General features: G+C 37.2%; 3 protein-coding genes and 2 long non-coding RNA genes across 5 annotated transcripts; 1 reads left to right on the top strand and 4 right to left on the bottom strand.

The window, feature by feature from the left end:
* Positions 1-12,383: 12,383 nt before the first annotated feature.
* On the bottom strand, positions 12,384-14,429 carry LOC308698183. Its single transcript, XR_014031033.1, has 3 exons — positions 14,323-14,429; positions 13,884-14,031; positions 12,384-13,010 (listed from the first exon to the last, which is right to left on the bottom strand). It is a non-coding gene; the product is annotated as an uncharacterized lncRNA (long non-coding RNA).
* Positions 14,430-15,318: 889 nt separating this feature from the next.
* Positions 15,319-16,194, bottom strand: LOC308698281. Its single transcript, XR_014031044.1, has 3 exons — positions 16,132-16,194; positions 15,630-15,708; positions 15,319-15,355 (listed from the first exon to the last, which is right to left on the bottom strand). It is a non-coding gene; the product is annotated as an uncharacterized lncRNA (long non-coding RNA).
* Positions 16,195-17,063: 869 nt separating this feature from the next.
* On the top strand, positions 17,064-21,912 carry LOC308698276 (uncharacterized protein). The gene is made up of 12 exons (XM_081378214.1): positions 17,064-17,527; positions 18,325-18,484; positions 18,742-18,964; positions 19,058-19,184; positions 19,337-19,635; positions 19,726-19,816; positions 19,904-20,020; positions 20,128-20,203; positions 20,312-20,569; positions 20,718-20,889; positions 21,209-21,357; positions 21,442-21,912. Exons 3-12 carry the CDS (start codon positions 18,762-18,764, stop codon positions 21,624-21,626), a joined length of 1,677 nt encoding a protein of 558 aa, XP_081234340.1. The 5' UTR covers positions 17,064-17,527; positions 18,325-18,484; positions 18,742-18,761; the 3' UTR covers positions 21,627-21,912.
* A 2,183-nt stretch (positions 21,913-24,095) lies between these two features.
* On the bottom strand, positions 24,096-93,589 carry cebpz (CCAAT enhancer binding protein zeta). The gene is made up of 15 exons (XM_081379424.1): positions 93,355-93,589; positions 42,027-43,528; positions 39,896-40,127; positions 39,469-39,619; positions 35,444-35,532; positions 35,311-35,364; positions 31,831-31,933; positions 31,678-31,746; positions 28,660-28,726; positions 28,466-28,572; positions 28,321-28,381; positions 27,249-27,442; positions 26,767-26,831; positions 26,341-26,422; positions 24,096-26,151 (listed from the first exon to the last, which is right to left on the bottom strand). The coding sequence occupies exons 1-15, from the start codon at positions 93,499-93,501 to the stop codon at positions 25,997-25,999; spliced, it is 3,078 nt and encodes a 1,025-aa protein (XP_081235550.1). The 5' UTR covers positions 93,502-93,589; the 3' UTR covers positions 24,096-25,996.
* A 42,125-nt stretch (positions 93,590-135,714) lies between these two features.
* On the bottom strand, positions 135,715-139,496 carry marcksa (myristoylated alanine-rich protein kinase C substrate a). The gene is made up of 2 exons (XM_081378098.1): positions 139,083-139,496; positions 135,715-137,396 (listed from the first exon to the last, which is right to left on the bottom strand). Exons 1-2 carry the CDS (start codon positions 139,176-139,178, stop codon positions 136,791-136,793), a joined length of 702 nt encoding a protein of 233 aa, XP_081234224.1. The 5' UTR covers positions 139,179-139,496; the 3' UTR covers positions 135,715-136,790.
* Positions 139,497-144,179: the final 4,683 nt, after the last annotated feature.

Below are 144,179 nucleotides of genomic sequence, written 5' to 3' on the forward strand. Positions count from 1 at the left end.
TTGTTAGTTCCTAGCTAATTCATTGCTGCCAGTGCTAGCTTTAGCAACCAGAAATCGGCGCATACTCGACTCGTCACTCGGTGCAAATTACAAGAGAAAGCGATAGAGAGATATGGAGGGAATGAGAACACGCTTACAGAAAGAGTAACCAAATAATTTCAGTGACTGACGGCGAAGGAAACTCAAAACAGGGGCTGAGCTCAGCTGACGACAGTGTGTCTGCGTGCTCCGCTCTGCAGTGACTGACTGAGACGTGAAGCTCAGCAGGTTCACCACAAGCCTGTGAAGCGACTGGCCACGCCCTCCCTATGCATCTACCAATCAGTAGCTACTTTGAATTAGGGATAGAGAGCAGAGAGCGCTCACTCTGACCATTTTTCTTGAAATATTTTTTAAATTTGGGATCTTTGCATGCCATCACGTTTGCGGGGGCAGTCACGGCATTTGGGGGGGCATTGCCCCTCCTTGCCCATGCCTATATCCGGCCCTGATGAACGGTGCATTTCTATCTAAAGGCGCATCTTTACAGCGGAGATGGAGATATGTTTGCAGCCGACACTGATTTAGAAAATACTAGTTTATTAATAAAAACAATTAAAATGCCTCGTTATTTTTTCAGACACATTTATTATCATTAGCCTATAAACCACCTATAAATCAGCTCTCTGTATGGTTCCAGATATGGCTCTTTTCATTCAGCACTGCGGGAAAATAATTTGGCCTTAGAAAACCAGAAATTTGGCCCTAGAAAAATCCATATTAATTTGTGAATATTTTAAATGTTTAATAAAGGGGCAAAACGTCATAAACAAAAAGTCAAATAAGTTTACAAACTATTTTAAAAAAAAGTTTACAGTCGTTTTTTTACCACAGGTGACATAGCCTATATAAAAAATAGTAGCCTATTTTTCAATTCTATTCTTCTATTTAAAGGATCTACTGAAACAGTGGTTGCGCGATCGAGTTGTCTGTTTTCTAGTTTACCAAACGAGCATTTATTGACGTTTTAAATTTGAAAACCCCAAAAAGCAACGAAATTGTCAGACATCCATTAGTGCATGTTCACAGAGGAAAACAAACTGAAATACAGCGCTGGTTGTTCTCTCGAAGGATAACGACGGAATCCAAAGACGTGGGCTTTGTAACGTTACCCAAGTATTAAATTGTATGAAATAATAATCCCGAAAAAAAGCACAAACACTGCAGAGATGGCAAGTTCAGCAGCTAACATTGCTGAGGTGAAGTGACGGCTAGTAACAGCAGACAAACGGCTAGCACTGACAGCGGCAATCCATCTGTCACTCAAGTGGCTTGGCCACACCCTTAAATTTAAATATTAATCAACTAAACGGACGAGTTATAAAATAATTCACCCCCCTCACAGTTGTTATGAAGGGCAAAATTAGCTGTATAGACCAAATCCACATACACACACCAGGCTTTAAACACGTTTTTTTCTGCTGTAAAATTTGGCATTTTAACATGGGGGAGATACAGATTTGACTCACTTCTGACAACAGCCTCAAGCGGCCAGTCAACGAATTGCAGTTTAACTCACTTCCGTGTTGGTTTCAAGAGAGAGAAGGGGAGGTTGCCGCTTGGTTTTAATGTGTGTGTGTGTGTGTGTGTGTGTGTGTGTGTGTGTGTGTGTGTGTGTGTGTGTGTGTGTGTGTGTGTGTGTGTGTGTGTGTGTGTGTGTGTTGGGTAGCGTGTGTATGCATCTATCCACACATGCTCAGGTCCAAGGGCTCAATGTTTGCAAGCACACATACACACATATGTGTACATGAACATAATGAACATGTTCATATTTTACTTAATATTTCCAAAATTATTCATAAATGCCTACTCTCAGATAAATGAGGCCCACGATTAATCAGATGCAAATAGAAATATAAAAACAGTCATAACTGAAAGAAAACAAGTTGACAAAAAGATTGAATCCAGAATTGGGTGATAATATAGCATAACAACTGATTTATAAGCCATTTTTTGTAGGCCAGTTATTTTTGACCGGGAACACCACAAGTGTTATAGGGTTTTAAACACAACACAATGAAAAAGTAAACCTAAAAACATACATTTTGTTAGCCTAATTAAGAAATCATTGTCTGTTCTTTCTCTTTTCTGCATTTCACTTCTGCTGTAGCTTCTTTCCTTTTAATAAACCTGTCATTGTATAATAATATTGTTGGCTCTGTGACAAATGGTTTGTTGTGTTCCTAGATCCTTCATGCTGATGTCCTGCACCATAGCAGAGTTGAGCTGATCATCATCTCTAAGGCGCTATCACCCAGATGACTAGTAAGTAAAACCAAGCCAAAGACAAATTTCCACTTGTGGACCATAAAGGAACTAAACTAAAACTTCAAACATACACTAATGTTGTTGGTAAAAAAAAAAAAAAAAATGTTTTGAATGAAGTCTCTTATGCTCACCAAAACTGCATTTATTTAATTAAAAATACAGTAAAAACAATAATATTGTGAAATAATATTAAAACATTTAAAACAAACTGTTTTCTATGGAAAAGCATCACATTATCCTTCAGAAATCTTTCTAATATGATGATTTGATGAAACGTTTATGATTATTATCAGTTTTGAAATCAGTTGTGCTGCTTCACATTTTTTTGTTTTTCAGGATTATTTGATGAATAGAAAGAAAAAAAACATTTATTTGAAAAATCTTTACTCTCTCTTCTGGTCAATTTAATGCATCCTTGCTGAATAAAAATATTTATTTTCTATTCTTATAAAAATAATAATTCTATTGAACTCAAACTTTTGAATAGTAGTGTAAACTACCATTTATATATGTTGGGTCTATTTAACAATTAATCCTGGAGAGAGAGAAAAGAAAATGGATTAAACTGTTAGACTGGTTTACACAGAAATATTAATCAGCACAACTGTTTTCAACATTGATAATACTCAGAAATGTTTAGGACGTTTGCATTGTGAGAATGTATAGTATTCAAATATAAAAATGCTGACTCGTTAGGTCATGTTTTCTCATTAAAATCAGATGATTTCCTATTAATGTAATGTAGAATGTAAGGGAATAACTCTAGAATAACCTTCCTGATAATGTTTGGGACCCAGAAACATGATCCTAATTTAAATCTAGATTAAAGACACATCTCTGTAGCCAAGCATTCAATTTACACATCTCATAATCTTGCACTTCAGTTATATGTGATGAAATAATAAAAAGTGCACATGATCATCTTTTGCCTAAAATAATATGACAGCAGCTATGCTAATCTTTCTCCTGTTGCTTCCCTGTCTCTATCTCAGGATGCTCAGCAAGTTCACTAGAGATTACAGCAGCTCCAGTGTGGATCTAGCCTCACTTGTGAAGACTTCTAATGACACCAACACTCACGAAGACTTCAGATGGTGGCAACTATAGATGGACACAAAACTGCCAGATGTTATCCTTATATTGCATTGGCCCGGTTTCACACACAGGGCTTAGATTAAGCCAGGATTAGGCCTTAGTTAAATTAGGATATTTAAGTAGCTTTTTAAAATGTACTTTAGACATTACTGTTGTGCATCTTGAGACAAAACAGTGGCCCTGAAATATTTTAAGATATGTGAGTGCAAGTTGCTTCCAGTTAAGACAGTTCAAACATGCATTTTAGTCTGGGACTATCTTAAGCCTTTTCTGTGAAACCGGGTAAGGTAAGGGAAGGTTTGCATGACAGTTTTGCTGACAAATAAACAGGAATATCTTAGTACACGTAACTAAGAGAAAGAGTAAACATTGTTCTAACATATTAACAACATTGTAAGAATAGCGGGTTGAAAATCTGCAAACTTACCCTTTAAAAATGTTGAAGGATAGCAATTAGGACTTTAAACTCATGACTTGTATTATCTTATAGACATTACTTTGTTGCCAGAAGATGCTCTCCAGTGAGTAGCAGTCGCCTCTGGCTGATAAAAGGATATTTTGCGATTGTATAACCTTGAACATGCATTTTTTGTAAAGCTGCTATGAAACAATTTGTATTGTGAAAAGCAATGGTTTTACTATGGTACAACTGTACCAACCATGTTATTTATTTATTTTTCAAACCATGGTTCAACTAGTAATATTGCTGTAATAATTGCTGTAAAATTATGGTAATCATGACTATAAACGTATGTTTTTAAATCTTGGATGTTGTGAAACCATGGTTCATTTTGTTAGCAACTATGGTTATACTGCAAATGCTGTGGTAAAACCATGGTTAATTTTCATAAGGGTACAACTTATCCTATAATGTACTTTACTAATAGTCACATTGGATAAAAGAATCTGATAAATGTAATGCAAATGTATCCATTTCATCTGTTCACTGAAAGTGTGTTTAATAAAAATAAATTTGCAACTGCTATTGAGACTGGTGTACATTGCTTTTTTTATCCATTATAGTGAATTTTGGTTAGCATGAGTAACTGATTATAAACCGTGGACCGACCGTGGTCTGCCAGAAAACACTTATTATAAACCAGCGGCACGATAGCGGACCACCGTCGGGAAAGCGGCGGCTGCCGCTGGAGGTCCGCTAGAATAACGATGAGCAAAACGCCAGTGATCCGCCAGTGGGCCGCCAACTTTGCCACTGGTGGTCCGCCACTGGCCCGCTGGACTCATGTTAGCTGGGAAAGTGCTGTAGCCTAGGCCTTTTAAAACTATAAAAAAAAATTAAAAACACAATAACAAACCCAACAATAAGCTATAAAAATGCAATAGCCAATATCAATTTTGTTTCTTCAAATTTCTATCTTTGTGGGGGCATTTGGCCCTCAAAATGTGGGTTAAACAACACACACACACACACACACACACACACACACACACACACACACACACACACACACACACACATAATATCCTATATATAAATCACAGACGCAGACATCACGTTATAAGACAGACGCAAGTGTCACGTTCATTGAGACGAGTGCATATTGCACAGTCATATTAAAGAACCAATCGCAACCGCTGGCACACTGCACTAGCCGTGTTGAGTAGAGTGTTAAATACGTGTTAGAGAAAAAAATAATTAATAACTTCACTGCCACACGTGAATGACGCGTGACGTCTGACTCGACACTTCACTGCCACGCGTGATTTACGTGACGTCAGCGTGACGTCTGCCCCAGGTAGCCAAACAGATGTGGGCCAACAATGGCGAGTAGGGTCTGCCTGCAGAGCCGGAGGCTGCATTTTCAAGACCCCACTTTTAGGACCGCATTTCTAGGACCCTAGGTTTTTAGTGACAGCGCCACCTACCGAATTAGAGGACCAGCGAAGATGGATGACAATCAGAGTGTGAGTATCAAATGCGAATACATTTTTACAATTGCGATGCATTTAATTGGAAAGTTAACGTAGCAAACGTGATGGTGATTTGCTAAATAAATAGTCTTGAATGCATAGCCATAGTATTTAGCCTCTAATGCTTGAAAATGAATTGTTAGCACGTTCATTTAACGGAACTGTTGCTTGAAAATGAATTGTTAGCACGTTCATTTAACGGAACTGTTGCTTGAAAATGAATTGTTAGCACGTTCATTTAACGGAACTGTTGCGTGATAAGCCTGTGTTGACTTATTGACAGCACAATAAAACTGTAGCATGTTCGTTCTGAAAGCTTGTTAATTACTCATTGTTCTTCCATTTTAATTCAGTTAAAATAATCTTAATGTTTTCACTGTCACGTGCTCACAGTCAGCCTGTTTAACGTTACCCACAATACATGTTATGTGTAGTATGCGTCTACATGCGTCTCTTCATTTTGACATGGTTTTATAATGTGTGCTTTAAATATTATACATATGTAAATGTGTGTGTGTGTATATATATATATATATATATATATATATATATATATATATATGGTCAGAAAATAAGTCATTATTATTTTCAATGTTACAATGTTATTTCTATTCAGATTTCTCAAATGAGATGGGCTTTATTGACATGAGTGTTTCTAGAACCTTTGTTCCCACAACATCAAAACCTTTTTTTTTTCTCAAATCTTTGAACAGTATGCAATAATAGTATTATGAACATTAATTGATATGTGTGCACTGTTTGGTAACTAAGAAAAAAAAAATTAAAGAGTAGAACATGTTCAACTAAATGTTCCTTATTTAATTCACTTCTCTTTCTCTCTCTCTCTCTCTCTTAGGAGTCAGTGATGATGTTGTCCATGAAGTTCTGTTTGTGGTCCACATCATGAACAAATTTGTTTTTGTGTGTGTTCAAGTTCAGTTATTATATATTATTTTGTAAAATATTTTGTGTGTGCAAGTTCAGTTATTATATATTATTTTGTAAAATATTTTGTGTGTGCAAGTTCAGTTATTATATATTATTTTGTAAAATATTTTGTGTGTGCAAGTTCAGTTGTTATATATTATTTTGTAAAATATTTAGTGTGTTCAAGTTGAGGTGTGATATATTATTTTGTAAAATATACACAATCTACCCCCAGAGTCATCCTTGTCTTCCCTCTATACTTGAAAATGTGGTCGATCTAGTGACTGAAAAGACTATAACATGATTCCTTGTTTATTTTACTTGAGTAATTATATTATGCTAGACCCAATAATTTCTCAACATTCCTAGGAACCAGGTTTAATTGCAATAAATAAAGTAGTATTTGGGTGTAATAAAACTGTAAAACTCTAATGTAGTTAAAACTGGGTGGGTGGAAATACTGCCTGGCACAACTAGGGTCCTGGAAATGCGTTCCTGAGACCGCGGTTCTCCGAGTCGGTAGGTGGCGCTGTCACAAAAAACTAGGGTCCTAGAAATGCGGTCCTAGAAGTGGGGTCCTGAAAATGCAGCCTCCGGCTCTGCAGGCAGATAATATTGACAATGGCCCAGAACCGGCAAGCCGGAAGAAATCAATCGGCCCAGTTCCGGTTGCCGGACTCTTGTGAAACGCGGCAATGAATGACGCGCCAGAATCGGCCCAAGTACACTGGCCCGATTCCGGGTGCCGCAACTGAGCCGACGCTGCCGGAATCGGGCCATAATCATGCCAGCATAAATTGTATAATTCGCCGGTACTGGCCCGAGTCAGGGTTCCAAAGGGAAATTTATCCTTTATGATTTTTTTATTTCATGTACCACAAATTGTTTTACTAAAGTATCTTGAATTACACATAAGCCTAGTTACAACAAACATCTACAAAATAACAACAAAGACAAGTTACAATTTAATGATAGACTTTATTAGACAAAAAACAAACATTATATACATAAATTACATACTGCAATTTTATTTTATTACAAGTAAAAATGACTTAATGCACCTTTAAATACACAGCATCAGCATACCTCCTCTAAAATGTCTTGGGTAACCTGTAAACACGTGCCCAACACAAGCATACATTTGAAATTTATACTGTACATACTACATTAACAGGTTCCATTAACAATCTTTATTGTTGAATCCTGATCATTACTAAATTACTTCATTACTTCAATACATTACTAAAAAATTTTCTTTTATTTGAAAAGTTTTACACATACTACAAAATAAATTCAGAAGAAATAAGCCATACTTTTAAGAATGTTTAAAATGATAACATAAGATAAGATCACATAAGATAAGACACAGAGTCCCCTCATGGAGGCTGATGAAGGCCAGATGAATACTTCACCACACTTAAAATTCTAGGTAAAAAAAAGTTTTTGTTCAAGAACATGTGATGCAGCATCCATGCCAGTAGCTGTCAGTGTGGGCCGGACCCCGAAATTGTGAATTTCACTGATCCCTGCCAAGGAACTAGGATATTTGTTTACAGGTGCCATGTAAAAATTCTTATAAGTAGTGTAAGCATTGTTTCCAACTTTGATGTGTGCACATTTGATGAAGATATCGATTTAAACTCTTACATTTTAAACGGGCAAATTTGTAGGACTGCTAAATCGTAGCGTCAGAAAACGTAAACAAATCACCCGTATCCTTGACAACCTGTCACGTCTCCCTGACAACCAGCATAGGTGATACCGTAATGTTGCTCTCTTGATAACGAAATCCTATTAAAATATGCTTTATATACTTTTTGTCTACACGAGCTATTGTGCACTTACCGTCAGAAGACTATTATTGATCACCCGTGGGCCGTGGCTGCTTTTGTCACCTTATTTATTTTCATAGACCGCATAACAAAAGAGCTGGACGCGATTGACAGCCGGTATGCGGCAATATAAAGTGCTGTATAACGTTAACGTTACATGTTTTTTCTAAGGCAAAAAGCCCAATAGGGACGTCCCGCGTGACGTCACGCCATTTGGAGCAGCCATTTTGACGGTATAGAAAATGCTAAACCGCCGGTGATAATACGAGGTCGTCGGGAAAATATTCACCTATTCTTCTATCATGCCTGCGGTGATGATTGAAAAATCCTTCCCTGCTGGCGTCCAAATCAAAGAGTTGCTGACCCATCCGGACTCGTGATACCGATAGCCTGCTAAGCTTATATATGCTTTTAATGAAGCTCCGGTGTAGCATGATGAGAAGTGAATAAGGTAACGTTAGCTGTAAATGTCACCGAACTCCATGTCAGGAAGTTTTTCTACACATTTAATGCCTGTAAAAAGAACTTGTGGTGCTTCATAAGGATCTATGATTCCTAATTCCTTTATCTTACTCTTGTATGTCTTTTTGTGATGACATGACGTGAAGAGTTGCAGCCCAGCTGCGCTAGATAGTGGTCAGTGTTCGTCGAAACCAGTGACGGCGACGCTGCTGAAGTGTGTGAGAACAAATGAATAACATCAGTGCGAACCACGAACATTTATTTATTTGGATTAAATATTTAAATATTAAATTTTAATCGTTCTGTGTCATTTTTCAATGTCAATTATTTTCACTATTTACATGTTTATGGCCAAAATGCTATAATATTCTAAGTTGACTGTCGTTCTCCTCTACCCTGAGTAGCCTACATTAAATAGCCTACGTTAGCCTATTTAACATCGTTACAGGCACCTCGCGAGCATTCATTCATTCAACTATTTTAAAAGACTGGAATAAACACCAGCACACAAGCAATCTTTTTTTATAGTCAATTTAATTAAAAAATGTAAGCCCAACCGGTATAAAATGTCAGAAAGAGAAAAAAAAAACTGTTAATGGGAAGACGAGCATAGGACTGCTGCAGCTTAGTCGATAAATATATTTAGCCTATTTTTTATTCAGATTGCACAGTTGGAAAGAAAATATATTTATAGGAACATTTCAGCAGGCTCAAGATAATAAATAAAGTGACCACTATTCATTATTTTAATCAATTCGCAGCAATAAAACGTGATAATCCGCATTCTCATGTATGTAGTGCGCTGAAGTATTCCGTCAAAATGGCTGACACGCGGCTAGGGGTCACGTGACTGGATAAGAGAGCCTAAGTCCCGCCCCTCCGCTTCCGGCTCATGGGACCTTAGTTCGGAAAAAATATGTATGGAAGTCAATGGCGAGAGATAACTTATCTTTTTATTCCGTCTGAACTGTGCCCTGAACTACACATATGATGTTTGTCAATTTAAAAGGTAATTATGAAAGTCAAGAAAGTCGCAGTTTGTCATAAAACAGAAGAGTAACGTTTAGTTTTATGTGAAAATCGCTCAATGAACTACATCTCTCGTCTCGCACTATGTACGTCACAAGATCCGTTGCTCGTATGTGTGTATTCTGGTTCAAAACACTCAGGCATGACGGCGTAACGTTACGATTATAATGTAAGACTATAGAAAAAATGACAGACGTTAGCTTCAGTAAAGTTAGCTTCATTCATTGAGAGAAAAGGTATGACGTCGCATGTGCGCCTTCTGGGTTTGTAGTCTTTGTAATTACGTATTTTCACAGTCTTATACCTCAGCAGTTTTACATCAAGCTGCGACTTTCTTGACTTTAAAATGTATCTTTTAAATTGACAAACATCATATGTGTAAATCAGGGCACAATTCAAACGAGATCAAAATATTTGTTGTCTCTCGCCATTGACTACCATACAATATTTTTCCGAAATAAGGTCCCATGGTGGTCGACCGGAAGGGGAGGGACTTAGGCTCTCTTGAGAGCGCTTCGGTGCCGGAAGTAAATTTCCCATTCATTTTTCCCATTGACGTTTTCGAAAATCCGTATCTAACGAGTTTTAGAGCATGTCTGAGGATAACCAGCTACGGCTGAACTCATAGGCATACAACATATCATTTCGAGTGAAAAAACGGCGAGAAAATCCAAAAAAAGTCAAAGGTACAAGACTGTGTACATATTTTCATTTCCGAGCGAAGGAACTACTCATCCCATAAACCACCGCGCCTCACTGAAGTCGACTGAAGTCGACTATTTTTTTACAGTCTATGGACTGAAGCCACAACCGCGAAAGAGCCTTTAGAGCGACTTTAAAGTCTGACGACAGCCACGCGAACTTTTTCTTGTGCCGTTTATAGCAGTTCTTTCAGTAGTAATTGTGTAAATAGACTGGAAAGCATGGCTGGCGGTCCGCGGCTCACGGGTGAGATCTGGCAGTCCGCGCTGCGTTCTGCTCATCAGTTTCAGCGGCCCACGGGCAGGTTGCTGACAAATGCCTCAACAATTTCCCACTTGTGGTCCATGCTCATTTTATTCATGAAGTTATAGTTCATCCTTAATTTTAATAACATTTAATGTATTTTCTTAATAACAACAAGTGAAAATTAAAAAGTGAAGGTCAGCAAACCAGAAAGTGCATCATATTAAGTTTATTAACTTGCCATGAATTATTACACAAATGTTCAGTAAATGCATGAAGAGCTCTCTATGGCTCTGGGTATGCCTAAGCTAAATATTGTTTTGACAGTGGCATCATAAAATGCTTGATATGACTCATACCATATATGAAGACTCCTCGGTTCAAATGTCACATCAGTGATACCGTGCAAAAAAACGCAACAGTTTTAGTTTTTTTTTTCTATTTATCTATCTTGAGTCTTCACGAACTTTCGCGGGGTTTACACGAGCTCCACCAATCAGATGCATCACTGTGGGATTGTGGGATTGTTTAGGATTGTGGGTAATGAAGTACTTCTCCAAGACATCGCGAATAAAAGGCATTTATCTCAAAACAAGGTTAGTGCCCCATTAACTTTTGGCGGTTATATGAGCATACAATCGCTTAGTACAGCCGTAGCTGGTTTTAAGTCTACCATGTATGGTTACGTTTTTATGGCTTATACCCCAACTGTCAATGGAGAAATTGTATTGAATTTTTACTTCCGGCACCGGCTGTGGGCGGGACTGTGATGCTATGGCAATAACCTTATTTTCTCAAACAAGATGGGCATCATTTGTTCAGTGTGTGTGTTTCAGAGAGAGAGAGGCACGGGCGCGATCGAACAGTGGAAACATAAAACCATACACTGTCATTTTGTTCATACAGGACATCATTAAAACTGCAAAGTGTTTAGCCAACTTATATTTCTGTAAAACACAAATTGTGCTTTTGTCAAACTGTAACCTACAACTGTCCCCAACCAAAATCACACACACACAGACACGCTGTTTAAAAGCAAAAATGATCTCATCTTTTGGACATTCATCATATTGCATTGGTTTTCATTTCTTGTCCTCAAACCGAGCACTAATCTGTTAACTTTAAGTTACACATTCTACATTGATTAAATAGAAAATAAAATGTGTTTTTAATGGTAGTATTATTTTTTACAGAAATACATTATTTTTTCAGATGAGAATAAAGTTAGTTAATTCAAATTTTAAGCAAACAAATATATTAAAATATAGCATATTAATTATAAATTAATTCAGGTACAATTACCAAACATATCTCAAGGTCTTTTGAATAAAGGGTGACAGTCTTTCATTATCAACTGTTGTTGTGGACTATACAGACCCTTTCCAAAAAATTAGAATATCATGGAAAAGTTCATTTATTTCCATAATTCCATTAATTCCATAGATTATAGATTCAGGGCCCACACAATTTAATATAATACCCGGTCCTCACTTCATCTTCAATTAAGCGTTCCCAAAACCAACTCTGCCTTTGGTCTTGCATCTTTTCAATCTGCTGCCGCCCGCGATTGGAACGCTCTGCAAAATATTCTCAAACTGGAGACATTCATTTCAATTGCATCCTTCAAAACTATTATATCATCCTTGTTCACGGATATATGCACTTGCTTCTCTACATAGTTATTATTTTTTATCACCCACTATCACTTCTATGTACCTTTACACTTAGCTGGTTATAAGTGTCTGTTGTCTACTGCGTTGTGTTTTAAACTGTATTTTGTATGTTTTTAATGTATTTATTTTAGCCCTCTTTCCCTTTCCCTAAGTGGTTATTCCACTTGTCAGGCCGCCATTGTAAATAAGAACTTGTTCTTAATGACTTGCCTGTAAAAATAAAGGTAAAAAAAAAAAAAAAAAAGATTTCAAGTATTTAGTTGTTTATTTGTACATAATTTGGGCTTCCAGTTCATAAAACCCACTAAAACAGGATTTCAAAAAAATTAGAATATTACATGAAATCACACAGTAATTACACAGTGATACCATGGTCACTGAACCAGTTTTTGGTTATTTTGGCAGTGTGGGCAGGTGCAAATCCTGCTGGAAAATGAAGGAAGCATGAAGTGCTCTGAAAATGTCCTGGTAGACGGCTGCGTTGACTCTGGATTTAATAAAGCACAGTGGACCAAAGTCCTCTTTTCTGATGAGAGCAAATTTTGCATCTCATTTGGAAATCAAGGTCCCAGAGTCTGGAGGAAGAATGGAGAGGCACACAATCCAAGATGCTTGAAGTCCAGTGTGAAGTTTCCACAGTCTCTGTTGGTTTGGGGAGCCGTGTCATCGGCTGGTGTTGGTCCACTGTGCTGTCCACTCAACGCAGCCGTCTACCAGGACATTTCGAGAGCACTTCATGCTTCCTTCAGCAGACAAGCTTTATGGAGATGCTGACTTCATTTGCCAGCAGGATCTGCACCGGCCCACACTGCCAAAAGAACCAAAACCTAGTTCAGTGACCATGGTATCACTGTGTAATTACTGTGTGATTTCATGTAATATTCAATTTTTTTAAATCCTGTTTTCGTGGGTTTTATGAGCTGGAAGCCCAAATTATGTACAAATAAACAACTAAATACTTGAAATCGTGTGGGCCCTGAATCTATAATCTATGGAAGTTTAACGTTTTGAATGGAATTATGGAAATAAATAAACTTTTTATATATTCAAATTTTTTGGAAAGGGTCTGTATACTGGAGAAGTATTTGTTCTCCATTTGAGTGAGATGTTTTTATGTGGCTAATTGAGCAAAGTGCTTCCATATATTTTATTATTATTAGTTCAAGAATAAAATAAAAATATCGGATTGATATCAGTCTCGGCAAATATCCAAAGCTGCGGCATCGATATCATAAGTGAAAAGGTGGTATCGGGACATCCCTAATCAAATCCATCAATTCTACTAATTCTCTATAAAGATAATTGTGTATTAGTGCATCATGTAGGCTATGTAGGTGTGTATTGTAGTTAGTTTAAAAATGTATGATAAATAAATCTCACAATACCAGTGAATCTTAATTACACAATGTGATTTTAATTAATGTATATTTTTGAACACTGTACATTTTTGAACACTGTATATTTTTTAACACTATCTTTGTGTAAGATTACAGTGAATAGTGTAAGGTTGACACTGAATTGAACACAAGTCATTGTTTTTTTAGTTTTTTTTTTTTAGGAATGTTTTATTTGAAACAAAGACATTACATGTTTTCTTCCATATCTAAACAGTGAGATTACTAGATTAAAAGTAACAAACTTTGATAAACACATTATTTGTCCCCTTTGTTCTGTCCCCTACCTGGTGTCCCATAACAATGAAGATAAAGCCCAACTGCTGCCAGAGGAAGTCAGTGATGACACTGCATCCAAGGTTCGGGTTTTGCGTTCTGCATCAGATGGCCCAAGCCTCCCAAAAAGAGCTCCTCCATCTCCTACCAGTTGGATACCTCATATGCAGAAAGAATCAATACATAACTGACACTAAAAACACAAGACACAAAAAGCTGATCCTATCATACTAAGTTACTTCAGATGCTAACGCTAGCCAACTTGTATACTACATTTAAAACGACAAATAGCTTAACATTACCCACGTGTGTAGCATTCGGTACTAACTTGGCTTACATTAGTTGAACAAATACTGATAGCGGTAGCTATTTTGACGGCGTACATATGCCAAGACCCATACATTCAGACTTTTTACAATGTTTCGGATAATGTTAGAGCCAGTTACCTACCGTGCAGCCATACACTGTAGCCAAAAAACGGAGAAGTTACGTCCAACGGAGAACTGGCCACTGACCGGCCGCCGCACCCGCGACTTCAGTTCACATCCGGGTCTTTGGGCACCGGATCAAATAATGACGTGATTGGCCAATTCAAGTTGACAAGGTAACAACACGAGCTTTGATTGGTTCTTACTCCGGCTAACATTTTGTGGTTAGCTAGCGAGATTATATCTACGTTATATTTTTAATGTGCAACAATTGACGTTGGAAACAAGCAGTAATGTGCTCAAGAACAATTTATATAGCTAATTATAAAAAATGAACCAGTTCCCTGGAGGAGATCTATCAAATCGAAAACTAAAGGAGAAAAACAGACTTGGCCCACGGCCTATAGGTTACAGTCCAGCTTTCGTTTGGTTCTGTCTTGACCATCACCCCAAAATGGACTCAGGAGCTGAAATTAGAAGAATACACACCACAAAGGGATATAACTCCAGACACTGAATTCAATCTTAAATGCATAAATAATAGTGGTAATAAATCGCGCGTATTTTGTGTATAGTGAGCAGTGGTGCTGAGCACATTCATACAAGAAGTGACGACACCCAACATCACTTAGAGCACCTTTAAAAGTATAACATTTAAAGCCCCTTAAATTAACGAAATGACTTGGAAAAAAAGATTTGTTCATTTTGATGAACGAGAACAAACAAGACAGTCAGCAAAATTATCCGGACTTCTCCATAATGACATAACAGATCTGCTGGCTGTTAGACACATGGCGCTTCTCCACCTTCTGCTTCTGGAAGCCCCACAGTTGCTCATTAGGGTTCAGATCTGGAGACATACTGGCCACTCCATCACCTACACCTTTATCAAGGCAGATGTCATCTTGGCGGTGTGTTTGGTGTTGTTATCATGCCGTTAATACCAATACTGTATGTTTGACATTAGTTGAAAGTTTTACTTACAAATCATAGGGTTCACAGCGCCATAGAGATGTTGAACTCTGCTATTGTGCAGGCCATCAGCATGGAAGGATCTAGGAACACAACAAACCGCTTGGCAGGTTTATTTAAAGGCAAGGAAAATAGAAAGAATAACATACAGAAAATAATTTCTTAAATTAGCATAACATAATTTATGTTTTTAGATTTACCTATTCATATTGCTCCAACAGTGTCACTTACGTTTGGATGTCAAAACCTTCTTAAAAAAAAGAAAAAAAAGAAAACAGATGCATGGTGATATACTGCTAGGTGAAAACCATGTGAGAAAATAGATTTAAAGTTATTTAATGGGCTTCCTCAGTTTACCTGTGTCTTTCTCTGGCAGCAGCTTTCTTCAGAAATGTTGCAATAGTAGAGCTTCCCCTCTGTTGTTATTTTGTTGCTGCTGAAATCACAAATCATTTGTTTATCAATATTTGTTTACCATTGAGCTAGTTTCAGCCAATTTTAGCGCTCCATGTAAGTGACGTCACCGATTAACAGCACATGTTTCTGTTAAATAATACATACGTTTATGTTAAATAAATTAGCTCACTTCCAAGCAAAACACTTAACAAAACTATTAAAAACATCTAATCTACATAATAAGATGTGATTAAAACCCCAAACTTTCATAAACAAAAGCTCAAGCTAGTTAGCCTATGACGTTACCTTTTCTGAAAACGGTTGAGATGCTAACAGATTTTTTTCGAAGACAATAAAGCATTTCTATAAGTAAATATTCAACAGAAGCGTGTCAATTACAAATAAGATAAATGTCAAGCACAGTTGTGTGTATTATTCGTGTGATTTAAGAAACTAAACTCACCTGAAAGCAATAAAAACACCATGAGAGAGGGTTTTGCTGCTCATCAGTTGCAGTGGTGGCCCGCCGTTTCCATGGCGACTCTACGCGCTCCAGTGTTTGAAAAAGCGTCTCGGACGTTCACGAGCACGCACATTAAAACCATAGATTAAAACACGTCAAAGTCACGCACGCAGCATTTACAAACATAAACATCTAGAATTAGAACATTACATAAATACAATTCTTATACACAAAAAAAAAAAAAAAAAAATTTTATATATATATATAAATTAAATCATGAATTTAAACCTCATTTTGAAGTTTATGAATTGTGGCATTTTTATAATTTAATGTGCCTAATGCGCCATGTCTCAACCACAATCGGCCCAGCTACACACAGCCAAAACCTAGCCAGATCTGGCAACCATTACTGGGCCAGAGCTGGCTCACTTCCGGTGAGCCGATACCAGTACACAGCCGAGTGAGCCGACACTCAGCCGCGATTGGCCCGATTCCGCTGGCTACCTGGGGCGTCACGTCTGCGTCTTAAAATGAATGGAATAAATAGCAGAAAGAAAAAAAAATAAGACGTTGTGTGAGACGTTCATTGAGACGTTTGCATGTTGCAAAGTTGCATTTAAGAGCCGATCGGAACGCCATACTTTTGCGGTTGTGGCTTCAGTCAGAGCCCGTCTACGGAGAGCCTGCCCACTCCCTATTAAAGGCCATCTTTCAATTTAATTTTATAACTTAATTTATACAGAATCTTGTATGAAAATGTCAATTCAAAAAGACATACATAAGAATACACATGTTTTATAAGACCCACGGGCAGAAATTAAGAAAAAAGTGTACCTATTCTAAGCTAGGCTTCAAAAAACCGCCCTTTTCCAGAGAACGCGTCATATGACGTAAGGACAGGCAAACAAAGGCGGGGCGCTGCCCTGGACCCTGGTTCTCAGTGTGGGTTTACGTAGTCTGAGAGGTGGTAATAGAAAAGAGAGCTTGTCGTTATCGTTATTATATAGTACGTTTGAGTTGTCACAATGGTGAATTCTTGTGTTTGTTTTGGAAGCAACAACTCCAACTTGTCTGGCCATCGGGTCCACCGATTTCCAAACAAGAAACACAAAGATTTCCGTGCTTGGATACGTTTCGTCCAGGCAAAGAGAGGCAATTTCGCTGCCTCCTCTGTGACAAGACACACGGTGGTATACGAAAAACACTTCACACCGGACAACTACAACCAAGGAGATCTTATGGAATTTCGCATGGGATTTCGACGAAGAGAGTGGGTTAGGCTGGCAAATGGAGCTGTCCCATCGGTGCATGCAAGTCCACCAGCAAAATCTGGCGGGATGAAGAGTCCGTTAGCACTAGCAGAGAATCTGCGCGCCGAAAACGGGAGCTTTGCACAGTAAGTCTTATAATACTTTATACAAATTGTTGCATCGAAATGTAGCTCTGCATGTAATTTCTGCAAATGTATTTTTCTTGATGTTATAATGGATTAGTCTTGGCATGACTTAGTTTGAGAAGTTAACGTTAGCACCATGAAGGCACGAAAGCCCGCCTAGCTGTTAACGTTAGCTTACTCCTGTTACACCCCGTGAGGCTGCACATGAGCCTCCTGACACTTATTTTATTGAACTAATAAGACAGGCTTCCAGACTGCGACCATTTTCTGAGAATGTGGGAGTCAAAATTTTATGTGGTCGCATTTGTGCGAGTGCATGCAGGTTCATGTAACGTTAGCCTACTACTCGGTTAAATTCACGCATAAATTTTCCTGCATTGAACTTGGTTTAGCGCCCGCCAAAGTGAATTTTTGTCCCGCCAAAGCTTTATTTGATCGGTGAGTAATAGATGAACTGCTGCGCTTGGCTTGTGACAGTGTGCATGTTTCGAGCAGAGAGAGAGAGAGAGAGACCCTGTCGCGCGCGCGCACTCTGTAAACAAGACTTCACCGTCTCCAAAACGCATCCAAGTAATGCTTTACACTTTCGCCTGGCATCCGAAGAGAGAGTGCGCGCGCGACCGGGGCTCTCTCTCTGTGAAGCTGGTATCAACAGGGCACATGCGAGGGAATGCAGCTCGGGACAACTTTGAAAAGATTTTGAAAAGATTAGCAGTCTTTTAAATAATGCATGAATGGGGTATTTTCATGAAAGGACTACATTTTTTTAAAGTTTAAAGTTGTGATTTTGTTTTCAGATTTTGGGAGAGAGTGCTGCCAGCAAAGACGGGGCGGGTGCAACTGCCACTTCAGATCCTGAAGATGATGTAGATGGAGACATCTCTACAACGGACCCTGAGCCAGTAGTGGTCCATCGTGGATCACAGTGCAACATAAGATGTTTACATCGTTCATTAGGTAGTTAGCTTATATCTAGCATTCACCATACATGCCATATACAATCACAAATAAGGATTACATGTCAAAATTTTTCATGATCTCCATGGTTACTATTTTGTAATTTACACTTTTCAGACAGTAAACATTAAAAATTATGAACTTCATAATGTTAGAAAAATATATTTTGTACTGGGATGCATTAGATTAGTGCATGTGTTGTTGCCAATGAATGTACAATGGTGAACAATTATTAAGATGAATCTCTTTCATCTAAGCTGTTCAGGTAAAGCCTCAGATGGTGGATGTGGGGACTCAAACCGAAAGGTTTGAGCATCGCAGATCAACTCCACTGGCCAGTCCTGAACAAAGTGATGATGAATGGTCATTTTCTGATATCATCACCCATGCTGGTGATATGTCATGGAGTCCCGGGGAGGAGATGTTGAGCGAGTCCTCTGAGGAGGAACCAGAAGAGCTGGAATCTCTCAGTGACCCAAAGTAAAAACCTTTTTATTAATGGAAAATGTCTGATTGTGTATCAAAAAATGTCATAGTCAGAATTAATGTGTTTTTTCCTTTTCTTGTTTTCAGTGCTGTTGACAAGTTCATTGTTTGCCAGAGGCAGTTGCTGTCTTTGTTCACGGTTTGTCCTGCATGCTGTGGGGAAACCCAGGGACACATAATGCACCCGGAAGGAACTTTCATAAAAGTCAAGCAGGTAATGTCTTATTTGTCAACTGTCTGTGAGGAGCTGAATTATAGTCTGTGAATGTACAGTATGTATATTCATTATTTGTGTCTTAACTATACAGGTATTTCACTGCCTCATCTTAAAGCTGCTTGAGTCTTGAATCTTCTCTCATCTTTCAGGCCTGCGGAACTTGTGGTTATGAGCGTTACTGGCAAAACCAAGAGAAGGTGCATCGTAACATGCCTGCCTGCAACCTTTTACTCAGCGGTGCCATCCACTTCTCAGGTTGCATGGCTACTCAGACAATCAGGATGCTGAAGCTGTTTGGACTGCAGTGCATAAGTCCCGGCACTTTTTTCCGCCATCAGCGCTATTACACTATCCCTACCATCGTGCAGGCCTGGAGGAATGAGCAGAAGGGGATCATCAGGGAGTTGAAGGAGACTGGGGGTGGATTGATCCTGTCTGGTGACTGCAGGTAGAATGGTCAAGCTCACGTTACTGATGTAGAACAGGTCAGTGTGTTTTTGCATTAACCTCTAAATGTAACTGTTTTTGACGTTCTTAGATCAGATTCTCCTGGACACTGTGCCAAATATGGTAGCTACTCCTTGATTGAGGATCGAATTAACAAAGTTTTAGATGTTCAACTTGTCCAAGTAAGTTGATGTCACATAAAAATCTTGCGTCTGATTTAGTTACTGATATTACTGTTACTGTTCAGTAATAATCCGTTGGTTTTACAGAGCTCAGAAGTCCCAAGCAGCTCTTGGTGTGAGCTAGAGGGTCTAAAGTGGAGTATGCAGTTCCTGATGGACCAAGACATGCAAGTATCTGCTCTGATAACAGACAGAAATCGGCAGGTAATGATGCTAGGAGAGATCTAAAGCTGAACAGCATTGACATGCACAGTATCACTCAAAATAAGTTCTAAATTCTATAAAATCAATTTGTGTCTTATTTGTTTTAGGTGGCCAAGTGGGTACGTGAGAAAATGTGTTCAGAAGGAACAAGGCATTTCTTTGATGTCTGGCATATTGGGAAAAGTATGTATTGTGATGTTGGTAGTTCTATATAATAGACTTGTTTTTTGTAGTTAAATTCACTTTCCTAATAATTAGTTTGCTCTGCTCTGTTTGTCTGCTCTGGAACAGGCGTACAGAAAGCACTGGATGCTGCTGCAAAAGAGAGGGACTGTGAGGATCTGAAGCTGTGGAGGCCAGCCATTATCAACCATCTGTACTGGACCGCAGCTTCCACTCCTACAGGAGATCCAGATGAGATGCAGGCAAAATGGCAGAGTATGATAAATCATGTACAGGACATACATGAACACAGCACTCCTGCATTTACCAGCTGCGCACATCCACCGTTGGAAGGAGAGGCAAGAAACAAGGAGTGGCTGGAACCAGGTACAACATAGTAGCCTATGTTAAAAGATGTCAAATGTTTAGTTTGTCAAGTTTAGTTTGGTTTTATCTATACGTAACCCCATGTGTACTAATAATTACTTGTGTTATGAAATGCGACAGACTATATGACATAATATGTTTTATTTAGGATCACCAGCAGCCACTAAACTGGAGAGTGTAGCTGCCAGGAAAGCACTGGTAAAGGATATTCGACAATTGTCACCTCAGCATCAGACATTCTCCCTGGAGGCCTACCATTCCCTCATTCTGCACTTTGCGCCCAAACACACTGGCTTTTCTTTTCTTGGGATGTACAGCAGGTAGTGTTATCACTCAAAAGTATCAATACTAATAAAATTAGGCATTTATTTTCAGTTTCAGGATATTGCAATACTTTTGTAGCAGGATGATGACAGAATGAATATGGCTAAAAACTAATGCAGTCTTGTATAGCAGACCAAAATGTTATTGATTGATAACTGCATTACATATTATTTGCAACAAAAAAAAAATTGCAAAGATGAGTCATTGTCTTAGACCCATTTGAACTGAAAACATTAATGTCATGTATTTCTGTTGCATTTCACTGCACTGGGTTAGCTTTGGAGACCTAATGTTCTATCTCCTTATCTCCTACAGACTTCTCTTGGCGGCCCTACATTACAATAGTAATGGCAACAGAGATGTAGCTCGAACCAGTGAGGGTGAGGCACGCTACGCCGTTCGCTACCCACGGTTTCGGAAAGGTGGCTGGGTAGTCCACCCCATCAAGGAGAAACCATCTTACGGTTAGTAGATTCACTTAGTTTTTCAATATCTTTTTTATGTGGGTCAACCATGTTACTAAATGTGTTCTAAACATTTCTCTCAAGGATACGCAACAAATCTTATGGTCTCTCTGGTAGAGGAATACTCAAAGTCACCACAGGCCCTACAAGAAAGCAGTGCTGTCTTGTCCTCTGCTGCCCCGCCCCCCCTCACCACTTCCCTCCAGAAGGTTGCCAAGGATGAGGCAGTCAGCCTCCATCTCGCACAACACTCACGCTTTAACATCTAATAAAAGATCAATTTTACCAGTTGAGTTTGTTTCACTATGGATTTATTAATCATCTTCCAAGCGGGGCCACTGGAAACCTTTGTATGTTTGTCCCTCCTCTGCAAACTGCCTCCTTATTGCTGACACAACACACAAAGGTATGGCTTTCCTAATGTCCCTGCCTAGTATTCCGTACGCCCAGCGGACAACCTGCCTGTATGCTGTGTATCGGAACTGCCTGTGTTGGAGATTGGGACATAATTACATTTTGATCATACCATGGTTTCATAATAAACAATTCCAATGGTAAATATTGCATGTCCTGTTGGCTGATATTCTACTGTACTACACAACACCAAAATTGTTTTTATAGTAAGTATATGGAAACCACTGAGTTTAAAAACCTGCTTAACAGGATTTACTATTTTGGTGTAGAAAAGCTGGTTCTTTAAATTGCAGTGTGAAATAATTTTTGCTCAAAACATACTCTGGTCTGCTGGCTTGGAGAGGGCCATGCTCCTGTCTGAAGTTCATGTATGCTATCTGCAGCACAAAAGGATTCAGACAGGATGCTTCAAACCCTGGATGGAGTGTGAGGCAGGTAATGTCTTCTGGGGGATCTAGGGTTTGGACAAGGGTCCAATAGGCGTCGACCTCCCTACAGCACACACTCTCCACTGCTGATGGCATAGCCTCACATCTACCACACAAGCACCTGTTAAACAAAATGTGCTAAGATAAACTCACTCTCCTTCCCTCCTTGTAGCTCTAGTGGATGGTGTAAGACCTTGTAAGAAACGACATGTAGACTACCTACTTACTTCCTAAAGCTTATGTAAATATGCACTGTAAAAAGACGACCCCCCCACACACACACACATTTATGCACAGTATAGGCTGTCAATTAGATGCATTGATCTGCATGCCTTACACCCAGTATCCCTCCACGTGACAATAAAATATCCTTGTAACAATGACTATATTTACATGAACAGCATATTCCCGTCCTAACCGGAACACTAACTGCTTTCATACATGTACTCCGCAGTACATGCGAGCTCATTTACATAATGTCTAGGAAATACTAGGAGGGGAATAGTATAACAGCCGGCTAAGTTCGGAATTCCAGCTGGCCGGTTATGTTGTTCAGATATACGGCCCAAACGCTTGACATCTGCAGAAGCAGAACATGCGGACACCTAGGTCTGAAAGCAGCTACTGATTAAAAAAATCAGCTAGCAATTTCTACAAAATTTCACGATAAACTATGTTGTGCAGAAATGCACAGCTTTTCCATCCCTGTCCAGACTAGCTGACCGTCACAGATGTAAGCTAACGTTATAGCCTACAGCATTCATTAGAATCTGGGATCTAAACTCAACATTTTAAGACACATGTTGCATATGGTGACAATCTACATGGATGCTTGAAAAACAACAAAGTCGACAGCAATATTGCAAAATATGATTTATTAAAGATGCAATGTGATAAACATGGAGACAACGTTAGCCACAATTAGCTATAGCCTGTGGTAACTCACCAAGACACCTGCCCAATTCTCCACCGATTCTCCTCACACCACAACTCTATCTCTCTCCTCTGTCCATTTACCCTTCCCCTTAACTCTGCCTGACCCCTCTCTTGCCTAGGTGGCTCATAATTATACGGCAATGGCCCATCGTAAGAGTTTACATTAACCCCTACTGCAACCTCTTCACTGTCTGACTCCATTACGAAGAGATGAGATTTACCGGCCGTTGCGTCACTTCCGATCAGAGCGTTTTTGACAGCGGAAGTAATTTTACTCACACTTTCTTTTTAAAAACTTTTTTCATGCACATTTATGATTAATTTCTTCACGCAAATCGAGTTCCTACACTATTTATCTACACGTTCATTCACAGGGATCTTCAACTTGAAAGCTCTATTGTACCGAATTTTGGTTGTAGTACCACCAGAGTTCCACTGGGGGGCGATCGCCATGAGTGCAAAATGAATGGGAGTCTACGGGGCTAGACGGCTAAATGTATGTCTTTCACCCGATTGCCGTTGATAAATCTTAAATCTGATTGTAGATTTTGCAAGTTCAACATGGGTTTTAGGTCGAAAGTTGAATAAACGAGTACTTATGTCCTTTCGATTTCTTACAAGTTGAGTTGTTGTTGCCCAACTTGCCCATAACACGCTAGCATTCTGCTAATGAACGCTGATTGGTCAGTGAAGGACTGATTACGACCAGAGATACCGCTTGATGGCATCGTGTCATCCGCAGCGGGACCAGAAACAAACAAAACAAAAACTCTTCTAGCAAGTGTGTTTACCTGTGTCAGCTGTGTTGTCCATGCCTCGAGTGAAAAGAAAGTGCAGAGCGCGAACGCACCAGAGTGAGCGAAGGATTGCCGTGAAGCAGTATCTCTGGTCGTACATGTATATGACGTCATTGACACTTTAAAATACTTTTTAAAGCAAATAAGTGACTCAAAAAAATCTAACACCCAGCAATGTGTAATTTATTTGCATCTCCTTTCGAATACAACATTCAAATTACTAGACAAAAAATTATATCCTGAGAAAAGTGGATTTTTATTGGTATAGCGCCATAGACCTCGATTCATTCTGCACTCGTCCTGTGAGCGCCCTCATATGGAATCAGAGAGGAACTGCAACCAGTTCAGAAGCCGGAAGTGTACTGAGAGTAGACATTCTCTGCTTCAGTCGACTTCAGTGAGGCGCGGTGGTTTATGGGATGAGTAGTTCCTTCGCTCGGAAATTAAAATATGTACAGTCTTGTACCTTTGACTTTTTTTTTTAAATTTTCTCGTCGTTTTTTCACTCGAAATTATATGTTATATGCCTATGAGTTCAGCCGTAGCTGGTTATCCTCAGACATGCTCTAAAACTCTTTAGATATGGATTTTCCAAAACGTCAATGGGAGAAATGAATGGGAAATTTACTTCCGGAACCTAAGCGCTCTCGGGCTGTGGGCGGGACTGTGATGCTCTATGTTATAAAACACCATACTAACTCTTTTCGTTTTACATTTAAAGAAATCTTAAACATTATAGCCACACAAATGTGGTTCAGGCAACGCGTATTGATTATATTCACTGCATATAACGTCTGCCTATTTATAACAAAACGAAATATAAAACACAAGCCTGCCACTTTTCGTTTTAAATATAATATAAAAATATTAAACATTTTAATATGGTCCAGGCAATATGTGCATTTGTACTAAACAACAGATGTTGCAGTAAACAACATTACAGATCATCTTCGTTGTATTAAAATTTAAAATGACAAAACTCAACCCAGTCTCTTTTTGTTAAATACAAAAAAGATATACAAATAAAGCAAACAATTCAGTTAAACATACAAAGTCAGCGCTCTAGTCCAACCATATAACGGCAAAGTTAAATAGCTTATAAAGTTATGAAACTTCCCCTCAGCCAAAAAGATTGAACACAAGTTGTTTTTGTATACAATTTAAAGTTTCAATGTACAGCTATTACTTTTTAAATGGTTTTGTGGTTTTAAAAAAAAGCTTCCCAACCACTAGAATATGGACATGTTTACTGTACCTTCTCATACTGAAAAAAAAAAAAGGGAATATTCTTGGTGTTCAGTATTTGACTTCTAGAATTGACTTCTAATTTCAAAAGATTCTTAAATCCAGATGCATTTACTTGAGAAGCAATATGATTTAAGATAAGTCTACTTTTTCTGTGAAACTGACCAAAATGAAGAGTTTATGATTACAGTGAGAACAAATATCTGCCAATGGGCTCAGACAAATCAAACTAATTCAAAGCTTAAATTAAACTGACATTTGTTTTTACATGTAAACAATTAATTTCATCTTTAATTCTTAAAAAAGCAAAATAACGATGTTATGTCTTGCTTTCTAAGGATATTTGCACTTGAAAACAAGACATTTTAAGGAATTTTTTTTTTTTGCAGTGCATGCTATAATGCATGTGTGTTGCATGCACAACTTGTGCTCTGATTTAATACCTTTTTAAGACCTGCAGAAACCCTGATCTAATTATTTTTTTCTTTTGTTTCCAGGTTAGTTGTATTCATTGTAAAAAGAAAAGAAAAAACACCAGGCATTTTCAAGGGAGATGTTAAAATATAAAATGTTTAAAGCATAACAGAATTAAGCATTTTCCAAAGAATATAGGAACCCTGGATTTAATACAACACGTGTGAAACAGCCAATATTGACTAAACCATTTAACAACACTACAGCTATAATATATTAATAGAAACATGGAATAGCATTCGTCCCTGTCCCGTATATTACAGGTTCAGTCAGTGGGCATGGTTCATGTATCCGTGAAGCAGTTTAGGAGGTCTGGTCCATCAAACTGGAGAAGAAATTGAAGACTTAAGATATTATTTTCTTCCTATTGACACTCTGACCCTTTTTGGTTACTCCAAACTTTCTCTTGTTGAATGTGGCCTTTTTCCTCCTGAGAGTTTGGACATCTCTCCCAAGGATCCAGTCATTCCGTTGAACTTCCCACTTCAGCTGCTTAACATCTGATGGAAGAGACACAGGGAAATCAGGAAAAATTTCATTGCACAAAAGCAGCAAGTCTGTAGTTTCTTCTTTCAATAGATGTCACTCACAGAAACAGTTTATGCAGGAATGATATTAAGTTAAGCATTTTAATTGTATATCAACATTTTTTTCACTGGAAAACAAAAATATCTATTATCAGCACTCACCGGCTTTGTCCGTATTGGCCATTGCATTCATACCAGTGTTTTCAAACTTCAAGCCTGCGTTTTCTTCCAGCAAACACCCAAACTGTTTAGAAAGACATTTCCGGTTCATTCAGCTGCATTTGAAAGGTGCTTCTGAACTAGGTGCACATCTAATTCACTAATAATTATTTCAACTGTAAACTGGTTTATTAAAGGTTACGGTTAAGCCCTTCCATATATTAGCAAGCTGTCTGTGTCATATAAAAAAGATTGGAACATTCCTGCTGTTTAACTGTGTAAGTGTACCTAAGAAATAAAACAGGTTTAAAAGGCAAGGAGTGGTCACATCAAATATTGATTTAATTTAGTTTAAAAACAAACAAGAAAAACATTGAGCATATCAAAAATACTTCTATGGATCTTGTATTTAACCCATAAACCATCTACCTCTTCAGCTGATGCAAACACTGCTTGGTCCTTTGTTCTATTCTTTTTCTTTACAGGTTGAGCGCCTTTGGGACGATGGAATCACACACACAAGAGAGAAAAAAAGTCGATTCAGTTGATTAGGAAAAAACATAAGGGTAAATCTCACAAAAACACTATTACATTATATATACTAATGAGAGTTTGTGTAGAGTTGCATCTGCTTCAAATTTACTGCTCTGAAATACTGAAAACACCATAGCTGTATAGACCAGTTACCATTCCCAATGGATTCAATGAAGAAGGATTTCACCAGGTTGTGTGATATTCACCAAAAAAAGCGATTCTTTAATCAGGGCCAGTCATCCAGATGATACAATTACCTTTTTTCTTTCTTAGATTTCCAATGGAAATCGTTTCCATTTCTTCTCATTTTGCATTATCTTTGAAATTACAAAATCATGCTTATAAGCTTGATAATGAAAATTGCTGTTTTGACACACCTGCTTCATCATCATCATCATCATCAGCAGCAGCATCTTCTGTGTCCATGAACTCTCCACCTTCATCCTCCAACTCATCTTCAAAATCCTCCATACTGCCCAGAGAGACCTCCTCATCATCAAGGTCATCGTCAGAGTCAGAGACATCAGAGTCTTCTGGATCTTCACCTTTCTTGGAATTAAGCGTCACATTGCTGCAACAAAGATCGTTTGGCCACGTTAACTGCTATTAACATTACTGGATAAAGATTTTAAGATCATTTACAACGATTTGTGCAAAATAATATATTCACTAACACAACAAAACATCACCACAGCTTTGGAATACAAAAATAATTGTGCAATGTATTTGCAACCTTCCATGGATAGGCTATCCTAGAACAGTGGTTCTCAACTGGTTTGACCATGGGACCCACACTTTCCCATAGTCATCAAGCCACGAACCACTATATATATATAAATAAACAAAGCAAAGCAAAGCAAATTTATTTTTCTCAGAATAAAAACGATAGATACCGCAGATACTGAATCAGGACAACGCGTTTTTCTCATAGACAGTAAAAGAAATGGACACAGCGACCCCATAGACTTCAACGGAGAAAAGTGAAGCAAATTAGAAGCACTCACTTCCTGATGGCTGAGCGTACTGCGCAGACTCAAACTGAGCTTGATGACGTAGATGTGACGTGAGCAACCTGTCTGACAGTTGCCTTCTCCTGCCCTGAATTCAAATTCAACTTCCCTGTTTCTATGCTTTTCTCCATGTCTTAATGTTAAGCTCACACTGTTCTGTTCTTGCTCTAGATTTAGGCATGCTGCATTTTGATTGGCTTTGATTGCACAATGTGGGGAGTAGCGGAGAAATCGTGCTTTCTGCCATTTAGAAATCATGCATGCTCGCATTGTGATCTTATTATGATTTCGATTGACCGCACAACCCTACACATCAGCAGCAAAATACCGGAAAACTCAACTCAACTCGTGGTCAATTATCAAAAATGGATCATTTCTGATTATCCATTTGATTATGTTTTCTTCTTTAGATAAGAAGTGTAAACAGCACTGAACATACCTTGCAAAGTCCAAATCATCATCCTTGAACTCAGTGAAAAAGCTGTCTCCTTCAAAAGCATCTGAGGAGACAAAATTTCGGGCAGGTTACTCACAATAGGAAGATCAAAAGTATAATGCTGAATGGTTTTGATTTCAGGGCCTACCAAGAACCCGATCAAATTCATCATCGTCAACGTCCTCCACACTTTCATTGTCTTCCTTTCGGTTTGGCCTTTTCCACCGTTTCTCTGCATTGCGCTTCTTAAAGTACCTGAATGACACATAACAGCAAAGTTACATTGTTTTCATCCACTCTTAAGTAACAGTCTTTTGTATTTGCTTTGAAGCTTCTACTAACCTGTAGAAGAACACCTCATCCACAGGTATCTGACTCTCTTCTTTGGCCAGATATTCATCACAGTTAACTACAAAAAAAAAACCTAAAATGTCTTGTTGTTCATGACCTACCATACAACTTAACTTTCACATACATAAGAAACAATACACAAAATCTACACAAGTTTTAGATCTAAAATTACAAAGCAAATTTGTCTACAAATAAGGTCCAAAAGTTGAATGCATTATAGAAACGTTAGAAGTTCAGTTCATCAAACATTTATTGACTTCATTACTTCAATCTTCATTAGAAGATTGAAGATGGTTCATTGCAGGGCTCTAGACTGGGGCCAAATGGTCACAATGTGTGATCTTTTTTTCTAGCAGGTGCAACACAATTTTTGTCACCACCACATTGCCCAACTACTAAGAGTTGCCATTTCTGTTCCATATGAGAAACATCAAATGGCAAACGAAACAAAAGCAGAACTAAACTGCGCTTCTCTGTGAAGAGAAGAAAAAAGCGTGACCTCAGATAATCGTGGGCCCGTCTCGATCACGTGACAAGTTACTATGCAACGCTGGGACATTCAGTGAGAAAGCATTTGAATTCACCACAGTATTAATAACATTGCTGTGAGATATAGTGAGGAACGTTCAAATTCAGCACAGAATTCTCTGTTATAAACTATATCAGATCAAACAGCGCTGACTTGAACTTAAATGTTTATACATTTTTCATTTCAGGGTTCGTACAACCTTTTAAGAGTGAAATTCAAGCACTTTTCAAAGACTTTCAAGTGCTTAACACTTCTTCCAGCACTTCAAAGCTATAAATATTATCCAGTTTAAATGTTATTTTTACTGTCAGAACCAAAAACAGTATCTGTTCATCTATCAAAGATTAAAATCAAAAGTTTTAAGAGGTAGGAGCATTAATACGTGGGAAACAAACGCTTATATTTAAAAATAAAAAAAAAATACGAAATTACCATTATAACCAGTAGATGGCGGCAAAGGAGCATGTATCAACTTTTTTTTGCCATTTCCACTCCCTAATAGTTTATTTTCACACATTTGGCTTTACATTTATATTTAGATGTTATGAAATCCCTATTATAAAATACCAAATCATCAAGAAATAAATTTGTCAAAGTTTGATACTTTTTGTTCTGAAGTATGAAGTAGGAAAAGTAGTGTCATGAAAAACAAAAACTTCAAATTGTGAAGAATTACACAAAGTAAAGAGCACTCCTTTTATAATCACTGAATCTACCTGTCAGTTCAGTATGATACTGAAGGAGAACAATAGTACATTTAATAAGAGCAGAATATTAATTTTTTCCCCCTATAAAAATTAGGTTGTTAAAAGTTAATTTTATCTGCATCTTAACTCAAGCTCAGTGCTTTACTGTCAAATGTGCATTTACAAGAAAAAAACATGTAATATTATAAGTAACGGCATTTATAAATGCAAAACAAGTCATTTTATGATTAAATTGCCTTTATGTTTAATAAATGTCCATAGTTCCATTATTTAAAACAGGGTTTCTGCACATTTTTTAAAGTCAAATTTAAGACTTTTTAAGACCTTTTTAAGACCCGAAGAAATCAAAATTAATACCATGCATTAGGGGTGTGTAATATTGACAAAATATGTCTCGATCGATATTTTCAAAGTTTTGAGGGTAATAATTAGATAATAGTAACAAAAATTAACATTTTTTATTAAGGGGTAATATTTGCCATCTTAAATTGATTTCCAGTGGCATTTTCATCTCTATATTGGCATTTGTAGATGTATGCATCACCTTTTATGTCAAATTCTAACATTTAAATTAAATTATATTAGAATAATTACACAATACCACTGTTACCAGTCAAATTAAATCATTAAATCAAAATCCACCTTTGCAGTGCAGAGGTGACACAGTGGCGGCATCAGATCTGGCATTAATATATTTACACTGCATTTACAATTGCATAAATAAAGCTATGAGATTGTTAAATATGAACTGTGATTTCTAATTTTAACATTCTAATTAAAAAGTACTCTAAATGTGAAACTAAAGCTGCCAGTAGGTGGCGGCAAGTCACTGTTTTAATAAGTGAGTTGAGGGAGTCATTCATTCAACCAATTCGTTCAAACGGCTGATTCATTCGGGAAGCAAGTGACTGTTCATTGAATCATTAAATTGATTCGTTCAAAACGCGGATTCCAGTCAAAAACTCATCGCTGTCTGTTGCATTGAGGCTCTGCTATGGCTTCAATTTGAAATTCTCGTCAGCGAAATAAAGGGGAAACAAACAACATTGACAATAGGCTACTGTTTATAAAATTTAAATCACAATGTTAATTTATTGTTAATTACTGTTATATAAATAAATAATCACATTTGCAATTGTGCACGGGAAAACGGAAGTCTTGCTGATGTGATATTGTAGGTCTATGATAACAACATAATATGATATGAGACAAAAACTCATGGGAACATATAGCCTACCTAACGTTATAACTGCACTCATCACGCAGTGAGTACGAGACCAAAGCGATGTCAGCTCGCAGTACATCGTTAAAACAATGATTACAATATCATAATAATAGACAATACACATCGCACACCACTACGAACATAAAGACTGAACTTAGAACTAAACTGACGTTTACCAACTCACTTCTCATTCTCTCCTCCTGTTTCGCGCGTGCAGGTCTGCAGGAGATGGACGTAACGCTGCCGCGAATGACGCGAAATGTCACGTGAACCACAAAGAAAGAATAATAAATAAAAAAAGTACGCTAATTAGATGGTTCTAATTTAGAAAATATTTAGATATGTTTAAGTCAAATTGCCATCTAAAATTTAAGACCTTTCATAAGTAAAAATAAGACTTTTTAAGACTTTTAAAGGCCTTAAATTTTAAAAATCTAATTTAAGACTTTTTAAGGATCCGCGGACACCCTGTAAAAAAAAAAAAAAAAAAAAACTCTACAGAGAAGCTCATTTACTTGACCTGTCAACCACAAAAATGCAGGACTCACCAGGTAATGACTTTACATTGCTGAGCGTCCTCCTGTACTTGGGCTGCATCAGCGTAGAGTCTGTGTTTTCTAGAATATAAAGAATAGTTTTAGCAAAATGAATAAAGTCACCAGTTCAAGAGCTTAAATTGTAATTTTGTTGAGTTTGCTTACGTTTTCCCTTCATTTGCTTTGGATTCCTATACACAAAGCGATCTAAGAATCGGATAAGTGTGAAGTCCTGAAGCGGATCCCCCGTGTACAGAATGAACTCTCCCTGGGGGTCAAATGAAGGTCCCACTTTATATTAGATGTCTTTAACTTCTATGTACTAACATTTAAATAAAAAATTTGATACAATGCACTTCTTGTGTACATACGTTTAAAATTGAACCTATATTATTATTATTATTATTATTATTATTATAACTACCTGCATGTAATTAAAGCTCCAATTAATTTCTGTAATTACAAATAATGATTGACCTTTTCCTTACATTTTAACACCACCAAACCTGTCCTAAACCCGTATCCCACCTCAATAGTGTTTTACAGTACAACATCACAATAAGTACATTGTACTTTTTTTTTTTTGTAGTAGTCTGCTCTTATAGTAGACACCACTACTCATAAAGAGTGACCAAATAAATAAATTAAAATAAATGTCAAGACAAGCTCTGAAGAAAAATCCTGTTGAAGCTCAGACGTTTTCAGTTAGACAGACACACAGTTACTTGTCAACTATATATTTTTCAACATTCCTACAGTAATTAAATAGAATACTGCTTCTGATACCCTGAAAGAATACATTTTATATCCACACAGGTTGGAGTTTTGCATAACATCTCTTAGAATTACCTAAATAAAAATGTAAAAATTACCTGGAAAATCTATTATTAAAACATTTCTACTGCATAGTGCTGAGAATATCACATGGACATCCACAAAAATAAATTAAATTCCTTTAAAGAAACCACTGAACATATGTCAGAATAGCTTAAATACACATTACTTGGACAGCACTTAATCAGTGTGTAGTGGCATCCATAACACAAACTCACCAGGAAAAAACATTTTTTCCCTTTTACAATAACAGGGTTTATACAGAGATTCTTAAATTGAATTTACTACCTTTTTACCACCTATTTTACTACCATCACAATATTTTTACTACCAACACGGCTTCAAACTTCAAATGCAGCAGTGTTAAGTGTTAAGTAAAGTGACAAGTAAAGACATGAAATATCTTTCCAAAATGAATTAATAACATATTTAATCACAATTTAATGAGGCAATTATAACTTAATTTCAACACTGGGAGGGAGAGATAGAGAACCAGAGAGAGCGAGAAAGAGAAAGTCAGGAGAGGTTCTGTAGGTGTATATGAGTGTGTATCACACTCAGTGTGGATCGTCTGTATGCTGGTGGTAGGATTACTGGCAGTGGACTGCGAGGAGCGAGCAGGCAAGGTTGAGGGAGCAGTGGAGGTTGATGGCGTCGATGTAGCCGTTGGTCCAGCGCAAAACAGCGACAGCAGTAGCTGGGTGTTACGTCCCCGCATCCTGGCTTGGTGGCTAGTAGACTCCCTGTGGGAATTAACCGCCTTCACCCCCATCCAAGTAATATTTATCGTTTTCTTGCAAACGTTGCAAAAAGCTTCTCGGCTGTTTCCAACTACTGGCCTAAGCCAGTCTTTAAACCGAGCGTCCTCCAGCCAGAGGTCCGAAAACTTGCACTTGCCCATATTTACTTGGTAAACTCGCGCAGAGCAGAGGTTTACCGCCAAGCTAAGGTACCAGCTTGAACCGCCCAACGTACACATCGCGTGACGTCATTCCGTTCACTCAGGTCCGACCTTTCTTTTCTCTGTCTTTGGGTTCGACTCAAAATAAAAATAAATTCATGGAAGTTTAGTAAGGAAATAGGCCTGCACACGTAAGTTACCCTAATTGAAAACCATATAGACCCAGTTAGATGGGGCTTCGAAAATTTACTACCTCGTCAGATGACGTTTACTACTTTTTACTGGCCTTAATTTGGCATAATTTAATTTACTACCTTTTACAACCCCGCAGAAACCCTGAATAATGAAACGCATAAACTGAAAACGGAGATTTTTTTTTTTCTCAAATTGAAATTATTGCAGTGGGGATGCACCAATTATACAGGGATGCACTGATATGGAAATTCTGAGCTGATGTCAATATTTCATTGTTTGTTGTGGTCGATATAGATAACCAATATTTTACTTTGAGTTTTATGCATTTAACATGGTTTAATAGCTATAAAATAACTGAACCAGTAACTACAACTGGTTTGAATGAGAAATAAAATGAAAAAACTTGTACTGTATAAATTGTACTGTGTTATATAAGCATTTATAAAATGGATCATTCCAGTCCTTAATGCTGATTGGTCAATAGCTGTTTTATTTATGATGCATGGCTATGACCGATTCACCGGTCTGTATCACTGTGCGTAACTCTGCTCAACACCCTTAGCTACATAATCAATATACTGTCAAAACAGTTTCATGTATTATGTATTTAAGCAAAAGTAACAGTTTATTATTTATTTAATGAAGTATGAGTGACCTGTCAGCCTGTCAGACCTTGTGATCGGCGTCGTTCAGACCTGTCAGCGTCATTCACCTTTAATTTTAAGGCCAATAGCGGGAGATACTTTAATGTGTGTGTGCGTGTGCGCGTGTAAGTCTACAGTTTCCAAAGTGGAATATTCCAGAGGGAAATCTATTAAAAAGTTCCATAGTTCAAGCCTTGCTTATCAGAATTAAAATCAGATTGCATTATTGAATCATTATTTCCCTGTTTATCTCTGTAAAGCTGCTTTGAAACAATCTGTATTGTTTAAAGGCTATATAAATAAAGGGGACTTGATTTGACTTATGCGCAAGGTCTAGAAACGTGTTTTTAAAAGTTGAACTTATTTTGACTTGAGCGCAGAAAACATCCCTCTAGCATGTTTTCTAGCATTTACATTGGAAAAACAATAGAAATGTAGCGCTGTGGAATGGAAAAATTAGTTCTGTATGAATGAGTTCTAAGGCCTGTTTATAACAAGACATATTCCCTATGATAAACATTTTAATTTGAATGAATTAATTTGCTGTTAATTGCGTCTGACACAAACATTTGCACCTCAGCAGTCAATTAAATTTTCTTTCTACAAGGAGGGATCTTTAGATATTTTCTGTCGCACTGCAAAAAAAAAAAACTGGCCAAACAATTGGTCATGTGCCCGGAGCCACCGCTGTCATTGAACTGACTAGGTGGCACTCACACAATTTTGCCAAGCAACAGTGAATAGCAGAGAAAGAATCTGGAACAGGCTCTCTTGTCTCTGTACACTCTTAAAATGAAAAGTTGTTTGTTGGCATCTATCGGCGTGTCTACATTAGACATGAGCGATGCGACAACAGAACCCATTATAACCAGTGATGCTGTCTACACTGGATGTGTTGTTTCGAGGTGGAGTAAGTTTCTACATTTGGATGAAAGATTACAAAAGACAAACTTTTTTTTTCATGCAATGGTAAATTATTCACAATAATACCAGGAGTGTGTACCAATAGAGTGAATAGGGAGCATTTTAAGGGTGACTTTAAACAAGTTATTACAAGTTGAAAGTTGTTACCTGCAATAGAGTCTTAGCAAAAAGAGCCACGGAGGGATGGAAATGAAGGGAGAGCTGCAAGACAGAGCATGACGTCAGAGCACAAATCACAGTAATAATGAGAAGAATAGAAAAACAGTGTTAGTCTTGGTACCTTCTGCAGTTCCCAGAGGGCCGTGTGATCAGCCCCACAGTACAAAGGGTTTCTGTTCATGGGGTCATACATCTCCTTTTTTACACCACCTGAAGACATGAGGGGTTTAAAATAAAGAAAAAGACTCATAAGAGAACAGGGGCATGTGGAGACAAATTGACAAAATTAATTTTTAATGGAAGACACACTGCAATATGATACTCGCGTTTGCTGATTTTACTCTTTTTTTTTTTATTCTTAATAGTGACATTCTAATGTCAAAAACTCTTAACATGGCTTAAAGGTGCAGTATGTAATATTGACAGCTAGCGGTTGAAATGGGTTTTTCCCCGTACCCGCCTCTTCAAACTCGATGCTCACACAGGTTGCCAGATTGAGGACACGCAACAGGAGTGAGCACAATTGACAATGGAACCCTTACAATAAGTTGACGAGTTGATTTTGCCGTCAAGTTTCGATCCCATAGAAGCCTATGAGGGAGTGATCCAGCTCTCAGATTTCATCAAAAATATCTTAATTTGTGTTCCGAAGATGAACGAAAGTCTTACGGGGTTGGAACAACATGAGGGTGAGTAATTACTGCAGGGGTGCAAACACATGTATGGTCAAAAAAGAGAGAGGTAATCGAAGCCCTCGTCCCGCGGCAAATATCCAGATACTACATTGCCACCATCCCCAACCCACCCCTATAGGCACATAGAGTCAAATGAAATTTAGAAAAACTATCTTGCACTTCTTCTTCTTGCTTTACTGCTACTTCCTGAAAACAATTTCACCTGATGATTTGAATAGCTCTTTTTGTAAAGAATTAATAATTCTAGGATGATTGGGGTAATTGTGTAGGGTAGGCCTAGTCAGTGCTTGAAGTGGGGGGAAAAAGGTGCCGGTACTCTCTTGTCTTACTCTCACCGCCTTCACCCAGGGCCGGATTAACAATTTCCTGTGCCCTGGACAACCATACTCAAGACCCCTGTAGTTAGGGGGGTTCGGGGGCATGCTCCCCCGAGAAAATTTGGATTTCTCTGATCTCTGATATGTGCAATTTAGGACTTTTGAAGGCCAAAAAATTATAAGAAATAGGCTATCTTTAAAACCTTGTCATTAGATTATTTATCAATAGGCTACCAGCTCTCTCCTCATCTTCATATTTATTTTCTCTCAGTCTTCTTATCCTGGACTATTTCTACCTCTCCTAAAGCTGAACTTAGTCTTTTCATTTTCGTCTGTGTCAATGACGAAAGTAAACATAGGCTCAACAGATATATATACGTTTTATGAATCATTTTCTTAGACAAGTTAATTCACTCAAGGCTACCAGGAAAGCTGTAGCCTAAGTCAGTATTGCCATTAGGAACCTTCTGCAAGCTTTGGAATTTGAAAACGTCTGTTTTTAAATGTTAAAAGTAATTTTAAATAATACAAATTATATATAATGTCATATTCTATGTTAATTTTGACCACGAACCACGTGCAGCACAGCGAAAATAGACTCGGTGTGGAAACGATCGTTGGACTGCTGTATCCTGGAACGCATTGCCGGACCGCATCCGCGTGCAGTGCGAAAGTTCTAGTCTAACCTGTTAATATGGGTGCGGAAAAAAAATAAGCTCCGCATACGCATTGCAAACGGAGTATATGTGAAATGGGCGTGACACTGACGCTTTTTCTGTCAGTGGTAGAGTACCGGCTACATGCGAGAAGTAGCGGTACGCAAGAAAACATGCAGGTACGCTTTGGAGTAAAATGCAGAAGTGCCGGTACTGCGTACCGGTGAGTACCGCCCCACTTCGAGCACTGGGCCTAGTGCATCTGCATAGAAACTAATAAACAAAATACAAATATAAATACAATAAAACACAAATACACGAGAAACAAAGCAGTGCTTTATGTTTTTCAGGTAAATTAACTGTATTACGTATTAATACAGTTTATCTTTTGACTAAACTTTGATTAACTTTGGTGACACAAACAGCTGCAGGTATATTGGGTGCTGTCCCTTTAAGACGAATGCGCGTATCTAATACCGGTAATGACACGCGTCCGTTTTATTTTGACTGCGTTTACAGGGAAACTCGTTGAGACGGACACTGGCTTATTTTTTCGTGCACATGTCTGTTCAAACACAAATAGATAAGAAAGAAAAGGGAATTCGGTGTTCACGAACTTCACGTGCTGTCTGCGACTGCGTGGCTCTGTGCGCCGACAGATCTACACTTGGATGTTAAACATAATATATATAGCCTGATACAGCAAAGACAAAGTCGGCAGTATTGACGGCAAAATAGGCTACAGAATATTTCGTTCTGTAGGCCTATTGACGGGGCAATATTTGAAAATCGATAATTAGGTCTTTTTTTTAATTACAATTATATATGCATTTGTCAAAACCGAGAGACTTTCAAGCATCAAAATGTAATTTATTAATATGTATTTGCGCCTTCTATTTTGTCTGAAAACTTCCAACACTCTTGCGTGTCGCGTGAAAAATAGGCGTTGGTTGCGGTTCTATTTCTAGCACGCGGTTTCGGCGCGGCTCGAGAAGTGTGTGTGTCACGCAGGCATTGTGCTCTAACACAAGCTCTAACCAGTTAACATGAGAGCCGACATAAAAACGGACACTCCACGCCACGCAGAGAGAAAAGTGATGCAGTGGCAGATCCAGAGTGAGACAGAAACACTAGTGGTTCACGCTTGCGCACATACTGCTGGTTTGGCGCGCAGTGTTCTGATTCGCTTATTTCCTATTTACTTGTTGGTGGACGCAATCCAGAATTACTGTTGGTTAAATTATAATCAGACCCTCTCAACCCCCCCCCCCCCCCACCCCCCACCCCCTTTAAAAAAAAAACTCTTCGGATCTGCACGATTCACACAAGTCACCCAAACTGACGTGAAAAAAGCGGGAGGCGCCGAAAAGCGCGCTGTTTGCACCCCTGTTACTGACAGAAATTTTCATTTTTGGGTGAACTAACCCTTTAATATACCTCTCATAGAGCTTTTTAGATCGATCCCAAGGCTTTTTAGGTCAGGTAGAATCTGCGATCTCTTACCCAGTTGTAATTTTCTGGCTTCCATGGCTGCAATAAGGTGTGATTTACGCCAACTGGCAACCAAGGGTGTCGAAATACTATTGGGTAAATTGGCAGTGGGCGGAGTCACACAGACCAAAACAAAGACAAACATTTCGACAGGGAACACGCAAATTGAGGTCCCCATGAGGAAACAAGATCATAAATCATACAGAATGAGTTTTTTTGAAAATGTAAAAATGCAGAAAGTTTTAGTGATGGATAAGTTTAGTGTAAAGGGATTTAATATAGAGTTTGTGCAGTATAAAAATCATTACGTCTATGGAGAGTCCCCACAAAGATAGTGAACCAGATGTGTGTGCGTGCGTGAGAAGATATCTAGAGGAGATGCCCGGTCGCTGTCTCCGACGAGCAGGGGCTAAAATGTTGGTGACATTCAACCTTATGTAAACAAACACGCATGTAAACACAATGGACAATATTGTGTCATGTCCATATACTGTATTCAATGTGACAGGCCAACCCTCTAAAATGCTAAACAAATTTCATGCTAGGTGACTAAAATGTCTTTGATTAGCCAATGGCTAGTAAATTGTACCATTTTACTCGCCTGTGAATAAGTTAAAAAATAAAAGATCTAAATGCAGGGCTCGACAATAAGGACTGCTTGATGGCCAAGAGTTGGCAGAACTGTCACTTTCTGTACCTAATCTGTATCGAACTACCTGAAAAGCACTGTTTATTTAATTTGTATCTTTGTTCTATTGTGTTTATTTGTGCTATTGCTTGTGGTTTAATTATTTGTTCTTATTACACACTGTTTGCTTGTCTTTAATAATATTATTTCATATTACATTTACATAGAATTTTCATTTGCATTGTTCTTGTATAACATGTAAAAAGTCCGGCGAGTAATATAAAACAAATGTACTAGCCAATGGCGACTCAAGCTTCAGTGTGTCCATCAAGAGTTACAGGCCTATGAATGAGGCTCACCTTCCAAATTTTGATGATGTACCCATGATGCAGTGGGCTTCATCTGGCATTGTTTTGTGCTTTGCTTTTGTACGTCCCTGTCAGGATCCACAGGTCCCTCCTCATCATCGCTTTCCTCTCTGAGATCCTGATACACCTCTTCCTCGTCATCCTGCAGAAAGACCTTTTTTTACAGACAACTCTGTGATGGGTTCATGTTTATGCTATACCTCAAACTGTGATTAAATAGAACAATTCCAAGAGCAATTCAACGACACCAAGGCTATAATGTTATTGTTCTTCAAGGCACACATGTATTCATGTTGACAGTCGTACTTTCTCCAGTGGTACAGTGGGTAACACATGAGAGGGTGGGATCTCCTCATATAATAAGAAACTCTCTGAGCAAACACTACACTGTAGATTGAGGGTGTGTGTGTAGACTTACCCCCTCGTCCTGTAGCAGTAACTTGAGGCCTGGCTTGTCCTTCATCACCTCTGACACAAGGAATAGCGCACCACATATAAAGGCAGGGGTCTGCTCACAGCTGACCTGAAGTAACCTTTTCACAAAAGCCTTCACCCGTCTGATCACTATATCAGCTTTTACAGACTTATACAAGAGGTTGAGAAACATACTCTTTCTTGAGCATGATAATAATCCTGGGTCGAGCAATTTCCTGTGGAGAGCAAACAAATGGAGAAATGAACCATAATGCTCTCTGTGCCAATTTACCAATGACATGTACATATACAGCAAATATAACAGGGTTTTTGCAGTGTTTCTAAAATCAAATATAAGGCTTTATAACTTTTGAATACCTGCACAAAAATAATACCATGTGTCCATAGCAAACTCCTACAATATCAAAAAAGAACGAATCTCATATTCTTTCACTTAAACAGGCTGCAGCTCACATTCAACAGCAAAAGAGGGTAACTGCAAGTTTAAAATACTCAAGACATGTTTATTCAATATCTAAATTTTTACAGAAACACTGTGCACTAATACATAAATTAATATATCAACAAATTGGAGGTTCAGCGGATATTGGATTTTGCTTATACAATAATAGTGTGTTTAAAGAAAGGCAATAAAAAGATTTGTGCCGAGCCGATCCTAGTAAAATGCATATTTTCCATACTATAATGTTCATCTGAGGGTGAAAAAAATGCTACGGTGTTGGTTTTTCACTCAAAAATGCTGACAGTTTATGTAGACTAAATGATTGGAAAAGTGTTTCTCAAATCTTGTTCATTTTTAGTAAGATAGTCTGCATTGACAATACGTGCAGTTCCTTCTCTTTTTTAAATATGACATATCACTTATGTAAACAAGCAATTGTTCTTGCAAAAAAAACTATCAGATTAATTCAGACTTGGACTAACAAACAATGTATATAGACTAATTTTATGGCACGTTTTTGGAGCTTGTCAGTTACAATTCACCATCCTTTTAACCCCATTTGTCAAAGATGAAAAAGCCACATGGGGTTAGAGATTAGAACAGGGATGTGCAACTTCGGTCCTGGAGGGCTACTGTCCTACAGAGTTTAGCTCCAACCCTGAAAAAAAAAAAAATCACCTGCCTATAATTTTCTAGTAATCCTGAGGACCTCGATTAGCTTGTTCAGGTGTGTTTGATTAGGGTTGAAGCTAAACTCTGTAGGACAGTGGCCCTCCAGGACCGAAGTTGCCCATCCCTGGATTAGAAGATTAAATTAGATATAAAAGAAGACGAAGACGTTAGAAGACGTTTGTTAATCGGCCAAATATTCCTTTTCCATTGCTTCTGCAAAGCAGTATCATCTTGGATCATTTTGAAATATTGTAAGCCATATTTTGTTCTGTATTTCTTTGCAACACAATGTAGTGAGGTCTGAACTAAGTACTGCCACTTCAAATACTACAATAAGAATCATTATATATCAGTAATGTCTTTCTGCAGTACTAACTCCATTTGGAGACTTTACATTCCCCTGTAAGAGTGTTTTCCCTTACAAATGCTGTTTGAAATGCAGTACATGTTATATACACACACAACTCACTGATCGACAGGTGGCTGCTATCAAAACATGCTTGTGCGTATGTGTGCGTATGTGCACACGCTCGCTAAAGAGCACTCATTGCATGAAGCTGTGTGAGCAGTGATCACCAGCCTTTTTTTACCTTATTTAAATGGGATTGGTACCAAGCACTGAAATGTTGGTATACTTAAAATAGGGCTGAATCCAAAATCGGCCCCTAAACCCTCATACACAATTCCCTACGTTAGTTCACTAATACTGTTCACTTGAAGGAGTGAATGAAAAGAAGTGAGTTAATTCAGATAGCAGTTGAGCGTACATTGGTTGTACACTCGTTATTGCAGTGCAATGTGGGATTGAATAAGTGCACTCAATAACGTCCACTATGGATTGGGACACCAATACAAATGGCCATCCCCTAAAATAATGCCCTATTTAAGGGTATAGGGGGCAATTTTGGATTCAGCCAAGGTTTAAATTCAGTGCACCTGCCACCTAGACTCATTCCGTTAACTTTTTAGTCGTTCATCAGAAGAATGAGCATTGGTTTACCTGTAGAGTGCTACATAATAGCGATCTGAAATGGTCTGCTGGGAGTTCATGACCTGAAAGAGCAGCATGAGGGCTTGGACAGCCGTGTTAAATCTGACGATGTGGACCACTTTAAAAAGCGTGTCCAGCTGCTTGCACACATTCTCATCCCCACTCTTCGCGTAAGGATACGCTCGGTTCACTCCGGTTAGCAGAGCGCTGAGCATTTTAGACTCTATATCCTTCTTCTTAACACACACATTGAAGAATGTGAAGTAGATGGTGATGAGTCTGGCAGCGAGGTCCGCTTCCTCGTGACTCAGGATGACCTGGTTCAGGAAGCATGCGGCGTAGTACTGAGCCTTCGCACTGATGTTGGACCTGAACATGAGGCGCTCGACCTCACAGCACACAACCATCTTCATGTTGGGGTGTTTGTGAATCACGGTTTCCAGCAGGTGCGAGGCTTTGCAGGCGATTTTGTATTCAGGATCACCCAGTTTGTTGACAACCTGCACCAGAAGCGCTTTCTCCTGCTCCGGCTGGTTGCACAGCAGCTCGTAGGCAGTGGCAAGCGATCGCATTTTGGTGGTCTGGACCGTATCGTGAGCCATTGCGTCCAGTGCGACGACAAACTCTGATATCTGAAACTTCAGCTGGTGCTCAAAGTACCAGAGGATCAGCCTGCGGTCCCGGGCGTCCCTGTTCCCACTGGCTTTTTCCTCCAACTGATCAAAAGGATGCTGTGAGAAAGTCCAAAGTTTGCGGTTATTCGGTAGAAGGTCGCTGAGAAGCAGCTCTTTGAGAGTATCCAAAGCCATAAGGCCTTGTCTGCGACTCCCTTTTTTTTTCACCTGGGACACAAGGCTCTCGATGTGCTGGAGACTGTGAATCGGAGCATCCTGAATTAACACGGTCATCGCCGCCATCCTATCAGTCAGAGTCCCCGTGGACACCACGCTCTTCATCCAGGTGGAGTTGGCACCTTTCTGGAAGTTCTTCTTGGTTTTGTAGAGGACAGTTTCATTCTCGTAGAGTTTCTGAGCCAAAGCCTTGTACTGAGCAACCAGAGACTCATTCTGAGGTACAGACGTGCTCTCAGAGGTGTACTCCATGTCAAACCACTTACCCCCGGGTTTGAGAAGAAGAGTCTGCCGTGGGTAAAACTCAAACACGTTTGTGCTCTTTTGTTTTTGCTTTTTTTGCTTTTTTTCAAGTTGTGTAGATTTTACAGGGGGTTGTTTGAGCTCTTCTGTCGAGGGTTTAATGGCATTTTTCACAACAGGCTTTGAATCCTCTTTCAATTTGGCACTTTTTGTCCTTTTCCCTTCTTTTTTGCTTGGCTCCGAGGATTTTTCATCCTGTCCATCTGGAATGATTTGTTGCCCTGCATAGGCACGAATGCCCAGCTTTTTAATGAAATCTTCCAGCTCTCCCTTCTCCAGATCATCAATTGCGTTTTTCTTTCCACCATTGAGGAGCTCGTTCGAATCGCTGACGTTGGCCAGCATGACATAATCGGCCTGTGATGACACAACAACATGATTTATCGACAAACAATACACATTACACCATATTCTTGATTACTTGTGGAAAAATTAGGGGTCGAGTGAAAAAAATATACAGTAGTCTACATTTGAAGTGGATCAAAAAAGTTGTCCTAAGACAAGAACGGGTATTGTTAAAAATTCATGTATAACTTTGATGAAAGGTTTTGATCCACTTCAAATGTTGACTACTGTATATAAAACTGAAAAACAGAATTTCAATGCAGTTGAAAAAGAAACGAGCGATTAAATATCATAACTCCTGCTTTAATCAGTCTAACCAGACAAATATACGTGTACAGATGTACATCTAGAAAATGCACATGCACATCTTAGTATGAATGAAGGTTCTACTTGTACATTTATATGCTTCAAGCAGCTGCTCTAAGAAGGTAAAATTCTTTTAGGTTGAATTATGAATATTTACAGCAGATTGTTGTATAATTTTTTTATTTTATTGTTACATTTATTTCTACTTGTAAGGTTATTATTAACAAACAACTGGTCAATTTGCTGAGTTTTGACTATTTTTAGGGCCCAAGCCCTGAAAGGGCGAAGGCCCTATTGTTTCCGGTAGGATTATTTATTATTAGGGCCCAAGCCCTGAAAGGGCGCAGAGCCCTATTGTTTTCGTTAGGATTATTATTAGGGCCCAAGCCCTGAAAGGGCGAAGGCCCTATTGTTTTCGTTAGGATTATTAGGGCCCAAGCCCTGAAAGGGCGAAGGCCCTATTGTTTCCGTAAGGATTATTTATTAGGGCCCAAGCCCTGAAAGGGCGGAGGCCCTATTGTTTTCGTAAGGATTATTAGGGCCCTAGCCCTGAAAGGGCGAAGGCCCTATTGTTTTCGTAAGGATTATTAGGGCCCAAGCCCTGAAAGGGCGAAGGCCCTATTGTTTTTGGTAGGATTATTATTATTATTATTAGGGCCCAAGCCCTGAAAGGGCGAAGGCCCTATTGTTTCCGGTAGGATTATTATTAGGGCCCAAGCCCTGAAAGGGCGAAGGCCCTATTGTTTTCGGTAGGATTATTATTAGGGCCCAAGCCCTGAAAGGGCGAAGGCCCTATTGTTTCCGGTAGGATTATTATTATTATTATTATTATTATTATTATTATTATTATTTTGTCAACCTTTCGGGCACTTTTGGGGCCCTTAACATGCTCGAAAACTCTTGAAATTTTGCACACACGTCAGAACCCGCGGCCATCAGGGCCGGACTGAAGCTGGTACCCGGGCGTGGCAGGGGGGCTCGACAGCGCCCCCTGGAACGGGATCCAAACACGTGTCCATAAATCAAACACGCTTGCATGTAATAATATGAAACTCGGTACACATATAGATCTCATCGGGCCGAACAACTTTCGTGCTCTAAGTTTTACGCCAGCCCAACAGGAAGTTGGCTATTTAGCGTTGTTTGGAAACGCATGCTGTGGAATTTAATGTACTCCTCCTAGGGAATTCATCGATTCGCCTCCAAACTCGGTGTGCATGAAGTCAAGACATTGAGGATGCTAAATTGCGGACGGATTTTTGATATCTCGAACGGTTTGGCCGTGGCGAGGAATCGAATTTATGGCGAGAAAAGAGAAACACGGAAGTGGAATAACTTCTGCATACATTAACTGATCTTGATGAAACTTCAGCAGTGTGTTCGTGGTAAGAGGCCGATCAGATGGATGTAGCTATTGTGAGTCAAAGTTATAGCGCCACCAACTGGCAGCAGGAAGTGTGTCACTTTCAACATGCTTTTGACAAAAGTGGGGGGGTTAGTTTTAACTACAGTAAAGAAAAAACAGTTTGTATATTGTTCTCATCAAGTCGGACAACTTTCTAATTTACATTCAATAGCTCTGGCCATCAGGAAGTCAGATATTTTGGTCTGAATGTGAATTTTTTTGCAAAATCAGCCTCTGAATTTTTAGCCACTCCTCTTAAACTATTTATTTTATTCGTACCAAACTTTTTCAACATGATGAAACTACATTATATATGCTAAATTGTGAATGGATAATAAATATCTCAAACGGTTTTGCAATGGCGAGGGATTAAAGTAATGTCCAAAAAGGAAACACTAAAAATCTTCTAAAAATGTAATTATATACCATTTATTTCTATATAAAAGAATACAAATATCACAACTAAACCCATTTTATTCTGTTTTTGCAATTCAAGAAGAATGAAAAAGTTAAAACAGGCTATTTAGTGCTATTTGGTTCAACAAAAAAGCAAACATAGGGCTATACTGCCCTCTTGTGTCCAAAAGGACATCAAAATAGTATATAAAACTTTTTACCAGGTAGGCCAATATTGTATTTAAATATACATGTATTAGGTATGTGTCTGAGGATATTTTCCCACCGGTTAATCGACGTGTGACACGAGTGGGTGCTTTTAAATCGCTAATATAATAGTGTAAGAAAAACAATGATAATGTTGCACACACAAATCACACACATGTGGCAAAGAATGATGCTTTTAAACAACACTAAACCGCCATTTGGTGTCGCCAGGCATCCATCTTAATAAGCGAGTCATTGATTCATTCGTTCAAACGATTCGTTCGAATGAGTCGATCATGATTAAGACAGATGTTTATGGATTGATCATTCAATCTTTGAGTCAACCGATTCGTTAAAAATGCTGAATCGTTCAGTTATGAGAAAACACGTGATGGTTCTGCCGTGATCTTTGTTTAACTATTTTCGCTGCTGAAACAGAACAAAAACAGTCAACATTGAATCTAAAATGTAAGTGACTTAATTGTAACTGTTTATTAACCTGTTGTATGAAATCTAGGGGTGGGAGAAAAAATGTATTCTTAGATGCATCGCGATGCGGACGTGGACGATTCTGAATCGATTCACAAATGTCAAAAAATCGATTCTCTAAAAAAATATTTTTCTAATAACGTAATATTGACGGAAGGCAAAAGGCGGAACTCTAAGCGGACGTGCGTGCAGTCTGTGGCGCGCACATAACAGAGAAGTTTCTTCTGCTCACCAAGGCTGCATTTATTTGATTAAAAATACAAACAAAAACAGTAATATTGTAAAATATTATTCCAATTTAAAACAGCTGCTTTCTATTTTAATATATTTTAAACTGTTATTTATTCCTGTGATCAAAGCTGAGTTTTCAGCATCGTTACTCCAGTCGTCACTGTCACATGATCCTTCAGAAATTATTCTAATATGATGATTGATACTCAAGAAACATTCATTATTATTTTAAATGTCGAAAACAGTTGTGTACAGTCTTTGATGAATAGAAAGTTCAAAAGAACAGCATTTATCTGAAATCTAAAGCTTTTGTAACGTTAAACACTACCGCTCAAAAGTTTTGGGTTAGTAATAATTACAATTTTATTTTTGGGGGAAATAAATAAAATAAATCAGTACTTTTATTTATGAAGGATGAGTTAAACTGATCAACAGTTACAGTAAAGACATTTATAATGTTAAAAATATATATATTTGAAATATATGCTGTTCTTTTGAACTTTACATTCATCAAAGCATTTTGAAAAAAAAAAAATCTGTACACAACTGTTTTCAACATTGAAAATAATAATGAATATTTATTGAGCATCAATCATCATATTAGTATGATTTCTGAAGGATCATGTGACACTGAAGACTGGAGTAATGATGCTGAAAACTCAACTTTGATCACAGAAAAGAATTACTATGTAAAATATTTAAAAATTGAAAACAGCTGTTTTAAATTGGAATAATATTTCACAATATTACTGTTTTTGTTTGTATTTTTAATCAATAAATGCAGCCTTGGTGAGCAGAAGAGACTTCTCCTAAAAACATTAAAAATCTTACTGACCCCAAACTTTTGAACAATAATATATCACTGATTCTTGAGATAAGGGACAAAACATGTCCCCCATCAAAATGTTGCAATTTGCCTTAAAAAACAATAAATTATTTAATTTAAAAGGCTTTAAAAGTTGGATATGAAAGACTTGTGTATGTTTAGACCCTTAGTTTTGTATATATTTATATTATTTCATAGAATTTTATAAAATACCGGCACTGCACTATGAAAGCCCATGCAAATGAACTCGTCCTCCATAGAGGTCACAAAATCAAAATGCAAAAAAAAGTGTTTTAAAATGCCCAAAATGCACAAATATGAATATGAGGTTAATTGGATGGCTTAATAAAATATCACAAAATACTTAAAGTGAACATTGCATTATTTTATACATTAACAATAGCCTTTCAAAATCTGTCATCAATTCATGTCAACTCCGTCAGAAATGTTTCAAATTCTAAATAAATCAGGCATATTTTGGTCAACTTAACCCTGAGGACCCCCTTTGACTTCTATCTGTTGATGAATGCAGCAGTCCAACACATGGTCTCGTAAGTTTACTTTTTTATATATATATTCAGCAAACAAGTTGAAATCCCTGTGGTCACAGCTTTTATGTGTCAACACTGTCTTCAAAGTAGGGATGATTTCAATCAAGAATTTTGAAATAAAAATTGGTAGTTTTGTTTAGTTTAATGGCAGCTGGCAACTGAGGAAAATAAAAATGGCTACCATTTATTAGACGTGATTAAGTTGAAAAAACATGTTGTTTTGTCAACTCCGTCAGATGTCAACTCTGTCAGATATTTTGTCTGACGGTGTTGACATGTAAGCTGACGGAGTGGAAAAGTGCTTCCAAGGACTCATTAAGTAATGTATAACAACTAAATAACATGATAATATGATCTAAGTATACATGTTGATTGACTTAAAATATCTTAATATACCCAAATGCCACATAATAACTTTAATAAAAAAGTATTTTTAGTTAGCTCTCAGCCTATTGTGTCCTCTTGCAAATCATTTGTTAGATTTACATTTTAGTTCAAATATACACTGAACAAAATTATTAACGCAACACTTTTGTTTTTGCCCCCATTTTTCATGAGCTGAACTCAAAGATCTAAGACTTTTTCTATGTACACAAAAGGCCTATTTCTCTCAAATATTGTTCACAAATCTGTGTTAGTGAGCACTTCTCCTTTGCGGAGATAATCCATTCACCTCACAGGTGTGGCATATCAAGATGCTGATTAGACAGCACGTTTATTGCACAGGTGTGCCTTAGACTGGCCACAATAAAAGGCCACTCTAAGGCCTTGTCCACATGGACACGGGTATTTTTATAACCGTGACTTTTTTTTTTTAAGCGGTTCGGCCGTTCGTCCACACGGAAACACAGTATCAGGTCACTGAAACCGAACATTTTTGAAAACCCCTGCCGGGGTGAGGATTTTCAGAAACGCCGGTTGCAGTGTTGTGTGTAGACAGTAAAACCGGGGTTTTTGCTTCAGATTCAGGCTTCTGATTGGTCAACGTGGCTTTACGATTAGGGTTATATCGCCGCCTGCTGGTGTGGCATGCTCTTGACAGTGCTTGATAGCGTGTTTTTGCGTTTTCATTTAGGCGGACATTTCTTTTAAACAGAGTATGTGTGGACGGGATTTTTTTTTTTAAAACACAGGAGGAAAAACTCCAGTTATAAAAATACCCCTGTCCGTGTGGACTAGGCCTAAAATGTGCAGTTTTATCACAAAGCACAATGCCACAGATATTGCAAGTTTTGAGGGAGCGTGCAATTGGCATGCTGACAGCAGTAATGTCCACCAGGGCTGTTGCCTGTGAATTGAATGTTCATTTCTCTACCATTAACCGTAGAGAATTATAGAGAATTTAGCAGTACATCCAACCGGCCTCACAACCGCAGACCACGTGTAACTACACCAGCCCAGGACCTCCACATCCAGCATCTTCACCTCCATGATCTTCTGAGACCGGCCACCCAGACAGCTGCTGCAACAATCGGTTTTCATAACCAAAGAATTTCTGCACAAACTGTCAGAAACCGTCTCAGGAAAGCTCATCTGTATGCTCGTTGTCCTCATCGGGGTCTCGACCTGACTGCAGTCCGCATTGTAACCGACTTGAGTGGGCAAGAGCTCATATTCGATGGCATCTGGCACTTTGGAGAGGTGTTCTCTTCACGGGTGAATCCTGATTTTCACTGTACAGGGCAGATGGCAGACAGCATTGTATGGCATTGTGTGGGTGAGCGGTTTGCTGATGTCAACGTTGTGGATCGAGTGGCCCATGGTGGCGGTGGGTTATGGTATGGGCAGGCGTATGTTATGGACAACGAACACAGGTGCATTTTATTGATGGCATTTTGAATGCACAGAGATACCGGGACGAGATCCTGAGGCCCATTGTTATGCCATTCATCCACGACCATCACCTCATGTTGCAGCATGATAACGCACGGCCCCATGTTGCAAGGGTCTGTACACAATTCCTGGAAGCTGAAAACATCCAAGTTCTTGCATGTCCAGCATAGTTACTGGACATGTCACCCATTGAGCATGTTTGGGATGCTCTGGATCGCGTATACGACAGCGTGTTCCAGGTCCTGCCAATATCCAGCAACTTCACACAGCCATTGAAGAGGAGTGGACAAACACTCCACATGCCACAATCAACAACCTGATCAACTCTATGCGAAGGAGATGTTGCACTTCGTGAAGCAAATGGTGGTCACACCAGATACTGACTGGTTTTCAGACCCCCTCAATACAGTAAAACTGCACATTTTAGATAAATCGGGCCGATATTTGCGGGTTTGACGTGTATTGGCATCGGCCGATACGCGGCTGCTGCGTTCGCCGATAGTTTTTTCCCGGCATTATTTACAGACAGGCGTCCGTGGGCAGCTCTGTGTTGCTGGAGACGCTGCAGTTCACGCACAGCCCATGCACTGCCCCTCCCACACTAGCAGAGTGCTGGAAGCCTCTTCAAGACAATGGCAAGTTTTAAACTTTCAAAGCATCTTTTAACTGTTTGACTTAGCTGAAATATTGACATACACTTTAAAAGTGGAAACACGTTGCTCTATATGTGCGTGCAACTAAGCAAGTTTGTGGGTCCAAATGGAAAACGCGAATGCCTCATCTATAAAACTGCTTGTCATTGTATTTAGGGAGCTGCAAATAGCTAAGTTTGAGGCTATCCATATGCATACGGCAGCTGTTACAAACACTGGTCATAGGATTAAATAATGCCGACGTTGTTCCGTGATATTTGTGGGAGTTTTATTCAGCGACCACCTGGCTGAGGTTTGGACGTGTGATCATAAAAGCAGCGACGCGGTTGCGACACATCGCGCTCGTTTGTCCAGGCGCTCCTATGCCGTGGTGAGATGAAAACATCGAAACTTTTTAGGGCCTGTTCACATATCGCGTCTTTTGCGTGCTCAAGTTCGTTATTTCAAATGTAGGCGCGCGGTATGCACGCTCATTATGGAAGCGACGGGCTCGTTTTTTCCAAGCGCGTTCGCGCCGCATCGATATAAAAACATCTCAACTTTTCAGAATGCCGCAAGCGTGGTGGAATAATACGACAACATCGAAAGATCGGCCGAACAGCTGATCATAGCTGGACAGGGCGGGTTTTTATTTCTCATCTCCATAAATATATTCGTAAAGGGCAGGAAATAAATTAGTCCTTCTTCCTCCATGTCATCATGGAGAGCGCAGTTCATGGCTGCATAGCAACGACAGACGTTTATTATGCTGCTTGCTTGTTGCTACTGTGTGCAATAGTGTAATTATTTTATTCATGCTTAAATATTTATTTTCAGAATTTACTTAAAGAACAAACATTTTCATGTGTCAGACGGAGTTGACAAATGTCAGGTTACTAAGTGAGTAAATGTCAATTTTTATAAAAAGTGGTTAAATAAAAAACCTGTTCCTTTTCATAGTATGATAGATGAGACCCGTGTTTATGAAGATATCCAATTCAAATGAATGTAGAATCGATTTTTTGTTTGTCACTTTTCAAAAGTACTTTTGTCCCTTATCTCAAGAATCAGTGATATATATATATATATATATATATACACACATATATATGTATGTATGTATGTGTGTGTATGTATGTATGTATGTATGTGTGTGTGTGTATATATATATATATATATATATAAATATTATATATATATATATATATATATATATATATATATATATATATATATATATATATATATATATATATATATATATATATAGCTGCGAGCAGCGATGGAGGGCCCAAGCCGGCGGTACCGCCACCCCGGTGCCTTTAGGTAACTAAAGGCACCGGGGTTGCGGTGCCACCGGCTTGGGCCCGTAATCGCTGCTCGCAGCTATATTTATTATTATTAGGGCCCAAGCCCTGAAAGGGCGAAGGCCCTATTGTTTTCGTAAGGATTATTTTTTTTTTTTTTCTTCATTATTTTTTTTTTTGCCTTTTTGCCACTTTTGGGGCCCTTAACATGCTCAAAAACTCTTGAAATTTTGCACACACGTCAGAACCTGCGGCCATCAGGGCCGGGCTGAAGCTGGTACCGGGGCGTGGCAGGGGGGCTCGACAGCGCCCCCTGGAATGGGGTCCGAAAACTTGGTCCATAAATCAAACACGCTTGCATGTAATAATATGAAACTCAGTACACATATAGATCTCATCGGGCCGAACAACTTTCGTGCTCTAAGTTTTACAAAAGCCCAACAGGAAGTTGGTTATTATACGTTGTTTGGAAAACGCATACAATGGAATGTGAAATACTCCTCCTAGGGATTTCATCCGATCGCCACCAAACTCGGTGAGAATAAAGTCAAGACATTGAGGATCAATTCTTGCGAACAGATTTTTGATATCTCGAACGGTTTGGCCGTGGCGAGGAAACGAATTTATGGCGAATAATGGGACACAGGAAGTGTGTTATAACTTCTGCATACATTGACTGATCTTGATGAAACTTCAGCAGTGTATTCGTTGTAAGAGGCCGATCACATGGATGTGACTATTGTGAGTCAAAGTTATAGCGCCACCAACTGGCAGCAGGAAGTGTGTCACTTTCAAAATGCTTTGAAGTCACCCTCTTACTTTTACCCGATTTGCTTCAAATTTTATGTGTATAATGTAAACACACGGCAGATGTAGACCTGTGAAAGGATTATTGATATCTTAGATACTGTTGCCGTGGCAACGCATCAAATTTTAATATTCTTTTCGGATGCGTTTGAGACTCTTAGCATGCTTGAAATTGGATGAAACTCGACAGACACATAACACTTATTAGCCAGTAGACATGTGAAAAGATTCAGAAACGGGCGTGGCAGGGGGGCTCAACAGCGCCCTCTTGAACAGGGTCTGAAAACTTGGTCCATATATCAAACACGCTTGCATGAATTAATATGAAACTCGGTACACATATAGATTTCATCGGGCCGAACAACTTTCCCTCTGTCAAGTTTCACACCAGCCCAACAGGAAGTCGGCTATTATGGGTTGTTTGGAAAACGCTTGCTGTGGAATGTGATGTACTCCTCCTAGAGAATTCATTCAATCACCTCCAAACTCAGTCAGCATGAAGTCAAGACATTGAGAATGCTAAATTGCGGACGGATTTTTGATATCTCGAACGGTTTGGCCATGGCGAGGAAACAAATTTATGGCGAGAAAAGAGAGGAGACGAAGTGTTATAACTTCTGCATACATTAACTGATCTTGATGAAACTTTAGCAGTATGTTCGTGGTAAGAGGCCGATCAGATGGATGTAACTATTGTGAGTCAAAGTTATAGCGCCACCAACTGGCAGCAGGAAGTGTGTCACTTTCAACATGCGTTTGACAAAAGTGGGTGGGTTAGTTTTACCAACAGTTACAAAAATCAGTATATATATTGGTCTCACCGAGCCGGACAACTTTCTAATTTACAGTTATTAGCTCCGAGCAAAAGGAAGTCAGATATTTTGGTTTGAATGTGGATTTTTTGGATATTTCAGACTCTGAGTTTTTGAGCTACTCTTCCTAACGGTTTTATTTTATTCACACCAAACTTTTTCAAAATGATAAAGATACATTAAAGATGCTAAATTGTGAACGGATATTAAACATCTCAAACGGTTTTGCTATAGTGAGGGACTAAAGTAAAGTAACACTTAAAGCCTCATCTTCTAAAAATGTAATTAAACACCATTTATTTCTATATAAAAGTATAAAAATGTCACAACTAAACCCATTTTATTCTTTTTTTTTTTTCAATTTAATAAATATTTATAAGTTTAAAAATAGTAATTGTACTATTTAGTCCCATAAAAGTCAAGTCATACATAGGGCTATACTGCCCTCTTGTGTTCAAAATCAGGTAGGCCTATTGTATCTACATAAAAATATACTAGGTATGTGACGGTGAGAATATTTTACCACCGGTTAATCGACGTGTGACACCGCTGGAGGCTTTTGAATCGCCAACTTAAAAACGAAAGTAAAATATGTTCGTCCACACTGACATTGATAGTGGTTGAGCGAGCGTTTCAAATGAATTCCTATGGAAGTAGGAATTAACTGAAAAACGTTCACTCTGTTCTGCTCGTTCCTCGCCGTGGATGCGCACCGTTATGAATGCCCGTGCAGCCATGAGCATTTTAGTTTAATTTTAAAATTAGCGCCTTTCGGGGGTTGATTGCTTGAAATTATTTTACAAAAGCACAATGTTGTGTTTTATTGCAACTGTACACAAATATAAGTTAACACTTTGCAGTTTGAATGTCGTCCTGTATAATGACGGAGTATGTTTTTATGTGTCCACTGTTCAATCGCGCCCACACCACACACACACACCCACCCACACACACACGGTTTACTATCTTTGTGGGGACTCTCCATAGATTTAATGATTTTTATACTGTACAAACTGTATATTTTATCTCCTTACACTAACCCTACCCCTAAACCTACCCACCACTGAAAACTTTCTGCATTTTTACATTTCCAAAAAAAACTCATTCTGTATGATTTATAAGCTTGTTTACCCATGGGGACCTCTATTTAGGTCCCCACTGTGACACGAGTCCCCATGAGTCTGTGTGCATTCAGGTTGAAGTCCCCACCGGGATAGAAAAACATGAACACACACACACACACACACACACACACACACACACACACACACACACACACACACACACACACACACACACACACACACACACACACAAACACAAACACACATTCCAGCATTGCAATCTTGACATCGCAGCCTGTTCATTATAGCCTTAATAAAATATAATAATAAAATAGTTAACCTAACATATAAAAATTACACTGCTCTAAATAGTCAGTAGTACAATTCGTACATTCACAGTAAGCACCGCTCCACTGTGATGTTTCAAGCACATTTTTGCGCGTGTGAAGAGGATGATTTTTTCTGTCGATATTGGAACACGAGTGAAGAACAAAGCCTATAATAAAGAATAGTTTAGCATCCAAATACATCGCAAATGCTGAAACATTTTGATTCTAATGAGAGGGTTACGTAAGCCCAACAGTGCTTACTTTCGTTTTAATTTTTACATTAAATTTAAAAGATTTGTTGTGGGATATTTTGAGTGTATCATAAAATCAGAATAAGCTAATAAGGTTTCTGTCTTATATATATATATATATATATATATATATATATATAAAATATATATATAAATATAGCTGCGAGCAGCGATGAAGGGCCAAAGCCGGTGGCACCGCCACCCCGGTGCCTTTATGTAACTAAAGGCACCAGGGTGGCGGTGCCACCGGCTTGGGCCCGTAATCGCTGCTCGCAGCTATATTTATTATTATTTTGTCAACCTTTCGGGCACTTTTGGGGCCCTTAACATGCTCAAAAACTCTTGAAATTTTGCACACACGTCAGAACCTGCGGCCATCAGGGGCGGACTGAAGCTGGTACCCGGGCGTGGCACGGGGGCTCGACAGCGCCCCCTGGAATGGTGTCTGAAAACTTGGTCCATAAATCAAACACGCTTGCATGTTATAATATGAAACTCAGTACACATATAGATCTCATCGGGCCGAACAACTTTCGTGCTCTAAGTTTTACACCAGCCCAACAGGAAGTCGGTTATTATATGTTGTTTGGAAAATGCATGCTGTGGAATTTGATGTACTCCTCCTAGGAAATTCATCCATTCGCCTCCAAACTCGGTGTGCATGAAGTCAAGACATTGAGGATAATAAATTGCGGACGGATTTTTGATATCTCGAACGGTTTGGCCGTGGCGAGGAAACGAATTTATGGCGAGAAAATAGAAACAGGAAGTGTGTTATAACTTCAGCATACATTGACTGATCTTGATGAAACTTCAGCAGTGTGTTCGTGGTAAAAGGCCGATCACATTGATGTGACTATTGTGAGTCAAAGTTATAGCGCCACCAACTGGCAGCAGGAAGTGTGTCACTTTCAAAATGCTTTGAAGTCACCCTCTTATTTTTACCCGATTTGCTTCAAACTTTATGTGTATAATGAAAATACACGGCAGATGTAGACCTGTGAAAGGATTATTGATATCTTAGACACTGTTGCCGTGGCAACACATCAAACTTTAATATTCTTTTCGGATGCGTTTGAGACTCTTAGCATGCTTGAAATTGGATGAAACTCGACAGACACATAACACTTATTAGCCAGTAGACATGTGAAAAGTTTCAGAAACGGGCGTGGCAGGGGGGCTCAACAGCGCCCCCTTGAACTGGGTCTCAAAACTTGGTCCATATATCAAACACGCTTGCATGAATTAATATGAAACTCGGAACACATATAGATCTCATCGGGCCGAACAACTTTCCCTCTGTCCAGTTTCACGCCAGCCCAACAGGAAGTCGGCTATTATGGGTTGTTTGGAAAACGCTTGCTGTGGAATGTGAAATACTCCTCCTAGAAAATTCACCGTGTCCCCTCCAAACTCGGTGTGCATGTAGTCAAGACTTTGAGGATGCTAAATTGCGGACGGATTTTTTGATATCTCGAACGGTTTGGCTGTGGCGAGGAATCGAATTTATGGCGAGAAAAGAGAATCACGAAGTGGAATAACTTCTGCATACATTAACTGATCTTGTTGAAACTTCAGCAGTGTGTTCATGGTAAGAGGCCGATCAGATGGATGTAACTATTGTGAGTCAAAGTTATAGCGCCACCAACTGGCAGCAGGAAGTGTGTCACTTTCAACATGCTTTTGACAAAAGTGGGGGGGGGTTAGTTTTAACTACAGTAAAATAAACTCAGTTCATATATTGATCTCATCGACCCGGACAACTTTCTAATTTAAAGTCATTAGCTCTGACCATCAGGAAGTCAGATATTTTGGTCTGAATGTGGATTTTTTTGCAAAATCAGCCTCTTAATTTTTAGCCACCTTTATCTAAGTGGTTTATTTTATTCCCACCAAACTTTTTCAACATGATAAAAATATATTAATGATGCTAAATTGTCAACGGATAATAAATATCTCAAACGGTTTTGCTATGGTGAGGGATTAAAGTAATGTCAAACAAGGAAATGCTAAAAGTCTCATTTATTCTAAAAATGTAATTATACACCATTTATTACTATATAAAAGTATACAAATATCAGAACTTAACTCATTTTATTCTTTTTTTTTCAATTTAAGAATGAAGTTTAAGTTTAAAAACTGCCAGAATGGTTGTTTAGTCTAAACAATAAATAAATAAAGTCAAACATAGTGCTATACTGCCCTCTTGTGTTCAAAATCAGGTAGCCTGTTCATTATAGACTTAATAAAATATATTAATAAAATAGTCAACCTAACATATAAAATTTACAATGCTCTGTTTAAATAGTCAGTACTACAATTCGTACCATTCAATTGGTAAGCACCGCTCCACTGTGATGTTTCCAAGCACATTTTTGCGCGTGTGAATAGGAGAGAAGGGTCTGGCTGCAGACCTGCACTTGCACTCTCAGACTTGCACTCTCAGACCTGCACGCTCAGACACCAGCGCTTCCTCTGCAAGTGACGTCACTTGCAATCGACGCATAGTGTGGTTTGAGTCGGATTGAGAACAGCTCCCAATGTCGTTCAAAAATCGTTTCTGTTAGTATATACCATAAATATATAAATATATATAAATATATATAAATATAAATATATAAATATATATATATATATATATATATATATATATATATATATATATATATATATATATATATATATATATATATATATATATATATATATATATGGTCGCTGTCTGGCGGAAACCTCGTATGTTCAAAGTTTGTCAATTTCATATTTTTTCACAAATCGATGTTATTGGTCAGTCCCCACGTTCTGTTATTTTCACAAATTATTAACCAATCTAAAGTGTTGAAAATAGTTAGAGAGCAAATCTCTTAACTCCATTGGACACTTCAACTGTCTGAGAATCCTCATAACTCCACCTCTTCTTCACTCCGCGGCATTTTGTCTCCTCAGGATTGAAAGTCGCAGCGATTAAGAAATCCTCATCGAGCAACACGTAAAGCAAGACTTAACTCTGATTTTATCTGTGTTAAACTATGATATCAGTTATTGATGTATTTTAAAGGGGTGGTTGATTGCTATTTCACTTTTTTCATTTTAAATACTGTGTAATGTTGCTGTGGGTGCATGAACAGTATCTGCAAAGTTGCTGCGCTTAAAGTTCAACGTAAGCGGAGATATTGTCTTTTAAAAATCAGGAAGTTTAATGCCTACAAAAACGTCTCGAATGGGACTACAACGAGATACTTCCCGGGTTTTATACGTAACTAACCCATACATTTACATCCACCCTCCCTCCGGAACATGTTCTGCTGTCGAAGAGGAGGAGTTATAGTGGAGAGCTGTAGCTGTCAGGTCTTCTGTGTTCAGGCTTCCTACAGACGCTGTAGTTCGTCAACAATGGTTAAAATTTAAGTTTGGTTATGTTCCTGACAATTACAATCGTAGTTTAGCTCTCTGTGCTGCACATTTTACGGAAGACAGCTTCCAGAATCTACACGAGTTCAATGCCGGATTCAACAAGAAACTATTACTACAACATGAAGCAGTTACAGCTTTAAAACCAGAGGCCACAACCTGCAAGTAAGGTTTAATCATTTTAAATGTATTTGCCTGTATAATTTAAGATGTAATGTTTTAGTTTTATCAAGGATGTAAAAAAATGCCAGCGCTGGCTTTAGTATATGACAAACGCGTACAAACATTTTGGACCCGAATTTGTAATATGTACAAATTTTGTAAACGTATTTTCCATGTATACTTTATGACGTAATTTTTTTATTTGATCAAGAACGCAAACCAATGCCAAAGCTGTTTGTTTATAGTAGCTAGTTAGTTCGATGCTATTTTGTGTGTATAAGACAAACGTGTACAAACTTCAAAAAATTATCGCAACAGCAAATTTCAGCTGCTGTAATCACATGTACACCTAAAGAAAACGACAAACTGAGTAAACTAAGCTTTGTGAATAGTTAAACGGTTGTTCATTCTATCAATAAAACAATATCTTTAAAAAACGGTATTACTCAGTCATGTATTCAGTTATATTAAATGTTTAATCAGGGGGAAAGCGTATCTCAAAAGCTAACAAACAGCAGTAGCATTTTCAAGTAACAGCGTATGGAAATTCTTTGAGAGAATAATAATAAAATAAAATAAATTACCATTCAGAAACGTTTAGTAAGAGCCGTGTTTGCGGAGGTTCTGCTTGACTCTCTTCATCACCGCTCTCTGGGTCTGATTCTGGCTCAAACTGATGAGGCAATATTGACACCATTACATTTGACCGGAGCACATGCAACTGTCGCCCGTAAAGGTAATGGGCGTGAAGATTCCGGACGCAGTTTAGCCAATTGCAACACACCGGCCGAACTAACCAATCTGAGCTCATTGCCTCTTTCCGAGGGAGTGGTTTCATAGAATCAGGAAGTCAACCGGTCGTTCAAATGACAGAGGAGGAAGCGGCTTACAATAAAGGTGAAATTTATGAAAAATAAGGCGTTTTTTAACAAACGAAACACGAAGACATGTTATATTGCAGCCCATAAACACAATCAAGCAAAGAAAAAAGGCAGTAAACCACCCCTTTAAATGTCTACTTATTACACGTGTACATTGAAGTTTTAAAAGGTATCTAATATAATGAATTGAATTAAATGTTTTGGATACCAGCATTAAATTATTGTTTTTATTATTATTTTACTGACTGGAAGTTGGCACTGTGCATGTAAAATACCCCAAGTAGCAAGGTTTTAATTTATGGGAGAAAAAAGGTCTGCCTAATAACTGGCGCTAAGTAAGCCTATCTTTGGATAATTCTGTATGTTTTTTAGACAATAACGAGTGAAAATAGTTAGGTTAGATACATTTGAGTAGGCATGTTTTGTTAAAAATCGATAACTGTAATGCTTCGGTGCAGAAGGAAGCCCGTGAGCCACGAAGGCAAGTTTGCGTGCAGATTAGGCTAATTTCCGCCTAGACAGCCTAGTATTTTGGTATTGCATCACTGATATCTCTTAAACGTTTAAAATGGAGTTTAGGAAGATGTATGTAACCACAATCATTAGATTTGAATAGCTCTTTAAGCCTTCTCTTGTCAAAAGGCTCAACGCGCCCGCAGACTTTGATGAACACTGCCAGTCGTTCCGTCAGAACACCGGCAGCAGCGACTTCAGTGTCCGTACCACTCTTATCAATGACAGCGTAACCTCGTATCTCCCTGCTCCCAAGTCATAAATCTAGTATCTCCGATTAAACATGATTTTGGGGAAATGTTGTGTTAATGTTGGTACACAACAGTATATGATAGCAATATAAGGTATAATACCAACTTTAACGATACAATGTTTAATAACTTAAAAAAAAAACGTTTTTTTTTTTTCTGAAAAAATAAATATAACATTTACTGTTGGAAACATATTTCCGGTTAATTTGTGTCGATTGCGAGTGACGTCACAGGCAGAGGAAGCGCTGGTGTCTGAGAGTGCAAGTCTGAGAGTGCAAGTGCAAGTCTGCAGCCAGACTCTATTGGAATAGGATGATTTTTTCCGTCGATATTGGAAAGTGAGTGAAGTACAAAGCCTATGATAAAGGAAAGTTTAGCATCCAAATTCATCGCAAATGTTGAAACATTTTGATTCTAATGAGAGAGTTGTGTGAGCCCAACACTGCTTACTTTCCTTTTTATTTTTACATTAAATTTAAAGGATTTGTTGTGGAATATTTTGAGTGTATCATAAAATCAGAATAAGGTAAGTCAAGTAATATTTTCTGTCTTTTTATATTATATATATATATATATATATATATATATATATATATATATATATATATATATATATATATATATATAGCTGCGAGCAACGATGAAGGGCCAAAGCCGGCGGTACCGCCACCCCGGTGCCTTTAGGTAGCTAAAGGCACCGGGGTTGCGGTGCCACCGGCTTGGGCCCGTAATCGCTGCTCGCAGCTATATATTTTTAGGGCCCAAGCCCTGAAAGGGCGAAGGCCCTATTGTTTCCGTAAGGATTATTATTTTTTTTTTTCTTCATTATTTTTTTTTTGCCTTTTTGCCACTTTTGGGGCCCTTAACATGCTCAAAAACTCTTGAAATTTTGCACACACGTCAGAACCTGCGGCCATCAGGGCCGGGCTGAAGCTGGTACTGGGGCGTGGCAGGGGGGCTCGACAGCGCCCCCTGGAATGGGGTCCGAAAACTTGGTCCATAAATCAAACACGCTTGCATGTAATAATATGAAACTCAGTACACATATAGATCTCATCGGGCCGAACAACTTTCGTGCTCTAAGTTTTACAAAAGCCCAACAGGAAGTCGGTTATTATACGTTGTTTGGAAAACGCATACAATGGAATGTGAAATACTCCTCCTAGGGATTTCATCCGATCGCCACCAAACTCGGTGAGAATAAAGTCAAGACATTGAGGATGAATTCTTGCGAACGGATTTTTGATATCTCGAACGGTTTGGCCGTGGCGAGGAAACAAATTTATGGCGAATAATGGGACACAGGAAGTGTGTTATAACTTCTGCATACATTAACTGATCTTGATGAAACTTCAGCAGTGTGTTCGTTGTAAGAGGCCGATCACATGGATGTGACTATTGTGAGTCAAAGTTATAGCGCCACCAACTGGCAGCAGGAAGTGTGTCACTTTCAAAATGCTTTGAAGTCACCCTCTTAATTTTACCCGATTTGCTTCAAACTTTATGTGTATAATGTAAACACAGGGCAGATGTAGACCTGTGAAAGGATTATTGATATCTTAGATACTGTTGCCGTGGCAACGCATCAAGTTTTAATATTCTTTTCGGATGCGTTTGAGACTCTTAACATGCTTGAAATTGGATGAAACTCGACAGACACATAACACTTATTAGCCAGTAGACATGTGAAAAGTTTCAGAAACGGGCGTGGCAGGGGGGCTCAACAGCGCCCTCTTGAACAGGGTCTGAAAACTTGGTCCATATATCAAACACGCTTGCATGAATTAATATGAAACTCGGTACACATATAGATCTCGTCGGGCCGAACAACTTTCCCTTTGTCAAGTTTCACGCCAGCCCAACAGGAAGTCAGCTATTATGGGTTGTTTGGAAAACGCTTGCTGTGGAATGTGATGTACTCCTCCTAGAGAATTCATTCAATCACCTCCAAACTCAGTCAGCATGAAGTAAAGACATTGAGGATGCTAAATTGCGGACGGATTTTTGATATCTTGAACGGTTTGGCCGTGGTGAGGAAACGAATTTATGGCGAGAAAAGAGAGACACGAAGTGTTATAACTTCTGCATACATCAACTGATCTTGATGAAACTTCAGCAGTGTGTTCGTGGTAAGAGGCCGATCAGATGGATGTGACTATTGTGAGTCAAAGTTATAGCGCCACCAACTGGCAGCAGGAAGTGTGTCACTTTCAACATGCTTTTGACAAAAGTGGGGGGGTTAGTTTTAAATACAGTAAAAAAAAAATGTTTTTATATTGTTCTCATCAAGCCGGACAACTTTCTAATTTACATTCATTAGCTCAGAGCAAAAGGAAGTCAGATATTTTGGTCTGAATGTGGATTTTTTTGCAAAATCAGCCTATGAATTTTTAGCCACTCCTCTTAAACTATTTATTTTATTCCCACCAAACTTTTTCAACATGATGAAAATACATTAAATCTCAAACGGTTTTGCTATGGCGAGGGATTAAATTAATGTCCAAAAAGGAAAAACTAAAAGCCTCAAATTTTCTAAAAATGTAATTATATACCATTTATTTCTATATAAAAGTATACAAACATCACAACTAAACATTTTATTCTTTTTTTTTCAATTTAAGAATGAATTTTAAGTTTAAAAACTGCCAGAATGGTTGTTTAGTCTAAACAATACATAAATAAGGTCAAACATAGTGCTATACTGCCCTCTTGTGTTCAAAATCAGGTAGGCCTATTATATCTATATAAAAATATACTAGGTATGTGACGGTGAGAATATTTTACCACCGGTTAACTGACGTGTGACACCGCTGGGGGCTTTTTAATCGCTAACTTAAAAACGAAAGTAAAATATGTTCGTCCGCACTGACATTTATATTTGTTGAGCGAGCGTTTCAAATGAATTCCTATGGAAGTAGGAATTAACTGAAAAACGTTCACTCTGTTCTGCTCGTTCCTCGCCGTGGACGCGCACCGTTATGAATGCCGTGCAGCCATGAGCATTTTAGTTTCATTTTAAAATTAGCGCCTTTCGGGGGGTGGATTGCTTGAAATTATTTTACAAAAGCACAATTTTGTGTTTTATTGCAACTGTACACAAATATAAGTTAACACTTTGCAGTTTGAATGTCGTCCTGTATAATGACGGAGTATGTTTTTATGTGTCTACTGTTCAATCGCGCCCACGCCACACACACACACACACACACACACACACGGTTTACTATCTTTGTGGGTACTCTCCATGGACTTAATGGTTTTTATACTGTACAAACTGTATATTCTATCTCCTCACACTAACCCTACCCCTAAACCTACCTATCCCATAAAACTTTCTGCATTTTTTACATTTCCAAAAAAACTCATTCTGTATGATTTATAATCTTGTTTACCCATGGGGACCTCTATTTAGGTCCCCACTGTGACACGAGTCCCCATGAGTCTGTGTGCATTCAGGTTAAAGTCCCCACCGGGATAGAAAAACATGAACACACACACACACACACACACACACACACACACACACACACACACACACACACACCCCAGCATTACAATGTTGACATCGCAGCCTGTTCATTATAGCCTTAATAAAATATAATAATAAAATAGTCAACCTAACATATAAAAATTACACTGCTCTAAATAGTCAGTAGTACAATTCGTACATTCACAGTAAGCACCGCTCGCTCCACTGTGATGTTTCCAAGCAAATTTTTGCGCATGTGAAGAGGATGATTTTTTCCATCAATATTGGAACACGAGTGAAGAACAAAGCCTATAATAAAGAATAGTTTAGCATCCAAATACATCGCAAATGTTGAAACATTTTGATTCTGATGAGAGGGTTACGTGAGCCCAACACTGCTTACTTTCATTTTTACTTTTACATTAAATTTAAAGGATTTGTTGTGGAATATTTTGAGTGTATCATAAAATCTGAATAAAAAATAAATAATGAATGAATGAATGAATGAATGAATGAATGAATGAATGAATGAATGAATGAATGAATGAATGAATGAATGAATGAATGAATGAATGAATGAATGAATGAATGAATGAATGAATGAATGAATGAATGAATGAATGAATGAATGAATGAATGAATGAATGAATGAATGAATGAATGAATGAATGAATGAATGAATGAATGAATGAATGAATGAATGAATGAATGAATGAATGAATGAATGAATGAATGAATGAATGAATGAATGAATGAATGAATGAATGAATGAATGAATGAATGAATGAATGAATGAATGAATGAATGAATGAATGAATGAATGAATGAATGAATGAATGAATGAATGAATGAATGAATGAATGAATGAATGAATGAATGAATGAATGAATGAATGAATGAATGAATGAATGAATGAATGAATGAATGAATGAATGAATGAATGAATGAATGAATGAATGAATGAATGAATGAATGAATGAATGAATGAATGAATGAATGAATGAATGAATGAATGAATGAATGAATGAATGAATGAATGAATGAATGAATGAATGAATGAATGAATGAATGAATGAATGAATGAATGAATGAATGAATGAATGAATGAATGAATGAATGAATGAATGAATGAATGAATGAATGAATGAATGAATGAATGAATGAATGAATGAATGAATGAATGAATGAATGAATGAATGAATGAATGAATGAATGAATGAATGAATGAATGAATGAATGAATGAATGAATGAATGAATGAATGAATGAATGAATGAATGAATGAATGAATGAATGAATGAATGAATGAATGAATGAATGAATGAATGAATGAATGAATGAATGAATGAATGAATGAATGAATGAATGAATGAATGAATGAATGAATGAATGAATGAATGAATGAATGAATGAATGAATGAATGAATGAATGAATGAATGAATGAATGAATGAATGAATGAATGAATGAATGAATGAATGAATGAATGAATGAATGAATGAATGAATGAATGAATGAATGAATGAATGAATGAATGAATGAATGAATGAATGAATGAATGAATGAATGAATGAATGAATGAATGAATGAATGAATGAATGAATGAATGAATGAATGAATGAATGAATGAATGAATGAATGAATGAATGAATGAATGAATGAATGAATGAATGAATGTGTGTATATATATATATATATATATATATATATATATATATATATATATATATTATGAGGGGCCGTACAAGCCAAAATCCATTCTTCGACTCTCACACACATACATTCTCCTTTCACATACATACATTTCTACTGTCACACACATACATACTCCTTTCACATACATACATTTCTATACGCACACACATACATTCTCCTTTCACATACATATATTTCTACTCTCACACACATACATACTCCTTTCACATACATACATTTATACTCTCGCACACATACATACTCCTTTCACATACATTCATTTCTACACGCACACACACATACATTCTCCTTTCACATACATACATTTCTATATGCACACACACATACATTCTCCTTTCAAGTACATACATTTATACTGTCACACACATACATACTCCTTTCACATACATTCATTTCTATATGCACACCCACATACATTCTCCTTTCACATACATACATTTCTACTCTCACACACACATACATTCTCCTTTCATATATATATATATATATATATATATATATATATATATATATATATATATATACAGTGCTATGCATAAGTTTAGACACCCATGCTAAAGTTGACTAAAAAGAGGAATAAAAAATCATCTTTTGGAAATTGAACTTAATGCCTTAATTTAAAAAATTAGGAAAAATCCAACCTTTAAGGACACCAATTTTCTTTGTGAATGAATAATGTATCGTAAATAAATAAATGTTCTTCCTTAAAATACAGGGTGCATAAGTTTGGACACCCCTATGTTAAATTCCCATAGAGGCAGGCAGGTTTTTATTTTTAATTTTTTTTAATTATTTTTTTAGGATACTATGCATCCTGATAAAGTTCCCTTGGCCTTTGGAATTAAAATAGCCCCACATCATCACATAGCCTTCACCATACCTAGAGATTGGCATGGGGTACTTTCCATAAGATCATTTCTCAATGCAAATCAAACCAGCTATTAGGCTAACTGAAATAAAACCATGCTAATCTCTAGGTATGGTGAAGGCTATGTGATGATGTGCAGGATGCATAGTATCCTAAAAAAAATTTTTTTTAAAATACTTAAAAATAAAAACCTGCCTGCCTCTATGGGAATTTAACATAGGGGTGTCCAAACTTATGCACCCTGTATTTTAAGGAAGAACATTTATTTATTTACGATACATTATTCATTCACAAAGAAAATTGGTGTCCTTAAAGGTTGGATTTTTCCTAATTTTTTTAATTAAGGCATTAAGTTCAATTTCCAAAAGATGATTTTTTTATTCCTCTTTTTAGTCAACTTTAGTATGGGTGTCTAAACTTATGCATAGCACTGTACATATACACTCTCAGACCCGGAAATACATATGCAATACTTGCTCAGCTCTTCATCACAACTTTACAATGATGCTAATGCTATTCAAAGTAATCCTGTTTTCTTTTCAGTTACAGTTTTTACTTTTTGGAGTAGGTAGCAATGAACATGAAATCAGACATTTTTTTTAATAATGTGCTGACCAATGTACTGACCAAATGCAAAGAGAAACAGATTTTTTTGTGCATGATAGGCTGCATTGAGATCTTTGTGATCACATTCAAACCCTATGTGGATTTCTGTCAGTCTCAAGATTTGTTGAGGATTCAAGAAATAGAGCAGCAGTATACACTGGAGTCATTATATGGATGTCTAAATGTAGTGCAGACTGCTTATGAATCCAGACAAAGAATCAGGTCTAAGAACAGTTATGTCCTGTTGCACACACAGAAGAGGCTGTTTTTCTGGTGGCCATAGGCGTAATTTGCGGGTGGGACGGGTGGGACATGTCCCCACCACTTTTTGCTAAGGTCGATATTGACATGTCCCCACCACTTTTTGCTAAGGTCGATATTGTCCCCACCACTTTTGAAACATCTCGCGGCACGAATGTACAAATACAAATAAATAAACATCTCCAGTTAACTAGCAGAGCATTCATTTAGTTCGTTTGTAAGCTGAACCGCTGAAATGTGTTGTTTTTGAAATCAAGTGGTCAAAGTGCTCGTTGCCGCAGCGATCAGTGGCGCTGATACTGTATTCTCTTGTGGCTCGCGCACAGTCTTCACTCGGACGCGCGCTTCAATCCGTTGTGGAGACTCTCTATTCGTTCCGGTGAAATTACCAAACAAAATGCATACAAACGTATGCTTGCCTGATATACAACCACTGATAAACATAATCGGTTTTAATGACAAGAGAAAAAAAAAACCTATACGAGTGTGGATTAGAACCCACAACCTCTGACACGCTTGGCAAAAATTCTACCACTGGACCACATTTTTGTTATGGATTTACTCACACCAACATATCAAACCTCATTAAACGACAAATTAAACCCATGCACTATTTCAATCGATTGCTGGACATCGTAATGTTATTGTACATACATCGATTTATGATTTAGCATTCATAACCCCCCCCCCCCCCCCCCTCCCGTTTAAAAAATAAAATAAACGTCCCACCCACTTTTTAAAACAAAGTTACGCCACTGCTGGTGGCACATATAATTTTTATTTCTGTCACACACTGTACAATCTGCAAATTCAACAAAGACAACAATAAATTCGTTTTCGTTTCACAGCGTTGAAATAGCTGGCAGTGTGACTACTTGTCAAAAAGTGAAACGCTCTTTCAGTAAACTCACATTACACATTTATCTGAACTGTATGGTCACAGAAAATGAAACCGTGTATTCCACCAAATAAAACAATACTGACATTAACATTTCAGTAATCAGATTTAACTTTATAACTGTAAACTCTCTTTACAAAAACATTGAGTGCACTGAAAATGGATCTCTTTTAAACACTGTCAAGTCGCGATCTCCCGCACGACATCCGACAGCGCGGCCGCGGACATCCGCCTGAGTAGCTAACGTAATCGGATGAAAAAAAAGTTATCTTGCTGCAGTTCCTGAATTTACCGTAATCATAATAGACGTTCGCTGAACGTAGGCTATATGATCGGAACTCCACGCAGCTCCCGTACGACTCTTCATTGGAAATGAATGACTTCCGGTCAAAGGGCTATCGTTTGTCATGTGCAGTGGAAAGGCGGCTTAATAAGCGCACACCCATTTTTTGGCGGCTGACCGTGTATTTTCCGGTATTTTCAAACCGCGGCTCGCTTGACCAGACCTGCCTTCCGTTTCCATTATACACCTTCCGTTTCCACTATACGCCTTCCGTTTCCACTATACGCCTTCCGTTTCCACTATACTTTCTCTCTCACATACATACATTATTCTCTTACATACACACATTTTTTTTCAGACATACATACATTTTCTTCTTACATACATGTATTATTTATAATAATAGATGCATACTTTGAATACATTTGCATAAGAGTAAAATGTATATATATGAAAGGAGAATGTTTGTGTATCAGAGTAGAAATGTATGTGAAAGGAGAATGTATGTGTGTGAGAGTACGAATGTATGTGTGTGACAGTAGAAAAGTATGTATGTGAAAGGAGAATGTATGTGTGTGACAGTAGAAATGTATGTATGTGAAAGGAGAATGTATGTGTGTGAGAGAGTAGAAATGTATGTATGTGAAAGGAGAATGTATGTGTGTGAGAGTAGGAATGTATGTGTGTGAGAGAGTAGAAATGTATGTATGTGAAAGAAGAATGTATGTGTGTGAGAGTCGAAGAATGGATTTTGGCTTGTACGGCCCCTCATAATATATATATATATATATATATATATATATATATATATATATATATATATATATATATATATATATAGCTGCGAGCAGCGATGAAGGGCCAAAGCCGGCGGCACCGCCACCCTAAAGGCACCGGGGTTGCGGTGCCACCGGCTTGGGCCCGTAATCGCTGCTCGCAGCTATATTTTTCTTTTTCTTTTTCTTTTTTTTCTTCATTATTTTTTTTTATGCCTTTTTGCCACTTTTGGGGCCCTTAACATGCTCAAAAACTCTTGAAACTTTGCACACCGGTCATAAACCGCTGCCATCAGGGCCGGACTGAAGCTGGTACCCGGGCGTGGCAGGGGGGCTCGACAGCGCCCCCTGGAATGGGGTCCGAAATCTTGGTCCATATATCAAACACGCTTGCATGTAATAATATGAGACTCAGTACACATATAGATCTCATCGGGCCGCACAACTTTCGTGCTCTAAGTTTTACAAAAGCCCAACAGGAAGTCGGTTATTATACGTTGTTTGGAAAACGCATACATGGAATGTGAAATACTCCTCCTAGGGAATTCATCCGATCGCCGCCAAACTCGGTGTGTATGAAGTCAAGACATTGAGGATGAATTCTTGCGAACAGATTTTTGATATCTCGAACGGTTTGGCCGTGGCGAGGAAACGAATTTATGGCGAATAATGGAAACAGGAAGTGTGTTATAATTTCTGCATACATTAACTGATCTTGATTAAACTTCAGCAGTGTGTTCGTTGTAAGAGGCAGATCACATGGATTTGACTATTGTGAGTCAAAGTTATAGCGCCACCAACTGGCAGCAGGAAGTGTGTCCCTTTCAAAATGCTTTGAAATCACCCTCTTATTTTTACCCGATTTGCTTCAAACTTTATGTGTATAATGTAAACACACGGCAAATGTAGACCTGTGAAAGGATTTTTGATATCTTTAATACTGTTGCCATGGCAACGCTTCAAACTTTAATATTCTTTTTTGATGCTTTTGAGACTCTTAACATACTTGAAATTGCATGAAACTCGACAGACACATCACATTTATAAGCCCGTAGACATGTGCAAAGTTTCAGAAACGGGCGTGGTGAGGGGCTCAGTAGCGCCACCTTTAGTCATAAGTGGGGGGGTTAGTTTTATCAACAGCAACAAAACTTGGTATGTGTATTGTTCTCATCAAGACGGACAACTTTCTAATTTACATTAACCATCTCGGACCAACAGGAAGAGAGATATTTTGGTTTGAATGTGGATTTTCTGAAGAATTTTCTCTCCCTCTCTCTGTGTCTATGTGTGTGTGAGGGGAGGGGGGGAGGGATTTGACTATTGCTTTTATATTGTTAATCAAGGTTTCAGGGGCTTTTGGGGTCCTTAACGTGCTCAAAAACTCTTGAAACTTTACACACGTCAGAACCCACGGCCATCAGGGCCGGGCTGAAGCTGGTACCCGGGCGTGGCTGGGGGGGCTCAACAGCGCCCCCTTGAACGGGGTTCTAAAACTTGGTCCATATATCAAACACGCTTGCATGAATTAATATGAAACTCGGTACACATATAGATCTCATCGTGCCGAACAACTTTCCCCTGGTCAAGTTTTACGCCAGCCCAACAGGAAGTCGGCTATTATGGGTTGTTTGGAAAACACTTGCTGTGGAATGTGAAATACTCCTCCTAGAAAATTCACCGTGTCCCCTCTAAACTCGGTGTGCATGTAGTCAAGACTTTGAGGATGCTAAATTGCGGACGGATTTTTGATATCTCGAACGGTTTGGCCGTGGCGAGGAATCGAATTTATGGCGAGAAAAGAGAAACACGAAGTGGAATAACTTCTGCATACATTAACTGATCTTGATGAAACTTCAGCAGTGTGTTCGTGGTAAGAGGCCGATCAGATGTATGTAGCTATTGTGATTCAAAGTTATAGCGCCACTAACTGGCAGCAGGAAGTGTGTCACTTTCAACATGCTTTTGACAAAAGTGGGGGGGTTACTCAGTTCATATATTGATCTCATCGACCCGGACAACTTTCTAATTTAAAGTCATTAGCTCTGACCATCAGGAAGTCAGATATTTTGGTCTGAATGTGGATTTTTTTGCAAAATCAGCCTCTGTATTTTTAGCCACCTTTATCTAAGTGGTTTATTTTATTCCCACCAAACTTTTTCAACATGATAAAAATATATTAATGATGCTAAATTGTGAACGGATAATAAATATCTCAAACGGTTTTGCAATGGCGAGGGATTAAAGTATTGTCTAAAAAGGAAACACTAAAAGGTTCATATATTCTAAAAATTTAATTATAAACCATTTATTACTATATAAAAGTATACAAATATCAGAACTTAACTCATTTTATTCTTTTTTTTTCAATTTAAGAATGAAGTTTAAGTTTAAAAACTGCCAGAATGGTTGTTTAGTCTAAACAATAAATAAATAAAGTCAAACATAGTGCTATACTGCCCTCTTGTGTTCAAAATCAGGTAGGCCTATTATATCTATATAAAAATATACTAGGTATGTGACGGTAAGAATATTTTACCACCGGTTAACTGACGTGTGACACCGCTGGGGGCTTTTTAATCGCTAACTTAAAAACGAAAGTAAAATATGTTCGTCCGCACGGACATTGATAATGGTGCGGAGCAGAGCGAGCATTTTCAATAAATTCCTATGGAAGGAGGAATGACCTAAAAAACGTTGACTCTGTTCTGCTCTTTCCTCGCTGAGGACGCGCACCATTATGAATGCCTGTGCAGCCGTGAGCATTTTAGTTTCATTTTCGGGGAGGATTGCTTGAATGTATTTAAAAAAAGCACAATGTTGTGTTTTATTGCTACTGTACAAAAATATAAGTTAACACTTTGCAGTTTGAATGATGTTTTGAACAAAATGACAGAGTATGTTTTTATGTGTCCACTGTTTAATCGCGCCCTCGTTTTAGAGATTCCCAAGTTATTTTTTCATTTAAGTTTTCTCATTGTTCTAATCAGGTCAGGCAAGTAAAACTATCTGTGTCTTATCCATTACATTTTTATATAATATATATACACTACTGTTCAAAAATTTGGGGTCAGTAAGATTTTTAAGCGAGGTTTCTTCTGCTCACCAAGGCTGCATTTATTTGATTAAAAATACAAACAAAAACAGTAATATTGTAAAATAGTATTCCAATTTAAAACAGCTGCTTTCTATTTTAATATATTTTAAACTGTTATTTATTCCTGTGATCAAAGCTGAGTTTTCAGCATCATTACTCCAGTCGTCACTGTCACATGATCCTTCAGAAATTATTCTAATATGATGATTGATGCTCAAGAAACATTCATTATTAATTTAAATGTCGAAAACAGTTGTGTACAGTCTTTGATGAATAGAAAGTTCAACAGAACAGCATTTATCTGAAATCTAAAGCTTTTGTAACATTAAACACTACCGTTCAGAAGTTTGGGGTCAGTAATAATTTTAATTTTATTTTTGGGGGAAAGAAACAAAATAAATCAATACTTTTATTAATCGAGAATGAGTTAAACTGATCAAAAGTTACAGTACAGACATTTAAAATGTAAAAAAAAATTATATTTGAAATAAATGCTGTTCTTTTGAACATTACATTCATCAACGCATTTTGAAAAAAAATCTGTACACAACTGTTTTCAACATTGAAAATAATAATTAATATTTATTGACCATCAATCATCATATTAGAATGATTTCTGAAGGATCATGTGACACTGAAGATGGGAGTAAAGATGCTGAAAACTCAGCTTTGATCACATAAATTAATTAGTGTAAAATATTTTAAAATAGAAAACAGCTGTTTTAAATTGGAATAATATTTCACAATATTACTGTTTTTGTTTGTATTTTTAATCAAATAAATGCAGCCTTGGTGAGCAGAAGAGACTTCTCCTAAAAACATTAAAAATCTTCCTGACCCCAAACTTTTGAACGGTATATATTATATATATATATATATATATATATATATATATATATATATATATATATATATATATATATATATATATATATATATATATATATATATATATATATATATATATATATATATATATATATATATATATATATATATATATATATATATATATATACACACACATATATATATACACATATATATATATATATTAGAGGTCGACCGATTCATCGGTTTTGCCGATTAATCGGCACCGATAGTTGATTGGTGGAACTATCGTTATCGGCAAAATACATACCGATAGTTTTTCCTGGTTGCGTCCGTTGCTGGAGTGGCTGAGAAGCGCGCGCTGTCATTCATTACACAGTAAGAGAGAGCGGAGAAGGCTCTGCTGGCATCATGCAGTACAAGAGCGGCCTCTAGAGGTGTAATAAAAACTATCGCTGATGCCTCGTGTTGTTTATTTCGACATGTGATTCTGCGTGCTGCACTGCACTGAGAGCACACGCTGCGTGGAGAGCTCTGACATCAGACGCGCGTTTAAACACCGACAGCTAAAAATGTATGTATACAGAACATTTTGGCATATCATTATAAAGTGATTAATTTGTTGACTAAATGCTGCATTAGTAGAGAAAGAACAGCACAACAGTATGTTTGTTTGCCTTCAAAGCTGAGAGGACGCTAGCATTAGTAGTACCTCAAGCGGTTAAAACACTGACAAAAATAAACGTAAGTCCGACCCGAATGTTTAATGTCACAATTGTTACCATCTATTTGCATTAGTTTATATCCAGCTGGTCACTTTTATGCATTAAATATGCAGAGAAGTTGCATATTTAAAGCTAGAGGCGTAAGATAGCAAACTGATATGTTCATACAGCCGACAGAAACTAAACAAATCAGAAAAGCATTCGGTTTTGGTTATTTTTTCATCATCACTTTAATACATATTTTGTTATTTTGATTAGATAATCATCAAGTGTTTATAAAATAGAAGCAAAAGTGTGAGACTATACATGTAATATAATATTTACATCATTATAATGCTCTGGCATTGTAGATATTTAAAGTTGGCCATCTTTAAGCATGACTGTTTGGATTTATATGAAATGATAACACTTACAATAAAATTCCATATGTAACATTAACTAAGGTTAATAACTGCTGTATAAGGATTGTTTCTTGTTTGTTTGTTTGTTAATTAACATGTACTAGCCTAATACATTTTTAAATTAAGGTTTTTATTTGTTAACCATAGTTAATGCACTATCAAACTAAAATGAATGATCAAGGTGCAATTTGTTTTTATCCAGTATCAATTTTAAAAACTATCGGTTGATTAATCGGTTATCGGCAAGTATGGCCCAACCTAGCTATCGGTATCGGTAAAATCCACTATCGGTCGACCTCTAATATATATACACATACATATATATATATATATATATATATACATATATATATATACATATATATACATATATATATATACATATATATATATATATGTGTGTATATATATATATATATACACACATATATAAATACATATACATATATATATTTATATATATGTTTGTATAATATATATATGTTTGTATAATATATATATGTTTGTATAATATATATATATATATATATATATATATATATATATATATATATATATATATATATATATATATATATATATATATATATATATATATATATTATATATAAATATAGCTGCGAGCAGCGATGGAGGGCCTAAGCCGGCGGTACCGCCACCCCGGTGCCTTTAGGTAACTAAAGGCACCGGGGTTGCGGTGCCACCGGCTTGGGCCCGTAATCGCTGCTCGCAGCTATATTTTATTTTTAATTTTTTTCTTCATTATTTTTTTTTTGCCTTTTTGCCACTTTTGGGGCCCTTAACATGCTCAAAAACTCTTGAAATTTTGCACACACGTCAGAACCTGCGGCCATCAGGGCCGGGCTGAAGCTGGTACCGGGGCGTGGCAGGGGGGCTCGACAGCGCCCCCTGGAATGGGGTCCGAAAACTTGGTCGATAAATCAAAAACGCTTGCATGTAATAATATGAAACTCAGTACACATATAGATCTCATCGGGCCAAACAACTTTCGTGCTCTAAGTTTTACAAAAGCCCAACAGGAAGTCGGTTATTATACGTTGTTTGGAAAACGCATACAATGGAATGTGAAATAATACTCCTAGGGATTTCATCCGATCGCCACCAAACTCGGTGAGAATAAAGTCAAGACATTGAGGATGAATTCTAGCGAACAGATTTTTGATATCTCGAACGGTTTGGCCGTGGCGAGGAAACGAATTTATGGCGAATAATGGGACACAGGAAGTGTGTTATAACTTCTGCATACATTGACTTATCTTGATAAAACTTCAGCAGTGTGTTCGTTGTAAGAGGCCGATCACATGGATGTGACTATTGTGAGTCAAAGTTATAGCGCCACCAACTGGCAGCAGGAAGTGTGTCACTTTCAAAATGCTTTGAAGTCACCCTCTTACTTTTACCCGATTTGCTTCAAACTTTATGTGTATAATGTAAACACACGGCAGATGTAGACCTGTGAAAGGATTATTGATATCTTAGATACTGTTGCCGTGGCAACGCATCAAATTTTAATATTCTTTTCGGATGCGTTTGAGACTCTTAGCATGCTTGAAATTGGATGAAACTCGACAGACACATAACACTTATTAGCCAGTAGACATGTGAAAAGTTTCAGAAACGGGCGTGGCAGGGGGGCTCGACAGCGCCCTCTTGAACAGGGTCTGAAAACTTGGTTCATATATCAAACACGCTTGCATGAATTAATATGAAACTCGGTACACATATAGATTTCATCGGGCCGAACAACTTTCCCTCTGTCAAGTTTCACGCCAGCCCAACAGGAAGTCGGCTATTATGGGTTGTTTGGAAAACGCTTGCTGTGGAATGTGATGTACTCCTCCTAGAGAATTCATTCAATCACCTCCAAACTCAGTCAGCATGAAGTCAAGACATTGAGGATGCTAAATTGCAGACGGATTTTTGATATCTCGAACGGTTTGGCCGTGGCGAGGAAACAAATTTATGGCGAGAAAAGAGAGGAGACGAAGTGTTATAACTTCTGCATACATAAACTGATCTTGATGAAACTTTAGCAGTGTGTTCGTGGTAAGAGGCCGATCAGATGGATGTAACTATTGTGAGTCAAAGTTATAGCGCCACCAACTGGCAGCAGGAAGTGTGTCACTTTCAACATGCGTTTGACAAAAGTGGGGGGGTTAGTTTTACCAACAGTTACAAAAATCAGTATATATATATTGGTCTCACCGAGCCGGACAACTTTCTAATTTTCAGTTGTTAGCTCAGAGCAAAAGGAAGTCAGATATTTTGGTTTGAAGGTGGATTTTTTGGATATTTCAGACTCTGAGTTTTTAGCTACTCTTCCTAACTGGTTTATTTTATTCACACCAAACTTTTTCAAAATGATAAAGATACATTAAAGATGCTAAATTGTGAACGGATATTAAACATCTCAAACGGTTTTGCTATAGTGAGGGACTAAAGTAAAGTAACACTTAAAGCCTCATCTTCTACAAATGTAATTAAACACCATTTATTTCTATATAAAAGTATAAAAATATCACAACTAAACCCATTTTATTCTTTTTTTTTTCAATTTAATAAATATTTATAAGTTTAAAAATAGTAATTGTACTATTTAGGCCCATAAAAGTCAAGTCATACATCAATGTGTTCAAAATCAGGTAGGCCTATTGTATCTACATAAAAATATACTAGGTATGTGACGGTGAGAATATTTTACCACCGGTTAATCGACGTGTGACACCGCTGGGGGCTTTTGAATCGCCAACTTAAAAACGAAAGTAAAATATGTTCGTCCGCACTGACATTGATAGTGGTTGAGCGAGGCGAGCGAGCGTTTCAAATGAATTCCTATGGAAGTAGGAATTAACTGAAAAACGTTCACTCTGTTCTGCTCGTTCCTTGCCGTGGACGCGCACCGTTATGAATGCCCGTGCAGCCATGAGCATTTTAGTTTAATTTTAAAATTAGCGCCTTTCGGGGGGTGGATTGCTTGAAATTATTTTACAAAAGCACAATGTTGTGTTTTATTGCGACTGTACACAAATATAAGTTAACACTTTGCAGTTTGAATGTCGTCCTGTATAATGACGGAGTATGTTTTTATGTGTCCACTGTTCAATCGCGCCCACGCCACACACACACACCCACCCACACACACACGGTTTACTATCTTTGTGGGGACTCTCCATACACTTAATGGTTTTTATACTTTACAAACTGTATATTCTATCTCCTCACACTAACCCTACCCCTAAACCTACCTATCACAGAAAACTTTCTGCATTTTTACATTTCCAAAAAAACTCATTCTGTATGATTTATAAGCTTGTTTACCCATGGGGACCTCTATTTAGGTCCCCACTGTGACACGAGTCCCCATGAGTCTGTGTGCATTTAGGTTGAAGTCCCCACCGGGATAGAAAAACATGAACACACATACACACACATATTCCAGCATTGCAATCTTGAAATCGCAGCCTGATCATTATAGCCTTAATAAAATATAATAATAAAATAGTCAACCTAACATATAAAAATTACACAGCTCTAAATAGTCAGTAGTACAATTCGTACATTCACAGTAAGCACCGCTCCACTGTGATGTTTCCAAGCACATTTTTGCGAATGTGAAGAGGATGATTTTTTCCATCAATATTGGAACACGAGTGAAGAACAAAGCCTATAATAAAGAATAGTTTAGCATCCAAATACATCGCAAATGTTGAAACATTTTGATTCTAATGAGAGGGTTACGTGAGCCCAACACTGCTTACTTTCATTTTTATTTTTACATTAAATTTAAAGGATTTGTTGTGGAATATTTTGAGTGTATCATAAAATCAGAATAAGGTAAGTCAAGCAATATTTTTGGTCTTATATATATATATATATATTAGGGCTGGGCGATATGGAGCAAAAAATATATCTCGATATATTTTGCTATATCTCGATATACGATATATATCTCGATATCTTTACAGGAAAAATAACCCCCCAAAAACTACTGCAAAAACAAATATGCCAAATACCACAGTCTTTTTTTATTGAAGTGCAAATAGGTAGGCTGTTCATGTAGGAACAAAGTGCTTCTGCAGCATAAAAAAAAAAAAATCCCTGTATACAAAAATAATAATTTAACTGTAAAATAAAGGAAGAAATAATACATATTGTACTATTTTTAATAAACCTGTATAGAAATATCATTACTAATTTTGGCAAATAAATAAAAAAAATGCCATATATCCCCCAAAAACTGCACAACTGTAGAGTAAAACATTAATTAAAAAAAAAAGTGATAAAAATGCATCTAAAAATTGACATGATTGTTACAAAATAACACTGTCTGGGGCCTCTGGGGAACTCAGAACAACTGCTAGCATAAAGTTTAAGGTAAAAATAACTGCCATTAAATTATAGTATCTGACTACTATGCAATTAGATAAACTGTTCATTCATTACATCACTTTACCTCTGTCTTTATCCACCTTTATCTTCTCTTCTTTTCGGCACTGTATATAGCAGAATAGGTAACTTAGGCTAATGCTAATTTATAATGTGTCATGTAAATTCGGCCATCCGTCACAATCAGGAAACTTTCAACGTGTCTAGAGCTGGCGCGAGCTGCCAGGCCCGTTTCTAGGGGAGCATGTTAAGTGTGAGTGTTAAGCGCCCTCAAACAAAAGCAATGCGGCGAGAGGCGACGCTACACAAAAAAATACCAACAACAACTGATCGCGCGCGCACTGTTTCTGACGCACTTCAAGCACTCGCTGGGCGGGGAAAGATTGATGTGCCTGACCGGACTCGGGGGACTTGAATGAGACAACACGCGAGGGCGGGGGCGAGCACAGCACAGAGAAGGCAAACAAGCAAATTGGCGAAATCAGAATTAAATATAAACAATATATCGATATATACGATATGTCAAAATCCATATCGAGTTTAAAAAATATCTCGATATATCGTAAATATCGAGATATCGCCCACCCCTAATATATATATAAATATAGCTGCGAGCAGCGATGAAGGGCCAAAGCCGGCGGTACTGCCACCCCGGTGCCTTTAGGTAACTAAAGGCACCGGGGTTGCGGTGCCACCGGCTTGGGCCCGTAATCGCTGCTCGCAGCTATATTTATATATATATTTTGTTTTTTTCATTTTGTTATCACTGAAAGCATGTTCAGCTGATTAAAGGCTATTTACGCTTTCTACTCTCATGATAACTAGGTTGTTCAATCTCTTGTTCAAATTATTTTTGGCCTCAGTTTCGTAAAGATTTAAATTGTAATCGTATTATATTATAGTATTATATTATAGTATTATAGTTTATATAGTATAGTATTATTATAATATAATACGATAACAATACTACTATGTACACATTCATTTAAAACAAGATGCACACCTTGACTAATTATTTATGGTATATGATTAAAATAAATATTACAAACATCAATTACATTTCTCAACAATACACTATTATTACTATGTGTATAGTGATGATGAGGATGGTAGTAATGACTATTATTATTATCATTATTATTATTATTATTATTATTATTATTATTATAAGAAGCATTACTACTACTATACTATAAGGATTATTGTTATATACGTATGATCATAAATATATTTTACTGTTATTATTATCGCTTTATTTGACATTTTATTTTATTCATTTATTTGACCTTAGTGATTTTATACTTACTGACATAATTGTTATTATATTATCTCTCATTATAGGATTCAATTTTTTTTTTTTTTTTTTTTTTTTTTTTTTTTGCTGCCATGATACCACTGTAGCTATTTGTTATTGTTGTTGTTAGTGATAATAATAATAATGATATTATTATTATTGTTGTCATTGATATTATTGTTATTATTATTGTTGTTGTTGTTGTTATCACTGTTATCAATAGTATTACTAAAGCAATCGTATTAATTATACAAAATTTTGTCGTGTCTCCGTCCTGCTATCCTATAGACATGATGGTCCCTGGGCCGGGGTTTTTTTTCAGGGTAAGGATGCCGGTGGGGCCTGCTTCCCGGGTGCTCTTGGCTGGGCTCGGACGGCCGCAACACTATTGTCCTTTTTAATGCATCTAATTCATTAAAAAAAATGATGAATGAATTTAAAAAAAAAAAAAAAAAAAAAAAAAGGCATGTATGTGTGTGTATGTATGTGTATGTATGTATGTATGTATGTATGTATATGTATATATATATATATATATATATATATATGTGTATGTATATATATATATATATATATATATATATATATATATATATATATATATATATATATATATATATATATATATATATATATATATATATATATATATATATATATATATATGTATATATAAAAAAATAAAATAAAAATTAACACATATAGAACAGGGTAAGCATGGTGCGTTACTACTGACCAAGGTTAGTTAGCACAGGAGTGGCAGAGGTCAGAATTCCAATCGGGCCTTGCCATCAACTGGCTACCCCTGGGTCTGTGTTTCATGCCATGTCTCATTTTAATGCAACATATTAGATTAGGAACATTGTCACATTAACTAGGCCAGGGTTGGCAATCTGGTGATAGCGGCCTGTCTGCGATGGTGGGAGTTGCCAGGGTACTTGGGGTGTTATGGGCTCAGCGGTATCTTCCCTTGTTGATGGGCGGCACGTTCTGGGCACATCCTACAGGCTGTGGGTGGCAGGGCGGAGACGTGACAAAACACAACACGACTGGAATAATGGCGGTAATTATTTGCTACTGCATTTAGTTATTTATTGTATATTATGATGCTGGTGGAAGTAATGGTAGTAATTATTGATATTATCATCTTTATTATTGTTACTATCGCTATCATAAGTAGTCGGAATGCTGACAGTGGTATCTTTTTTTTTTTTCTCTTCCTTTTGTTAATTATTTTGTTTTTGTTTTATTTGCCTTGAATATTTTTTTTTTTTTTTTTTTTTTTTTTTATATTGTTAATGTTATTAATGCTAATAGGTCATTAGCTATATAGAGCATATGTACACAAACATACATTTCTATTCAGAAATTTAAACCATTCAACTGTTGTTCTGTTGAGATCCAATTTGATGTTTCACTGTTTTCACTGTATATACATACACTGTTCTCACTGTAATTTCACTCCTTGCATAATAAAAAAAAAAAAAAAAAAGGACAATAAGTCCAGTCATTTAAAAAAAAAAAAAAAAAAAAAAAGATTTAAATTGTAATAAATAGTTACGGTCTATGTCTAAATTATTATTTTTCATCTTATAAAGAAAAAGAAAGATTGAGTTTACAAAAGTGAGAATCATTCAGAACAAAATAGCATAGCATACTTGCCATATTTTACCCAAGACTGATTCAGTCCTGAATTATCAATGACATCCATGTCAGATTACCTATTAATTTGGCATTTGTACAATATTCTGACCAATTGTCCAAGTCATTTTGGGTTGCTTTTCAAAACAATTTATTGAGAAGAATAGTTCATTAAACAGTTAGTTTTCCCATTAGTATGCAAATTTCTCTGTTCTCAGACAAAAACAAACACATAAGAAATACATAAAACATGAAACATGTTCATGTGAAGACACACTGATATAGATTAATTGATGATATAAAAGACCTGAGTTTAGTTTATTGACATGTTTCATAACGTTAAATATATGCCCTGCTGAAAAATCCAGCTAAAACCAGCCTAAGCTGGTTGGCTGGTTTTAGCTGGTTTAAGCTGGAAGTAGCTGGTTTTAGCTGGTCTCCCAGTCTGGCTTAGCTGGTTTTAGCTGGTCTCCCAGCCTGGCTTAGCTGGTCAAGCTGGTCTCCCAGCCTGGCTTATCTTATTTTAGCTGGTCTCCCAGCCTGGCCTAGCTGGTCAAGCTGGTCTCCCAGCCTGGCTTTGCTGGTTTTAGCTGGTCTCCCAGCCTGGCCTAGCTGGTCAAGCTGGTCTCCCAGCCTGGCTTAGCTTATTTTAGCTGGTCTCCCAGCCTGGCTTATCTTATTTTAGCTGGTCTCCCAGCCTGGCTTTGCTGGTTTTAGCTGGTCTCCCAGCCTGGCTTTGCTGGTTTTAGCTGGTCTACCAGCCTGGCTTTGCTGGTTTTAGCTGGTCTCCCAGCCTGGCTTTGCTGGTTTTAGCTGGTCTCCCAGCCTGGCTTATCTTATTTTAGCTGGTCTCCCAGCCTGGCTTTGCTGGTTTTAGCTGGTCTACCAGCCTGGCTTTGCTGGTTTTAGCTGGTCTCCCAGCCTGGCGTAGTTGATCAAGCTGGTTTCCCAGCCTGGACAATTTGGTGGTCAGCTGGTTTTAGCTGGTCTCCCAGCCTAGCCAAGCTGAATGAACATCTCACCTTATTATTATTATTATTATTATTATTATTATTATTATTATTATTATTATATATATATATATATATATATATATATAATAATATATATTTTTTTTTTTTTGTTTGCTTGCCATTTAGTAATATAACACAATTATTAGTACTGTAACGCAACTTATTATATAAATGTAAATAGAATTTTTCAAAAATAAAATAAAAAACTTTTAATACTTCTGTCACAATTTTTTTTACTCGCGTGCCATAAACCTGGCATATTGCACATGAATGGGTCATAGAACTACACAATGAGTTTAAAATTCATGATTTAATATTAATGATTTTTTTAATTGTTATATGTTTTAACTCTAGATGTTTATTTAAATGCTGCGTGACTTTGAAGTGTTTGAATGCGCGTGCGCGTGAAAATTCGAACATTCGCATTCAAACACTGGAGCGCGCGCGCTGCGCGAGAGCAGATGGAAACGGGGAAACGTCATCAACTGACACACAGCAAAACTCTTGTCTCTCGCTGTTGTTTTCACTGCTTTCAGGTGAGTTTAGTCAACAAATTCACACAAATAATACATACAAACGTCCTTGACACCTTTATTACGTGTAATTGACACGCTCCTGTTGAATATTTACTTTATAGAAATGGTTTTGTGTCTTCGAAAAAGTCCGTTAGCATCTCAACCATTTTCAGAAGAGGTAAGTTAGGCCTACGCTACTAACGTTAACTATAGACTGGAGCTCTTGTTTATGAAAGTTTGGGGTTTTAACCACATCTTTGTGTAGATAACAGTTTTTGATAGTTTTGTTTTGCTGGTAATTTGTCAATGGGTGATTGGAAGTAAGCTAATTTATTTAACCTAAAAGAATGCGCTGCACTGTTAATCAGTGACGTCACTAACTAACAGTGCAGTGCATTCTTTTAGGTTAAATAAATTAGCTTACTTCCAATCATTTTATTAACTTCATATGCATCTATTTATATTAATATATAATTAATTATTATATTAATTAATATATTATCTTAAGAAATATATATATATATATATATACAGTGCAATGCATAAGTGAATACACCCATGCTAAAGTTGACTAAAAAGAGGAATAAAAAAATCATATTTTGGAAATTGAACTTAATGCCTTAATTTAAAAAATTAGGAAAAATCCAACCTTTAAGGACACCAATTTTCTTTGTGAATGAATAATGTATCGTAAATAAATAAATGTTCTTCCTTAAAATACATGGTGCATAAGTGAGTACACCCCTATGTTAAATTCCCATAGAGGCAGGCAGATTTTTATTTTTAAGTTTTTTTTTTTTTTTTTACATTTAGGATACTATGCATCCTGATAAAGTTCCCTTGGCCTTTGGAATTAAAATAGCCCCACATCATCACATAGCCTTCACCATACCTAGAGATTGGCATGGGGTACTTTCCATAAGATCATCTCTCATTGCAAAACTAGCTTTTAGGCTAACTGAAATAAAACCATGCCAATCTCTAGGTATGGTGAAGGCTATGTGATGATGTGGGGCTATTTTAATTCCAAAGGCCAAGGGAACTTTATCAGGATGCATAGTATCCTAAAAAAAAATAAAAATCTGCCTGCCTCTATGGGAATTTAACATAGGGGTGTACTCACTTATGCACCATGTATTTTAAGGAAGAACATTTATTTATTTACGATACATTATTCATTCACAAAGAAAATTGGTGTCCTTAAAGGTTGGATTTTTCCTAATTTTTTTAATTAAGGCATTAAGTTCAATTTCCAAAATATGATTTTTTATTCCTCTTTTTAGTCAACTTTAGCATGGGTGTATTCACTTATGCATAGCACTGTGTATGTATATATATATATATATATATATATATATATATATATATATATATATATATATATATATATATATATATATATATATATATATATATATAATTATTTCTCTTTTCTGCAGTTCACCTCTGCTCTAGCTTGGTTTCTTGTAATAAACCCTATTGTAAATCCTATGTAACATTGTTGGCTCTGTGTTCAATCCGCATGTTATGTTCCAACTGTAGATCATCATGCTGAAGGCCTGCTGCACCCCCGTCCAAGAAAATCTCCACGGCTATGAACCATATGACTAGTAAGCAAAACCACCTCAAACATACAATGCACTACTGTCCAAAAGTTTGGGGTCTGTAAGATTTATGCTTTTGAAAGAAGTCTCACATTTTAAAATCATTAACCCCAGGTTTTTTCAGTGTGATTGTCCTTGAGAAGCCTGTAGGCTAAATAATAGGCGACAAATATAATGGTATAATGGTCGTAGTTATAATAATTTATTTAACTATTATGATAACAGGATATCATGGTCATTGGTATATTTTATTTTATTTCTCTAGGTCTGTTTTGAGTTAGGCTATGTTGGCCAGTGAGACAGACACCATACTCAGGGGTATTTATTTATTTGTATGTATTTTTTTACTGATAAATACTGAATTTTGTTTTTTTACTTTTAAATGCTAAATGTGATTCAGGCATGCAAGTTATTTTTCACAGATATCTGGCCAGCTTACTCATGGCTCATACTCTTAGCCTTTAAAATGTTTGAATTGATATCCCCAATGCAATATCAGGGGCTAAAGATATCATTAGAGTTCTTAAATTTATGACTATGCTCTTGTTATCAGATGAGATAAAATCCCTAGCGTTTGGCCCTGTGATTCTTCAGGACAAGACCTTGATGCCATCCACACTCAGTAGATGAAGAAGGTGAGTTTCACAATAGCTGCTACTATCACAAATCAAGAGACCGAACACAACAGGCTTTCATCCATATGCACACACCCATATGTAGGCATGGGTACTGAAACCCAGTATTAAATGGGCCCTGGGGCCAAATCATGGATGACCGCAGTATCGATAAGCTTGGACGTTATCAGTTCTGCTGACGGTACTGAAGAAATTACACGCACTATTTATTAAATACATTGTCTTGCAAATTGTATTTCACGGCATCCTTAAAAAATTTTTAAATCTTAAAATATTTGTTTGCCGTAACCCGACCGACCCTGTCAATTTAGTACCGACCCAATTATTTATTTATTTTTCCCTTTTAGTCCGACCGACTTGCCGGTTGTAAACTTGCGTTAAGACCGACCGATTTTTCTTTTAACTCTTAAAACAACTAATACAAATGCAATAAAAATAATATTAGTTATTAATAGGGCTGTCAAAAGATTAATCGCGATTAATCGCATCAGAAATAAAAGTTTGTGTTTACATAATATATGTGTGTGTACTGTGTATAATTATTTTGTATATATAAATACACACACATGCATGTATATATTTAAGAAATATTTGCATACATATACTGTATATATATTTATATAGTTTATATTATATATAAATATAATTTTCTTTATATATATATAAATAACAAATTTTTCTTAAATATATACATGCATGTGTGTGTATTTATATATACAAAATAATTATACACAGTACACACACATATATTATTAAAAACAAACTTTTATTTTGGATGCGATTAATCGCGATTAATCTTTTGACAGCCCTAGTTATTAAGTATTGTGAATATAAATTGCCTAGACCTACATACAAACATAAGCTACATTCTTTCTTTTAAATAAAAACCCGTGGCGTGTCATCTATGATTATGTTTACACCATTGGTTTACGCATGTCACACTATGGCCTGCAGGCTAAGTTCGCTTCGTTTCATTCACTGTCAATGGTTCGCGCTTGGTAATGATGGCTGCGGCTTTTGTCAAATTACTATAAAGATTATTTCATTTTTATATGTTGTTGAATATGGTTTATTAAAAAATAAACATGTGAGAGCGTGTTATAGGCTATATGCAGAGATGGGAAGTAACGAAGTACAAATACTTCGTTAATGTACTCAAGTAGATTTTTCAGATATTTTTACTTTACTATTTATTTTTGTGCCGACTTTTTACTTTTACTCCTTACATTTTAACATGAATATCGGTACTTTCTACTTTTTTTATTCTAAAAAATTGGCTCGTTACTTTAGTTTCAAATAATTTCAGTGGAATCGTTATTATTTTTGCGTCATCAACCCTTCACAGGGAGTATGACTGACAGGCGATGTGACCAATCATAATCCGCCATTTTGTCCGACAAAACAGTCAGGAGAGTTAGTAGATTAAAATTGGAGGATTTAAACTTGAAAAATGAAGTGTACCGACATCTTTTCGCGTAAAAACATCATTCCCTATTATGTTCATTCGTGTTTATTTGATGCTATAAATTAACTAGAAGGATACACTTCGCGTATCTTTGATATCAGAACATGAGGACGTGATTCCATCAGAATTTTCTACAGCCTGTCAAGGTACAACTGTGGAAACCACTCAGATGCTCCCTCCAGTGCACCAGAGTATGGAGATTTACCCTTATTAGCTGATAATTCTGATTATGTTCAAGATGGACATGCACATTTCTATCATAGCCCTCCTCTGAGAAAACCTAGTGATACGTTTTTTTCAATCTCATCTGAAATGATCAGTGTTGGGGGTAACGCATTACAAGTAACATGCATAACACATTCAGATTACTTTTTTGATGTTACAAGTAATGTGTTACAAGTAGCATGCATTACCTAATCAGATTACTTTTTGATCTAACAAGTAATTAACTACAAGTAATGTTCATTATCTAATCAGATTACTTTTTGATGTAACGAGTAAAGAAACGCATTACAAGTAACATGCATTACGTAATCAGATTACTTTGTGATGTTATGAGTAAAGAAACGCATTACAATAACGCACCAGGCTTGTGCAAAATTCAGAATTTCAGAATTGGCCTCCATTCAATTCATGAATTGAAATTTGAATTGAATTTACTCCACCCCACAGGACATTGAATTGAATTTGAATTGGAATGACAGGAAGTGGAATTAAATTCATGGCAATTCAAAGAAATTCCACACAGTCACAACAGAAAGAATGTGTTGAGTCTCGCATGCATTCAGTGTTAGGAAGGTTACTTTGGAAATGTTATTGCTAGTTACCCATTATAAATGTGGTTTCAAAAACAATATTCACATTATAATTATGAATTGTTGCTGAAATATAGCAATTGATGCATGACGTCCACTACAGTGGACATGTGATTAATCAGAGTTTTCTCTCAATCTAAAATCAAAACTTGGAAAATTTTACTTTGATATGACTCATTAGATATTGCTTGATGCTGCAATATTTTTTTTTTACCTACAAGAGTCTCCTAGGATAGAAGGAATGGGTGTTTTTGAAAACATATTGAACTCTTTAATTTTGCAGTAATATTAAACATCTTTAGTATTTCTGTTTCAAATAACGTTGTGTTTGAGCTGCGTGCGCTAAAGCTAAAGAGCTGAAGTAACACCCCTAAACCTATATATGATAAATTAGATATTTATACAAAATAAACACAATATTACAACTTACACTTACACACAAAATCATGCACAGATTAACTTGAGCTATTATTAATAGTAATCAACTATTACATAGTGAAACTCCTGTTGTGGATGCGCTACTCCTAGGACAGGGGTCGGGAACCTTTTTGACCAAAGAGCCATTTTTTTCATTTTTGGATAATGCATTTTTCCAAAAGAGCCACAGTATAAAAATAAAAAATAAAAATAATATATATATATATATATATATAGATAAGTGGTTTATACTTATATATACCTCAATATATATATATATATATTATTAAAGATGTGCTTTTTCAATAAAAAAATCAACAGTAGTAATTATTAGGTCCATAGACAACTAAAAACAAACAAATATTCAGCAAACAATAAATAAGTTGCAACCAAATGATGAGCATAAATCCTGTTTTGTGTGCGTGTGTGTGAGAGAGATAAGAGTAAATGCACACAGTTCTATCTGCTATGTTTACGTGAATATACTCGACTTGGCATTTTGATGTATTTCTGTGTTTATTTGGCCGTTTAGGCGCGCAACCGAAGACAAAGGCTGCTTGTCCGTGTTGCGCTCGGAGCGCGCGCACAGCATGCTTTCAGAAGAATTCAGTTCTCTTTCGCGACTTATCACGCTTTTAACATTTATTTTCAATATAAAGCACATCCTGTTCTTTTCTTTCTCATTCATTCATGTTTTGTTAGTAATAACTTTAAACAGAATCGTTTACTGAAATCTGCGCGGATTATCAAAAATATGACACATTTAGGACATACAATTGTCTCTGCGCAAAAGTGAAAGTAGGCTTACCAGCGGGTGAAATGTCTCTTTGCGCAGCAAAGCACCCGTTTCAATAAAATTATATATTTAAGTTTATAAAACCTACATTTTCGCTGCTGTTTTAAAATAGTTTTCGCCTGCTTGAATCCAGTGCAGGAGCTGTTAGGTTACCACAGAAACGTAAGCGGTAGATTGCTGTGGTGACTCGTGACACTCGCGAACAGCATTGAACACACACTTTTGCCGGTACAACTTTAATATTATTATTATCATAAACTTTTCATTAACTTCAGTAGGCTGTACTACAACAAGGGAATTGTAATTGGCTGCTTTTTCTGCAGAGAGCCGATCTCTGTTGATGTGTTTCATCGTGATGTGTTTCATCGATGGTTTGTTGGTAAAGGGTGAGAGACCTCGCGAGCCACATGATTTTTGCCAAAGAGCCATGTGGCTCGCGAGCCATAGGTTCCCGACCACTGTCCTAGGACAACACGCTGAAACACAGCAACTAAACCCAAAGAATTCACAACGTTTTTAATGCAATATTTTGCTCATTATAATGTATGGATATATGGCAGTCCCAATCATAGTTATTAATGTTCTGCATTGAAGCTAATGATCATCACATATTGTGACTTTTAATTAAATCAAAGCTACAGCTAACACTGTCTGTAAAAGACAGACTTACAATTGGTTAAATGTACTGTTATGTTGATGAAATGTTGAAAAAAAATCAATTTTAGAAAACATGGGTGGTGATGAAGTAAAAAGATCCAGCACATTTAGATGGTACAACTTTTTGAACTGACTGTATGCATATCCCACACAGCCTCATTTTTTATTCACTTGGAATTAAATATGGCATCTACCTAGACTAAAGTTGCTTGACACATGCTGAAAGGTTCCACACAAATTGTTAAAGGGTAACTAAACCCTAAACCAACTTTTTTTAGTTAATGATCTGTAAGAATGGGGCTTTATTAGTGCTGTTCATTGATTCGAGTAACTTTTTTGACATTTGGGTATAAAGTGTTTTAATTTTACAATATATGGTGTAAAAACGTCTGAGTGCTGCCCTCTTAAGGTTGAACGGTGGCTACTGCAGTTGAATTTTCCTATTGGATGTTGCGGTGGCAAGTGACGTAAGCGGTGGCAGGTGACGTAAGCAGGTTCCAGCTCACCACGCCCCTCGTACGAGCTCACCACGCCCTTGGTACGAGCTAGCGTAGATTTATCTGTATTGTATAGTGGGCAGGAGGGTACTTAGGTGTAGTGTTGCTGGTTGCAACAGGACTGCTGGACTGCATAGCTTTCCAGCAGACTTGGAAATTAGGCGCCAGTGTTTGCATGCACTTGGCCTGGAAGACCGTGAGTGTGAAACCTGCATTTTACGCGGGATTTCTTCTCCAACGCAATAGAGGTGGAAATGGGCTTCTCCACACAGCTCGCGCTGAAAAGCGGCGCAGTGCCAAACGCTGCTCCTCGATCCTGCATGGACTCCACCACTGCAGCGGCGTCTTGATGTGAGTGATCATATATATTTTAATCACAATTTATGGTTAGGCTAAAGTTAATCCTCTGGGGTCGACAAACTTTTCTGGATTTTTTCACATAGCGGCAAAATATGAAAATGCCTACAGAGAGTGCGCGCTATTGACATCAACTCGATATAACTCATCAGATGCATGTACTTTACGTCGTCTTGCAACCCTGTGAGCAAACTCTCCATTTTAGAGAGTCTGACAGCAGGTCTCAGGTGCACGCCCCCCCCGCTCACAGTTCGTCCCCTCTATCTCCGCTGGGGTCTGCCCACTTTTCAAGCATTTTTCAAATATTGCCAGTGTGTGGAGTCAGGCTCTGTAGTGATGGGAAGTTCAGCTCTTTTCAGAGAGCCGGCTCTTTTGGCTCAGCTCCCAAAGAAGAGCCGGCTCTTTCGACTCCCGAAAGGCTCTTAATTTAGGATTTTTTTGTAGGCCTTTATTTTACCATAACTTTGCAAAAATGAATGGTTTGTGTGTTGAAAACCCTTTCATGTGCAGTGTTTTTATGCATTTATTGCACAAATTAACAACAAAACAGCAAGTAAACAGCTCTGTTGTCATTGAATGCAAGTTTTTTAAACCTAGGGATCCTATATAAAGCGACAAGAATACTTTTTGTGCTCAAAAACAAACAAAATAACGACTTTATTCCACTATTAATTTCCTTCTCTCTGGGCCTCGAGTCTTTTGACGTAGTGTTTTTGCGCAGCGCGTCAGTGTTGTACGACACACGCATCACACACACGACCAGCGTCGGCCAATAGTGAGCCTACGTGGTGACGTGTAACACAGACACGCTGCGCAAAAACACTACGTGAAAAGACTCGAGGCCCAGAGAGAAGGAAATGAATAGTGGAATAAAGTCGTTATTTTTGTTAGTTTTTGCGCACAAAAAGTATTCTCGTCGCTTGATAAACTTAAGATTGAGCCACTGTAGTCACTTGGACTATATTAACGATCTCTTTAATAACTTTTCTGGGCCAGCAAGTTTCAATCCCTTATAAGCCTATGGAGAAGTGATCCAGCTCTCAAATTTAATCAAAAATATCTTAATTTGTGTTCCGAAGATGAACGTAGGTCTTACGGGGTTGAAACAACATGAGGGTGAGTAATTACTGACAGAATTTTCATTTTGGGGTGAACTAACCCTTTAATGTTGTTACGACTCGTTAACTTGCAGTGGAGTGCTGCTTCGCTTCACCCACCTCTCTGTTTTTACATAATGGTATGATCCCATATCCTCACATCTGATTGGCCGCGATGCGATTGCTGACCAATCAAAACAAAGTTCTGCCTTGAGGAAAGCAGAGAAAGGAAAAAAACTGGGAGCCGGCTCTCACTCGATGCGAGCCGGCTCTTCTGATTCACTACAAAGCACCGGCTCTCAGAGCCGCATCTTTTGCACATGACACATCACTAAGGCTCTGACCAGGGGTTTAGTTACCCTTTAAGATCTCACTGAAATGACTAGATATCTTTGTAGGAAGAAAAATACAGCTTCTTATTTGTAATATTGTGATCTGTAAAAAAAAAAATGCAGCTTTTATGTGGTAGCCAAAGTAGGAGTAACGTCACAACATTTATAGCTACCAACTGGAATATATTATGTATAAGTGTCTTTTTTCTGTAGAACATAAAAGATGATATTTTGAAGAGTGTTTTTTTTTTTCATACAATTGAAGCTCATTTATGTTTTGTCTTGATCCACATAGGAAACAAAGTTTGGATCAGAGAAGAGGCATGGGAGAAGATTAATTTATCTACAAAAGATTCTCTCTATGTTAAAGAGATAGCTGTGGCACTGTGGGGGACAAACACTTTAAAGAGCAGAAGTGTGTTAGGAAAGGAGTGTCCCACGAATAAACACTCTGCAAAGCCTCCCCTGACACCCTCCAAGCTGCAAGTTTTGAGAGGTAATCTGTTATTTCATTCATTCATTCATTTATTCATTCATATACTTTATGTAGCTGTAGCCAATTTAGTAAAAGGGTTTTACATTAGTTGATTAACTTTCTAAGTTTTACTAGTTGAAAAGTGACAAATTAATAATCTAAATTATTTATCTTTCAAGTCTGCTTCAGTGACTGGCTCAAACAAAAAGAACCCGAAAAAGGAGAGAGAGAGAAGCGGGAGAAGCAAGTGGGGTATTACATATCCCAAAAAATACAAGATGTCATAAAAAAAGAAAAGAAAAATGTAATGTAAAATGTATCTCTATAATTCTGTTATTGTTCTCCTTTAGTTACTATTATAGTTTTTAGCATTTCAATTAATAATTTTGTACATTACTGTTAGCATATCAATGGGTTGTTTTAAGGGGCTGCAATATCAAATAAAAGGAATGTTTGAATGGTTGCCTGTGCTCCTGAAGATTATTTTAAGTATACTTGGAATTGTTTACATTATTTGTCTTAAAAATAGAGAAGACATAGAGTCAGCCAGTCTGACCAGCTAAGACAAGCCTGACCAGCTAAAACCAGCTAGTCCCAACAATGACCAGCTAAAACCAGCTAAGACCAGCCTAGCTAAAACCAGCTAAGCCCAACAATGACCAGCTAAGACCAGCCTGACCAGCTAAAACCAGCTAAGACCAGCCTGACCAGCTAAGCCCAACAATGACCAGCTAAGACCAGCCAGGCTGACCAGCTAAAACCAGCAAAGCCCAACAATGACCAGCTAAGACCAGCCTGACCAGCTAAAAAAAAAGTGTTCAAAACCCCTCTAAAACCAGCCTGATAAACCAGCTATGGCCAGGCTGGGAGACCAGCCAAAACCAGCCTGACCATCTTAGGCTGGTGTAAGCTGGATTTTTCAGCAGGGTGGGTGAAAGACATGCCCTGAAATGTGTGTTTGAAGATTAAGCCCGTGTGTATAATTTCTTGTATATTTTTTGTTCGTTTACTTTTGACATATAACGTTAGATCTGTCAGATAATTTTTCTTTTACTTTTTAAATATATAAAAAGTCGCTGCAACGTCACAGGCCTTCATTTGAAGAAACTTCAACTTCGAATTTCAGGAATATAAGAACACATTCGCAGTTTGTCCCTTCAGTGTGTGAACATGTTTTAATCTTTCATAGAGGAATGACACGTGTGTTGAAGACAAGCTAAAAGCTCACCTTTGTCCCTCCCAAACGCAACACATCCTCCAGTGAGAACTCTTCTTCATTATTGTCATCCTCGGTGGGATCGCAGTCTTCATCCTCACACTCCTGGTCGTTATTCGTGTCCATGCTGTTGTTGCCCTCCTGATCGTGTTCCTCCATGATGGTCTGCCGCCCGTTTCCGCGTGGACTCAGGGCAACACGTGCGCGCTTCACGATCCACAAGAAAAGTCCATCAAAAATCAAAATAAAAGCCTGTACTACTGCTTCTTCGCTGGGTTTTACTGGCCGTTGCAAACGAGCTGGATACTGCCACCTACTGTACTGGAGTGTGGAGAGAATAAAGTCTGAATTGCATCATATCTGTTTCTAAAATATATTTATTTCTTTGTGTCTGGATTATTATTTAAGATGCTAAATATTGTAAATGCCTGATATCCTGAGGTTTGTATTTCTTTCCTAAATTCAATAGGACATTAGCCTACTTGTTCTACAGTTTTTGCTTTGTGCCAGTCATCATAATCCTGTATTATACTTCTTCAAGATGTGTAATGTAGCATTAGTTTTAAACATTGTGAAAGTGTGAAAATAATGTGTGCCTCTTTGCTGATGTTACCTGTGACTTTTACTTATATGTTCCTTTGCTATTAAAGAATAGTCTTGTCTGGCATAGAGTAGCCTATTTTTGGCACTTGTTATTTATTACAAGCTTCTAGAATGAATCAATATTTTACCGCTTCAGTGAGTGTTATTTTGATATGGACAGATGTTGCTTTGAGCACATCATTCTGCATACGCGATGCGCATACGCGCTTTGTGCGCTCTGTTTTGAAGCATTTCATATTATCATGGTTTTGCGCACTGAAAGATTATTAAAAGCCTATATTTTTTATACCTAGCCTGCTCAGTACATTTAAAATAAGCATAATTTAATTGTATATTATTTCTTTGTAGTGTAGGTATATTAATATATACACTTCTGAATTCTTGACATTAATATATAAATATAATATATTTGTATCTGCCAGTATCTGCTTTTCCCCAGTAACTGTTTTGTTTGCAATAAATGTACACCTTATGCCAAATATAATTGCAAAATAAAACAGAATTGTTGTGCAACTCAAAATGTTAACTGTACTGTTATTAGTCTATGCATATTATATCATTAGTAACATTAAATATAACACAATAAACCATCATATAGTATATCAGTAGGAGTTTCCTTAAGTCTTTCTGATAGTTTTCTACAGGCCGGTTTACTACAACAGTAGAAAAAAATTCTGAAATTATGGTTTATAGTTTTGGTGTGCCACCCCAAGATTTTAAGTGGCCCCATCTGGCCACCCCCATGAAAAATTTCTGGAGGCGCCACTGTTTGTTTGGTCCGTCTGATTTGGTCCAAATTTAGCCCAAAAATAGACGTTGAAATTTGGGCTTTGTTTGGTTCGTCTGATTTGGTCCAAATTTAGCCCAAACATAGACGTTGAAAATTGGGCTTTGTTTGGTCCGTCTGATTTGGTCCAAATTTAGCCCAAACATAGACGTTGAAAATTGGGCTTTGTTTGGTCCGTCTGATTTGGTCCAAATTTAGCCCAAACATAGACGTTGAAATTTGGGCTTTGTTTGGTCCGTCTTATTTGGTCCAATTTTTGCCCAAAAAATTACTGCAAATTTGGCTTTGTTTATTTAACCCAAGACAGTCGTCTGTTTTGGACCACATATAGGCTAACCATAAATACAATTAAAGTCTATTGTTAGCAAGTAAAGAAATAGATTGTAGAAATAGTTTCAAAGTTACGTGTTGCACATCCCAGAAATACATTATCTGTAAGCACCTATACGTTCGCAAACCATATAAATACCTATGATTTGGCATAAATCCAACAAAACGCGCTCCCTTTATATCTCGTTGAAAACGCTTGTGCACGCTGTTTTGAAAATTCAACAATTACTACATTAAATATGCCTATAATGCATCCATAAAAAACATTAAACATCATTAGTTTAAACACCGTAGACCCCTTATCAATTGTTCCTCGTGTTACATCTGTAAATTTTTGTAGCCTATATGAGAAAATATGTTCATAATTATATCATGTAGTTTTTGCTGTTTTATTTCTACACCACGTTTACCATTTCTAAACAGGAAGTGTGTCACTTTCATAATGCTTTGAAATCACCCTCTTATTTTTACCCGATTTGCTTAAAACTTTATGTGTATGTAGACACAGATGTAGACCTGTGAAAGGATTATTGATATCTTAGATACTGTTGCCGTGGCAACGCATTAAACTTTAATATTCTTTTCGGATGCTTTTGAGACTCTTCACATGTTTGAAAATGCATGAAACTCGACAGACACATCACATTTTTTTTTTTTTTTTTTTTTTTTTTTTTTTTTTATTGCACATTTAAAGGTACATACATTAACAGTGAGCAGAGAAAAATAAAAATAAAACAAGGGGGGTATACGGACATTAAAAGAGATTGAGATAGGCTACACAAATCAATACAATATTACAGTATGTCAATATAACACATTAAAGGTACTTTACAACAGACTTAAGGATATTATTTGTTTTAGAAACCTTTGAGTTTAAAGGTTTTGACATTTTCTTAAAGGAAGAAAAAAGGGACTTTATATCAGAGGAGAATAATCTAAAATCAGGATTACAATGAATGGTTCTGGCTTTGTGAAGATGAAACTTGCCCAGAAGACAAAGTAATAATACCGTATAATTAAGATTAACATCGCTAGAATGAAAATCTGACAAAAAAATGATAGATTCTGACATTTGTACCAATTTGCTACAACAGCAAAAAACTAACAAGGTAACATCTGACCAGAAAGACTTAGAGAATGGGCACTGATAAAATAAATGTAGGATAGATTCTTCTTCAATACTGCAAAAGGAACATAAAGAAGATACATTCTCAGAAAACCTGCTCAAAAATAAATTACAAGGGTAATATCTATGAACAATTTTGAAATGGAGTTCTTTAATTTTATTAGGGATAAAAAGCTTGTGAGAAAATGCCCATAAGTTATTCAAATCAGAGTTTGGATAATAGATACTCCATTTAGATCGTGCTTAAGGGTTCTTGTAGTTGAAGTAAGAGCATTTCTAATAAAGAAATTGTTGCATTTTTTATCTAATACATTAACACCATTTATTGCGAGTGTAGGAATATAGTTGTTTAAACAATAGTATCTTAAATGCGCTTTAAACAAAGTTCTTACACTGACAGAAATACTTTTAGTCACCTTATTAAAATCTCGTACAGAAATCACAGCACCTTTCATGGACATAAACTCAGAAAAGGAAAGAAGGTCTCCTTGAGCACTGAACAAATCAGAAACAAACAGAATATTTTGATCCACCCAATCCTTGAAAAAAAGTGATTTGTTACCACATAGTACATTTTCATTATTCCAAATAATATACGTGTGTGGGGAGAAATTATGTTTGAAAGCAATCTTCCAGGATTCTAGAGCTTGTTTATGAAAATTTGAGAGTTTAATAGGTAATTTGCTGCACTTAAAATTACAAGATATTAAAAATTTAAGGCCACCACAGTGTTTAAAGATTAAGTTAGGGATCCAAAACCAGGGTAAACTATTATTAGAAATACAATATTTAATCCAGTTAATTTTGAATGTCTGGTTGATAGTTTGAAAATCTAAAGCGTTAAGACCACCCTCCTTGTAACTTCTTATCAAAGATTTCCTTTGAACACATTCCACCTTATTTTTCCAAATAAAACGGAATAGCAAAGAGTCAATAGATTTAATCGTTTTTTTATCAACAAATAGGGAAAGAGCAGGGTAAACCAGGCGCGATATGCCCTCAGCCTTAGACAGCAGGACTCTCCCATAAATTGTCAAGTCTCTCTGCAGCCAGCAACATAGAATTTTTTTGGTTTTATCTAATCTTGGTTGAAAATTGTTATGAAGACGTTCTGAACCTGATCTACAAATATCAACCCCAAGGTATTTTACCTGATGTTTAACTTTAATACCATCAACAGAAATTTTATCCGAATCATGCACATACAATATTTCACTTTTCGTAGGATTTACCACCAATCCAGAAGCTTTGGAGAAAAGATTAAAACTGCTTAGGGCACCAGAGACTTGTAAATCATTTTTAAGAAAGAGACAAGTATCGTCAGCTAACTGACTAATTATTAAAGTATTCTCACCAATATTTATACCCTCAATATTTGAATGTTTTATATACAAACTTAGAAGCTCAGCGGCCAATAGAAAAAGAAAAGGAGAGATGGGGCATCCCTGGCGAATACCTCGGCTCACTGAAAATCGGGGAGAAGTTCCGGAAGCTAAAGAGACACAACTGTTAATACCATTATAAAGTGTACGAATCATTTTAATAAAAGAACAACCAAAACCAAACTTAGAAAGGGCTTCAAAAATAAAGGAATGCTCAACTGTATCGAATGCTTTGTAGAAGTCGATAAACAAAATTAAAGCCTCTTTGTTTATAAATTCAGAGTAATCAAGAATATCTATAATTAATCTAATATTATTAGAGATATGTCTACCTTTTAGAAAACCAGATTGAGTGTCAGAAATTATGTCTGCCAAACAAGGCTTGAGCTTTTCAGCATATATAGAAGCCAATAACTTATAATCAGAGTTCAAAAGGGTGATCGGGCGCCAATTATCTAAAAATTTGTTATCCTTATTAGGCTTGGGTATAAGAGAGATGAGACCTTGTTTCATTGATTCTGTCAATTCACCTTTCAATGAACACTCAATAAGGGCTTCGTAAAGAAGAAGTTTAATGGAGTCCCAAAAGACTTTAAAAAATTCAAAAGGTAACCCATCTGGCCCTGGGGATTTATTATTTGGCATTCTTTTGACTATATTATAAAGATCATCTATATTAAAAGGATCCTCACAAATTTTCCTATTTTGGTCATTAATTTTAGGAATAACAGATTGAATCTTATGAAAAAACAAAGATGAAGCATTGGGGTCAAAAGAGGAAGTATACAAATTTTGATAAAATGTAAAAACATGGGAAGAAATCACAGAGGGGACATTAGATAATGTATTATTAAAGAGCAACTTGCAGGTTAAATTTATAACTGAATTAATACTTGATATTGTCTGAAGAGGTTTTTTAAAAACACATATGTAGAAATTACTAATGAAATCTAATTGGTTGTAGAGATTTTGATGAAAATGTGCTAGGCTCTGGAATACGCCTTTCCCCCTATAGCAACGCGTCATATGACGTATGCCGAGGTAAATATGAGCTCGCGTTCAGCCAGCGCTCTCATTGTGGGTGTAGTAGTTAGAGCAGTAGTGAGCGACAGGGAAAGTTTTAGATCGAGTTTTAGAGAAGCCATAATGGTAAATGATTGTGTTTGTGCTGGTTGCACAAAATCCAGCCTGTCAGGACATCGTGTCCATCATTTTCCTTCTAGGAAAAACAAGGCTTTTCGTTCTTGGGTGCGTTTTGTTCAGGTGAAGAGAGCAGACTTCACTGCCGCGTCTGTCACCGCACACTCGGTCGTTTGTGGCGCACATTTCACTCCGGAGAATTATGCACGCATCTTCGGGTTCTCCCGCCGGATGTAGGCGCGAGCACAACATCAACTGGCAAACGCAATGTAAGCGGAACGAAACTGAGCTACTCGTTATTGTGTTTGTGTGGACCGTTTATCAGTTTGGACCAGTGCAGCGCGAGCCTGATCAAGCAACACTGTAGCCTAACTGCGAGATCCAGTAAATAAAGAGTTCGCCACTGAAGTAATAACATCGCTGCGAGATCTAGTGAGAAATATTCACATTTCTCCGTTATTAACGGATCGAACAGCGCTGACGTGGAAACCAGGAATAAACATTGTGCAATGAATGAACGAACTATCCAGTGTCCACAGATCAGCAACATTCACCATGGCTTTACTGTAGTAACACTAACTGCAACCATGGAAGTTTGGCATTTTCCACTAAGGCCCAGTATGCATCCACCTCCCTGCAACACTGACTTTCCTCAGCTGTAAACATTGCCTCGCATTTCCCACACAAGCACCTATGGAACAAAAAATGTTTGCAGGAATAAATATCTCTCTGTCTCTCGATGAGAAACCGCTAAGTTATATCACGTAACGTTAGTCTGGGCGGATATTAATGAGCATGACAAACGCCTGATCAAAGCTTAGTTTCTGTTATTGTAAGTTCCAATATGTTCTGTCTAACATTAATCCTGGCCTGTCCCTGCTCTCTTGGCAGCCTAGCAGGCTCATAATTGTATGGCTGTGGTCCGTCAACAATTTCCTCAGCGTCCGAAATGTCATTGCAATCCATTTTTCTCTGTTGTTTGAATCGACCGCTCTCCCTCGTGCTACGTCACGACTCTCGCCCGTCACGCCCATTTTCAGATGCGGAAGTAAAATTTTCTCACAAAAACGACTCCAGAAGCCACTGTAGCGTATTTATAAAAATTTTTTTTAAGAAAATCTAGTTCCTACATTATTTTTCTATACATTGACTTGTTGGGTCTTCTAACCTGCAAGTTGCTCTTTAATATATAGAGAAGAGATTTTTTTATTACTGCCGCGTTTCTTCTCTAGGTTGAAAAAGTAGGCAGAATTTTTTTCCCCAAACTCAAGCCAATTTGATCTCGATCTAATAAATGCGCCCCTTGCCTTTTCCAGAAAGAGATCATCCAGACAGGCTTGTGAAGTATAAAGAGATTCCTTGTCATCCTCACCCGGGTTAGGGTTCTTTAATATTTCATTTATTTTTTTAATTAAGTCTGTAATTTCCTTATTTTTAACAGACATTCTATTTTTCCCAAATTTAACCGAGAATTTCCTACATTCATATTTAAATAGCTCCCATTTAGAAATGGCCGAGATATTAGTCTGAGATTTAACACTCTCTGCGATTTTCTCAATCTCCTGACAATATGATTCAGACAATAAAAAGGAGCAATTTAACTTCCAGTACCCAGGGTTCACTTTTCTTCTCCGCTTGGATTTATCATCCGATAAAGTAATGTCAATTACTGCATGATCTGTAAGAGGTGAGGGTGAAATTTCTGCTGAAACCAAAAATGAAATTAAAGAATCTGATATCAGCCACAGGTCTATACGTGATTTTTGAGAAAAATCTGATTTAAACCAAGTGTACATGTGTAAATCGGGGTTTAAATATCTGTGTGCATCGATCAGGTTCAGACAATTACAGAGATTTGCTATTAGGTGGTTAACACTGTTAGACACATTTCTTGGAGGAAATCTATCAGCAACTAAATCTGGTGCCTCATTGAAATCGCCACCAAATAAAATAAAAGCAGAGGGATATTTAAGTTTTAAATTACTTATATAAATGACTATACTATCAAATAGAGTTTTGTTGTTTGCAGAACTATTGAACCCATATATGTTAATCATTATTAAAAAATTGTTATCCAATTGCAGTGTTGTATAAAGTACTAGAAAGCAATACTTGAGTAAAAGTACAAGTATTGTACTAGAAAAAGACTTTGGTAGAAGTGAAAGTTACCTTTTAGAATATTACTTAAGTAAAAGTCTTAAAGTATCTGATATATACTGTACTTAAGTATCAAAAGTAATTTTCTGATATTTAATGTACTTAAGTAATTGAAGTAAAAGTAAAAGTTTTTTTTTTTTTTGATTATGCGTTGAATTCAGCGATCACGGAATCGCGAAAAACTGGAGGGACTGTGTAGCCTGCACTGTAGGCTACTTGTGTTATCGTTTATCTCCCACTGCATGTACCTTTAGCTGTAAAAAAAAAATTGCATCACAATAAGTGTATTGTGATTGTCACTAACATTTTTGTAATTAAACTGAATTTTATTAGGTTTAGTGACATGTTACAATGTTTATAATTTCTGGTAAGCTACGCTTTTTTATTATTTCAATTCAATTCAATTGTGATTTGATTTAATATTGACTCATTTGTATAAATATTAGGTAGGCTACTCAAGATCTGCGTTAATTTTTCTAAAAAAAAAAAAAAAAAAAAAAACTCCCCTAATGCTGTAAACATACAGAGAGCCCTAGCTTGTAGTAGGCTATTATTTAAGGTTAAAAATAATTAAATAGAATGCGTTTTTTTTATTATAATAAAAACTTTAATGATATAAGTAAAAAATATAATAAATATGTAATATAGAACACATATTTAGCAAAATACTCTCTATAGCTATTTATTTGTCTTGCCAACTGTGCTATAGCCTATTATTAAATGGCTTTCCTGAGGTAAATGTGACATAATTGTCCTCCAGCTATGTTATTGACCTCTTCACGCTGATGAAAAACACTTATTGATCGATATTATGTATAAGGAACATTTCGGTAAGTTATAGGCCTACTGTATCTTTCAACAGTATTCATTTTACTATTAGCTAGTACAGATGATCGGTTCACTTGAGCTAGGGATCTGTCATCAGACTGTCACGTAACATTTACAAGCGCCAAAACAGTATTTATTTTTTGAATTTCGTAATAAAATTGACATAATCTGAGTTAAAAAAAAAATGTTTTATATCATAATGTAACCTGCTCTGTCTAGTCTGTCGGTCGTCCTCTTTGCTTCGCGATTTTTCTGTGCGTGAGAAAATTGATGTGAGGCGTGAGAGCGCGTGGAAAAAGTCAATTGCGTGTGTCTCACGGTGAATGCGTGAGAGTTGGCAGCTCTGTAAGTTAAACGTGCTCCAGGTCCTCCGGCAGGTTCTCGTGCTTCCATGGCGGTTTCAGTTGTGCTTCCTCCTCCTTTGGCATGGCAACAAACAAGCATTACGCTGAAATAGAGCGCGCGCCGTGCGTACTGCAGTCTAGGAGCAGTGATTCGCCAAACCTCCCTTATTGTAGTCGCACACATTTCTTCTGATTTTATTTTGTAGTAACGAGTAACGAAGATGCTTAGTGGAAATATAGCGGAGTAAAAGTATACATTTTATCTAGGAAATGTAGTGGAGTAAAAGTGAAAGTTGACATAAATGTAAATAACGAAGTAAAGTACAGATACGTGAAATTTCTACTTAAGTACAGTAACGAAGTATTTGTACTCCGTTACATTACAACACTGTCCAATTGAACAACTGAGATAATCCACCTTCCAATCCCTGAAGAAAGCGTTTCTATAACCTTTCCTTGAAATCCACTATTAAGTAATATAGCGACCCCACCTGATGAACTAGAGTTATGACAGAAAGAAATAGTGCTCCCCCACTGATTACGCCAGAATTTTTCATCGTTTACACAAGAATGTGTCTCTTGCAAAAAATATATGTCCCTTTTCATGGATTTACAAAACAAAAATAAAGCTTTTCGCTTGTTTAAGTCACGTAGCCCCCGAACGTTCAAAGAGAAACATGAGAAATGTGAACTAAACATAAAACAGAACTCAAACTCTTGAGTAATACAATTGTCAGAAACAAGTACAGTAACGTTAACTAAATATGCTTCTTAGAAGATATGCAGAGCTTAAGGCTCGAATTCCCAATAAAAATTAGGAAGGTCAACACACCCTGTCGTGGACCCAAAAATAAAAATAAACGCCTCTCCGTTTCGCAAATTCACACTATAATGGGCATATTAAATATCGTAAACAGAAATTCTCTTCCCGTTTATGAAGGCAACGGGCCCATTAAACCCAGCTTTCTTTCCTTCCCTTCTTGCCTTTTCGACGAGTGGCCAAAGTTTGTTTCTCGCCTCTTTGTCTTCCTGCGTCAGATCTTCCAAGATACGAATTTTCTTCTGTTTCAAAAGTTCGGATCGTTTGGCTTCTGCCCATATTGCATCTCGACAAGTGCGGGATAAAAACTGAACGATGATCCGTCGCGGATTTGAGTTTCCAGACTTGGGGCCAAGCCGATGCGCGATGTCGACCATGTCCTGCAGTTTCTCTGCGGTGTGTGGAGAGAGGTTCCTGAACAGCTCGATAACGACCATTTTGACGTTTTCCCCTTCGCGCTCAGGTATCCCGGCAACACGGAGGTTCCATCTGCGTTTGTAGCTGTCCAAACCGCTGCATTTCTCATTAAGAGCTTTATTTTCCTTTTCCAACTTCACAACTTTTGTTTGCAGAGAAAGCACCTTATCCGTCACGTCCTCCACCTGCTTGTTGATAGCTTCAAGCGAGCAGGTGAGGTTACAGATTGAAGCAGTGTTTTCCTTCACCGATGCCTCGACGGAATGCAGTTTTACCAATGACTCTTCTTGTAATTTGCTAACCTTTTCGATTGCCGCTAGCAGCACAGAGTTAGAGACCGTGTCGGAGGCATTGGAACGAGATTTCTTCAGAGCAGGGGACTTACTAGGAGTGTCAGGAGAGCCCCCAAATGCATCTTCTAGACGCCTTGTGTAGTTATGTGCCTTTAGATTTTCGTTGTTTGCAGAAGCCTCGACAGAGGCTGTATCCATATTTTCGTCCATGAATTCCTATTTATTTTTGTATCAACGGAGCTAACTTACTTCACTCAGGCGTAGAAACTAACTAAAATAAACGAAAGAGGGTCCCAATAACGTTAAAAACAGTCTTAAAAGGATATGTTGAGATTCCACTACAAGTTATATAAACAGATTGAGCATAGAAATTCAAGCCTCAAGCACAGCACATAGAAATGGATTAGAGCGTAATAAAGATGCTGTTAACACGGCGCCATCTTGACCCCTCCCCCACATCACATTTATTATCCAGTAGACATGTGAAAAGTTTCAGAAATGGGCGTGGCAGGTGGGCTCAACAGCGCCACCTTGAACAGGGTCTGAAAACTTGGTCTATATATCAAACACGCTTGCATGAATTAATATGAAACTCGGTACACATATAGATCTCATCAGGCCGAACAACTTTCCCTCTGTCAAGTTTCACGCCAGCCCAACAGGAAGTCGGCTATTATGGGTTGTTTGGAAAACGCTTGCTGTGGAATGTGAAGTACTCCTCCTAGAGAATTCATCCATTCGCCTCCAAACTCGGTCGGCATGAAGTCAAGACTTTGAGGATGCTAAATTGCGGACGGATTTTTGATATCTCGAACGGTTTGGCCGTGGCGAGGAAACGAATTTATGGCGAGAAAAGAGAAACACGAAGTGGAATAACTTCTGCATACATTAACTGATCTTGATGAAACTTCAGCAGTGTGTTCGTGGTAAGAGGCCGATCAGATGGATGTAACTATTGTGAGTCAAAGTTATAGCGCCACCAACTGGCAGCAGGAAGTGTGTCACTTTCAACATGCTTTTGACAAAAGTGGGGGGGTTAGTTTTACCAACAGTTACAAAAATCAGAATACATATTGGTCTCACCGAGCCGGACAACTTTCTAATTTACAGTTATTAGCTCAGAGCAAAAGGAAGTCAGATATTTTGGTTTGAATGTGGATTTTTTGGATATTTCAGACTCTGAGTTTTTAGCTACTCTTCCTAACTGGTTTATTTTATTCACACCAAACTTTTTCAAAATGATGAAAATACATTAAAGATTCTAAATTGTGAACGGATATTAAACATCTCAAACGGTTTTGCTATAGTGAGGGACTAAAGTAATGTACAAAAAGGAAACTAAAAGCCTCATCTTCTAAAAATGTCATTAAAAACCATTTATTTCTATATAAAAGTATACAAATATCATATTTATTCTTTTTTTTTTTTCAATTTAATAATTATTTATAAGTTTAAAAATAGTAATTGTACTATTTAGTCCCATAAAAGTCAAGTCATACATAGGGCTATACTGCCCTCTTGTGTTCAAAATCAGGTAGGCCTATTGTATCTACATAAAAATATACTAGGTATGTGACGGTGAGAATATTTTACCACCGGTTAATCGACGTGTGACACCGCTGTGGGCTTTTGAATTGCCAACTTAAAAACGAAAGTAAAATATGTTCGTCCGCACTGACATTGATAGTGGTTGAGCGGGCGTTTCAAATGAATTCCTATTGAAGTAAGAATTAACTGAAAAACGTTTACTCTGTTCTGCTCGTTCCTCGTCGTGGATGCGCACCGTTATGAATGCCCGTGCAGCCATGAGCATTTTAGTTTAATTTTAAAATTAGCGCCTTTCGGGGGGTGGATTGCTTGAAATTATTTTACAAAAGCACAATGTTGTGTTTTATTGCGACTGTACAAAAATATAAGTTAACACTTTGCAGTTTGAATGTCGTCCTGTATAATGAAGGAGTATGTTTTTATGTGTCCACTGTTCAATCGCGCCCAGGCCACACACACACGGCCACACACACACACACACACGGTTTACTATCTTTGTGGGGACTCTCCATAGACTTAATGGTTTTTATACTTTACAAACTTTATATTCTATCTCCTCACACTAACCCTACACACTTCCTGCTAAACCTACCCATCACAGAAAACTTTCTGCATTTTTACATTTCCAAAAAAACTAATTCTGTATGATTTATAAGCTTGTTCACCCATGGGGACCTCTATTTTGGTCCCCACTGTGACACGAGTCCCCATGAGTCTGTGTGCATTCAGGTTGAAGTCCCCACCGGGATAGAAAAACATGAACACACACACACACACACACACACACACACACACACACACACACACACACACACACACACACACACACACACACACACACACACACATTCCAGCATTGCAATCTTGACATAGCAGCCTGATCATTATAGCTTTAATAAAATATAATAATAAAATATAGCTGCGAGCAGCGATTACGGGCCCAAGCCGGTGGCACCGCAACCCCGGTGCCTTTAGTTACCTAAAGGCACCGGGGTGGCGGTACCGCCGGCTTTGGCCCTCCATCGCTGCTCGCAGCTATATTTATATATATATATATATATATATATATATATATATATATATATATATATATACATATATATACATACATACATACACACACATACATATATATGTATGTATATATATATATATATATATATATATATATATATTATTGTTCAAAAGTTTGGGGTCAGTAAGATTTTTAATGTTTTTAGGAGAAGTCTCTTCTGCTCACCAAGGCTGCATTTATTGATTAAAAATACAAACAAAAACAGTAATATTGTGAAATATTATTCCAATTTAAAACAGCTGTTTTCAATTTTTAAATATTTTACATAGTAATTCATTTCTGTGATCGAAGTTGAGTTTTCAGCATCATTACTCCAGTCTTCAGTGTCACATGATCCTTCAGAAATCATACTAATATGATGATTGATGCTCAATAAATATTCATTATTATTTTCAATGTTGAAAACAGTTGTGTACAGATTTTTTTTTTCAAAATGCTTTGATGAATGTAAAGTTCAAAAGAACAGCATATATTTCAAATATATATATTTTTAACATTATAAATGTCTTTACTGTAACTGTTGATCAGTTTAACTCATCCTTCATAAATAAAAGTACTGATTTATTTTATTTATTTCCCCCAAAAATAAAATTTTAATTATTACTAACCCAAAACTTTTGAGCGGTAGTGTTTAACGTTACAAAAGCTTTAGATTTCAGATAAATGCTGTTCTTTTGAACTTTCTATTCATCAAAGACTGTACACAACTGTTTTCGACATTTAAAATAATAATGAATGTTTCTTGAGTATCAATCATCATATTAGAATAATTTCTGAAGGATCATGTGACAGTGACGACTGGAGTAATGATGCTGAAAACTCAGCTTTGATCACAGGAATAAATAACAGTTTAAAATATATTAAAATAGAAAGCAGCTGTTTTAAATTGGAATAATATTTTACAATATTACTGTTTTTGTTTGTATTTTTAATCAAATAAATGCAGCCTTGGTGAGCAGAAGAAACTTCTCTGTTATGTGCGCGCCACAGACTGCACGCACGTCCGCTTAGAGTTCCGCCTTTTGCCTTCCGTCAATATTACGTTATTAGAAAAATATTTTTTTAGAGAATCGATTTTTTGACATTTGTGAATCGATTCAGAATCGTCCACGTCCGCATCGCGATGCATCTAAGAATACATTTTTTCTCCCACCCCTAGATTTCATACAACAGGTTAATAAACAGTTACAATTAAGTCACTTACATTTAAGATGCAATGTTGACTGTTTTTGTTCTGTTTCAGCAGCGAAAATAGTTAAACAAAGATCACGGTAGAACCATCACGCATCACGTGTTTTCTCATAACTGAACGATTCAGCATTTTTAACGAATCGGTTGACTCAAAGATTGAATGGTCAATCCATAAACATCTGTCTTAATCATGATCGACTCATTCGAACGAATCGTTTGAACGAATAAATCAATGACTCGCTTATTAAGATGGATGCCTGGCGACACCTGATGGCGGTTTAGTGTTGTTTAAAAGCATCATTCTTTCCCACATGTGTGTGATTTGTGTGTGCAACATTATCATTATTTTTCTTTCACTATTATATTAGCGATTTAAAAGCACCCACTCGTGTCACACGTCGATTAACCGGTGGGAAAATATCCTCAGACACATACCTAATAAATGTATATTTAAATACAATATTGGCCTACCTGGTAAAAAGTTTTATATACTATTTTGATGTCCTTTTGGACACAAGAGGGCAGTATAGCCCTATGTTTGCTTTTTTGTTGAACCAAATAGCACTAAATAGCCTGTTTTAACTTTTTCATTCTTCTTGAATTGCAAAAACAGAATAAAATGGGTGTAGTTGTGATATTTGTATTCTTTTATATAGAAATAAATGGTATATAATTACATTTGTAGAAGATTTTTAGTGTTTCCTTTTTGGACATTACTTTAATCCCTCGCCATAGCAAAACCGTTTGAGATATTTATTATCCATTCACAATTTAGCATATTTAATGTAGTTTCATCATGTTGAAAAAGTTTGGTACGAATAAAATAAATAGTTTAAGAGGAGTGGCTAAAAATTCAGAGGCTGATTTTGCAAAAAAATTCACATTCAGACCAAAATATCTGACTTCCTGATGGCCAGAGCTATTGAATGTAAATTAGAAAGTTGTCCGGCTTGATGGGAACAATATACAAACTGTTTTTTCTTTACTGTAGTTAAAACTAATCCCCCCACTTTTGTCAAAAGCATGTTGAAAGTGACACACTTCCTGCTGCCAGTTGGTGGCGCTATAACTTTGACTCACAATAGCTACATCCATCTGATCGGCTTCTTACCACGAACACACTGCTGAAGTTTCATCAAGATCAGTTAATGTATGCAGAAGTTATTCCACTTCCGTGTTTCTCTTTTCTCGCCATAAATTCGATTCCTCGCCACAGCCAAACCGTTCGAGATATCAAAAATCCGTCCGCAATTTAGCATCCTCAAAGTCTTGACTACATGCACACCGAGTTTGAAGGGGACACGGTGAATTTTCTAGGAGGAGTATTTCACATTCCACAGCAAGCGTTTTCCAAACAACCCATAATAGCCGACTTCCTGTTGGGCTGGCGTAAAACTTGACCGGGGTAAAGTTGTTCGGCCCGATGAGATCTATATGTGTACCGAGTTTCATATTAATTCATGCGAGCGTGTTTGATATATGGATCAAGTTTTAGAACCCCGTTCAAGGGGGCGCTGTTGAGCCCCCCAGCCACGCCCGGGTACCAGCTTCAGCCCGGCCCTGATGGCCGTGGGTTCTGACCTGTGTGCAAAGTTTCAAGAGTTTTTGAGCACGTTAAGGACCCCAAAAGCCCCTGAAACCTTGATTAACAATATAAAAGCAATAGTCAAATCCCCCCCTCCCCTCACACACACACAGACACAGAGAGAGGGAGAGAAAATTCTTCAGAAAATCCACATTCAAACCAAAATATCTCTCTTCCTGTTGGTCGGAGATGGTTCATGTAAATTAGAAAGTTGTCCGTCTTGATGAGAACAATACACATACCAAGTTTTGTGATTCTAGGAAAAACTAAGCCCCCATTTTTGACTAAAGGTGGCGCTACTGAGCCATTCCACCACGCCCGTTTCCGAAACTTTGCACATGTCTACGGGCTAATAAATGTGATGTGTCTGTTGAGTTTCATGCAATTTCAAGTATGTTAAGAGTCTCAAAAGCATCAAAAAATAATATTAAAGTTTGATGCGTTGCCACGGCAACAGTATCTAAGATATCAATAATCCTTTCACAGGTTTACATCTGCCGTGTGTCTACATTGTACACATAAAGTTTGAAGCAAATCGGGTAAAAATAAGACACTGATTTCAAAGCATTTTGAAAGTGATGTACTTCCTGCTGCCTGTTGGTGGCGCTATAACTTTGACTCACAATAGTCACATCCATGTGATCGGCCTCTTACAACGAACACACTGCTGAAGTTTCATCAAGATCAGTTAATGTATGCAGAAGTTATAACACACTTCCTGTTTCATTTTTTCGCCATAAATTTGTTTCCTCGCCACGGCCAAACCGTTCGAGATATCAAAAATCCGTCCGCAATTTAGCATCCTCAATGTCTTGACTTCATGCACACCGAGTTTGGAGGCGAATCGATGAATTCCCTAGGAGGAGTACATTAAATTCCACAGCATGCGTTTCCAAACAACGCTAAATAGCCAACTTCCTGTTGGGCTGGCGTAAAACTTAGAGCACGAAAGTTGTTCGGCCCGATGAGATCTATATGTGTACCGAGTTTCATATTATTACATGCAAGCGTGTTTGATTTATGGACACGTGTTTGGATCCCGTTCCAGGGGGCGCTGTCGAGGCCCCCTGCCACGCCCGGGTACCAGCTTCAGTCCGGCCCTGATGGCCGCGGGTTCTGACGTGTGTGCAAAATTTCAAGAGTTTTCGAGCATGTTAAGGGCCCCAAAAGTGCCTGAAAGGTTGACAAAATAATAATAATAATAATAATAATAATAATAATAAATATAGCTGCGAGCAGCGATTACGGGCCCAAGCCGGTGGCACCGCAACCCCGGTGCCTTTAGTTACCTAAAGGCACCGGGGTGGCGGTACCGCCGGCTTGGGCCCTCCATCGCTGCTCGCAGCTATATTTATATATATATATATATATATATATATATATATATATACATACATACATACATACACACACATACATATATATGTATATATATATATATATATATATATATATATATATATATATTATTGTTCAAAAGTTTGGGGTCAGTAAGATTTTTTATGTTTTTAGGAGAAGTCTCTTCTACTCACCAAGGCTGCATTTATTGATTAAAAATACAAACAAAAACAGTAATATTGTGAAATATTATTCCAATTTAAAACAGCTGTTTTCAATTTTTAAATATTTTACATAGTAATTCATTTCTGTGATCAAAGTTGAGTTTTCAGCATCATTACTCCAGTCTTCAGTGTCACATGATCCTTCAGAAATCATACTAATATGATGATTGATGCTCAATAAATATTCATTATTATTTTCAATGTTGAAAACAGTTGTGTACAGATTTTTTTTTTTCAAAATGCTTTGATGAATGTAAAGTTCAAAAGAACAGCATATATTTCAAATATATATATTTTTAACATTATAAATGTCTTTACTGTAACTGTTGATCAGTTTAACTCATCCTTCATAAATAAAAGTACTGATTTATTTTATTTATTTCCCCCAAAAATAAAATTTCAATTATTACTAACCCAAAACTTTTGAGCGGTAGTGTTTAACGTTACAAAAGCTTTAGATTTCAGATAAATGCTGTTCTTTTGAACTTTCTATTCATCAAAGACTGTACACAACTGTTTTCGACATTTAAAATAATAATGAATGTTTCTTGAGTATCAATCATCATATTAGAATAATTTCTGAAGGATCATGTGACAGTGACGACTGGAGTAATGATGCTGAAAACTCAGCTTTGATCACAGGAATAAATAACAGTTTAAAATATATTAAAATAGAAAGCAGCTGTTTTAAATTGGAATAATATTTTACAATATTACTGTTTTTGTTTGTATTTTTAATCAAATAAATGCAGCCTTGGTGAGCAGAAGAAACTTCTCTGTTATGTGCGCGCCACAGACTCCACGCACGTCCGCTTAGAGTTCCGCCTTTTGCCTTCCGTCAATATTACGTTATTAGAAAAATAATTTTTTAGAGAATCGATTTTTTGACATTTGTGAATCGATTCAGAATCGTCCACGTCCGCATCGCGATGCATCTAAGAATAATTTTTTTCTCCCACCCCTAGATTTCATACAACAGGTTAATAAACAGTTACAATTAAGTCACTTACATTTTAGATGCAATGTTGACTGTTTTTGTTCTGTTTCAGCAGCGAAAATAGTTAAACAAAGATCACGGCAGAACCATCACGCATCACGTGTTTTCTCATAACTGAACGATTCAGCATTTTTAACGAATCGGTTGACTCAAAGATTGAATGATCAATCCATAAACATCTGTCTTAATCATGATCGACTCATTCGAACGAATCGTTTGAACGAATGAATCAATGACTCGCTTATTAAGATGGATGCCTGGCGACACCTAATGGCGGTTTAGTGTTGTTTAAAAGCATCATTCTTTCCCACATGTGTGTGATTTGTGTGTGCAACATTATCATTATTTTTCTTTCACTATTATATTAGCGATTTAAAAGCACCCACTCGTGTCACACGTCGATTAACTGGTGGGAAAATATCCTCAGACACATACCTAATAAATGTATATTTAAATACAATATTGGCCTACCTGGTAAAAAGTTTTATATACTATTTTGATGTCCTTTTGGACACAAGAGGGCAGTATAGCCCTATGTTTGCTTTTTTGTTGAACCAAATAGCACTAAATAGCCTGTTTTAACTTTTTCATTCTTCTTGAATTGCAAAAACAGAATAAAATGGGTTTAGTTGTGATATTTGCATTCTTTTATATAGAAATAAATGGTATATAATTACATTTTTAGAAGATTTTTAGTGTTTCCTTTTTGGACATTACTTTAATCCCTCGCCATAGCAAAACCGTTTGAGATATTTATTATCCATTCATAATTTAGCATCTTTAATGTAGTTTCATCATGTTGAAAAAGTTTGGTACAAATAAAATAAATAGTTTAAGAGGAGTGGCTAAAAATTCAGAGGCTGATTTTGCAAAAAAATTCACATTCAGACCAAAATATCTGACTTCCTGATGGCCAGAGCTATTGAATGTAAATTAGAAAGTTGTCCGGCTTGATGAGAACAATATACAAACTGTTTTTTCTTTACTGTAGTTAAAACTAACCCCCCCACTTTTGTCAAAAGCATGTTGAAAGTGACACACTTCCTGCTGCCAGTTGGTGGCGCTATAACTTTGACTCACAATAGCTACATCCATCTGATCGGCCTCTTACCACGAACACACTGCTGAAGTTTCATCAAGATCAGTTAATGTATGCAGAAGTTATTCCACTTCGTGTTTCTCTTTTCTCGCCATAAATTCGATTCCTCGCCACAGCCAAACCGTTCGAGATATCAAAAATCCGTCCGCAATTTAGCATCCTCAAAGTCTTGACTACATGCACACCGAGTTTGAAGGGGACACGGTGAATTTTCTAGGAGGAGTATTTCACATTCCACAGCAAGCGTTTTCCAAACAACCCATAATAGCCGACTTCCTGTTGGGCTGGCGTAAAACTTGACGGGGGTAAAGTTGTTCGGCCCGATGAGATCTATATGTGTACCGAGTTTCATATTAATTCATGCGAGCGTGTTTGATATATGGATCAAGTTTTAGAACCCCGTTCAAGGGGGCGCTGTTGAGCCCCCCAGCCACGCCCGGGTACCAGCTTCAGCCCGGCCCTGATGGCCGTGGGTTCTGACCTGTGTGCAAAGTTTCAAGAGTTTTTGAGCACGTTAAGGACCCCAAAAGCCCCTGAAACCTTGATTAACAATATAAAAGCAATAGTCAAATCCCCCCCTCCCCTCACACACACACAGACACAGAGAGAGGGAGAGAAAATTCTTCAGAAAATCCACATTCAAACCAAAATATCTCTCTTCCTGTTGGTCGGAGATGGTTCATGTAAATTAGAAAGTTGTCCGTCTTGATGAGAACAATACACATACCAAGTTTTGTGATTCTAGGAAAAACTAAGCCCCCATTTTTGACTAAAGGTGGCGCTACTGAGCCATTCCACCACGCCCGTTTCTGAAACTTTGCACATGTCTACGGGCTAAAAAATGTGATGTGTCTGTTGAGTTTTATGCAATTTCAATAATATTAAAGTTTGATGCGTTGCCACGGCAACAGTATCTAAGATATCAATAATCCTTTCACAGGTTTACATCTGCCGTGTGTCTACATTGTACACATAAAGTTTGAAGCAAATCGGGTAAAAATAAGACACTGATTTCAAAGCATTTTGAAAGTGATGTACTTCCTGCTGCCTGTTGGTGGCGCTATAACTTTGACTCACAATAGTCACATCCATGTGATCGGCCTCTTACAACGAACACACTGCTGAAGTTTCATCAAGATCAGTTAATGTATGCAGAAGTTATAACACACTTCCTGTTTCATTTTTTCGCCATAAATTTGTTTCCTCGCCACGGCCAAACCGTTCGAGATATCAAAAATCTGTCCGCAATTTAGCATCCTCAATGTCTTGACTTCATGCACACCGAGTTTGGAGGCGAATCGATGAATTCCCTAGGAGGAGTACATTAAATTCCACAGCATGCGTTTCCAAACAACGCTAAATAGCCAACTTCCTGTTTGGCTGGCGTAAAACTTAGAGCACGAAAGTTGTTCGGCCCGATGAGATCTATATGTGTACTGAGTTTCATATTATTACATGCAAGCGTGTTTGATTTATGGACATGTGTTTGGATCCCGTTCCAGGGGGCGCTGTCGAGCCCCCCTGCCACGCCCGGGTACCAGCTTCAGTCCGGCCCTGATGGCCGCAGGTTCTGACGTGTGTGCAAAATTTCAAGAGTTTTCGAGCATGTTAAGGGCCCCAAAAGTGCCTGAAAGGTTGACAAAATAATAATAATAATAATAATAATAATAATAATAATAATAATAATAATCCTACCGGAAACAATAGGGCCTTCGCCCTTTCAGGGCTTGGGCCCTAATAATCCTACCGGAAACAATAGGGCCTTCGCCCTTTCAGGGCTTGGGCCCTAAATAGTCAACCTAACATATAAAAATTACACTGCTCTAAATAGTCAGTAGTACAATTCGTACATTCACAGTAAGCACCGCTCCACTTTATTAGGGCCCAAGCCCTGAAGGGGCGAAGGCCCTATTGTTTTCGGTAGGATTATTATTATTATTATTATTATTATTATTATTATTTTGTCAACCTTTCGGCCACTTTTGGGGCCCTTAACATGCTCGAAAACTCTTGAAATTTTGCACACAGGTCAGAACCCGCGGCCATCAGGGCCGGACTGAAGCTGGTACCCGGGCGTGGCAGGGGGGCTCGACAGCGCCCCCTGGAACGGGATCCAAACACTTGTCCATAAATCAGACACGCTTGCATGTAATAATATGAAACTCAGTACACATATAGATATCATCGGGCCGAACAACTTTCGTGCTCTAAGTTTTACGCCAGCCCAACAGGAAGTCGGCTATTTAGGGTTGTTTGGAAACGCATGCTGTGGAATTTAATGTACTCCTCCTAGGGAATTCATCGATTCGCCTCCAAACTCGGTGTGCATGAAGTCAAGACATTGAGGATGCTAAATTGCGGACGGATTTTTGATATCTCGAACGGTTTGGCCGTGGCGAGGAAACGAATTTATGGCGAAAAAATGAAACAGGAAGTGTGTTATAACTTCTGCATACATTAACTGATCTTGATGAAACTTCAGCAGTGTGTTCGTTGTAAGAGGCCGATCGCACAGATGTGACTATTGTGAGTCAAAGATATAGCGCCACCAACAGGCAGCAGGAAGTACATCACTATTAAAATGCTTTGAAATCACTGTCTTATTTTTACCAGATTTGCTTCAAACTTTATGTGTATAATGTAGACACACGGCAGATGTAAACCTGTGAAAGGATTATTGATATCTTAGATACTGTTGCCGTGGCAATGCATCAAACTTTAATATTCTTTTTTATGCTTTTGAGACTCTTAACATACTTGAAATTGCATGAAACTCGACAGACACATCACATTTATTATCCAGTAGACATGTGCAAAGTTTCAGAAACGGGCGTTGTGAGGGGCTCAGTAGCGCCACCTTTAGTCATAAGTGGGGGGGTTAGTTTTATCAACAGCAACAAAACTTGGTATGTGTATTGTTCTCATCAAGACGGACAACTTTCTAATTTACATGAACCATCTCTGACCAACAGGAAGAGAGATATTTTGGTTTGAATGTGGATTTTCTGAAGAATTTTCTCTCCCTCTCTCTGTGTCTGTGTGTGTGTGAGGGGGGGGGGGGGGGGGTTGACTATTGCTTTTATATTGTTAATCAAGGTTTCAGGGGCTTTTGGGGTCCTTAACGTGCTCAAAAACTCTTGAAACTTTGCACACAGGTCAGAACCCACGGCCATCAGGGCCGGGCTGAAGCTGGTACCCGGGCGTGGCAGGGGGGCTCAACAGCGCCCCCTTGAACGGGGTTTTAAAACTTGATCCATATATCAAACACGCTCGCATGAATTAATATGAAACTCGGTACACATATAGATCTCATCGGGCCGAACAACTTTACCCCGGTCAAGTTTTATGCCAGCCCAACAGGAAGTCGGCTATTATGGGTTGTTTGGAAAACACTTGCTGTGGAATGTGAAATACTCCTCCTAGAAAATTCACTGTGTCCCCTTCAAACTCGATGTGCATGTAGTCAAGACTTTGAGGATGCTAAATTGCGGACGGATTTTTGATATCTCGAACGGTTTGGCTGTGGCGAGGAATCGAATTTATGGCGAGAAAAGAGAAACACGGAAGTGGAATAACTTCTGCATACATTAACTGATCTTGATGAAACTTCAGCAGTGTGTTCGTGGTAAGAGGCCGATCAGATGGATGTAGCTATTGTGAGTCAAAGTTATAGCGCCACCAACTGGCAGCAGGAAGTGTGTCACTTTCAACATGCTTTTGACAAAAGTGGGGGGGTTAGTTTTAACTACAGTAAAGAAAAAATAGTTTGTATATTGTTCTCATCAAGCCGGACAACTTTCTAATTTACATTCAATAGCTCTGGCCATCAGGAAGTCAGATATTTTGGTCTGAATGTGGATTTTTTTGCAAAATCAGCCTCTGAATTTTTTGCCACTCCTCTTAAACTATTTATTTTATTCGTACCAAACTTTTTCAACATGATGAAACTACATTAAATATGCTAAATTGTGAATGGATAATAAATATCTCAAACGTTTTTGCTATGGCGAGGGATTAAATAATGTCCAAAAAGGAAACACTAAAAATCTTCTAAAAATGTAATTATATACCATTTATTTCTATATAAAAGTATACAAATATCACAACTAAACCCATTTTATTCTGTTTTTGCAATTCAAGAAGAATGAAAAAGTTAAAACAGGCTATTTAGTGCTATTTGGTTCAACAAAAAAGCAAACATAGGGCTATACTGCCCTCTTGTGTCCAAAAGGACATCAAAATAGTATATAAAACTTTTTACCAGGTAGGCCAATATTGTATTTAAATATACATGTATTAGGTATGTGTCTGAGGATATTTTCCCACTGGTTAATCGACGTGTGACACGAGTGGGTGCTTTTAAATCGCTAATATAATAGTGTAAGAAAAATAATGATAATGTTGCACACACAAATCACACACATGTGGGAAAGAATGATGCTTTTAAACAACACTAAACCGCCATTAGGTGTCGCCAGGCATCCATCTTAATAAGCGAGTCATTGATTCATTCGTTCAAACGATTCGTTCGAATGAGTCGATCATGATTAAGACAGATGTTTATAGATTGATCATTCAATCTTTGAGTCAACCGATTCGTTAAAAATGCTGAATCGTTCAGTTATGAGAAAACACGTGATGGTTCTGCCGTGATCTTTGTTTAACTATTTTCACTGCTGAAACAGAACAAAAACAGTCAACATTGAATCTAAAATGTAAGTGACTTAATTGTAACTGTTTATTAACCTGTTGTATGAAATCTAGGGGTGGGAGAAAAAATTTATTCTTAGATGCATCGCGATGCGGACGTGGACGATTCTGAATCGATTCACAAATGTCAAAAAATCAATTCTCTAAAAAAATATTTTTCTAATGACGTAATATTGACGGAAGGCAAAAGGCGGAACTCTAAGCGGACGTGCGTGCAGTCTGTGGCGCGCACATAACAGAGAAGTTTCTTCTGCTCACCAAGGCTGCATTTATTTGGATAAAAATACAAACAAAAACAGTAATATTGTAAAATATTATTCCAATTTAAAACAGCTGCTTTCTATTTTAATATATTTTAAACTGTTATTTATTCCTGTGATCAAAGCTGAGTTTTCAGCATCATTAATCCAGTCGTCACTGTCACATGATCCTTCAGAAATTATTCTAATATGATGATTAAAACTCAAGAAACCTTCATTATTATTTTAAATGTCGAAAACAGTTGTGTACAGTCTTTGATGAATAGAAAGTTCAAAAGAACAGCATTTATCTGAAATCTAAAGCTTTTGTAACGTTAAACACTACCGCTCAAAAGTTTTGGGTTAGTAGGCTAATAATTAAAATTTTATTTTTGGGGGAAATAAATAAAATAAATCAGTACTTTTATTTATGAAGGATGAGTTAAACTGATCAACAGTTACAGTAAAGACATTTATAATGTTAAAAATATATATATTTGAAATATATGCTGTTCTTTTGAACTTTACATTCATCAAAGCATTTTGAAAAAAAAAATCTGTACACAACTGTTTTCAACATTGAAAATAATAATCAATATTTATTGAGCATCAATCATATTAGTATGATTTCTGAAGGATCATGTGACACTGAAGACTGGAGTAATGATGCTGAAAACTCAACTTTGATCACAGAAATGAATTACTATGTAAAATATTTAAAAATTGAAAACAGCTGTTTTAAATTGGAATAATATTTCACAATATTACTGTTTTTGTTTGTATTTTTAATCAATAAATGCAGCTTTGGTGAGCAGAAGAGACTCCTCCTAAAAACATTAAAAATCTTACTGACCCCAAACTTTTAAACAATAATATATATATATATATATATATATTTATATATATATATATATATATATATATATATATATATATATATATATATATATATATAAATATAGCTGCGAGCAGCGATGAAGGGCCCAAGCCGGTGGTACCGCCACCCCGGTGCCTTTAGGTAACTAAAGGCACCGGGGTTGCGGTGCCACCGGCTTGGGCCCGTAATCGCTGCTCGCAGCTATATTTATATATATATATATATATATATATTTAGGGCCCAAGCCCTGAAAGGGCGAAGGCCCTATTGTTTTCGGTAGGATTATTATTATTAGGGCCCAAGCCCTGAAAGGGCGGAGGCCCTATTGTTTTCGTAAGGATTATTATTTTTTTTTTTCTTCATTATTTTTTTTTTTGCCTTTTTGCCACTTTTGGGGCCCTTAACATGCTCAAAAACTCTTGAAATTTTGCACACACGTCAGAACCCGCGGCCATCAGGGCCGGGCTGAAGCTGGTACCGGGGCGTGGCAGGGGGGCTCGACAGCGCCCCCTGGAATGGGGTCCGAAAACTTGGTCCATAAATCAAACACGCTTGCATGTAATAATATGAAACTCAGTACACATATAGATCTCATCGGGCCGAACAACTTTCGTGCTCTAAGTTTTACAAAAGCCCAACAGGAAGTCGGTTATTATACGTTGTTTGGAAAACGCATACAATGGAATGTGAAATACTCCTCCTAGGGATTTCATCCGATCGCCACCAAACTCGGTGAGAATAAAGTCAAGACATTGAGGATGAATTCTTGCGAACGGATTTTTGATATCTCAAACGGTTTGGCCGTGGCGAGGAAACAAATTTATGGCGAATAATGGGACACAGGAAGTGTGTTATAACTTCTGCATACATTAACTGATCTTGATGAAACTTCAGCAGTGTGTTTGTTGTAAGAGGCCGATCACATGGATGTGACTATTGTGAGTCAAAGTTATAGCGCCACCAACTTGCAGCAGGAAGTGTGTCACTTTCAAAATTCTTTGAATTCACCCTCTTAATTTTACCCGATTTGCTTCAAACTTTATGTGTATAATGTAGACACACGGCAGATGTAGACCTGTGAAAGAATTATTGATATCTTAGATACTGTTTCCGTGGCAACGCATCAAACTTTAATATTCTTTTCGGATGCGTTTGAGACTCTTAGCATGCTTGAAATTGGATGAAACTCGACAGATACATCACATTTATTAGCCAGTAGACATGTGAAAAGTTTCAGAAACGGGCGTGGCAGGGGGGCTCAACAGCGCCCCCTTGAACGGGGTCTGAAAACTTGGTCCATATATCAAACACGCTTGCATGAATTAATATGAAACTCGGTACACATATAGATCTCATCGGGCCGAACAACTTTCCCTCTGTCAAGTTTCACGCCAGCCCAACAGGAAGTCGGCTATTATGGGTTGTTTGGAAAACGCTTGCTGTGGAATGTGAACTACTCCTCCTAGAAAATTCATCCCATCCCCACCAAACTCGGTGTGCATGAAGTCAAGACATTGAGGATGCTAAATTGCGGACGGATTTTTGATATCTCAAACGGTTTGGCCGTGGCAAGGAAACGAATTTATGGCGAATAAGGGACACAGGAAGTGTGTTATAACTTCAGCATACATTATCTGATCTTGATGAAACTTCAGCAGTGTGTTCGTTGTAAGAGGCCGAACACAAGGATGTGACTATTGTGAGTCAAAGTTATAGCGCCACCAACTGGCAGCAGGAAGTGTGTCACTTTCAAAATGCTTTGAAATCACCCTCTTATTTTTACCCGATTTGCTTCAAACTTTATGTGTATAATGTAAACACACGGCAGATGTAGACCTGTGAAAGGATTTTTGATATCTTTAATACTGTTGTCGTGGCAACGCATCAAACTTTAATATTGTTTTTTGATGCTTTTGAGACTCTTAACATACTTGAAATTGAATGAAACTCGACAGACACATCACACTTATTAGCCCGTAGACTTGTGCAAAGTTTCAGAAACGGGCGTGGTGAGGGGCTCAGTAGCGCCACCTTTAGTCATAAATGGGGGGGGGTTAGTTTTATCAACAGCAACAAAACTTGGTATGTGTATTGTTCTCATCAAGACGGACAACTTTCTAATTTACATTAACGATCTCTGACCAACAGGAAAAGAGATATTTTGGTTTGAATGTGGATTTTCTGAAGAATTTTCTCTCCCTCTCTCTGTGTCTCTGTGTGTGTGAGGGGAGGGGGGGATTTGACTATTGCTTTTATATTGTTAATCAAGGTTTCAGGGGCTTTTGGGGTCCTTAACGTGCTCAAAAACTCTTGAAACTTTACACACAGGTCAGAACCCACGGCCATCAGTGCCGGGCTGAAGCTGGTACCCGGGCGTGGCAGGGGGCTCAACAGCGCCCCCTTGAACACGGTCTGAAAACTTGGTCCATATGTCAAACACACTTGCATGAATTAATATGAAACTCGGTACACATATAGATCTCATCGGGCCGAACAACTTCCGCAGTCTAAGTTATTAGCTCCGCCCAACAGGAAGTCAGCTATTATGGGTTGTTTGGAAAACGCTTGCTGTGGAATGTGAACTACTCCTCCTAGAGAATTCATCCAATCGCCACCAAACTCGGTGTGCATGAAGTCAAGACATTGAGGATGCTAAATTGCGGACGGATTTTTGATATCTCGAACGGTTTGGCCGTGGCGAGGAAACAAATTTATGGCGAGAAAAGAGAAACACGAAGTGTTATAACTTCTGCATACATTAACTGATCTTGATGAAACTTCAGCAGTGTGTTCATGGTAAGAGGCCGGTCAGATGGATGTAACTATTGTGAGTCAAAGTTATAGCGCCACCAACTGGTAGCAGGAAGTGTGTCACTTTCAAAATGCTTTTATCAAAAGTGGGGGGGTTACTTTTACCCACAGTTACAAAAATCAGTACGCATATTGGTCTCATCGAGCCGGACAACTTTCTAATTTACAGTCATTAGCTCCGAGCAACAGGAAGTCAGATATTTTGGTTTGAATGTGGATTTTTTGGATATGTCAGACTCTGAGTTTTTAGTTACTCCTCCTAAGTGGTTTATTTTATTCACACCAAACTTTTTCAACATGATAAAAAATACATTCAAGATTATATATATATATATATATATATATATATAAATATAGCTGCGAGCAGCGATGAAGGGCCAAAGCCGGCGGCACCGCCACCCCGGTGCCTTTAGTTAACTAAAGGCATCGGGGTTGCGGTGCCACCGGCTTGGGCCCGTAATCGCTGCTCGCAGCTATATTTATTATTATTATTTTGTCAACCTTTCGGCCACTTCTGGGGCCCTTAACATGCTCGAAAACTCTTGAAACTTTGCACACAGGTCAGAACCCGCGGCCATCAGGGCCGGGCTGAGGCTGGTACCCGGGCGTGGCAGGGGGGCTCAACAGCGCCCCCTGGAACGGGATCCGAACACGTGTCCATAAATCAAACACGCTTGCATGTAATAATATGAAACTCGGTACACATATAGATATCATCGGGCCGAACAACTTTCGTGCTCTAAGTTTTACTCCAGCCCAACAGGAAGTCGGCTATTTAGGGTTGTTTGGAAACGCATGCTGTGGAATTTAATGTACTCCTCCTAGGGAATTCATCGATTCGCCTCAAAACACGGTGTGCATGAAGTCAAGACATTGAGGATGCTAAATTGCGGACGGATTTTTGATATCTCGAACGGTTTGGCCGTGGCGAGGAAACGAATTTATGGCGAAAAAATGAAACAGGAAGTGTGTTATAACTTCTGCATACATTAACTGATCTTGATGAAACTTCAGCAGTGTGTTCGTTGTAAGAGGCCGATCGCACAGATGTGACTATTGTGAGTCAAAGTTATAGCGCCACCAACAGGCAGCAGGAAGTACATCACTATTAAAATGCTTTGAAATCACTGTCTTATTTTTACCAGATTTGCTTCAAACTTTATGTGTACAATGTAGACACACGGCAGATGTAAACCTGTGAAAGGATTATTGATATCTTAGATACTGTTGCCGTGGCAACGCATCAAACTTTAATATTCTTTTTTTATGCTTTTGAGACTCTTAACATACTTGAAATTGCATGAAACTCGACAGACACATCACATTTATTATCCAGTAGACATGTGCAAAGTTTCAGAAACGGGCGTGGTGAGGGGCTCAGTAGCGCCACCTTTAGTCATAAGTGGGGGGGTTAGTTTTATCAACAGCAACAAAACTTGGTATGTGTATTGTTCTCATCAAGACGGACAACTTTCTAATTTACATGAACCATCTCCGACCAACAGGAAGAGAGATATTTTGGTTTGAATGTGGATTTTCTGAAGAATTTTCTCTCCCTCTCTCTGTGTCTGTGTGTGTGTGAGGGGAGGGGGGGATTTGACTATTGCTTTTATATTGTTAATCAAGGTTTCAGGGGCTTTTGGGGTCCTTAACGTGCTCAAAAACTCTTGAAACTTTGCACACAGGTCAGAACCCACGGCCATCAGGGCCGGGCTGAAGCTGGTACCCGGGCGTGGCTGGGGGGCTCAACAGAGCCCCCCAGAACGGGGTTCTAAAACTTGATCCATATATCAAACACGCTCGCATGAATTAATATGAAACTCGGTACACATATAGATCTCATCGGGCCGAACAACTTTACCCCCGTCAAGTTTTACGCCAGCCCAACAGGAAGTCGGCTATTATGGGTTGTTTGGAAAACGCTTGCTGTGGAATGTGAAATACTCCTCCTAGAAAATTCACCATGTTCCCTTCAAACTCGGTGTGCATGTAGTCAAGACTTTGAGGATGCTAAATTGCGGACGGATTTTTGATATCTCGAACGGTTTGGCTGTGGCGAGGAATCGAATTTATGGCGAGAAAAGAGAAACACGGAAGTGGAATAACTTCTGCATACATTAACTGATCTTGATGAAACTTCAGCAGTGTGTTCGTGGTAAGAGGCCGATCAGATGGATGTAGCTATTGTGAGTCAAAGTTATAGCGCCACCAACTGGCAGCAGGAAGTGTGTCACTTTCAACATGCTTTTGACAAAAGTGGGGGGGTTAGTTTTAACTACAGTAAAGAAAAAATAGTTTGTATATTGTTCTCATCAAGCCGGACAACTTTCTAATTTACATTCAATAGCTCTGGCCATCAGGAAGTCAGATATTTTGGTCTGAATGTGAATTTTTTGCAAAATCAGCCTCTGAATTTTTAGCCACTCCTCTTAAACTATTTATTTTATTCGTACCAAACTTTTTCAACATGATGAAACTACATTAAATATGCTAAATTGTGAATGGATAATAAATATCTCAAACGGTTTTGCAATGGCGAGGGATTAAATAATGTCCAAAAAGGAAACACTAAAAATCTTCTAAAAATGTAATTACCATTTATTTCTATATAAAAGTATACAAATATCACAACTAAACCCATTTTATTCTGTTTTTGCAATTCAAGAAGAATGAAAAAGTTAAAACAGGCTATTTAGTGCTATTTGGTTCAACAAAAAAGCAAACATAGGGCTATACTGCCCTCTTGTGTCCAAAAGGACATCAAAATAGTATATAAAACGAGGTAGGCCAATATTGTATTTAAATATACATTTATTAGGTATGTGTCTGATGATATTTTCCCACCGGTTAATCGACGTGTGACACGAGTGGGTGCTTTTAAATCGCTAATATAATAGTGTATGAAAAATAATGATAATGTTGCACACACAAATCACACACATGTGGGAAAGAATGATACTCTTAAACAACACTAAACCGCCATTAGGTGTCGCCAGGCATCCATCTTAATAAGCGAGTCATTGATTCATTCGTTCAAACGATTTGTTCGAATGAGTCGATCATGATTAAGACAGATATTTATGGATTGATCATTCAATCTTTGAGTCAACCGATTCGTTAAAAATGCTGAATCGTTCAGTTATGAGAAAACACGTGATGCGTGATGGTTCTGCCGTGATCTTTGTTTAACTATTTTCGCTGCTGAAACAGAACAAAAACAGTCAACATTGCATCTAAAATGTAAGTGACTTAATTGTAACTGTTTATTAACCTGTTGTATGAAATCTAGGGGTGGGAGAAAAAATTTATTCTTAGATGCATCGCGATGCGGACGTGGACGATTCTGAATCGATTCACAAATGTCAAAAAATCGATTCTCTAAAAAATATTTTTCTAATAACGTAATATTGACGGAAGGCAAAAGGCGGAACTCTAAGCGGACGTGCGTGCAGTCTGTGGCGCGCACATAACAGAGAAGTTTCTTCTGCTCACCAAGGCTGCATTTATTTGATTAAAAATACAAACAAAAACAGTAATATTGTAAAATATTATTCCAATTTAAAACAGCTGCTTTCTATTTGAATATATTTTAAACTGTTATTTATTCCTGTGATCAAAGCTGAGTTTTTAGCATCATTACACCAGTCGTCACTGTCACATGATCCTTCAGAAATTATTCTATTATGATGATTGATACTCAAGAAACGTTCATTATTATTTTAAATGTCGAAAACAGTTGTGTACAGTCTTTGATGAATAGAAAGTTCAAAAGAACAGCATTTATCTGAAATCTAAAGCTTTTGTAACGTTAAACACTACCGCTCAAAAGTTTTGGGTTAGTAATAATTAAAATTTTATTTTTGGGGGAAATAAATAAAATAAATCAGTACTTTTATTTATGAAGGATGAGTTAAACTGATCAACAGTTACAGTAAAGACATTTATAATGTTAAAAATATATATATTTGAAATATGCTGTTCTTTTGAACTTTACATTCATCAAAGCATTTTGAAAAAAAAAAAATCTGTACACAACTGTTTTCAACATTGAAAATAATAATGAATATTTATTGAGCATCAATCATCATATTAGTATGATTTCTGAAGGATCATGTGACACTGAAGACTGGAGTAATGATGCTGAAAACTCAACTTTGATCACAGAAATGAATTACTATGTAAAATATTTAAAAATTTAAAACAGCTGTTTTAAATTGGAATAATATTTCACAATATTACTGTTTTTGTTTGTATTTTTAATCAATAAATGCAGCCTTGGTGAGCAGAAGAGACTTCTCCTAAAAACATTAAAAATCTTACTGACCCCAAACTTTTGAACAATAATATATATATATATATATATATACACACATATATATGTATGTGTGTGTATGTATGTATGTATATGTATATATATATATATATATATATATATATATATATATATATATATATATATATATATATATATAAATATAGCTGCGAGCAGCGATGGAGGGCCAAAGCCGGCGGTACCGCCACCCCGGTGCCTTTAGGTAACTAAAGGCACCGGGGTTGCGGTGCCACCGGCTTGGGCCCGTAATCGCTGCTCGCAGCTATATTTATTATTATTATTATTTTGTCAACCTTTCGGGCACTTTTGAGGTCCTTAACATGTTCGAAAACTCTTGAAATTTTGCATACACGTCAGAACCCGCGGCCATCAGGGCCGGACTGAAGCTGGTACCCGGGCGTGGCAGGGGGGCTCGACAGCGCCCCCTGGAATGGTGTCCGAAAACTTGGTCCTTAAATCAAACACACTTGCATATAATAATATGAAACTCAGTACACATATAGATCTCATCGGGCCGAACAACTTTCATGCTCTAAGTTTTACACCAGCCCAACAGGAAGTCGGTTATTATATGTTATTTGGACAACGCATACAATGGAATGTGAAATACTCCTCCTAGGGAATTCATCCGATCGCCACCAAACTCTGTGTGAATGAAGTCAAGACATTGAGGATGCTAAATTGCGAACGGATTTTTGATATCTCGAACGGTTTGGCCGTGGCGGGAAACGAATTTATGGCGAATAATGGGACACAGGAAGTGTGTTATAACTTCTGCATACATTAACTGATCTTGATTAAACTTCAGAAGTGTGTTCGTTGTAAGAGGCCGATCACATTGATGTGACTATTGTGAGTCAAAGTTATAGCGCCACCAACTGGCAGCAGGAAGTTTGTAATTTTCAAAATGCTTTGAAATCACCCTCTTATTTTTACCCGATTTGCTTCAAACTTTATGTGTATAATGTAAATACATGGCAGATGTAGACCTGTGAAAGGATTATTGATATCTTAGATACTGTTGCCGCGGCAACGCATCAAACTTTAATATTCTTTTCGGATGCTTTTGAGACTCTTTGCATGCTTGAAATTGGATGAAACTCGACAGACACATAACACTTATTAGCCAGTAGACATGTGAAAAGTTTCAGAAATGGGCGTGGCAGGTGGGCTCAACAGCGCCACCTTGAACAGGGTCTGAAAACTTGGTCCATATATTAAACACGCTTGCATGAATTAATATGAAACTCGGTACACATATAGATCTCATCAGGCCGAACAACTTTCCCTCTGTCAAGTTTCACGCCAGCCCAACAGGAAGTCGGCTATTATGGGTTGTTTGGAAAACGCTTGCTGTGGAATGTGAAGTACTCCTCCTAGAGAATTCATCCCATCCCCACCAAACTCGGTGTGCATGAAGTCAAGACATTGAGGATGCTAAATTGCGGACGGATTTTTGATATCTCGAACGGTTTGGCCGTGGCGAGGAAACGAATTTATGGCGAGAAAAGAGAAACACGAAGTGGAATAACTTCTGCATACATTAACTCATCTTGATGAAACTTCAGCAGTGTGTTCGTGGTAAGAGGCCGATCAGATGGATGTAACTATTGTGAGTCAAAGTTATAGCGCCACCAACTGGCAGCAGGAAGTGTGTCACTTTCAACATGCTTTTGACAAAAGTGGGGGGGTTAGTTTTACCAACAGTTACAAACATCAGTATATATATTGGTCTCACCGAGCCGGACAACTTTCTAATTTACAGTCATTAGCTCCGAGCAAAAGGAAGTCATATATTTTGGTTTGAATGTGGATTTTTTTGATATTTCAGACTCTGAGTTTTTAGCTACTCTTCCAAACTGGTTTATTTTATTCACACCAAACCTTTTTAAAATGATGAAAATACATTAAAGATGCTAAATTGTGAACGGATATTAAACATCTCAAACGGTTTTTCTATAGTGAGGGACTAAAATAATGTACAAAAAGGAAACACTAAAAGCCTCATCTTCTAAAAATGTAATTAAAAACCATTTATTTCTATATAAAAGTATAGAAATATCACAACTAAACCCATTTTATTCTTTTTTTTATTTAATAATTATTTATAAGTTTAAAAATAGTAATTGTACTATTTAGTCCCATAAAAGTCAAGTCATACATAGGGCTATACTGCCCTCTTGTGTTCAAAATCAGGTAGGCCTATTGAATCTACATAAAAATAAACTAGGTTTGTGACGGTGAGAATATTTTACCACCGGTTAATCGACGTGTGACACCGCTGTGGGCTTTTGAATCGCCAACTTAAAAACGAAAGTAAAATATGTTCGTCCGCACTGACATTGATAGTGGTTGAACAAGCGTTTCAAATGAATTCCTATGGAAGTAGGAATTAACTGAAAAACGTTCACTCTGTTCTGCTCGTTCCTCGCCGTGGATGCGCACCGTTATGAATGCCCGTGCAGCCATGAGCATTTTAGTTTCATTTTAAAATTAGCGCCTTTCGGGGGGTGGATTGCTTGAAATTATTTTACAAAAGCACAATGTTGTGTTTTATTGCGACTGTACACAAATATAAGTTAACACTTTGCAGTTTGAATGTCGTCCTGTATAATGACGGAGTATGTTTTTATGTGTCCACTGTTCAATCGCGCCCACGACACACACACACACACACACACACACACACACGGTTTACTATCTTTGTAGGGACTCTCCATAGACTTAATGGTTTTTATACTGTACAAACTGTATATTTTATCTCCTCACACTAACCCTACCCCTAAACCTACCTATCCCAGAAAACTTTCTGCATTTTTACATTTCCAAAAAAACTCATTCTGTATGATTTATAAGCTTGTTTACCCATGGGGACCTCTATTTAGGTCCCCACTGTGAGACGAGTCCCCATGAGTCTGTGTGCATTCAGGTTGAAGTCCCCACCGGGATAGAAAAACATGAACACACATACACACACACACACACACACACACACACACACACACACACACACACACACACACACACACACACACATTCCAGCATTGCAATCTTGACATCGCAGCCTGTTCATTATAGCCTTAATAAAATATAATAATAAAATAGTTAACCTAACACATAAAAATTACACTGCTCTAAATAGTCAGTAGTACAATTCGTACATTCACAGTAAGCACCGCTCCACTGTGATGTTTCAAGCACATTTTTGCGCGTGTGAAGAGGATGATTTTTTCCGTCGATATTGGAACACAGTGTGTAGCAGGTGCACCAACTGGTAGCAGGAAGTGTGTCACTTTCAAAATGTTTTTGACAAAAGTGGGGGGTTAGTTTTGCCCACAATTACAAAAATCAGTACGTATATTGTTCTCATCGAGCTGGACAACTTTCTAATTTACAGTCATTAGCTCTGACCAACAGGAAGTCAGATATTTTGCTTTGAATGTGGATTTATTTGCAAATTCAGCCTCTGCATTTTTACCCACTCCTGCTAAGTGGTTTATTTTATTCACACCAATCTTTTTCAACATGATGAAAATACATTAAAGATGCTAAATTGTGATAGGATATTGAATATCTCAAACGGTTTTGATATGGCGAGGGATTAAAGTAATGTCAAAAAAGGAATCAGAAAACATCTCATATCTTCTAAAAATGTAATTATACACCATTTATTTTTATATAAAATTATACAAATGTCAGAACTAAACCCAGTTTTGAGTTTATTCAGTTTTTTCAATTCAAGAATTATGTACAAGTGTAAAATCAGCCAGAATGTGCTATTTAGTAAAAAAAAAAGTCATACATAGGGCTATACTGCCCTCTTGTGTTCAAAATCAACGGGTTAATCAACGTTAATCAATGTTGTGTAATATTTTGAGTGTATCATAAAATCAGAATAAGACAAGTAATATTTTATATATATCTATATATATATATATATATATATATATATATATATATATATATATATATATATATATATAACGACGAGCAGCGATTACGGGCCAAAGCCGGCGGCACCGCCACCCCGGTGCCTTTACATAACTAAAGGCATTGGGGTTGCGGTGCCACCGGCTTGGGCCCGTAATCGCTGCTCGCAGCTATATTTAGGGCCCAAGCCCTGAAAGGGCGAAGGCCCTATTGTTTTCGTTAGGAAACTCAAAACATCAAACAAAAAGGTGAAATGCATGGCCGTACACTTATTACCAGCTTCACTTAAAACTAACCAGATTTACTTTCCGGTTTAATGAAATCATATTTTGCATTTTAAAGTCACCATGATGGTGGTTAGCGTTTGCTTTAGTTGTGCTCTTGACCCTTGACTCTTTAATGTAAAAATTTCTCTGACTGCTATAATTTTGTGTTTATAAAGCACAATTGTTGTAGCTAAAATAAGCCATGAGTAAACGTGATCAGGTGATGTTGGCTGTTTATTGATGATGACGACGATGTCATCATGTAACTATGAATCCCTGATCTTATTCACTGTCTAATGTATTATTAATTGTTTTTAACTATCTTGAAACTATCCAAGCAGAGTTTCGTGCTCAGATGTAATGGTGGAATTAATACATTACCAAAATGTGATTACAGAATATATTTAAATTATCCATCAAATTGTAATTTTCTCCTTACAGTCTTGCGTGTTAATAATGCCTGACCAGTAAATTACTTGGTGAACAAAGAAAACATTTTGGCATTAGGCATTGGCATTAGTTAATGCCTAAAAATGTAAAAGTTTTACCTTATAGATAGAATTTAGTTTAATTAATTTAAAAATTTGTTGCCGGAGTGAATGGGAGCATGATTTCTTGAAAATATTTGAAAACATATAAGTGGTTCTTAAGTCAATACTTTTTTAATGGCTTGTCAACTTCCCATTCCTCTTCCCATATAAATTTAACCCCACTTAGAATTACTAAATACCTACAACTTAACACTTTTAGTTCTGCTCACTCATTTTTCAAGTTCACTTAAATTAAAGAGACCAATTTCTGAGTTAGGTTTACTTTATTAATTATAGTAGCACTGGCCTTGTACAGCATAATATTTAGAATTTCTTAAAAGTTTCCATTATACAAAAAAAAAAAATAATAATTTTGTTTTATTTAATTTTAAGACACATTGACATCAAGAATCAGCCTGTGAATCTCAACAATTATAAAGCATGTTGCAGTGCATTCTGGGTGCAACCAATCAAAACTCATTCATGGCTCCCTCCTATCATGCATTGCTGCATGAATAAATAATGAGCTTATGATCAGAGGTGATCTTTTTGTCACCATTGCTGAGATTCATACGCTAATTCTTGATGTCTGTGTGTGCCTACATAAAAAGAAAAAAATTGAAGTTTTTATTTATTTATTTGGATTTCATTTAAATGGCTAAAAATATTATGCTGTACCAAGACAGTGCTGCTAGAATTAATATAGTAAACCTAACTCAGAAATTGGGCTCTATATGAGTTCAGGTCAAATAATTGTGAAATAACAATTATGATAATACACAACCAATACCATCAGATTCACCTTTTCTATTTGTTCATCTGGCTGTTTTAACAGGTACAGCAGCCAAACTAAATATAAAATTAATGATATAAGGGTCAAGAGCCCAACTAAAACAAACACTAATCACCACAATGGTGGCTTAAAATTACGGTTTTCTCCTTCAGCCAATAGTAGCTATTCAAGGGCGGGTCTTGGCGTGGCCATATATTGCCGTCTAGCAATATATATAATGACTCCGAAGCTGTTCGGTTAAGATAAAAAAGTTACTTAGTTCACCTTTAATCCAGCTGGTAAGCTGTAAGCTGGTAAGCTGGTAAGATTTTTCAACCTCAAAGTACAAGTAACTTACTAAAAGCAAGTGTATTAACTGCTATGCAGGTTGAAAAAAAATGATAAAGGTCAATTTACTATTTTTAATTAAATACCATGTTTGCATTTACAGTATGTACATTGAATACATATTTTAATGCTTTATAAGTTGCAAAATTAAAATTAAAATGTATTACAGACATTATTAGATATGTTTAACATGTTCAAGCAAAAACTGTGGCAAAATTGTAATTTAAATGTTATTTTTTCTTAATTGCATTTACACACAGTTAAGACACTTGCAATTGCATGTCCATTAAAGGTGGTATCAGCGATTTCAGGCCCAAACATAAATGATCACATTCATCTAATATTTCGCTAGCTGCACGCCCCATAAGCATGCAGTCAAAAAACCGCGTCTCTCTAGGTAGCCTAGGCTCTGAGATCTGCACACAAAAACTGCTGTTTTCAGTCTGTTTGGCCAAATAATCAAAACCCAAACAAATAGTGTTCCAACCAATCACCGACAGGGGCGGGTGTTGTGAGCTTTTCGCGTGCAGCCGTCATAGGCAGCCGTGCACGAGCGCAAAACCTCACAACACCCGCCCCTGTCGATGATTGGTTGGAACACTATTTATTTTGGTTTTGAGTGATGTTGATACCAACTGTTTATGTGTGCAGATCTCAGAGCCTAGGCTACCTAGAGAGACGCGTTTTTTTGACAGCATGCTTATGGGGCGTGCAGCTAGCGAAATATTAGATGAATGTGATCATTTATGTTTGGGCCTGAAATCGCTGATACCACCTTTAAGTGTCACGCAATTTGATGTGCAATTGTGCAATTTGAAAATGCATTCTGAGCCGATCACGTGCCCGTCCCGCCCTGTCAATCACTGCGTGAAGGCGGGGCAACAGGTAAACATAGGCTATGGTGGTATTTTGAGGTGTTGGAAGGAAACACGGCGGCGGCAGAGCTGATACGAGCGTTACATTCACTAGCAGATGAAGTGGAGCGTGAACAGAGAAATGGTAGTGTTTCCGAAGATTATTACGCGTCTGCCGGTGATAGAACCAGTACGATGTTGGACCGTCTGGGTCTGGGAGAATGTTCTGCCTTATCAGGCGTCAACATTATGCTGCGCTGCTGTTGTCTGATGCTGGACTGTGTTGATGGTTTCGTTTTGTATAAAATATTATCATTGTCTGATACATGCTTATCTTTATTCTTATTAGCCTACTATTAACTGTAATACCCAATAATGTTGGAGATCCTATAGTTTTTCCTTACAAATGCATAGGCCGCCGCCTATTACTCTGAGATCACATATGACAAAGCTCCATTGGTATTCGGTATTAATAGCTACTGAAAAATGTGACCGCTCTTTATTTATTTATAACTGACTGTAATGTTCAATAAAGTGACGAATGTGATGTGTGACCATCTCTGTTTATTCAGCTGTATAATCATAAAATATGAGGCAGACATGCGAGTCCCTTTCCATTTTATAAAGACAAACAAACGAGACTATTATGGGTGAATGTGGAGCAGGTAGGGGGGCTGAGTGACCTCAGAATGACCAATAAATATTATTTATTATTATATTATTTATTTAAGAAACCGAAGCAGCACACAATAAACGTTTATCGCGCACAAATAAACATGAGTCTACTCTATTTTGGGTGAATGTGGCCCATTTTGCAGACGTTTTGCATTGGGTTGGGGGCGGGGCCAACTTCACGCAGTGATTGACAGGGCGGGACGGGCACGTGATCGGCTCAGAATGCATTTTCAAATTGCACATTGAATTTTGCTACATTCATTGCGTAACACTTAATGGAAATGCAATCACAAGTGTCTTAACTGTGAGTGTAAATGCAATTAAGAAAAAATAACATTTAAATTACAATTTTGCCACAGTTTTTGCTTGAACATGTTAAACATATCTAATCATTTCTGTAATACATAATACATAATACATCTGTAATTAATTTTGCAACTTATAAATCGTTAAATTATGGATTCAATCATATTAAAACTAGTGTATGAAATGGCAAATGTAAATTTTATAATTTAATTTTCATTTTCATTTTGCACCAAACATTGCACAAATGTATGGGAAATTTAAAATTTAAATACAGAAATGCATTTCCATTTTACATATTGCATTGTCATTTTGCATATTACATTTCAAATTGAATATTGCTACCCATAAGCTTCCATAGCTCCGCTCATTATCGCTCAGCGCTCAACGCAGTTTGCTCCGCGCTCCACTCAAATCGACCCCGCTCGCTCCAAAAAAGGAAAAAAAAATCTACATGTATTTCACTTTTAGCTTAGGCCACAGCCTTACCTCCTAAAGAACTAATGAGCAACAACAACATTTTTCAAATAGAAATGTTTTATTTCAAATTACAAATTAGGCCTATGTAAGAAGGAATATAGCCTACACAAAGTCCTGTAAAATTAAACGAATAAATGGGCCTAATAATATAAATAACAATTATATAAACAAAAATATAGCCTACATAAATTTTTTAAAAGTAAATTTATTAGGCCAGAATTTTGATAAGTGAACTTTTTGTGAACACGATGTGAACAGAAGTGAACACGATTAAAATTTAAATGGGCTTATATCCATTGTACACACAAACTGCTTTAAAATAAAACGAATAAATGGGCCTAATAATATAAATAAAATTTATATAAACAAAAATATATAAAAAAAATACATAAACGTTTTAAAAGTAGGCTAAATTAACTATTAGGCCTAGGCCAACATGCTTATAACTGAACTTTTGCGCAGCGCGCAGGATTAAAATTTAAATGGGCTTGTAGGCTATCAATTGTTTGAATATTAAGCTATATTTAATTTACACTTTGTTACAAGTTACCGTATTCAATTTGCTAACCTTTTGCTTTCTTCCCAGCCTGTTCACATAGCACACTGCATATTTTTGAGAGATGTGTCTTTTTAGATTCCAAAATGAATCTTTACTGACTGAAACGATGTCTCCACATTTGTTTTCTTCTACCACATTATAGTTAGTTTTATATTATAGTAGGCTACACCTGTATGACTTCTTATTTTCCTTTTTGAAGTAGCCTACTTTTTTTAACTCCATTATTGAGCCGAGTTATGACTGAAAATAGAATCCATCTTGCAGTCATCAACAGTAGACTGAGTCAGGCTTGACTGAGCATGCTTCAGAATCGTGGTGTGCGCGGAGCGAAATTGGAGCGGGAAACAGGGCGACGCTCCGTCCTTTTAAAAATGTCTCTGTCCAAGATCCGCTCCACTCCGCTCACATGCTCTAGGCCTAAAAATGTACATTATTGTGATGGAGAGTAGGTAAATGTACATTACTGTGATGGAGAGTAGGTAAATGTACATTACTGTGATAAAGAGTAGGTAAAAACTTTGCGATGCACAATATATCTGCTGAACGGAGCTTGGGCTGAATCATGAGGTCATGATTTTCGCCTTGATGTTGCGCACACGCGCTGAAGGGGAAACAGAGGAACTGAACTCTCCAGAACACCGAAACCGAACAATGTACAGAGTTCACTAAGCTAGTCGCATCCAAAGCAGTATCTAAAGGCCTTGCATTTTTACTATCCTCAATTAAAGTTTGGATGCGTGTCTCTAGTTCTGAAATCTTCTCCGTCAGCCTGACTATCTCCCTGCATTTATCCCAGTGGAAACAGCTCATTTGCTCCATATAGAGCTATAAGGCCATCTAGTGGCAAGGTTCATGAATTTTTTTTTCCCCACAAGAGGTCAGCAAAGACGCCCAATGTAAGATATTTTGAGCTGAATTAAAACGGTTATGCATGAAATTGTCATTTTGAATTTAAGTTTAAAGAATGTGAGGAATGTGCTTAAATTACTATTTATTTATTATTTATTGATCAAATCTAGTAATTTAAAGGTATATATAATAATAATAAAAAGAAAGTTTATTTTTATAAGAAAAAAAATAGAAATAATATTATCAAAATGAAATAAGCTTTTTGAAAAAAAAAAAAAAAAAAAAAAAAGGTATAACTTTAGGTCTTCGGACCATTTTCACCCGTGAGGAAAGGATTTGTTACAGAACGCGAGGGAAGGATGAAGGTTTTTGTACACATTTAATTGTACACAATTTTAAATCCTTCACTTGCTCCACTTGGTAAGGTCATATGACAATGCAACATACTATTGTCTGAAATATTTGTTTTACATTTTTAAAACAAAATGCATTTTTTTAAGATTAATGGCAACTAATTATTAATGGCTTGTAAATAAAAGAGATGAAACGATTCAAATTTTTTTCACATTTATTTTGCTTTTAGTGTACTCACAAAAACTTTAGAACACCTTCAGCAAGTTTCATTGAAATTTTATAGGCAAAGTTACATTCAATCTCTAAGTCAAACGTAAAAGCTTCTCAAATATTTACAAAAGAAAGAGACAAGATGCTACACAAACATTGCATCTGACAAGTTCCTACATTTTTTCAAAAGGCATCATCTGTTGTAATAAAAACAGAGCACAGTATAAACAGGAACCAGAACAAGTGTCACAGCTTGGTTTGAGTTCAAAATTTGCTCCAATGGTCTAAGGATGATAAAAGCTGAATGTGCTTCTTGAGATCAAGATATCATTTGTACAATAATCACAGTTAAAACACCCCTTCTGTACATACTTACACTTTAATAAGATCATAGAACCAGCAATACACCATAAAGCATATGCAAATCATTTTCCTACTGTTTAAAGTTCCCAAAATACATGGTTATAAACTTGGCATTGTTGAATATATTGGCTGGAATTTAGAATATATATAAAAAAAATAAATGACTTCAGTGTTGTAAACTGTAGTGGGTGATTTGATGGTCATTCTGTTTTGGGGCTTTTCTTTGCATCTGTGGTTTAATGTTGAGTGATCAAGGTGCCACATGTATATAAAAAATAAAAAATAAAAAAAATAAAAAAAAACTTCCTAATCCCTGCATCCCTTTTTGACCCCTAAACAAGCTGCCTTTAATCCACAGTCATCTCCAGACATTTTAAACAAGTTTACAGTTTTATTTGTATAAAAATTCCCCCCAAAAAACAAAGAGTTAATACTGATGCCAAAAATAGATAAATATCACTTTTTTTTCTGTATTCAATTCAGCCATCTATTTCACAGATCTAGGAATAACCACATTGGTCGAGCAAGATTTGTGGAGGGGCAGATATAAAAAAAATCTAAAGACTAAAAAAAAAATCATTAAAATATTCCTTGTTGCAGACAAAGTTCTCCAAAGTCCAATACCCTGGCACTACTCCATTGTACAACGGAAATATTCCTTGATTATCTGTTCTTTTTCTCCATCTCTCTCTCTCTCTCTCTTACTCTGTGGCCGGTTCGGGGCGATCCTCGGGACTGGATCCTGCTTCTTGTCCTGTGGGAGCAGGTTCTTCATTCGGAGAGGCAGTGGGATCTGGCAATGACTCTGCTGGTTTCTCCTCCTCTTTGGGCTCTTCAGTGGCAGGACTGTCAGCATTGGGCTGCTCTGCTGGTTTCTCCTCTACTGGTTTGGTTTCTCCAGCTGGCTCCTCTGCTGGTTTGGCGTTCTCTTCTAATGCTCCTCCTTCAACAGCTTCAGCTCCCTCAGTTTTGTCTTCCTCCACCGCATCCTCAGCTCCATCTCCAGTCTCCTTCTTGGTTTTCCTAAAAGAGAAGCCACTTAGCTTGAAGGACTTCTTAAAAGAGAAGCGCTTCTTCTTCTTCTTCGGCGTCTCGTTGTTTGAGGAGGGAGTTGCAGCATCCTCAGGTTTGGCGGGCTCCTCTTCAACGGGAGCACTCACTTCAGTGTTTTTCTCTTCTCCCTCTGCGGGCTCCTTCTCCGCAGGATCCTCAGTCTTCTCTCCATCAGCACTGCCGTTAGCCTGAACCTCTTTCTCCTCAGCCGCCGCTGGAGACGCGTCTCCGTTCACCTTAGCGTGACCGTTTTCCTGAAGCAAAACACAGAGCATCATTACACAACCAGCTTCAAACTCTCATCCTCTACTCACTGACATTATAGAGCTTGGAAGAACCAGGACATTTTTTGAATAACTCCAATTGTATTCGGCTTAAAGAATGTCATATACACCTAGATTGGCTTGAGGGTGAGTAAATCATGGGCTTATTTTAATTTTTGGGTGAACAATTCTTTTAATTCTTGAAATCTGTAAATGTACTACGACATGTTACATTTGTTATATCTGATATCTGAAAATGTATTTCTGATATAAATAATAAGGAGAGTAATTTCATCTAAAATGACTTTCTTACTAGTAACAATCACAATCATGATATCAAATATTAGGATTTCTAATAATAAAGGTCCTTGCACACTGACTCCGAAATTTTCGTATGCAATTTTTCGTATTCATCATTCGGTGGCTCTGAATTGTCAAAACACCTCTCAAAATGCTTGCTACGGATGCGGAAAACGCAGAAAATCGAATCCGATCTCTTTTTATGTCGGACAAAAGTTTCGGAGGTAGTGTGTAAACGTGACTGACACAACATGAGGTCGTATTTATTTTTTAACGTGTGAAAATTTCGGACTCAGTGTGCAAGGACCTTAAGAATTATATTTGTGATTTGTGAATTTCAACTAGTAAGAACTCAATTCTTGATATCAATAATTGAATTACAATGGCAGCCTATAGTGTCATTTAATTAGTGAGAATACAATTACAGATATCAGGAATTATAGGTTTTACTAGTTGAAATTCTTGATATCAAGAATTCGTACTTCTGCTAGTGATGACATCATTGTTGATATCAAGAATTAACATTTTTACTAGTGGAAATGCAATTCCTGATATCAAAAATTGCCATTGTTTCTAGTAGAATTCCTGATATTAAGAATTTGCATTTTAACTAGTGAAAATTTAATTGTTGATATGAAGAATTCATATCCTGGGAATGATTAAAAGTCCAAATGGCTTGCCATAGAAGTTGAGGCGCGTTACACTTAGTGTAATACACAACACAACCGCCAGAGGCGCCATTCCAACATCAATGCTGCGAAAGCACTAACGGCGCGCCAAAAAAAAGCACGCAACCCTGTACAAAACACCGATTGTATGAATGGCTATCACGGCACAGTATAATATATTTATTGATTACAGCAGTTTTCGTTGCTCTGATGCGATTTCCCCGATGGACGGATTCCATCCATTGTGATCCTGAAGCGTCTATCGAGCCTCTCTGAATAAAGGCGTGGCGAGTCATTGTTACTCTAACAATCAACCCCCACATTTCCCCCTCGTTCTCAAGACGGTAGAAACACACACACTGAAACAGCAAATTCAATTATTCCCCACACAATCCCCTATAGTTTGTCCTTATAAACCTTTTCGAACCCCCCCTTCCCCCCTCTAAATACCGCGATTCAATTAAAAACAAAGGCTTCTCCTGAACAAATAACGCCGAATCTGATTTCGGAAAACATTTAAGCAACATTTTACGATTATACATATATTTAATATATAAGAACTTCTTATATATTGGATTTTAAGGATTGACAAAGCGCCCGGGTTATAAACATGGCATAATTCGTGTGGTTGTTGGGCGCGGGTCTCCAGCAGAACTCCTATAATGAACACAACATGATTAAACCAGTTCACTTGTGAAATGACCGTTACCTGCCCGTTGGCTTTGGATGGTGAAGCTGCAGCCTCTCCGGGTTTTTCTGCAGCTGTTTCTCCATTTCCAGCTGTCTTTGAGACTTGCGCTCCCATGCTTTCACTCCAACAAAGAGCTCAACAGACCCAGCACAGAACAAAGAGCAACAAGCGAAGCCTCTTCCCCGGAATAAACACCTGGCCGACGAGCGCGCTGCGAGTCAACGAAGGGAACGAACCCAGTCTCAGAGAGGAAACCTGTAGGAAAAAACCTGGCAAGTGCAAGTATTTATTTAAATCCTAGATTTGTGCCCGTAACACTGTCTAGACTGCACAGAAAATGGAGAAATTTCCCTGGTCGCTAATAAGATGCGGAGTCCAACGCCCAACTGCACCGATGAATGGGCATTCCGCGCGATGACGTCACCCGGAGCCGTCGTCGACCAATCAGGATCGACTATCAGCGAGAAGGCGCGACTTAAATCCGAACCAGCCAATCGTAGCAGAGCGTCTGAATCTGGGCGTCTTAAAAGTCTGAAGCGAACAATAGAAACTGACATTGTTGTATATAAACCAAGAATACTTTTAGAGTTATAATCCATACACCTTTCCCCCCGCCCAAAACCGTTTGCCCTATCTATGTTGGAGCCTACCCGGCGTCTTAGAAATGGTTTCATGATCATGAGGTTATCATCAAAACTTTTCATTTGTAGCCTACATTAAAATGAAGCAACATTTTACTTTGAAAGATACGTGATTTTTTTCTAGTAATAATCTTTTTTCTAATAATCTGAGAAACACATCCCTCTTATTTATTTGACTGACAAATGTGTACCGATCTCCAGCAAATCTAGAAAGATAATATTTCATCACAAAATAGAAGTTTAAGATTCAAAATAAAAAGAATGTCCTTTGTGCATAACATCACTTTTTTTTGTTAATTTGTAAAGTGACACTGTTATTCATGAAGCCTAAATAATTTGCATGAGCGATAACATGTTAGCAGTCACACGTTCGGTGCTTTATTTAGTTTTAATGGCATGCTAAAGAAAGGGATAGTTCTTCCGAAAATGAAATTTACTCACCCTCATGTCATTCCAAACCTTCGTTCATCGAACACAAATAAAGATATTTTGATGAAATCTGAGAGATTTCTGTCCCCCCATTGACAGCTACGCTACCACTTTGATGCTTCAAAAAGTTAATAAAAAGATCATAAAACTAATCCATTTGAATTGAGCGATTTAGTCCAAACCTTCTGAAAAGACACAATCGCTTTAAATGATGAACAGATTGAATTTAGACTTTTATTCACATATAAACATCCCAGCAAGCAATTTTGCGTCTAATAGACGTCTAATAGCCGTCTAAACACAGCCCAGACGTCTAGGCTAAAACGAGGCTAATTTTGGGCTGTCAGTGAAAATCTAATAGACGTCTAAACATAGCCCAAGAATAGACAGCTATTGAATGACTACATATATACGTCAAATAGACGTCTAACCATAGCCCAAGAATAGACAATTAGACAGCTATCGAATGACTATATTTATACGTCTAATAGACGTCTAACCATAGCCCAAAAATAGACCAGTCATCAATTAGACAGCTATTAAACGACTACATATATACGTCTAATAGACAGGCAATATGGGTCTAGGCTAAAACAAGGCTGATTTTGGGCTGTCAGTGAAAATCTAATAGACGTCTAACCATAGCCCAAGAATAGACTATAGTCATCAGTTACACTACATATACATGTAGTGTAACTGAAAATCTAATAGACGTCTAACCATAGCCCAAGAATAGACTAGTCATCAGTTACACTACATATACATGTAATAGACAACAAAATGAGGCATAAGGATTCTTTTCACTCAAATATAACAGGTTCTCATAAATGAAAATCCATACAAACTAATTGATTATAAAGGGATTTATTTAGAACAATTATATTAACAACTTGGACAACATTCAAACATAAAAATGAACAAATAAAATATTGGAAAATATGTAAAACAACTTAAAGATACTAAAAATTTTAAGAATTAATTGTTAGCTTTATATCCATAACCACCACCCCCTGCTCTCCCTGGTGCTTGTTTAAAATGACCAGAAATTGCATTTTTTATTTCCCATTCAGTCGCCGAAGGAAAGTTGGTCATCACTGCGTCTGCCAAATGAGAAAAAGAAAAAAAATATTGCTCAAGAAAAGCATTGATGACAATCATTTTGAACTAATAGTAATTACAGTCATTCACTTTTGCTAGGATGCACACTAGAGCTGGCCAATATAGAGTTAACGGAATATAGATTGAGACTATATAATTTATATCAATATAGACAATAATTTATATCAATATTATTAATAAATTAATAACAATAATTGAAATTTTTTGCCTGCATAATGGTGATGCACTAATTATATATATATACACATACACATATATATATATATATACATACATACATTTTAGGGGTGTAACGATACACGTATTGAGCCATTCTGTATGAGGCTTTCGGTTCGATTTCAGTACGGATTTTTAAACACAAACGGAACTGTTCGTTAGACAATTTTTACTGCTGACCAAAATTTTTTAATTACAAATGTAGGCACGTCAAAAAGCTCATAATGTAAGAGAAATCATAACAAATCGTGACAACAATCGTGCTCTTTCAGGTAGTGACCATATAGACCTGCATTATATGACTGACTGACAGACAAGAACAGTTTGACTTAAAAATATCAAAATTGAAACTACTTCAGAAACAAAGACACCTACATCTTGGATTCCCTTAAGGTAAGCTAAAACATGCCAAAATTTAATTTCAAAGTGAACTATCCCTATAAATCATTCTTTATCACTTACTCATATAACTCTAATGAACATAAAAAGATAGTTATAGGGTAGTTCACTTAAAAAAAAGTCATGTAAGCATTTACTCACTTTCACTTGGTTCCAAACCTGTATGGCTTTCTTCTGTTGAACACACTCAAAAAAATATATATATTTTGAAGAATGTTGGTAACAAGACATTTAATGGTAGTCAGTGACAAGTACTTTGTTGACTGATTGCTGGATAATTTGCAATAAACAGTGTCTTTAAATCAAATAAAGTGGATTACATCACTCCAGTTGTGAGGTTTTTACACTGGCTATCTGTCTGTCAAAGAATTCATCAAAATACTATAGCTGGTTATTAAATGAATTAACATTTTAAGGCCAAAGTAAATTTCTAATCTTCTGATGCATTATGAACCATCCAGAGCAGACCTCTCAGGTCATCTGGGACAGTAACCAGCTACTTTTATATCAAATTTATAAGTCAAAATTAAAAAAAAAAAAGTCAAAACAAAACATGGAGAAGCAGCATTCAGTTTTTATGCACCATATCTGAAACAAATTCACTGAAAACTGAATGTATGCTGCATATTTTAATTCTTTTAAATCGAGTTTAAAGACTTTACTGTTTGCCACTACCTTTTATTAATTGGAAAGGAAAAATTTTTTTTTTATAATTTCTTTTCATGTTGCTGTTAAGTTTTATGTAAAGTACTTTGAAAATTTGCTTTAAATCAAAAACTATTATTTCTTACTCTAATCTAAAAACAAAAATATATTGGTATCTTTAATAATAATAAAAAATAGTAATGATAATATTCATAGTTTCATGCTTACCACCTTGAATTTAGATATGGGCACACAGTTGCAATAACACATGCAGGTAAGGTTAACGTTAACGTAAGAAAAATAGTACTCTGCAATGGTAATGTTAAAATGTCACGGTTTCTACACATTATAACAACTAGCCTAACTAATTTAAACAATGAACATAACAAAAAATAACACTCATACTTACAAGATCGAAGCAGAAATTTGAAGGTTTTCAGAGTGTTGCTCGCCCGTTGCTCTCTGACAGCAGCCTCGTGTAAAATAAAATTGAAAATGGAGGAAATGTGTATCGCGAGATCTGGCTAAAGTGATCTAGTCGCGCAATGCCAGTAGTCCCAGTCATAGACATAATAAATACATAGACGCCCTATTGGCAAAGAGTATGCTATTGGCCGCTGGATCGTACGTCAACGGCGCCGCCATACTGCGGAGGGCAACTTTCCCATACCTCTCATAACGAGAATTGAGAAAAATGCCTATTTCTTGTGCTGCTTGGGGATTTACAAATCGCCACACAATTGAAAACAGGTCTCAGGGAATTACCTTTTACAAGCAAAACTGAAAATTTGTTTCTGGTTGTATTTCATTTACTATTTTTATTTTCAGAGGAGAAAGGCCGCGAAATTTAAAAATACTACTGTTACTGTGTCACGAAATGTAGTTTTAAGAGTTTTCCAGTCGACAATGAAGTTGTTTAAAGCTCAAATCTGTGGTTTATTTATAAAGATAGCGCCTTTTTAAAAATGTTATCTGACGGTTTCGGAGTTGTGAGATCCAGGGATCACCGGGCGCTCAGCGCTCACGTACCCCGCCGAGAACAGCTTTGCCTCGGCTAGTGCCGTTCTGACGTTCGCTCCTGTCAGGCTAGTGAGAATAATTCGTCTTGTGTATATCTAACGGGCGATCTTCTGTTTAATTAATCTATAATTTGTTCCTTGGCAGATTGTTGTGGCTGAGGGCAAAGTGAAGTTTCATAACTTTATTTAGGCTTATTTAACTTTAACGGTGTAGCCTATGTTTGACTGAATCGTTTACTTTATTTCTTGACTTGTATAGCTTCTTATACCTTTTGAAAACTGAAATTTAACAAAAAGAGACAGGGTTGCGTCATTTTATTTTATATAGCCTATGTAATAATATTTTAAAATGTATAAATTTACATTATTTATTATTGTTATTATAATAATATACCACTTGCGATTATCAATCTATTATAGTTATGCTGTTAAATTATTTTACTATTCATTGTATCATTATTTTTTATTGTCTATATTCTGTAATTGATATTTCATATTCTAGTGCTATTATTATAGTATTATACATAAACTATATGCTATTATCAATATATTATTATTATTATTATATTAGTACTTATGATATTATATAATTATACTTTCCTTACTATTTTATTTGCTGTATACTCTTTGTTTATTTTATTGACTAA

The sequence above is a fragment of the Scardinius erythrophthalmus genome (genome assembly GCF_964197995.2).
Source record: "Scardinius erythrophthalmus genome assembly, chromosome: 11".
NCBI lineage: Eukaryota > Metazoa > Chordata > Actinopteri > Cypriniformes > Leuciscidae > Scardinius > Scardinius erythrophthalmus.

Bases quoted from the DNA above. Each gene is read 5' to 3' on its own strand.
- LOC308698276 (XM_081378214.1), top strand. From the start codon at position 18,762: ATGGTGGATGTGGGGACTCAAACCGAAAGGTTTGAGCATCGCAGATCA. The intron at 19,817-19,903 runs GTAAGTTGATGT...TTGGTTTTACAG, and splicing joins TAGATGTTCAACTTGTCCAA to AGCTCAGAAGTCCCAAGCAG. The intron at 21,358-21,441 runs GTTAGTAGATTC...ATTTCTCTCAAG, and splicing joins CAAGGAGAAACCATCTTACG to GATACGCAACAAATCTTATG.
- cebpz (XM_081379424.1), bottom strand. From the start codon at position 93,501: ATGGAGGAACACGATCAGGAGGGCAACAACAGCATGGACACGAATAAC. The intron at 39,620-39,895 runs GTAAGTCTACAC...GTCTTTCTGCAG, and splicing joins TACTGCTACAGGACGAGGGG to GATGACGAGGAAGAGGTGTA. The intron at 26,423-26,766 runs GTAGATGGTTTA...CTTTCTAAACAG, and splicing joins TGTTTGCATCAGCTGAAGAG to TTTGGGTGTTTGCTGGAAGA.
- marcksa (XM_081378098.1), bottom strand. From the start codon at position 139,178: ATGGGAGCGCAAGTCTCAAAGACAGCTGGAAATGGAGAAACAGCTGCA. The intron at 137,397-139,082 runs GTAACGGTCATT...GTTTTGCTTCAG, and splicing joins CATCCAAAGCCAACGGGCAG to GAAAACGGTCACGCTAAGGT.